Here is a 121,896-nt window from a genome sequence, read left to right on the forward strand (position 1 = left end):
GTGCGTGGAATCTAAAATGGATCAGGTTGGGACCCTTTCAGGACCCCTTCCTGCGCATATGAGATGGGAGAGTGCGTGGGCGTCACACTGAGCTACACGGGTACAAGGGAGCAGACGTGACCTATCTGGACTCCCCTAAGGCTTACCTCCTTCCCTTTCAACAAATCTCAGTCTGAAGGAAAGACACTGAGGAAGATTTGCCAACCAAACCAGGCATGCTAGTGCACGCCTGTAATCCTAGCACGCGGGAGGCCGAAGTAGGCTGATCGAGAGTTTGAGGTCAGCCTCGGCTACAGAGGAGGTCTGAACTAGGTGAGACCCTGTTTCAAAAAAAAAATAAAAAGAAGAGAAAGAGGAAGAAGAAAAGGAAGAGGCAAAGCAGGAGAAAAGAAAAACAGCTTATCGATCAACTGAGGTGTGAGTAGGGGATAGCTCAAGCTCCTTAGGAGGTGGGGCTCAGCATTTCCCCCTTAGGCCAGGCTAGCCCGAGGGATGAACTGTATGGATTACATTCTCATACCAAGTGCTCTAGATCAAGCATGGAAAGAAGGAGACTGCAAACCAGTATCATCTGCCCCATATAACTTATTAACATCCAGGCAAGATTAATCAAGCCCAGAAACCTCGAGCAGACCCCTAATTAGTTGCGCTGATAACTATATTTGTCATGCTCTCCAATTATTCCACTGTAAATTTCAGAGTTTAATTGCACCTTGTTCTTCATTGAAATGTCACTATTTGCACACGCTCCCCTAATTCTTTAGCAAATTTGACAAAATTCAGCATTAAATATAGATTATCTTTAGATTTCCATAATTAACACAACCAAACTGTCTCAGGCCTAAATATTTCTCTCAGTACCATAAATCTGGCCTGTCTCTGGTACCCAGAGAGCCGCCTCCAGCTCCTGGGCTGAGGCTGTAGGGAGAACATACAGGCACATCCATGAACTCACATGACCTTCCTGTGCGAGGCTGGGGCAGGAGGTGGGGCAGGCTTCACTGTGAGCACACCTCTGCAGACACATCCCTGGGTGGGAAGCCCCATCAAGTTGCCACTATGGAGCCTGCTTACAAATGCTCAGAGAGAAGCAGGCAGCTGCTCCGTCTTCCAGGATGCTGCGGGTGAAAGGGGTAGTGAGCTTCCTGTCACTGGAGGAATACAAGGACTCAACCGACCACCTGAGTAAGACATTGCACCGGGGCTACAGGCTGAGGATATGGAGGTTGTGCTGGTCGCCTCTGGCCCCTTCTACCATTCTGTAAGGAGGAAAGCTTGAATCGGTCAGCCAGTAGGGTGAGCAGGATCATGGCCGGCCAGGTTCTCTGAACTGGAGGGTATCTGCGCTTTGAGTCTAGTTATGCAGGAGGTCCCCCTGGGTTCTTGTTGCTGTGAAGCCTGAACCCGAATTGGATCTAGGTGACCTAGGCTGGAAGAGGAGAGGCGTGGGGACGTTTGCGGGAGAATGGAGGAAGTTTGGGTGTCAGAATCCGGCGGGATGTAGTTGAGGTGCTGCCTCCCCCACCCACCTATAATGTCCCTGATTCTCATTTTCTTCACTTGAACAAGGAGCTATCTATTTCTATTACTTGAAGGACCTCTAATGATCTGGAGGCTCAGTCGCTGGAGCTTGAAGCAGGTTGACCCTTTCAAGGCTTTCTACAGAACGGTGGTAACAGGTTCCTGGGCCTATCAGGTACTCAGCAAACTGTGGTGATCAGAATTAACCCCCTGAAAATCACCTTTCACCTGGAAGCCAGTGACCCCAGTGGCTGCACATCCTCATACTCTGTGACTGCTCCCTACAGCCCCTCGCCATCTTCCGAGGACTGGGAGTCCAGACTCCTGCATTCTGGACCAGTTTGGGTCACTGTGGATACGCAAGGCAACTCAGTTCTCTATGTGGACCTGCCTAGTCCTTTAGGGCAGTAAGACCCTGGATGTCAGCCTACACCCCGCCTGTCCGTCTGTTGGCCCTCTGCCTCTCTGTCCATATGTGGTAGACTCCTAATCCTTAGGCCCTCCCAGCTCTGCTATTGTGCTCAGAGATGGCCCAACCCATCCTGGAAAAAAAAATAAAAACAAAAACAAAACTCCAATCTCATGAAAGGTCATTGATCTTCTTCCAAATTTTCTGTGAGTCTACTCAGAGATCCCATTTCAGTCCTTCAACTACCAGCACAGCTTCAAAGGGAGAGAAGGGATGCCAGGGCAGGTAGGTGATGCAGGGCTGAAGGTCACCAACCACGGTCCTTTAGGGTCGTAAGACCCTGGATATGTCATGGATTTATGGGGAGCGAGCACGCCATCTGGAGGTCCCTGTCTTCCTTCAGGGCTTAGGCAGAGGTTTGTACCTGTCTGCCCGTGTCACGCCTGTCTGTGTGTGTCTCTGAGCATCTGTGACTGTGTGCAGAGATGGAGTGTGGCTTAGTCTGCTATAAACGCTGACACTCGTGGGCTGAGTTATCTGGCCGGGAGAAGAGGTTCCACTTGAAATGAACCCAACCTGTGGTTCTCTCTCTCAGAGCCACAAGCTGGGTGGGGCTACCCTGCCTTCTACCCATCCCTGCCTCTGTATCATCTTGAAGATGGGACACACTATAGACTTTATTGGGGTTGACATGGAGAGGGTTGAAATACCCTCTCTCCCCTACCCTGCAGAACAAAGCCCCAGGCAGGTGTTTGTAGTGTGGCTGGTCTAGACGTATCTGATAGGGATGCAGAGAATGGACTCTAAGAGGTCTTGGCACTGAGGGGTCTGGCATGGGTCTGCCTGGGTATTGCCCAACATCAAGGTTAATGCGAAAGAAGTCACAAATAGTGACCCTTTGACCTTTGTAGGGTGGCTGTGGCCTGAATATTGGCTGAGCCACTTGCCTCAAACTCCCTTTCCATACCAGCAAGGGCTAGAGATTAATCATAGACTGGACTGGACATTCAAATCCCTGGGATGACACCAAGATAGCCTACCCCTGGAGTACCAATTTTGTTTTTGATTTTGCTTTTGTTTTCCTGGGCAGGATGGGGAGGTGATTGTGACAGACTCTTGCTTGTGTAGCTTGACTGGCCTGGAAATTGCTGGGTAGTCCAGATTAGCCCGTGATGCTTAATCCCCCTGCCTCAGCCTCCCTGCTTAAAATTACACAACTCTAGAAGCTGGAGAGAGGGCTCAGTGACTAAGGGCACTGGCTGCTCTTCCACAAGTCCTGAGTTCAATTCCTAGCACCCACATGGTGGCTCACAAACATCTCTAGTGTGATCTCCTGCCCTCTTCTGGCATAAAGACATGCTTGCAGATAGACCACTCACACATTAAATAAATAAATAAATAAATAAATAAATCTTTAAGAAAAAAATCACACATTTCTTTTCCACTTACTGTAGTTTTGTACAACATATTACATAACTTTACATTTTGCTGACTACACTGCTATAGTCCCCTCTAGCATATAGTAGGTACTCAATAAATGCTTGTTAGTGTAAGCTAAGCCTTGACCTTCTGTCCTTAGAAACACTCTGCTGTCCCTCCCCCCTTCACCTGGTAGAGCTACACTTTTAAGATGTTCCACTATAGAGGCTGGAGAGATGGCTCAGAGGTTAAGAGCACTGGCTGCTCTTCCAGAGGTCCTCAGTTCAATTCCCAGCAACCACATGGTGGCTCACAACCATCTGAAATGAGATCTGGCACTGTCTTCTGGCCTACAAGCAGACATACAGGCAGAATATAGTATATATAATAAATAAATCTTTAAGAAAGAAAGAAAGAAAGAAAGAAAGAAAGAAAGAAAGAAAGAAAGAAAGAAAGAAAGAAAGAATTTCCACTATCAGCCAGGCATAGTGGCACACACCTTTAATCCCAGAGGCAGAGGCAAGTGATCTCTGTGAGTTCAAGGACAGCCAGGACTGCTATACAGAGAAACAAGATTAAAAAAAAAAAACAAAACAAAACCAATAACAACAACAATAAAAAGTTCCACTGTCAAGTCCCAGTAGAGGAGAGGGAGCCCCACTTCCTTCACTGAACCCCCAGTTCCCAGCCTCGGTACCAATCCTCTCCATCAATACTGTCCTGGGGCAGCCACACTTGAATGCCCACCCAGATCAATAACCAGCGGCTGCCATTGATCAGCCCCTGGGGTCATGAGAGTCAGGGGAGAAAATAAAAAAGAAAAGGGACAGACAGGGAGTGCAGACATGGGCCCAGAGAGAGGGCAGCCCCAGGGAGCCTCAGGAACTGGCCAGGGCAGAGAGACAGAACAGAGATTACCAAAAACCAAAGGCAGGGGAAGATGCCAGCCCATGAATAGAGGGCCAAGTGGCAGCTATGAAGGAGATTCTGAGAAAGACAAAAGAAGAAGGAGAAGGAAGGAGAAGAAAAGACAGAGAGGAAAAGAAGGGCAATTTGACTCGTTAGAAAAACCTCTACTGCACAAGGAGAAGGAACACAGGGTTTGAACACAACTCTGGGTTCTCCAGGGGACTGAACACCCACTGCAGGTCTTATGGCCTGGTGCAAGCCCATGCACAGCCCAGTGGGAAGCTGGGAGTGGGGTGTACTGAGGTAGGATGTCATTGTAGATTTGGCTTGCTCTCAGCCACAGGTTAGAGGGGTCTTTCCCTGCCTCTGTCCTGTTCTCACCCAGCCTTTTGTCCCCCCGCCCCAAGCCCTTCTGATTGCATAGAATGACCACGGACAAGTGCAGTTTCCCATCTACAAGCCAAAGGAAGGAACAGCCCTTCTTCCCAGGTGCCCTAAGAATTCACTGTGGTTAACTGAGCCATCTTGTGAGCACTGGAGAGCCTTGGGTGCATCCCCCATCCTGTCATCATTGCCGTTACCATATGCTATTGCTCCTGATCCCAACCCACCAGGGCGAGAGAGCCACAGATATAAGAGGGACTCAGACATGGTGGCTCACAACCATCTGTAATGGGGTCTGGTGCCCTCTTCTGGCCTGCAGGCATAGACACAGACAGAATATTGTATACATAATAAATAAATAAATATTAAAAAAAATTATTTTAGCCGGTTGATGGTGGCGCACGCCTTTAATCCCAGCACTCGGGAGGCAGAGGCAGGCGAATCTCTGTGAGTTCGAGACCAGCCTGGTCTACAGAGCTAGTTCCAGGACAGGCTCCAAAGTCACAGAGAAACCCTGTCTTGAAAAACCAAAAAAAAAAAAAAAAAAAAAAAAAGAGGGACTCAGGGCTCAGATGAGGCAAAATCCAGCCCCTTGCACAAGCCCAACCCTACTGGCATCTTATCTCTGGTAAGGGCTGTCTATGCCAGGCCCTGGTGCAGATGGTCTCAGCAGAGCCCAGGGGTCTATGGAGCTTTCTCTTGGCCCTCCATCAACCCATTTCCCCCAAAGAATCAAAGCAGCTGCAGCTGGGGATTACGGACTTGCTGCCTCTGATGCAGTCTGAGTGGAAGGCCCAGGCCAGCGGGAAACATGGGGGCCTTCTTCTGCTGCGGAGAGAAGGCAGGGAGGCAGTTAGCCTCCGGCCTCAGGATCTCTTAGTTATTTAAACAGCAGGGTGTCTGAGACACGAAATGACCGGACTGGGGGTGCAGCTCTCTTGTCAAGCATACACAAAGCCCCCAGCACTGTGTAAGCCAGGCACGGTGGTGCGTCTCTGCAACCACAGCAAGATGGAGGCAGCTGCATCAGGAGTTTAAGGTCAACCTCAGCTACACTGTGAGCTGGAGGCTTGCCTGAGCTACCTGAGACCTTGTGGGTAAAGGAGGCAAGAGCCTGACAGACCTGGAACCCATGTAAAAGTGGGAGAGAAACGACTCCACAAAATTCTTCCCTGGCCTCCTCATGTATGGCACCCACATACATACATGCTGGGAAACTCACACATATACATGCTGTGGCACACACACACACATGCTGTGGCACTCACACACACACATGCTGTGGCACATACACATACGAGCTGTGGCACACACACATACATGCTACGGCACTCACACACACATGCTGTGGCACACACACACATACATGCTGTGGCACTCACACATGCTGTGGCACTCACACACATACATGCTGTGGCACTCACACACATACATGCTGTAGCACTCACACACACGTGCTGTTGAACACACACATACATGCTGTGGCACACACACGTGCTGTGGCACTCACACACATACATGCTGTTGCACACACACATACATGCTGTGGAACTCACACACACATACATGCTGTGACACTCACACACACACATGCTGTTGCACACACACATACATGCTGTGGCACTCACACACACATACATGCTGTGGCACTCACACACATACATGCTGTGGCACACACACATACATGCTACGGCACTCACACACACATGCTGTTGCACACACACATACGAGCTGTGGCCCACACACATACATGCTGTGGCACTCACACACACATGCTGTGGCACACACACACATACATGCTGTGGCACTCACACACATACGAGCTGTGGCACACACACATGCTGTGGCACTCACACACACATACATGCTGTGGCACTCACACACACGTGCTGTTGCACACACACATACATGCTGTGGCACACACACGTGCTGTGGCACTCACGAACATACATGCTGTTGCACACACATACATGCTGTGGAACTCACACACATACATGCTGTGACACTCACACACACATGCTGTTGCACACACACATACATGCTGTGGCACTCACACACACATACATGCTGTGGCACTCACACACATACATGCTGTGGCACACACACATACATGCTGTGGCACTCACACACACATACATGCTGTGGCACTCACACATACATGCTGTGGCACTCACACACACATACACACAATGATAATATAACAATAAGCACAGGAAGCCCTGCTTGCCTGCAGACAGACAGAATGACTTAGAAAACTCGCAAGAAGGGACCAATACTACTGTTTCTGTTTCTCCTAAGGGAAACGCCCGATTTGTAGAACATGTCTGGGGTTGCTAATAAGCCACATAATCAAACTGCTTTTCAAGGAGTCTCCTTTCTGATACCCACAGACCCCAGTGAAAAGCAGAGAGTCTAAGGAACAAGGAGCCAGTAAAAGAGAAAGCAGGGCCAGTAGCTCTCCTCCCTTGCAGCCAATGAGGGTGTCCTCCAAAACAGAAGTGTGATGGAGAGACCCAGTAGCCATGAAAATCCCTCTGGGGCTGCAATTGAAGGGAACTTTGTTAGAAGGAGCCTACTCTCCACTCAATGGTGGTTCAGCCCTTTCCAGTCTTGGAAGAAGCTGGGAAATGCACCTGAGGGAGATCTGGAGACTACAGGGTCTCTCTCTGGCCTTCCTCCCCCTCCACCCACCCTAATCCAAAAACAAGATTCTGCCTGCAGAACGGTAATGCTCAGAGCAGCTTTGCCCACAGCAAATGGCCACTGTTAGCAATTACTGGGTTCACAATTTATAGAGCTCCATGCAGCCCCCCCACTAGGTATGGTTACCTCATTTTACAGAGAAAGCAAATGATAAACAATTTTCAGAGGCAAGTCCATGTCAGAAAAGGCGAGTGGGAACTGGACGGAAGGTTCAAGCCAGTTCACCCTGAGGATCCTGAAGGAAGGAACCAGGATGTAGTCCTGGGCGGAGGTGGATGGGGGTTAGGGAGGGATTGACACCAATCTACCAACCTACGGATGAGAGGCTGAGAGGGGCAGGTAAAGAATGGGGTACCCCAAGTGTGGTGCCTCCTGACCAGGCAGGCCTCTAGGGCACTCAGGAAAGGGGAACAATGATGGCTCCCTGGTGTAACACAGCCTTTAAATGAGGATCACCGAGCTCAGGCTGGGTGGGAGGTGGTCAGAACTTTCTGGAGTGCTTCCCCCAGCAGGATAAGCCTAAAACTACCGGGGAGGTGTTAATGAAACAGGGAAGCTGCGAACAGACCCAGGAGTGATTCTAATCTGACACCTCCACCCCAGCCCCCACCAGTAATGAGCTGGGACCTGCCCTTCTCCCCAGAGAGGGGGTGAGGAGAGAAGGAGGGGTCCTTGGGTATCTTCTGACTTCAGAAGCCCCTTTTCATCATCATCATCATCATCATCATCATCGATATTTTCATCGCAGTACAAATCTCACACACACATGGGCACCTACTATTTCCTGTACACTGTGCTAAGTCTCTTTCATATATCTGATTATGAATCCTCCCCTCTAGTTGAAACCTATAGAATGGGCACCATCTTGCCTCTATTTTACAGAAGAAGCAATTTAGCTAAAGCAAAGCCAGCATCAGGACCAACAACATGGGGCTGTCTGGAATCCGTGATCACAGGATGGTGCATGGTGGTGTATGTCTATAACACCAGCACTCAGGAGGCTGTGGCAGAGAGACCATGAGTTCGAGGCCAGTGCTGAAGATAGAGCTGGGATGGTTCAGCGTTTGCTTAAGATGCATTAGCCTCTGGGTAGGATCTCCAGAAACAAATAAACCCATGATCTAAGCACTTCAGAGATGGAGGCTGAAGAATCCAGGAGATTAAGGCCAGTCTTGACTACATAGTGAGTTTGAGGCTGCACAAGACCTTGCCTAAATAAAATAAAGGAAATTCGAATTAAAAGTTCTCTGCTCTTTTGGTACAGCACACCTGACGTGTACCCACCAAGGATGCCACACAGGGAGGCAGGGCTGGGGTGGGAGATAAAGGCAGCGCAGGGCCACCATGTGTCCTTGAAGTTTCAGAGGGGGAGGAATGAAAGGTGGGTAGGATTCCAAACTCACCATTAAGGCTTCCTGTCTGTTCGCTCTCTCCTTCCCAGGTGTGCAGTGAGCATGGGCGTTAGGGTACAGCTCTGCCCACTGCCTGGAGAAGAAGGGAGAGGCTAGGGAGGGCTGCAGAGGGGAGGGGGGGATGCTGAGAAGACCCCCCCCACCTCCCAGCTGGGGAAGGAGGGGTTGAGGTGCTCGGAGCAGAGTCCCTGTTTGTAAGCATCATTAATCAGAGATTAGCAGATGGGCATGCTAATTGCACCTGTGGAAGTGAGAGACCTCAAGGTTGATTACATTTACAAACTGTGGGGATCCCTGGTGCCTGGCCCTGCAGGAGCTAGAAGAGGGATCTAGTTTAGGGCCCCAGGCGTGGAGAAGGTTTGGCAATGTAGCCTCTTGATTTTATACACACGCGCGCGTGTGTGTGTATGTGTGTGTATTCCAGGCTGGCCTGGCTAGGGGAGAGGAAAGTTGGGATGTGTAGAGTGTGGGAAAATTCCAAGTTAGTTCCCAGCCCTCCTGAGAGTTTCATATCTTAGCCAGGATGGAGGGGGAAGGGGAGAGGACTGGCCAAAAGGGGATTCTGTAAATGTCCTTTCAAGTCTAGCCTTCCCCCAACTCCTTCCAGTATCCTACGGAAAAATCACTGTATTGTGGCTGAATGGAAGTCTAGAACCTCTGGGGAAACTGAGGCCAGTATGAAAGAGAAGCACATCCCAGTGCCCCAACCTCCAGGCTGGTCTTCGGTTGCTGTAGGAAACAGCAAGTGGCCTCCAGATGTGAGCGGTGAACTTTCCTTGTATGCTCTTGCATCTGCGTCTTATAGACGATGAAAACTGTGGCCCGGAATGTTTTAATCATGTGGGTGCCTGGTGCCAGCTTCCCTATGACTGGAGTTACAGATGGCTGTGAGCTGCCACGTGAGTGCTGGGAACTGGACCTGGAAGAGCTGTCAGCGTGCTTAGCTGATAACTATGACTCCAGTCTGGTTTGCTCTCATTTACACCTAGGACTACCTACCTGCCAGGATTGGCACACACCACCCACAAATGGGTTAGGCCCTCCCACTTCAATTATTCATCAAGCAAATGCCCACTGACTTGCCTCCAGGCCAATCTGATGGAAGCATTTTCTCAGCTGGGGTTTCTCTCCCCAGATCACTCCAGTTAGAGTCAAGCTCAATTAAAAAAAAAAAAAAAATCCACCCAGCAGGGTTTTTTTGTTTGTTTGGTTGGTTGGTTGGTTTCTTTTGGGTTTTTTTTTTTTTTTTTTTTTTTGGTTTTTCGAGACAGGGTTTCTTTGTGGCTTTGGAGCCTGTCCTGGAACTAGCTCTGTAGACCAGGCTGGTCTCGACTCATAGAGATCCGTCTGCCTTTGCCTCCCGAGTGCTGGGATTAAAGGCGTGCGCCACCATCGCCCAGCTACCCAGCAGTTTTAGACAATCTCTTTTTTTTGTTTTTTGTTTTTTGTTTTTTGTTTTTCGAGACAGGGTTTCTCTGTGGTATTGGAGCCTGTCCTGAACTAGCTCTTGTAGACCAGGCTGGTCTCGAACTCACAGAGATCCGCCTGCCTCTGCCTCCCAAGTGCTGGGATTAAAGGCGTGCGCCACCACCGCCCAGCCTAGACAATCTCTTAAGGACATTAGTTCTCACAGCAGGAATCCCTTGAAGTCTGCTTGGGCACACAGAACCTGGGGGTCTTGGTGCTTTCCCAACCTTCTTAGTGTAAACAGACCTATTACCAGAGGTGCAGGACAGCTTAATTTCGTTAGAGGCTGTGCTGAAGGTAAGCCTATAATGGTATGTCAAACACTAGATCATTCTGAGAGCCACTAAGCACCACCTAGGAGAAGGGGATAAATGCTATTTTTTAAAAAACAAAAACAAACAAACAAACAAAAAACCAAGGTATTGCTACATAGCCCTGGCTGGTCTGGTACCTGCTATACAAAACAGGCTAGTCTCAAACTCATTAACACTCTGCTGCCTCAGCCTCCTGAGTGCTGGGATTACAAGTATGCACCACCATGCCTAGCAAGCCAAGGATTCCTGAACCCTGACACCAGATGATCCAGTGTATACAGCACACATGCACAGACACAAAAACACCGGGGTTTCGTTTCTTTGTTTGATACAGGGTTTCTCTCTGTAACTGCCCGGGCAGGTCAGGTGGCTCAGTGGGTAAAGGCGCTTGTCCTTGGGGCTGATACCATCCACCAAGTTATCCTCTGATCTCCACATGTGTGCTGTCGTGCACGCACGCACACACACATTCAAGGGAAAAGAAGACCCAAAGAAAGGCAAGAGGAGCACCTGGCTCCTTCCTGGAGACTGTTATTTAATTGATCTGGTGCTTCTGGGCATTAACAGACAACCCCTTCCCTACCCCATGACTCCAAGGCACAGGCAATGCTAAAAACCTATATTTGAATTCACAAAATTGACAAAACAATAAAAAGACAAAAACCAAATCCCTGCTCTTTGGTGAGACAGCACAGCCTGAGCTCAGTGGTCATCAGAGCTTGTGAGGCAGCTGGGGACACACAGCTCAAGATGGGGAGCTGGGGGGAATGGTGTTGATGAAGGGTTCTCCGTCTTTCCTTAGAAGAAAAACTTTATGGTGACCGTGGGACCTGTGACAGTTCATCTTCACTGACCATTGGCCTGTCTTTGGGATCACCTGGGAGGGCCACCCTGGGCATGTCTTTAAGGGTGTTTTCAGTTAGACAGGACTAATGGAGGAGGGATGGCTCTCTCTGAATGTGGGCAGCACCTCCCCGCGGCAGGAGCCCTGGACTAAATGAACAGAGGAAGGGGAGAGAGTGAGCGAGCACCTGCACCCAGGGCCCCAGCTCCTGCCTCACACCCCCTCCTGCTGCTATGCCTCACCCACCTGCCACCCCACCCCACCCCACCCCCACTATGAGGAAATGAAAGTGTCTCCTCAAACTTGAGCCAAAAGAAACCCTTCCTTTAGGTGCTTTTACTCGGTATTTTCAACAGCAGCAAGAAAAGTAAGATCTCCAGGCCTTCTGCAAACAAACTCAAACCTTGTACTAAGTGCTCACTGCCATTCAGACCCTACTCCAGGGAGATCTCAAAGGAAACGGGCACCAAGCTCCCATTGTTCTTTATATCCTACAAGGATATATAGAGAGCATGGAGGTGACTTTTCCCAAGTCTCACAGCCGCCAAGATTACAATTCAGGAATGGTCCTCCATCCCACACTCAGGGCTGTCAGTCAAGATATCTGGCCATGTGAGGACAGTTTTGTTTCATAACTGGAGATGGGATAACTGGAGTCTAGTGGGGACATCGCATAGTACTCGGGACAGTTCCTACGGCAAAGGATCATCCAGCTTAGGGCTCAGATGGAGCTCAGTAAGTAGAGAGCTTGTCTAGCCTGCACAGAGCCCTGGATCTACCTGCAGCTACATATAGAGTGGGCACAGTGGGGGGTGTCTTGAATTCTTGCACTTGGGAGGTGGGGACAGGAGGATCAAAAGTTCAAGGTAATCTTCAGCTAAAGGGCAAGTTTAGGACACCCTAGGTACATGATTCGCCATCTCAAAAAGGAAAGAAAGAAAGAAGGAAAGAAAATCCTACTGCCCAGGGTTTACCCACCCTTCTCAGCATCACACGGTGGCTGCTGTGTTGGGCTTGTTCCGTTAAAATGCTTATCAGGTGTTCCAACGTGCAGCCCAGAGTGAGACCACTATTCTGCAATATCACACTTTTATCCACTTGTGGGACCCTGGAGGAGGAGACCAAGCCTATTTGGAATTGCATAATAGTGACCCTGACTTCATAACCTCTCAGATTCAAAAGCAAGGGCTCTGGGTCATAGGTTCCACCAGGTTAGACTGCACTGCTTTCGCTCTCTCGCTCTCTGTCTCTGTCTCTCTCTCTCTGTGTGTGTGTGTGTGTGTGTGTGTGTGTGTGTGTATCTTCCCTGTCTCTAATGGTGCTTGGCAGCTGCAAAACTATGGTGCAAAGAGCAAGACTGCCACCTAATGGAGAGACAGGGCAGGACAGCTCAGCTCAGCTGTATGGCACTCACTGGATGGAACCCCTCATTTACTTAATCCTCATCACCTGGAAGAGTAGGGATGGGCGTCCACTCAACTTCCCTCTACATCCTCACTCTCACACACCACATGCCCTGCACTGGACTGCCCCATTCTTCCTCATGCCAAGACAGCCCTTTGACTCGTAGGAAAGATCCAGCACAGACACCGTCTGTCTTAACGCATCCTGGACATTAGCAAACTACCATTTCCAACTGGAAATGACACCCCACCCCCTTGGTCTCCACTGACCCTAGCCAATAAACAGACTCTCACAGGCAGAGAGCCCGGCACATTCAAGCCTGCATGAGAATCGGCGTGGGACTCGGTCCGATTCCTACACACGTGTATCTCAGTCGAGGTGAGCCCACTTTGAGCCTGTTTTTCCAACCACAGTGGCAGTCCTGGGTACTGGGCCTCTCTGAGTCCTCCAGGCATAGCTAAGGGTTCTCAAGTATCTTGGAGAAGTTGTCCTTTCTCGGTCTGTACAGGGAAAGCCTTCTTCTGGCTGCAAATGGAGTGTAGAAGAATTCCTAAAGGCAACAGGGAGAGGGAGGGGCTCAGGACACATGCAGGGCACGCTCCTGTTTTCACAAACAAGTGTGGCATAGAGGGACCAGCCTGTTCAGGGCAAATCGGTCCGAAAATGAGAGGAGACAGAAGCCACCGCCATGGAGCTGGGGGTGAGGGAGACGTAGACTCACCTGTGGCCACAGACACATTCAAGGACTCAAGACCAGGAGGCAGCCGACGCCTGGGCAGAATAGTAAGAAGCAGCTGGCAGGAGGCAAGAACCTCCTGGGACAGACCAGAGCCCTCATTGCCTGCAGGACACGCGACAGTGTTAGGGAGCCCCAACCTGAAGTCCACATGCTTAGAAAATAGACAACTGAAAACGAAAAAGCAGGTATAGCCTACCTACCCAGCACAAGGAGAGTAGGCCGGTCCCAGATGAACTCTAGGCAGCTAGTGATGGGGACCTTGAAGGACTGGGAGATCTCAGGACCTGGGCAGCCCACTGTGCCCACCACAAGCCAGCCCTGCTGGGCCTTGGCCTGAAAAGGGGAAGAAAACACCACATCCTGGCTCACAGAATCGTCATCAGAGCCATGGCCGAGGAGCCCGGGATTGCACACACACACACACACTGAAAGTGCCTTTGACTTAGGGTGAGTCAGATCCTCTAGGTGACCAGCATTTGCTCCGGGCACTGAGGATGAGGCCGAGAACACAGAGCGGCTGTGGAGTCCTCCTTGAGGTGGCAGCGAAGCGCAGATCTGAAGATAACTAATGGATGAGTATCAGTGGGGGAAGGTTCTAGGCAGGGAGACATGCAAGTTTGGAGACACAAAGGTCCTGCTCACCTGTCGTATCTGAGGAATGGTAAGCTGGCCTGGGGGAAGTTAGCCAAAGAGGCAAACCAATAGCCACACAGTAAGGTCTCAAGGGTCACTGGAAGCATAGGGCTTTAATATTGATATAGAAACTTTGAAAAGTGTTATTTTGCTTTGGTTTTTAAGACATGAGTTCACTATGAACCCCACGCGGGCCTTGAACCTATGATCTTCCAGTCTTAGTCTCTCAAGTACTGGGGCTACAAGTATGTACCTCCGGATCTGGAGCTTTGAAACATTTTGAGCAAAGCGACGGCAAAATCACTGTGCATGCCACACTGAGACCCCAGCACAGGGAGATGTGAACTCAGACTAGGGCAGCAGAAACAGTGAGGCATGAGGATGGTGTAGCAATAACTCCATGCAAAAGGCAAAAGGATTTGGGGACGTGTGGGATGTAGCTGTGAGGACAAGAAGTCAAAGGTGATCTCTAAGCTGAACAACTGAGCAGGGTAGGCCCTAGGAGAACAGAAGGTGAGCCCTAGAAATGGGGCGTCTGAAATGCTCACTGTGGGAGCGGAAGGGAAGAGTTGTAGCAGAGGCACTAAGTCTAGAGTTGGGGTGGGGGGTGAGATCCAGGTTAGAGCATCCATTTGGGAGGCAGTCAAATACAGTGGGAGCCTAAGCCCAGCGATGGTGTCACACGCCTTTAATCCCAGGACTCGGAAGGTAAAGGCAAGTGTGTCTCTGAGTTTGAAACCAGCCTGGTTTACAAGTAAGTTCCAGGACAGCCAGGGTTACAAAGAAAAACCCAGTCTGGGGAAATAAAAGAACAAAGAGAGACTCCCGCTTCCCACCAGGTTTGGCCAGAGACCCCGAAAGGGGGACTGCCTCTGAGATGACTGAGAAAAATGCTTCTAGACGTGTTGTTTATGTGAAAACCACTGACACACCTGACCTAAAGATTTTGACGTTTTCTTATGTGTATCAGGGTTTAGCTGCATGTATATGTATGCACCACGCGTGCCGGATACTGGTGGAGGCCGGAAGAGGGAGGGCATCAGAAGCCCTGGTACTGGAGTCACAGATGGTTGTGAGCCACCATGCGGGTGCGGACTGAAATATGGCTAGTCCAAATTGAGATGTATTATCTATAAACATGGGGGGGTTGTTTGGTTTTTTTTTAAGATTTATTTGTTTATTTTGTTTACAGTGTTCTGTCTGCATGTATGCCTGCAGGCCAGACACCAGACTTCATTACAGATGGTTGTGAGCCACCATGTGGTTACTGGGAATTGAACTCAGGGCCTCTGGAAGAACAACCAGTGCTCTTAACCTCTGAGCCATTTCTCCAGCCCCTTGGTTTGGGTTTTTAAAGATAAGGTTTCTCTGTGTAACAGTCCTGGCTGTCCTGGAACTCACTTTGTAGACCAGGCTGGCCTAGAACTCACTGAGATCTGCCTGCCTCTGCCTCCCAAGTGCTGGGATTAAAGGCATGCACCACCAACTCCAGGCATAAATAAACATTTTTAAATGTGATTTAATCTGAACACTTATAAAGAGGCTGAGGCAGGAGAATTTCTGTGAATCTGAGGCCAACCTGGGTTACACAACAAGATCCTATCTCAATTTTTTTTAGTATTTAAAGTGTATGTTTTTTAAAAGATAGATTTATTTATTTATTTAAATATTATGTGTACAGTGCACCAAAGCTCACTATAGATGGTTGTGAGCCACCATGTGGTTGGTGGGAATTGAACTCAGGACCTCTGGAAGGGCAGTCCAGTGCTCTTAACTTCTGAGCCATCTCTCCAGCCCTAAAGTGTATGTTTTAATGATATTTTGGGCACATTGAATGAAAGTATGTTTCTTTTTACTTTTCTGGTTGCTTGGTGTTGTTGTTTTGGTTTTTGAGGTTGGGTCTCACACAGCCCAGGCTGGCCTTGAAAGGAATCGTCTTCCTGTCTCCACCTTTGAAGAGCTTAAATTACAGACTCCTGGCTCTTTTTACTTTTCAGCATGGTTACTAGAAAATCTGAAATTAGACACGTGGCTTGAATATAAGTTTATTAGGCGGCTTTCTTCCCCCTCTTTTCAATGTTATTGTCTTACCTCAGGGTGAGGGTGGTGGGAGGGGGTGATCAGACAGAAGTCAGAGGGTCTGCCAAATGCGAGGCAATGCTGCCTCCTCGTGTCTAGTCAGAGAAACACAGCTGAAGAACGCTAAAGCTTGCCCCTAGCAAAGCGGTGTTCAAAATTGCTTTCAAGTTGAGCTTCTATTCCATGTATCCACATCTCCTGCCAACCAGCTCCCCAGAGCATTGCTTAAGACCCAAAGGTGTCAGACACTGACTTGCTGTTGCAGGTGGCCAAGGCGTGTAGTAAAAGAAATGAGGCGAGGAAATTCCTAACTTCAGACGATGCTCCATTGGTGATTTTAAAGACCATAGGAATCAATGCTACCACGTTCCCTTCTCCCACCCCCACCTCCCATCCACTGCTAGACTCATCGCCTCTCCTTCCCTTCTCGTCCCACATTACCTTCAGAAAACCGGCCAAGTCAGTAGTGGCGAACACGTCCATCACCTCCACAGCCCCAGCGCTGGCCTTGCTGACTACTGGAGTAAGCGGGCAGCTGCAAAGGTTCCCCCAAGATCCCCGTTAAACCTGGTAATCTCAAACCCCGCTCCCCACACACCCTCTAGCTCCCAAGTGTTTAGGCTCCGTCAACCAGGAGCCTGGACGAGGGACCCCCCACACCCCAACATGCTTAGGAACTTGGCTCCGCCTCCACTAAGGGACTTCCTGCCTGTTTCTCCGGCTGGTGATGACTCTGTCTACTCCGAGGAAGTGAGCGGAGCGCAGCACAGCCCCAAGATTCCGGGGATCCTGGAGCCCCTCAAGGACGAGCCACAGTTGCTGAGGGTCGTCTCCCGGGCTCGCCTCTGTGGCCTCGTCGCAAAGCCGGGGTTGCAACGGGCTCACCTCCATGCAGACGCCCTGGTGCACCTGGTGGCCGCACAAGGCGTCCAGTTTCTGCCGCCTGGGCCTCAGGACAGGGATGCCCCGGGCCTCGGCCACCCGGAGCAGCTCGGCCCGCTCCCCTTGCAGCCCAGCTTTACCCGCCTGGAGCAGAAGCCGGGCCACGCTCCGGCGGGCGGCCCGCAGGGCCAGGAGGCACGGGGACAGGCCGAACAGACGCTCCAGCCTCTGGGTCGGCGCCAGGTCATCCAGAAGCAGGCGGCTCAGCTCCTCCCCGCCAGGCCGCGCCACCGGGGAGAAATGACGGACGATCCGGCGACCGAAGCACCCGACGGTCCAAAGCAGTCGCATAGCTCCAGTTGCGCCCGGGACTCCACTAACAGGCCGTTGCAGAGGACCCGCTGGCCTCCCACACCTCGTCCCCTCGCGTAGGACAAACTGTCCCCGAGTCCCACAATCTGCCAACCAAGCAGACCTCCCGGACTCCCACGTGGGTCCCCAGCTTCCGGGTTCCAGAGGCCCGGCCCCCTGTCCGATGACGCACACGCGAGTTGCCCTCAACTAAGTCTCCACAGCACCCCCTACAGCAATGGTTCGCACTTCCTCCACCGCCGCGGGCGAGCCGAGGCTGTGCTACTGCTGAGCTGACCCTAGCTCAGGCTGCTCTGGGTGAGGGGAAGTGTCGGGAGGCTAGGCTAGCCTTATTCTCTTCCGCACCTGCAAAGACCAGTTTAAGACGATGGGTGGGCCATCCTGTTCAGTCAGTCAGTCTGGGGGTCTTCCTCCCCACATTCAGGCACATCGTCGTTTCTGGGAATTGCCAGAAGCTACCCAGACCCTTAGCACCAGTCAGCAGAACCCCAGCGATATTTCCCATCTCCGGACCGCTGTGGTTAAGCCCCAAGTCTATGGTGTCTCTGTGGACAAGCAGCTGATGCTGGTGGCCCTTGGTAAAGCTGGGACTCCTTTGCTCACTGCTCAGAGCCCCCACTAAGTCTTTTCAACCTGTCTTTGCTTTTTTCCTTTTTAAACCTTTTTTGTTTTGTTTTTCGAGACAGGGTTTCTCTGTAGCTTTTGGAGCCTGTCCTGGAACTAGCTCTTGTAGACCAGGTTGGCCTCGAACTCACAGAGATCCGCCTGCCTCTGCCTGGGATTAAAGGCGTGTGCCACCACCACCCAGCCTAGACTTTTTTTTTTTTTTTAACATTTATTTTACACTCGTGTTTTGCCTGTGTATACTCTGTGTGAGGTTGTCGGATCCCCTAGAACTAGAATTACAGACAGTTGTGAGCTGCCATGTGGGTGCTGGGAATTGAACACAGGTCCTCTGGAAGAACAGCCAGTGCTTGGAAACCGCTGAGCCATTTCTCCATCCCTCGGCCTAAATTTTTTTTAAGGCAATGTCTCACTAGTACCCATGCATGGCCTAAAGCTCGTTATGTAGACCAGGTTGACCACAAATTCGCAGCAATCATCTTGCTTCTGCTTCTCAGGTGTTGGTACGCCTGGGGACTTATTTTATTTTTCAAAATTCTTTCATTGTTTATGCTTGGAGGTGTATTGTCTGTGAGCATGGCTGTGCACCACAAGCATGCCTGGTGCCCCAGGAGACCAGAAGAAAATGTAAATTCCCTGACAGTGGAGTCACCATGTGGGTTCTGGGAATCAAACTTGGGTCCTCCAGAGGAGCAGCCAATGTTCTTAACTGCTGAACCACTTCCCCAGCCCTTTATAAATAAAGTATTTATTTACTTACTAACTTAAGTTTTTTGTTTTTGGTTTTTTTTTTTTTTTTGGAGACACATGTATCCTTGGCTGGCCCCAGCACCAACCATCCCCTGCACCCACTCCAGAATGGTTACTCCAAATTTACCTACCTTACCTACCTTCCCATTTACCTGGAAGAAATTCTCAGACACAACCACACTGATCACCAAAGGGGGAGGGGGGATGAAAGACACTTCTCAAGCCAGAGTAGGTTGTGATCTTTCTCTTTAATTGTTACAGTAAGCTGGGAGACAGGCCTAGTATTCTGTGGCCATGGTCAGAGTGCAGTGATGACCCCAGGATAAGAGCTAAAGTTGGGCTGGAGAGGTGGGGGAGTGGGGAAAGGAGCCTACACAGGTAAAGGATGAGGCCTGTCTCTGCCACCCCAACCCTAAGGAGCAAAGGATAGGGTGCAAGAAGATAGACAGTGCCCCTTTTGGCCACATTCCCTTGCCCAGGTCAAAAGGAAGAGGCTGAGGAGAGAAGGTTAAGGAGCCCAACAGGGGACTCAGAACAGGTCAGCAGATAAAATGGTCACGACTGTGCCTTCTCTCCCCAGCCCATTTGTTCACATGTATAAACAGAATAATTTGACAAATTTCCTATCCCTAGTGGAGTGGATACAGAAAGTAAGATCCAGGGTCCAGAAATCAACACCTAAAATCCAGAGGCAGGAGGCAAGCCGTGAAGGGTGGGAAGTCGGGAGTTCCCCACAGAACACTAGGTCACCTGCTCTGTGGGCCTCATCTGGATGTCTCCAACCTGTGGAAGGCAGACGATTTGAGGCAATCACCCCCTAAAGGACTCCCTGGGCACACTTGGGCTGCTCCCAGAGGGTAAGAGCTAAGGGCAGACTCACCTGAACATGTGGGGGGGTGCTGAGGACGTAGATGACAGCCTCAGCCACATCCTCCGGTTTGAGACACTGAGAGCGAGCACCGGGGAAAGGGTTGAGACAAGGGCAGAAGTGACCCAAGTTCCTCCCCACCTCAGAGGGACTCTCTCTAACATCCACATCCCACCCTAACCCTCAAGGAGTGATAGGCTAGGCAGAGAGGACAGCCTGAGGGTACTTAAGGACTGGGGGGCTCTACTGGGCCCAGAAGGCCCACCTTTATGTCTTCATAGGTGGCAGCTGCTCTCTCAGGGTCCTTGTCATGGAGTTTGAAGGCAAACCGTGTTTCCACCAAGCCTGGAGAGATACACTGGGCCAACAGAGAGGTCCTGCTTAGCCTGAGCTTCAGCAGGCCATGAGGTTGAAGGGAAAGGATAGATTCACAAGGACAGCTGCCTCAAGTCCTCAATTGTCCTCCTCCTTCCAAAGTCCAAAGTCACCACTGAGAGCTCCAACTGGCACCTCTCAGAATACCCTGTATACATATGGAGTTGTTCCTATATATTTGGTTAACGCTTTACAAAGTGGTGTTGCTTAACCTCATAACCAGATAAGTATTATTCCATTTCACAGAATGTGAAGTCTGAGGCTTAGGGAGGTTCAGTGGTTTACCCAAAGTCATGTGGCCTTCTAAGGAAGGGACCAGAGTGCTGACCTCCAGTCACGGTGTCTGATTTCCCTTAGTCTCACTCCAGCCTCCCTTCAAGTCGGCCCCTCCCACTAACAGTGTAAGTCTGACCCTGGGTTCTGGGTGAGTGAAGGGAGGAGACTGTCCTTGTAAGGGGCAGCAGTGCCCAGGACTTATGCACTCAGTTGAACCCAAGGCTCTCAGCAGGCCTTTCTGGGCATGTGCGGGCAGGAGGGCTGGGCCCGTGCCATTCCCACCAGGGCTAGACCACAGCCTCACCGTGGCCCGGATATGGCTCTGGGCCTCCAGAAGCTCTTGCCTTAGTCCCTCTGTCAATGCAGTGACGGCATACTTGGTCGCACTATAGAAATGGATGACAGACTGGGGTGGGACTCGGTGGCCACACATGCTGGGTGGAAGAAGGGAAGGGAGAGAGGAGAGAGTAAAGTTCCATAGACACAGGCAGTATTCCTATCACCCTGGTCAGTCTCGTTACCCAGAGGCCAACAGGGAAGCCTTGCTGGGGGGGGGACGGGGGACTTCTGATGGATACCCCTACAGTTCAGTTTTTGGTTTTTCGAGACAGGGTTTCTCTGTGTAACAGTCCTAGCTGTCCTGGAACTAGCTCTGTAGACCAGGCTGGCTGACCTCAAACTCACAGAGATCCACCTGCCTCTGCCTCTGGGAGTTCTGGCATTAAAGGCATGCACCACCACTGTCTGGGGAATCTAGTCTCTTGTCTATGCAGCTCCTGAAACCGGCTTTGCCTTGAAGCTGTCCTGCTGGCTGTGTACTCCCTTCTGCAGCCAGACAGGTTAACAGGAGCCTCACCATGTTGTCTGTGTGCTCACTGACAGGGCTGTGCTGGGAGATCTCTGGGGTTGTCCCCACGCCCCTCAATAGACAATGGGCTCTCCTATGCTAGAGCCTGTGCAGTGTCTTTGGCCCACAAGGCGGGTTTATCCCTGGATCTGAGGGAAATGCACAATGGCACCCAGTTCCTGGAAAGGCCCAGGCCCAGGCATTGGCCATGGAGGGCAGGGGCTGAGCTGTCTGCTCTTCCCTTGGTCAGCATCATGCCACTTAGATATTAAATGCCTGTCTTACTACCAAAGAAACTGCCATTTGGAGGTTAAGGAGCTGAGACAGGTGGGTCACTGCTGAACAGACCTGTGCCGAGCCTAGGCCGCTGGGTCTCACCTGTTGATGTTAATGATATGCCCGTCGTCCACATTCCGCTCCTTCATGGACTGATAAGCTTCCCGAGTGCAGATGCTGAGGGCCAGGACATTCACCTGCGGGCCAGGGAGGGCAATGGAGTGTCTCCGGCTTGGGCCCAACCGAATAGGTGATGGAGTTGCAGAGCATGGGGGGGGGGGGAGTGGCATGCGTTCTCTGTGGGGGGTCCCACCCCTCACAGCTACCACCCCCAGAAGACAGAAGAGGCAGCTCTTTTCCTGGCTGAGTTCCTGTAGGAATAACCCTCCCACCCAAGCCCAGGACACTCTGCCAGCCATCTCTGCCACAGTCAGACCTCGGCCTCAGGAAACCAGCCATCCTTCTCAGGGGCAGTGTCCAGACCTGCTCCCTCCTAAACAGACTGAAACCCTTTCTGAAATGTCCTAAACCTTTCCTTACACACAGAAGCCAGCCCTCTCTCCCCACCCTCCTCGGCCATCCTGCTCCCTGGTAATTCCCACCAATCATATGTGGGGGAGGCTCACGGGCCTTTAACCTATACCCCAGCAACAAGTCCAGGTGTGGGGAATCCAGTGGGTGGGGTCACTTGCCACTCCTGGCAGAGGTGACCTCCCCCACCCTTCACAGAGCAGAGATCTAAGGCTATCAGCCACAGAGCGCCCTGTCTGCTGTCTGCTCCACCCATTAGCCTTGCCAGAGGGGCCAGCAGCGATAAAGCTGTCATCAGGGGCCCTCCTGCCTCCTCTTCTCTCTTCTCCAGAGGAGGGACAGCTGGCAGATTAGCTGGTTTGCTTTATCAAGTGTCCCCCAGGCCTCGGGACAGAATGCCCTCAGTGAGAACCTGCCTGCGCGCTTGTGGTAGCAGCAACACTGGGGTATTAGGATGCAGAAAGGGCTCAGCCTGTTCCTGGTCCTCTTAACAGGATGGGATTGTCGGGCATATGGAGGACAAATGAGTCCCTAGGAGCGCGGTGGAAGCCTCCTGGGTCCAGGGCCTACTAGAATGGGGCTAAGGGATTTAGGTAATATTCAAGACAAAGGGGCCTTGGGGACTTAGGAGTCCCTCATCTCACAGATGGGCAAGCTGAGGTCCAGGCTAAGACATGTGCCTCTGCACATGAGGGCTGTGATTCTGATCCAGAAGACTGAGGTCATAGCTTCATTCTCTTTGTTCATTGTTTCCCTTCCAAGAACCTCTTAGTACTAGCCTACTGGTACCAGACCTAGAGAGCGCTAAGACAGTGCTCTCAGTCTCTCAATGCTTTCACACCCTAACGCCACCCCACAATGCCCAGAGGATGGAAACACATGTCCTCGGGGCTGTGCCTGGCCCGCACATGCTCTTATTACATGTATTTATTTTCTTATTTTGTGTATGTGTGTGTGCATGCCACAGTGCCAATGTGGAGGTCAAAGGGCAACTTACAGGAGTTGCCTCTCTTCTCTCACCATAGGGGTCCTGGGTCCTGGGTCTCAATGGTAAGCACCTTTGCCAAGTGAGCCATCTTACCAGCCCCTGGCCCGTACATTCTCTAAAGTGTATTACAGGCTCCCAATTTCTCAAAGGAAATCAAGGATTTGCCCAGACTGCAGGGAGCAACTAACCTCGATTTGAGCAAGGACCACCCCTTGACCAGGCCATGTGTTCTCCACACTCTGTAGATCATACTTGGGGACAGTGGAGCTGGTAATAGTGATGATTTATGTGCATTCATCCCAACTAGATGTGACGGGACTGATGCTCAGAGGTTGTCGTGAATTTGCCTGAGCCATGCGGGGCCAGGTGCAAACATAACCTCTCATCTCTGTTGTCTTCCCCTAAGACCATGTACCCAGCACAGGCAGGGACATTCATCAAACTACAGTTCTCTACCCTGCAATCTTTTCAAATCCCATCTCAACCAGTCTAGAGTGTAAGAACTATGTGGGGCTGAGAGGATGTTCATCCAGTTACTATCCTTGTGATACTAGTAGCGAGTGGAAAATCAAAATGTCTCCGTGGGAAACTGAAGCTCCCTTTACTGGAGTCCTGTCCCTGGGAGCCCTCTGCCTTCTAGGCCCCTGCTGTCCACTCTCCTCTGAGCCCTGCCCCCCAGCCTCCCGCCCCAGTTCTACAAGCCTTACATTGAACATGTCCTTCCATCCACTGGTGCTGCCCGAGAGCAGGGTGTCGGGCCGAGCCATGCCCGCATTGTTGATGCAGATATCCACACCATGGTGCTGAGAGCGGACAGCCGAGAACATGGAGAGAATGTCCTCCTCATTTGACAGGTCACATCTGTAGGGGATCAAAGTCCCGGGGTAGCCTGCACTCTTACATTCGGCAGCCAGCTCCTATGAAACCCAACAGGGGTCTAACTGGGGTGAGCCGCTCACTCCCACACCTCCTCCCCCAGGGTCAGCCTTCCCTCCCAGGGCACAGTTCAGAACTCTGTAGTGGTAGCCGCCTTTTGGCCGCATGAGAGAGGTTAGGTCTGCCCATCCCCAAAGCTTGATCTGTTTGGTCAAAGTCTAATGGGTTGTAGACACTCCCTCAGAGAAGGAGAGGAACAGTAGACAGATCAAGGAGGAATCTCACATATACACCAAAGTCTTCAGTGCTAAGAAGAGAGAAGGGATCCGGGGAACAAAGGGAGATTTATCTTCTCTCTCCCCAGTACCATATTATTCTTCCATTAGGGCCAAGAGGCCCTGAGCTGGTTATCCCGGAGACCCAATTCTCTACCTCTCTTTAGAGTCAGCCAGTCCCTGCAGAAGGGCTCAGCTCTGAATTGCCACCTCCCCTTCACAAAAGGCACACAGAACTTAAATGTGAGTCGTGTATATACCTTTCAGTGGAACTCAATCAAGTCCCTCTTTCTCCTTACATGTGGTCAGAATGTCTAGCCCCAGGTACCCCCTCAACCCCAATTTTCCCCACCTTTGTTAGTCACCTGCCACTAGACACTCCCTGTGCATGTCCAAGTTCCTCAGCACACTGCAGAGCCCGGAAAAAGCAGAGCCACCGAGTGCGGCAGGAGCTGACATTTAGGAGTTGGAAGAAAGCAGGCTGTGGGAGGCCAGCGAGTGGCTGGCACTTGAGCCTTGTGAAGGTGACTGTGTAAGTGTGTGTGTGGGGGTGCAGGCTGCCCTAGAGGAAGGCCAATTTGGCCATCTGCCCTGGCCAGGAGCCCCTTCCTCCTTCCAAGTGAAGCTGGGAATAAAAGGCTTGATCAGGTGACCAAATAAATCATTTTCTGCCTTTTTGTTTGTTTTTAGGTTTTGTTTTGTTTTGTTTTTTTGTTTCAAGACAGGGTTTCTCTGTGTAGCCCTGGCTGTCCTGGAACTTGCTCTGTAGACCAGGCCGGCCTCGAACTCACAGAGCTTCACCTGCCTCTGCTTCCCAAGTTCTCGGTCAGGGTCTTCCTGCTTTAAATATCTGTGAATTCAAAAGTTGTATCCCTCTGGGACTCAGAAGCCCCCTTCCACCTGATTTTGCTATGCATAACTACTCAGAGAATAGGATTTCTCCCAGTAGAATGCCAGAACCCAAACTCTTGGTTTTAATATCATCAAAACAATCAATCAATGAAAGAGATAGTGAGTAAGAAACCCAGGAAATCCCCCCTCCAGACTCAAAGTCCCCAGGAGAAAAGCTCTCTGAGTGTGTGTGATATTCTTCTCCCCGTCATCGCCCCTCAATGTGTCACCTCTGCCACCTCCATCTACTCTCCAAAATGACCTGAAATAAGGACAGACCCACACAGCCAAGAACTTCTCCCTTAATGACATGGACTCATCCTAAGGCTACATAATCTGCCTGGAGATTCCCTGGGATTCAGGGCCTCCCTCTTCTGGCTAGCTTAGGGTAGACAAGTGGAAAAGAAGACAAAAGTGGCTTCAGAATTAGGGAAACAAAACTAAAAACAGGAGGCTAGAAAGATGGCTCAGTAGTTAAAAGCACTGGCAGCTCTTCCACAGGACCTGGGTTCAATTCCCAGCACCCACATGACAGCTCACAACTGTCTGTCATTCCAGTTCCAAGGGGTTCAACACCCTCACACAGACACATCTGAAGGCAAAATACCAAAGCACGTTAAATAAAAATTAAAAAAAAACTAAAAACCAAACAAACCAACAAACCAGGGGTTCCAGTTGTCCAATCCCCTGGCCTTAATCCCTTAGGCTTCAAAGCCGGTGCAGTAAAGGGGGGCTGGGTCCTATGCTTCTCCAGGGAAAGGGAGGGGCAAAGTGGCGCAACGGAGGAGCCAGGTGACCTTGGGATTATCTGGGAGGCTATAAAGTGTACCTTTCGTCAGTAACTGGGGAGTGGACAGTTCTTCCTGCACACCTTCTCCCTCTGCCTCCACCCAAGGCCTCCTTGTCCCTTTTCTACCAGCGGACTTTGAGCCACAGTGAGGACAGAGCCCTGCAGAGAAGGACTAGCCCACACAGCTGATGGTGGTCCTGCCAGGGCAAATAATGGGAATTTCTCTTGTCTTTTCCCACATGGCCATCTCCTCCTCATCTTTTCAAAGTTGATACTGCTCATAGGTCTGAGAACCCCCAAAAGCATGTTAAGAGAAAAACTAGGGAGTTCTGGATCCATCAAGATTTACACATCCAGTGCCCCATTTCACCTATTCAGTCCCACCTCGGAAAAAGGCTCAGAAAAAGAAGAATCTCTAAGTAAATATACAGTCACCACTTAGGCTCACGGCATAAGAGTGGACCTCAAAAATGAATTGAACGGACAGCTAGCTCGCACCCTTACCCGCGGGTCAAACACTCAAGACCTCTAGCTTCTTGCTCATTGGTTGGCTAGCACTTTACCTGGTGTGACTGGGTGAGGTCTGGGGACAAGAGGAAACTAACCTAACCACTAAAGCTAGCCAGCTTTCTTTCCTTCTCTTTGGCTGCCTAGTTAGGCCCTGACCTCTGGCTTCCCCTTTCCACCTGCCAGTGTAGGGGCGGACGACGGCAGGGTAAGGGAAGAGAATGCCAGGGGTCAGGGACTTGGTACAGTGCAGCACAGGCTACCAGGAGCGAATGGCTTTTTATTAAAAAAAAAAGAAGAAGAAGAAGAAGAAGAAGAAGAAAGAAGAAGAAAAGAAAAAAGAAAATAAGAAAACAAAATAGGTCTAAGAGAGAAAGTACGTCCTCTCGCTACTAAATATCCATCACTCCTGTCCCCAAGGCCGTTGCAAATGGCCCTGGGGTAGCAGGTTGGTGAGAGCGGGGTCACAACCTGGCTCCGGCCACTCCCCTCCCCCACTCGGAGCCCTACCCCGTGGAAACGACGTCCCTCAGAGCTTCCCCGCTGCTCAGCGGGGCCTTACCTCGATGTTGCCAACGGTGCGGGCACAACCCACCACCTTCAGTCCCTGCTGGACTAATGCCCGGGCCACGGCCGCGCCTATGCCCCCCGAGGCTCCCGTCACCAGTGCCAGCCGGTCGCGCCACCGCTCCATGCCGGCTCTGGCCATGGTCCCGAGCCGTCCGCCCACCCCGTTCGGCGAGCCAGGCACTGAGATCACTGAGCTCGGCCGCTCCCTGGTCACTGCTGGGGCGGGCGCGGGCAACCTGCAAACGTCGGAGCAGCGCCTAGTCCCACCCCCATGCGGGCCCGCCTCCGGCCGGGGCTCCGCCCTCGGGACCTCGGCACCAGGCCACATCGCGCCCGAGGACCGCCGCGGCCTGGCCGCCGTGTCTCTTGAGCGGCCGCGGGGCCGCCCCTTCCGGCCACGCCCCCGCGCGAGTCCGCCCCTCCCGTGGCTGACGGAAACCGCAGCGTTTCAGGTGGGGGCCCACCGTCGCGAGAGGGGTTCTTGACAGTCTCCAGTCTTGCTTTCTTGGTGAGCGCCTCCTTTTGTGGTGGAAGGAGAAAGAGGATGCATGCATGCAAGGCTTCCTTTACTCAGTCAGCTCCACTTCCAGAGGCCTGAGGCCAGGGTGAGGGACCTAAAGGTTACTCCAGTGCCTTTCCAAACCTGAGTGACTTGATAGCAAGGATTCAGTTCAGAAAAGCTTGTGTTTCCGCCATTAAGACCAGGTGACCTGAGGAAGGGCTCTTAAGCACAGTACCCGGTCCTGTCCTTTGGCCTTACTAGCCAAGAACTAATTTGGTTAAAATACCTAAGTATGTTGGGTTCTACTCCTAACAGGCCCCATGTTCTCCATCTGCCCTTGACAGCACCTTCCCCTGTCCTACTTGGACGCAATGTTATACGATGTACTTCAGTGATCACTGGCAAAAACTGACAATTTGAACACCATGTAGCAGGCAAATTTACAAACTTTAAACATGTACAATATACCCTATAAGATTTTGTTTTGTTTTTTCCTCGTGCAGGCGACTCAACACAGGGCCTCACACTTGTAGGGAGCATCGACCCTACCACAAGGCCTGGTAGCATAAGCCAGCACTACGGAAGGCAGAGGCAGGTGAATCAGTTCAAGGCCGTCTTTTACTACATAGGGAGCTCCAGGCCAGCTGGAACATGAGACCTTTTAACAAAAAGCAAAACAATGACTGTACTGGCACATAGCGGTGTGATGGTGTGACCTGCAGCCCAGTCCTAGGCCAGGAATGTGCCCAACTGTCTTTACTTCATTCTCCATTATTGAGTTTTGTTCAGAGTCAGGTTCACTTTATTCTCTAGCTATTCAGTGTTTAAAACTGCCTGACGTTGCCGCCCCCGAGTGGTGGTGGTGCCTTTAATCCCTGCACCAGGAGGCAGACGTAGATAGATCTCCGAGTTCAAGGCCAGCCTGATCTACAGAGTAAGTTCCAGGACAGCCAGGGCTACACGCAGAGAAACTGTCTTCAAAAAACAAAAACCTGTCCATCTACCTTCTTCATATAGTCATTCTTTATGGTTGCAGGAGTTGGACCTATAGTCCAGAGGTAGGCACCTGCCTACCACAGTCACACAAGCCATGCCTTTGCACTCCTGTAATACCAGCACCAGGAGGCTGAGGCATGATTATAAATCACATTCTGGGCTAGTAAGACCCTGATTTAATTTTTTTTTTTTTAATTCACTTAGGGCTGGAGAGATAGCTCAGAAAAGCACTGATTCAATTCCCAGCATCCACATGGCAGCTCACAACTGTAACTCTAATTCCAGGGGATCTAAATCTAACATCTTCACACAAACATACATGCAAGTGAAAACACCAATGCACTTTTTTTAAAAAATACAATTTCACTCGACAAGCACCCATTTGGCTACTATTCTTTATGTGGTCACAAGGGCAAAACTGTTGCTTTTGGGAATTTCATGTGGCCAAGGGTGTAACTCAGTTGGCAGTGAATGTCTAGTAAAAAAAAAAAAAAAAAAAAAAGCTTAGCTAAGAGTATCTTCCCAGAGTTGTTTGGGTATGTTGCTCAGCTACATACAACCAATTTTAAAGACAACTCAGAAGGTTGACCAAAGAAATTCCATCAACGACCCAGGATATACCATGGAGGCAGCTAAGGTTAAGAGAATCATCTCTAGTTCAAGGCCAGCCTGAGCTGCATAATGAGGCCCAAACAAAAGATGCCTACAATGAAAACTACACCTGAGCATGACTGTTATGCCCTTGAAATCTAATTCAATGGTAGGAAGCCCCCAAGACTCACTCCGGCCCCATTACTCAGATGTGATGTCCTACTACTTTTGTCTGGGGGCCACCAAGTATTATCAACACATAAGCACAAAACCCTAACTATGCATTTGTGGTGCTATTCAACCTTTTGTTTGTTGTGTGCCAAGTGTATTTATATTCAAGTGCCAGACGTGTGTGTACAGGCCAGAGGAAATTGGTTAATTCCTCAGCAACACTGCCCTTTTTTTTTAATATTTATTTATTATGTATACAATATTCTGTCTGTATGCCTGAAGGCCAGAAGAGGGCACCAGACCTCATTCCAGATGGCTGTGAGCCACCATGTGGTTGCTGGGAATTGAACTCAGGACCTTTGGCAGAGCAGGCAATGCTCTTAACCGCTGAGCCATCTCTCCAGCCCCTGTCCACTTTTTTTTAAAAAAGATTTTATGTATTAAGTATGCAGTGTTCTGCCAGAAGAGGCACGATATCCCATTACAGATGGTTGTGAACCACCATGTGGTTGGTGGGAATTGAACTCAGGACCTCTGGAAGAGCAGCCAGTGCTCTTAACCTCTGAGCCATCTCTTCAGCCCCCACTGTCCACTTTTCTAAGTACATTTATGACAGGTGTGGTGGCACACACTCCTCCCAGAATTTGAGAGACAGACAGATGCAGACAGACCTCTATGAGTTTGAGACCCATCTGCTCTACATGGCAAGTCTCAAAACAAAAACCAGTAGATTTACATTTATTGATGGGGGACATGCATACCACATGTGGTCAGGGGGGACAACTTGTGAGGGTCCCAGGAATCAGACTCAGGTTCTGAGACCTGGTGGCAAGCACCTTCTTCCCACTGCCATCACCTTACTGACCCCACCTCACTGGTCTGGAGCACGAGTCCAGTTGGCCAGCAAGCCAGTAAGAGAAATTCAGGAATAGGTCTCTAATGCCCAGCACTGTTTTTTTTTTTCCCTTTTTTAAAATTCAATTTACTTCTTATTCTTTGACAGTTTCATACAGTATATAACAAATTTAGTCCTTTTCTCTTTACCCATTTACCCAGTTTCATCATTTACACAGTCTCTCCTCTTTTTAGTGTTCTGGGGATAAAACTGGGGTTTTGGGGGGGAGGGGTTGAGACAGTTTCTCTGTGTAATCGTGGCTGTCCTGAAACTCACTCTTTAGACTAGGCTGGCCTCAAACTCAAGGGATCTGCCTCCATCTGCCTCCCCAGTGCTAGGATTAAAAGCATGTGCCACCACCTCCCTGCTGGAACTTAGGTTCTTAGAAGCATCATACTGTCATCTCCCCATCACCAATTTGACCTATCATGGCAGCAAAATGCTACTCCTGGGAATCTTTCCCTATCAGTACTCAGCTTGTGACAGCAGTGAACTTTAAAGCCATTCCGAGTTCATGGGTGGAAAACCAGTAAGGCTGAGTACAAAAACCAATGTGGTCAGCTCTCATGCATCCTTCCCTGGTCACAGTCTTAGAGGATGAATAGTTACCAACATTTTGTTTTCATTCTTTTAGGGCAATATGAGCCTCTGAATTTAAGGTGTTTCTGTTACCTCTTTGGGAACTTCTAGTGTGGCAATTCAAGTTTCATGAGAAAGGAAGATGCTAGCCAGTATTTAAGCCATTTATTCTTTAAGAACAAGACCAGAAACTGCTTTACTCAGTTGTCAAGTTTCACCAGAGGAAGAATTCTGTCTTGAACAGTCTGCATCTCTATCTTCATTTGCTCTTCATGATCTCTCCATCATTACAGGCCAAGTACAAAGTTCACAAGTGGCAAATACTAAAGCACCACCACACTGAGTAGAAACATGTACACCACATTCTACTATGCGTATTAATAAATACTCTTTATTTTAAATTTTGCACATTGCGTCCAGACACTTTGCAAGTGGATGTCTACTGTAAACCATATATCCAGCTCACTGTCATTTCTGTACAGAGGTGTAAGTACAACATTACTTTTGCCACTAAGTTGCTTTAGTAAGTCTCACAGGAAGAGAAATGTTTAATGAAGAGATGGCTTAAATCATAAGCAGGCCTGCGCAGCCACGCAACTAAAGACACAAGCCTGAAGAAAGAACAAATGAATGAGGTTACCTCCACCGTCTCCCAAAACAAGGAATCACATTGATTTAAGATAAAATTTTGCCAGAAGTCACTAAATTAAGAGTTTTTTTTAAAAGAGAAGGCGCAGTAGTCATCTTGTGTGTTTCATTGAAAGACAGAGCTATTTTATTTATTTAATTTGCTCCAGCCGTTGTCAACCAGCCACTACACATGGGCCTCTTGTGGTCATTTAAGCGGCAGTATTTATTAAATTTCTCCTTCAGATGCTGTCGGTATTGTTCTCTATTGCTGTAGAAAGACTGGTTATTAGCCATAAATGACTGTATTTCATCTTGTGAGATAAAGATTTCCTCATCTGAAGTACATTCAGACTCATCCTGCAAATTAAAGCAGCAGTTAAGACCATGACAAAAAATGCAAAATGCTGTACTTGGTGGGGCAACTATAAATTAAAGCGGGCTACCTTTAGTCTCAACCCAGCCACGTGATCTCGTATTGGAATGCTTACAAAATAAGCATCATGGCATTCCATCTTTGAAATTCAGCTTGGTTTGAAACACTGTATCTACAATTACCCTTTATATACCTATGAGCCTACTTGACTATCACCATACCTTCTGCCTTTAAAAACAACTAGATAGAAAGAGATGGATACAACTAATCTAACCAATATTTAAATAACCAGACTTATCTCTAGCTGATCCTATTTTCTTTCTTTCTTTCTTTTTTTTTTTTTTTTGGAGCCTGTCCTAGAACTTGCTTTGTAGACTGGGCTGGCCTCAAACTCACAGAAATCCACCTGCCTCTGCCTCCCGAGTGCTGGAATGAAAGGCATGTGCCACCATTGCCAGGCCTAAGTAAAAGATTTTTATCTCTACAAATTAAGATAACTTTTTTTTACTTACAAAGTATGTTATATAGAATCACCACTAAACTTTACAACATATACAAAAATAAAACAAGCAAAAATAGAATCCTTAATATTCCAAATGACAGTTCCACCAGGACTTAATAATGGAAGGGATAGCAACTGTCTTTCTTTTCATGCATCAGCACACATCACACACTGGGACATTGACTGACATCTGGCAGAGTTCAACTGAAGTTTCAGGAGGTGATATCAATTTTACAACTCTCCCAAGACCAATCATACTTTCCTATATGCCACCTGAAGGAATTAACTTGGAATAAAAGCTTTAGTTCAGGTTCTTTATTATTTTACGTTTTTTTTTTTGTTTTTGTTTTTTTTTGCCGAGGGGGGGGGCGGGCGGCGGTGTGATATGGAGGACTTAAAAGTCTTATCCCAGGATGTCTTCTCTCTGTGGCTGAGCATGAGTCAAACTCCTGACTTTTCTGCCTCTTCCTTTGGGGTGCTGAGATTATACTAATTCAATATTCTTTTCGGGTATAGAAGGATGAGGACTATACTGCCACTTGTTACTCTCCCAACTGGTCTACTTTAAGACAAACAACAACAAGACAATGTGCTCCAGAACATTACAAAAGCCATGAGCAGAAGAGAAATGAAGTCCCCAAAGAACGATGGATCAACACCTTTCGTTTCTTAACACCTCTCTGTTCCCTACCTAAAAGCTTCTAATATCTCCCCCAATTCACATTAAGGTATCATGAACTACTTACAAGAAGTTCAACTAAGCTCTTGGCACCTTTTCCAGAGTCAGGAACAAATGACATTTCTGTAGGTTCTGTGAACTGTGGTACGTTTTTCCTATGGTCAAACCAAGGCAATGGTTGCCCACCCTTCTCAGCGCTGCAACAATTCTCAGGATGTGCATCTTTGGTCTTGTCACGGTGAAACACTGTGTGCATGGTGTTTCCTGAGGTCTCTCGATTACCTGGATCTGTAATACAGCTTCCAAGTTTTTGGATCTGAAACCAGGGCAAAAAATTTCCCAAGGAAAAAAGGGGGCAAAAACAGTAGCAGTTATTATTAGAAGAAAACCAAAAATTTCCAGGTGGCTAGTGAGCTCCAGGTTAGCCTATGCTTCCAGACAAGACAGTGAACAGTAAAACAAAAGATCTGCAGTCAGGTTTCAAGTCTTGAGAAGTAATACTAAATAACAGCTGCAGCTGATTTACAAGACACTTACCCCATTCCAGATGATATGCTAACCTGCTGTATGTATGATCTTACTTCATCTTCATAGAACCTAAAACACAGTCTATTATCCTCATTTTTGCAAACAGAAAAACTAAATTTATTAGTTTTTCAAGATTATATAGCTAATTAAAATGATAGATTCTAGAGAGATGGCTCAGGAGTTTAGAGTACCTAACAGAGGATCCAGGTTCGATTCCCAGCACCCACATGGTGACACACAGTCATCCAAACTCCAATTCCCAAGGAACCCTGCATTCTCTTCTATCCTTTGCAGGCATGAGGTACTCAGACATACATGAAGATAAAACATTCATACATGTAAAATAAATATATCTAAAGGAAATTTTTTATAAATTATGAAGTAAAGTAAAAAAAAGTATTAACCAGATCTGTGACTTGTTATTCACTTGAACTTCTGGACAAATAAACACTTCCTCCCCCATATCCACATCCACAAGATGAATAAGCGATGCATCTATATAAAACATGTTTTTTTAAAAGACAGGGTTTCTGGGCTGGAGAGAAAGCTCAGTGGTTAAGAGCATTGCCCGCTCTTCCAAAGGTCCTGAGTTCAATTCCCAGCAACCGCAACCACATGGTGGCTCACAACCATTTATAATGAGGTCTGGTGCCCTCTTCTGGCCTGCATACATACACACAGACAGAATATTGTATACATAATAAATAAATAAATAAATAAATAAATAAATAAATAAATAAATAAATAAATAAATAAATATTAAAAAAAAAAAAAAGACAGGGTTTCTCTGGCTGTCCTGGAATTACTCTGTGGACCAGGCTGATCTCAAACTCAAGAGATCCGCCTGCCTCTGCCTCCCAAGTGCTAGGATTAAAGGCCTGCCTGCACCACCACCAGTTCAAGGAAAATAGGTTGTTTTCAACTATAAAAATTACTAATTACAGGGGCTGGAGAGATGGCTCAGCGGTTAAGAGCATTGCGTGCTCTTCCAAAGGACCCGAGTTCGATTCCCAGCAAACACATGGTGGCTCACAACCATCTGTAATGAGGTCTGGTGTCCTCTTCTAGCCTGCAGGCATATATGCAAACAGAATATTGTATCCATTATAAATAAATATTTTTAAAAAAAATTACTAATTACAAATCACCACACTTACATGTTCTTCGCATTTCAACATCTTGCTTTTCTTTTTCTTCTTTTTATTTTTTCCTTTTGTATTATTTTCTTCAGAATTTGCCCAACATTCAACACAACTATCACCATCATCTTCTTTGTCTTCACAGTGATGAACACAGGAATCTTCACCTGCAAAAATTAATAACCCTTCCTATTTATGATATTATATCAGCCATGTAGTAGATATTAATTATGAATCTTAAACCTGAGCATACCATGTTCATCATGGTTACAAATTCCCTCAGTGCAGGCAACATCTGAACCTTCTCGAGAACCTGTTTCACTTCCTTCCATGCTAGATGAATATCCACAATCACTACCATTACAGTGTGGAGATACGCCTGAAAACAGAGCAAGTAAAAATAAAAATTCAGAGTCCAGAGAAAAATATCAAATCTTATTGCCTACAGAAAGTAATGAAAATATGACTAATATTTACATGTTTTGTTTCTTGTAAGAAATATGAAATATCAGACTAAATTGTACAGTAGTTTTGAGGTGATAAAGCAACTTTATAATTCTAATTCCAGCAACGTGGTGGCAGTGTACACCTTTAATCCCAGCACTTGGGAGGCAGAGACAGGCATATCTCTGAATTTGAGGTCAGCCTGATCTACACAGTGAGTTCCAGGACAGTCAGGACCACTAAGAAATCCTGTCTCAAAAAACAAAATCAAATTCTAATTCCAAAAAAACTACTTCTTAAGAGCACTTATACTTAAAAGAAAAATAGAGACTTAGGGTTTCGTTTGTTTTATTGGCGGCAGGGCTGGGGGCAGTGGTGAATATGCTGGAAAGATGGCCCAATGGTTAGCAGCAATGGCTGCCCTTCCAGGGGACCTGGGTTCTATTCCCAGAATTAACATGGCAGTTCACAACTATCTGTAACTCCAGTTCCAGGGGCTCTGACACCCTCACACAGACATATATAAAGGCAAAACACCAACATACATAAAAATTAAAAAATCATTAAAAAAAATAGTTTTGACCTCCTGGTTCTGGGATTAAAAGTGTATACCACTATGTCCAACAAAAGGAGTTTTTTCCTTTTGAATTATCTTTTTAACTTTTATTCTTTATGTACATTACACCGAGCAGTTTCCCCTACCTCCTCTCCTCCCAGTCCCCCGCCCCAGATCTACTCCTCCTGTTTCCCTTCAAAAAAAGTAAAGAGTAATGATGATGATAATGTGGGCCCCTCAGGGATATCAAGAAAACACAGGAGCCGGGCAGTGGTGGTGCACGCCTTTAATCCCAGCACTCGGGAGGCAGAGGCAGGCGGATCTCTGTGAGTTCGAGACCAGCCTGGTCTACAAGAGCTAGTTCCAGGACAGGCTCCAAAACCACAGAGAAAGCCTGTCTCGAAAAACCAAAAAAAAAGAAAAAGAATAAAAAGAAAACACAGCATAACAAATTACAATAAAACAAGGTTGGACGAGGCAACCAGTAGCTAGTCTACAGTAGTGTTCAAGCAAAGGCAGCAGAGTCAGAAGCACCCTCCACTCCCACTGTTAGGAGTCCCACAAGAACACCAAGCTACACAACCATAATGTACATGCAGAGGACCTAGCTCAGACCCATACAGGGTCCAGCAAGAGTTATTTTTAAAAAGATTTATTTACTCACCTTTCTTTATTTTAGGGGACCCCAAAAGATTGCCACTGCTAGGACAGGTGCACGATGTATTTTCGTTGGTAACAATTACTTCTACACAGCTATTACCATCTTCAGTGCTGCCACAGGCTTTGCAGCTATTTTCAATGAAGTCTGTTTCCTTTGAGGATGGACATTAAGAGACAATACAAAGATTTATTTCCATAAGGGCTAAATTTTAATTTCTAATTAATTAAAAAGCAGTTCTAAGATTAAAAAATGAAGAGTATCCATATGGAAAAAAAAAATCACTGCAACTAGCCAGAGGCTCATTTCTGTAATCCCAGCATTTGAGATAGGAGGACTGTTCCAAGTTTTTGAGAAATGGTTTCTTTATGTAACCCTAGCTGATCTAGAACTCACTATATAAATGAGGCTGGCCTGGAACTCACAGAGTTCCATCTGTCTCTGTCTCCTAAGTGCTGGGATTAAAGATATACACTACCATGCCAGGCTACTGCTGCAAGTTTAAGGCCAATCTGAGCTGCATAGTGAATTCCAGACTAGCCTAGGCAACAGAGTGACATCCTATCTCAAAATAAAAAAAAAAAAAAAATTAACAAAAACAAAAAGGGAGCCAGGCGGTGGTGGCGCACGCCTTTAATCCCAGCACTTGGGAGGCAGAGGCAGGCGGATCTCTGTGAGTTCGAGACCAGCCTGGTCTACAAGAGCTAGTTCCAGGACAGGCTCCAAAACCACAGAGAAAGCCTGTCTCGAAAAACCAAAAAAAAAAAAGGGGGGGGGGGGGGGCGGGTAGTGATGACACACACCATCTGGTAAACAGAGCCGAGTTCTGGAACAACTAGGGCTACACAGAGAAACCCTGTCCCAGAAAGAAAAATGAGAAAGAAAATGTACTAAGCTACTTTACTATAAACCATCAGAAAACAAGAGTTATCAAAAAGGGGGCGGGGGGACCAAAGCAAATAAATAAATAATACCTTCAAAAAAAAAGTTACCAGTATCAAACAAATTAGGTTATCAATGCTCTGTGTCTTCTTACCCCAAAGGAGTTACTACGATATTACTATGTTCCTTTTCACTGCTAATCTAACAGCAATGGTGCCTTAGTAAGTCATGAGCAGCACAAGTGAAATATACAGAAGTCACTGTATCCTTTCTTTGTTAAACATTAAGCAAAAATCTTCTGACACATACCCAAGCTACAAGAACTCTCTCAAGGAAATCTATCCTATTTGAGCTGCAAGCTGAATTAAAAACAGTAATTTCACTTCAAAGAATGCTTGAGACAAACTATGCTTATTCAAATTTGTGTATTTAGCAGGTTAATTCCTCAAAAATGAATAAAGTCAATTTACCACTTAAAAAAAAGACAGGATTTGTCATCCATAATTAAAAGGGGGGAAAAAAACCTTACATTTTGAAATAGCCAAAATGTTGAAAACTTACTTTTTTCGAGATGAGGTCTTACTATGTGCACATGGTATTTTTTAAATCTTATTTAATTACCATAAAGTAGGCTTACGATTTGAATTATCTATGATTCCTCCAATTTAATATTTATTACAGTAAACACTGATTAAGTAGAACCCACAATAAGTTTGTGTACTTCAAGAGACAGGAGATTCTAAAGTTGAGAACTGGTCTAGGTCATTCACAAAGCTAATATTCCATATTTTGACTTTGTTGTTGAGATAACTATCCAACACACTGCCTTTATAAAACAAATGCATGCATTAAATATTGTGGCTCACACATGATCATAGGGGAAAAGTCAATACACAAATTACAGGAACTCATATCTAGAAAAGCAGAGTAAAATATCCAAATCTACAAAGTCTTTCTTCTACCCAAAGCAGCACACACACCTTCTCTTGGCTTACTGCCTTTTCATCTGTTGTGTGTAAGGAAGTAGGAATATCACACACACACTTATTTTTTCGTCTGTTCTTCCGTCTCTGGCGTTTCTTTTCTTGCTTGAGTTCTCTAACTCGTTCTTCCTCGGAAAATTCCTCACAAAGTTGTTCCAGGCGGCTAATACCCTGTACTTTCTCCACAGTCATCTATAAAAAGAAAGGTGAGTGTGAACATCAGTCATAACTTCCTTCATCTTTCCAAGGGAATTCTCACTTTTAAATATCACACACACACAACTAGTATTTTATGCAGTAAATTCGGACAGTCTCCATACAAATCTTCAAGTTTTGCTTGTTTTCTGAGGGAGTCTCACTCTGTAGCTCAAACTGGCCTTGAACATAGGGCACTTCTGCAACAGTCTTCAGGTGCAGGAACTATACATGAGCCACCATGGGCAGCAAAAACAAATTTCAATTTTAATTTTTTTTGTAGTGCTGAAGATCAAACTGAGACGTCGATGTGTTTTATTATTTTAAATGATAATGTCTTAAAAATTGACTCAAGAAGTTAATGAACAGTTGTACATTATAAGAAAAAAATCGCACTGCTATTCAAGTCAGCAATATTCTAGTTTTACTTATCCGCATTATATACACATATCCCATCTCCTTATTATGGAGGATTGAACCCAGAAACACTATGATATATCCCTAGCCTTTTTTTTTTTTTTAAATTGTGGCTTTCATTAGAGAATGGATCCCCTGGAACTGGAGTTAGGTGGTTAATGAGTCACCACATGAGTATTAAAACTGAACCTGGGCCGGGCGGTGGTGGCGCATGCCTTTAATCCCAGCACTCGGGAGGCAGAGGAAGGCGGGATCTCTGGGAGTTCGAGGCCAGCCTGGTCTACAAGACCTAATTCCGGAACAGGCACCAAAGCTACAGAGAAACCCTGCCTCGAAAAAGCCAAAAACTGAACCTGGGTCCTCTGAAATAGTAAGCTCTTTTAACTGCATAACCATCTCTCTAGCCCCATTCATTAGTCTACTTTTTAAACTATATGTATATGAGTGTTTTGTCTGCATGTATGTCTGTGTACCACCTGGTACCATGATCACCAGAAGAATATCAGATTCCGGGCTGGAGAGATGGCTCAGTGGTTAAGAGCACCACCTGCTCTTCCAAAGGTCCTGAGTTCAATTCCCAGCAACCACATGGTGGCTCACAACCATCTGTAATGAGATCTGGTGCCCTCTTCGGGCCTGCAGGCAAAGTACTGAGGATACTATATATGTAATAAATAAATAAATCTTAAAAAAAAAAAAAAAAAGAATATCAGATTCCCTGGGACACTGGAGTTACAGAAGGTAACTCCATGTGGATACTAGGAATTAAACCAGGTCCTTTAGAAGAGCAGCAACTGCTCTTTAACTACTGATCCATCTCTCCAATACCCCATTTATTATATATTTATTTACTATTATCATCATTATTTGAAAAAGTCTATGTAATCCTTAAAATCAAGGAATTTGCTATGTAGACCAGGCAATTCCTTTTTTTAAAAAAAAATATTTATTTTATTTATTATGTATACAATATTCTGTCTGTGTGTATGCCTGCAGGCCAGAAGAGGGCACCAGACCCCACTACAGATGGTTGTGAGCCACTATGTGGTTGCTGGGAATTGAACTCAGGACCTTTGGAAGAGCAAGCAATGCTCTCAACCTCTGAGCCATCTCTCCAGCCCTGACCAGGCAATTCTTGAACTCACAATGCTGAGATTGAAGGTGTGCACCACCAAACCCAGCTTTTCCATTTATTCTATATTAAAAGACTATATAACCAAACTAGATTATCTGATCTCGATGATACAAACATTAAAAACATCTGTTTACCAAAAGTCACTATAAATTTTCTCACTCCAGAATACTTATGATGTTTATGGATGAGCTTCTGCAAATGGTTTCATCCTATTTTCAAAAGGACAAGCAACTCAAAGGGTTACAACTATCGATTTATATACCTAATATACAAAACAGTCATTAACCAAATACACATGTTCTATGAATATAACTGAAAGATGACCAAATCAAAGGCACTATACATAATAGCAGCATTACAAATACAAGCTTCCAATGCTCTTTAAAAGCAGCCCCTTGCTTGTGTGTGTGGGAATTGAACTCAGGTCTTCCTGAACACTAGGCAAGCATTCTAGTACTGAGTCACAGCATGAGCCCCTAAACAGGGGTTCTCAACGTGGGGGGGGGTCAAATGACCCTTCCACAGGGGTCACTTAAGACCATCAGAAAACATATATATTTACATCATAACAGTAGCAAAATTACAGTTTTGAAGTAGCAACAAAAATAATTTTATGGTCGGAGTTACCACAACATGAGGAACTGTATTAAAAGTTCGCAGCATGAGGAAGGTTGAGAACTGCTGCTCTAAAAGTAGTTTTTACTATCATGTCATGTATATTATATTTGCTTTTTTGTCATCAGACAAACTAAGACTTGTGAAAATTTTCTAACTCTGTTCCTTGACTGCCTTTCCATTAGCTCTACTTCAGAGCAGCAGCATTTTTTTCCCCGTAAGCAGAGTCTCACTATGTAACTGAGACCAGCCTTGAGTTCTTAATTCTCAATTTATAAGAAGCGATTCTCTCCTTCTACCATATGAGCCCCAGACATCAGACTTAGGTTGTTGTCAGTCTTGGCAGCAATTGTCTTTAGCTGCTGAGCTAGTTCCCCTGCTCCTTAGCAACATCTTTTTAACTTCGGTTTTCCAATGAAAACCAATACTGCAAAAAGAAAAAACAGGACTAAAAAGGAAAGAAAACCCCACTAACGTCTAAATTCCCCTTCCCTCAGACAAAGTCGTATATCAGTGATCAGCTTTCTGAGGCACTGTGGCCCAGTCCAACCTTTTAATCAGGGATGGCAGACCATGCCTAGAGTTCTAGCATTCAACAATCAGAAAGGAACATCACTGCAGGTCTGAGGCCAGAGGCCAGAGCAAGACCACACAAAAAGACCCTCTTTTAAAAAAAAAAAAAAAAAAAAAGCCAGGTGGTGGCACACACCCTTAATCCTAGCACTCAGGAGGCAGAGACAGGCAGATCTCTATGAGTTTGAGGCCAGCCTTGTCTATAGAGCTAGTTCTAGGACAGACAGACAGACAGAGTTACAGAGAAACCCTGTCTTGAAAAACCAAGGGAAAAAAAAAAAAGAAGAAAAAAGATTAGGCCATGACTAATAAATCCCAGTCAGAATTCACTGTTCTTACCTCAAAGCTCTTACGTAAAGCATCAACACCAAGATAGAAGAGCATCTGCCATGTTTGTTCTTCAGCCCGGAGTTTTTGCCAGATGCGATGCAGTCGTTCATAAAGATGAATTCCCAAGCAGGTCAGAACTTCTTCTTGAGCTATATCTATTGTCTTAGCATGCCTTTCTCTTCGCCTATTCAGGACAATTCAACATTAATTCCTTAACCGAAACAGTAAAACTTGAAAATCCAGACTTTAAACACAGCCAGCCAGCCTGTCTGTCTGTCTGTCCCCCCCCCCCCCCCCCCACACACACACTTTTAACCATTGAGAAATGTACATTCAAGAACTGAATTCTAATATTGGTAAAGTAAGGTAATTCAGGAACTGGCTCTAAGGACATGGATTTTGGAGCCTAGAGAAGTCATGGAAGTGTGTATCTCACAGTAGACATGGTAGACTACTTTCAACTTCCAGTTATAGTAAAATTTAATCATTTTTTGGTAAGTTGGTTTGACAATGAATGGGGGGAGGCAATTCCAAAGTGATTCAATCACTTCTATAGTGCCAGTCTAGCAGAAGTATTCACAGTACTATAGTGAGCTTCTGAATTTAACAACTTCCAGCTGAAAACCAGTACTCAAAAGAGAGTTGACATAAAACCCAAAGGGAAAATGGGTTTGATGTATAACTATGAATAATTTAATTCCAATTTCATTCTCATTACAAAGCCAGAGATATTAATTTTGGCTGTTCTACCATTTAATAATGAAATAATAATATACACAGTCCATGAATTACATTCAAAAAAGCACTTCTTAACTCCCTGTTGCAAAAACCTAATTTCTATGCAAAACCATCATAGAGAATAAAATCTAAACATGATAAAGCAGGATGCATGGAGAAACATTCTTTTCAATCATTTTCAAGCAAAAATGATAATCTATAGTAAAAGCCTACCTCTTTTCCAGAAATGAGGAGCAGAGGATTAAACCAAACACCAGAATACTTTTCCCATAGTTTCATTCAATTAAGAAATCAATCTTTACAGGACACCTTAATCTGTACATATATCTTATGTAGTGAGGCAGAGGTGATAGAAACAAACTTTGAGTAATAAAATGAAGCAAAGCGCTAGATAGCCCATTCTAGCAAACTACATACTCATACCCTCCTGCGAACTCTGGCTCAGCACGACCCAAGAGATGTGCAATGAAGTCTGTTTCACAGCAAACATGTATGTGTCGCTCATGTGGACAGCACCGCAAGCCTTCATACAGTGCAGCACAGTAGCCCTTCTCTTTGCTGCAGTCAAGTTCACCAATGAGGATATTGTATGCTCGGAGAACTTTATTTTTGCAATCAGTGCAAAACCTGTTAAAAAAAACAAAAACAAAGAAACTGAAATTAACAATGAGGTAAGACTTCAGAAGCAGGTGGATCTTTTGTGAATTTAAAACCAGCCATAACTATAAAGTTTCAAAAGTAATAAAAAAATAAAAACATACATGTTAAATGCAAATTTAAGGATCATGGAATGCAGCATTGTTGACTGGAAATGATTTTAAACTGGAGAAGGACGTGGGCTACGAGTAAGGCAGATATATGCATGCTTCATGACATACATGTGATCCTCCTGCCTTCACAATCACCATGATCCACAAAATCTGGTTTCTCTAGTTTTGAATCACAAAACAAGAAAGAACCAGGATAGACTCTCAGCAGAGTCTCGCTGTGATGTACAAGAAATTCTGAGTCTGACTTAAATTCATTTTTCAAATAAATTCTGACATCACCTGCACCCATGTATACACATCCATGGTTCAGTTTATGAAGATGATTCATGACCAAGATCTCTGATCAAGACTCTATTCTTCTTGCCTGAAGGCTATACCCATAACGTAAAACCATGTGAGATGCTGTGAGACTCTTAGTAGGCAGCTCCTTAAACTCAGTGTTCCAAGGCAACACCATTTTCTTAGTTCCAACTTCTTCCTAGTTCCTGCTTTTATATATGGAACCAGCTAGTATAGCTGACTTTCACTGTCATTTCATTTCAGTTTACTCTCCCCTGGTTTAAACTGCCTGAATTCTTATTAGTATTATTATTTCAAGTATAGCATAGAAGAGAGAAGAAACATTTTAACAACAAAAAAGATGGCTCTAGGGTTAAGTGCTTCCTGATCTAAGGACCTGAATTCAGAACCAGCATGTACATTGGGTAGTTTACAAATGCCTGTAACTCCAGCTCTAGGAGATCCAATGCTTTCTTCTGGCCTCTGTAGGCACCTGCACTCATGTGCCCATAACCACAGACATACACAGAACTAAAACAAAAATGTATCTTAAAAAGAGAACAAGGGGGAACTAGGAAATGAATCAGTGAGTAAAGAGCTTGTTATGTAAGCATGAGGACCCACATAAAAAGATGAGCTTGACAGCATGCACATGTAGCCTAGAGCTGAAGGGCAAGAGATAGAGAGATCTGAGGCTTACTTGCTAGTCAGTCTAGCAAAATAGCAAGCTCCAGGTTTAGGTTCAGTGAGAGACCTGCTTTAGAGGAAGAAACTTGGTATCAACCTCTCGTCTATAAAGGTGTTCTCATGAACAAGTGCATTTGTATACACATGCACACACACTAGGTAGAGGAGGCTCATTACACTCCTTAGGCCATTCCTGAAACCTTGGCCTTGTAAAAATCTTCTTGCCTCTGCCTCCCCAGAAAGTGGAAATAGCAATGGCTACAGGCACACACCAACCTGCCTATTATTTCTGCCTTACGCTTCTTACTATTTTATTTATTCTTGCAACTATCATGTATTATTTTTACTGCCTTCAGGTCTTTCTGTCCCCATAAAAGATAATTATCTTTCTTTAAGGAAATAAATACATGTTAAATTAGAGGATATTTAAGCCTACAAGATTAGTAGGCAGTAAGACTGACAAGACTCACATTAAATCACTCTACTTCACTAACGCTTTGAAAATGATCATGGGGAAATTTAAAAATTAACTCAAAATAGATTGAAGACACCGATATTAAAACCTAAAGACATACAGAATACAGGCGGAAAATATCACAGCATTAGACTAGACAACAATTTCTTAGATATGATATCAAAACACAACAAAAGCAAAATATACTTCATTAAACTTCTAAGCTGGACTGGAGAGATGGCTCAGCTGTAAATAGCACTGGTTGTTCACAACTGTCTGTAACTCCAGTTCTAGGGGATTCAACACCCTCACACAGATATACATGGAAGCAAAACACCAATACACATAAAATAAAAAATAAATCATAAAAAAAAAAACTTTAAGTAGCAAAGGAAAGCTGGAGAAATGGCTCAGCAATTAAGAGTACTTGCTACTCCCAGAACTGGAGTTCAGTTCCAGCACTGACACAGTAGCTCACAGCTGTCTGGCTCTAATTCCAAGGGATCTGACGCCTCTTCTAACGTCCATGAGGCTCCTGCATACACATAATAAGAACAATCTACTAAAATAAATAAATACTAAAAAAAAAAAAAAAATGAGGAAGCCAGGAGGTGGTAGCACACACTTTTAAACCCAGCACTGCACAGGCAGAAGTAAAGAATTATCTGAATTTGAGGCCAACCTGGCCTACAGAATGAGTTCTAGGACAGCCAGAGCTACAGAGAAAAACCCTGTCTCTAAAAACCAAAGAAACAAAAAGAGTAAACAGTGGACAAGCAACCACAGTATCAGGGAAAACATCTGAATAGGGATTAATATCCAGAATATAAAAAATTCCTGTAAGTTCAATATAGTGATTTACACCTGTAATCCTAACACAGAGGAAGCCAAGCCTAACGTAAAGCAAAGAACATGGTCAACAAGTCAAAACGACAGCCTACAGAATGGGAAATGATCTTCAATAACCCCACATCAGACAGAGGTCTGATCTCTAAAATATACAAAGAACTCAAGAAATTGGTCACCAAAAGAACACATAATCCAATTAAAAAAAAAAAATGGAGTACAGACCTAAACAGAGAACTCTCAACAGAGGAATCTAAAATGGGTTCAAGACACTTAAGGAAATGTTCAACATCCTTAGTCATCAGAGAAATGCAAATCAAAACAACTCTGGCGTAAGAATGGCCAAGATCAAAAACACTGATGACAACTTATGCTGGAGAGGGAACACTTCCCCATTGCTGGTGGGAATGCGAGCTGGTACAACCTCTTTGGATGTCGGTGTGGTGATTTCTCAGAAAATTAGGAAACAACATTCCTCAAGTCCCAGTAATGCCACTTTTGGATATATATCCAAAGGATGCTCAATCGTGCCACAAGAACATGTGCTCAACTATGTTTGTAACAGCTTTATTTGTTATAACCAGAACCTGGAAACAACCAAAATGCCCCTCGACCAAAGGAATGGATAAGGAAAATGTGGTACATTTACACAATGAAGTACTACACAGCAGAAAAATATAACATCTTGAATTTTGAAGCCAGAAAACATCATTTTGAGTGAGGTAACCAAGACACAGAAAGACAATTATCACATGTACTCACCCATAGGTGGTTTTTAAACATAAAGCAAAGAAAGCTAGTCTACAAACCACAATCCCAGAGAATTTAGACAACAATGAGGACACTAAGAGAGACTTACAGATATAATCTACAAGGGAAGTAGAAAGTAGAAAAAGACAAGATCTCCTGAGTAAATTGGGAACATGGGAACCTTGGGGGAGGGTTGAAGGGGGAAGGGGAGAGGCAGGGAGGGGAGCAGAGAAAAATGTAGCGCTAAATAAAAATCAATTTAAAAAAACAAAACTAAAAAAATAAAATAAAATAAAACTAAAACACAGGAAACTTCAGAACATTAGTTTTGTTATACGACCCCAAAGATACCTTTTGGGTAAACCGATTCATACGTAAAAGACATAGGACAAACATTTTGTATTTTGTCTCCTCTCCCAAATCCAAATAATCAAGTACACTGTCTACTTTTTGATAACCAACCAAAAAGACAAAAATGAGAAAATTTGTAAATAAAAAAAGAAAAAGAAACTGAGTATACAGTTCATTAGTTTGTTGCCATTTAAACAATTTTGTTAACACCTATTTTTATAATTCTTGTTTTTTAAAGTGAAGGCAAAGTCATTATCTATATAAGTCAAATGTAGCAAATTTGTAATAACAGAACTGGCCCCAATAACAATGCAATCACTAGAGGATTCCTTTACCAGTTTCTTTCCTTTCCTAAAGGATTCCAAATGCTAATAGCACTTTAAAAATTCCTTTGTAACACTACTCTAAAAAGAAAAATTTGAGGTTACATGAAACAAATACATTGTAACTCTATTTAAAGGCTCTGACAAACAGAGGAAATATTTCAAATTAGGAAATGAAAAGCTTTTTAGGTGAAAGCCAGGTGGCTTGTATCCCAGGCTGCCTTGAACTCATGACCATCTAGTCTCTACCTCCCAAATGCTGGGATTACAATCTTGTTCAACCATGCCGAGTTTATGCTGGGTTGAGGATCTAACCCAGAGCTCATGCATGCTACAACTCTAGGCCAAAAAAAGTTGCTAATTTAATTTTGAAAACACATCAAATATGATTAATAATATATTCTTCCTAAAGTGATTAACTATACCTTTAATATATTCAATTCACCCATATTTCATGAAAGACCAATCTAGAATAACCAATAAAAATTACAAAAAAAAAAAGAAGACAGGAGAAACAGGAGAGATGGTATCCATGGTTAAGAACAAACACTACTCTTGTAAGACCGAATTTTGATTCCCAGCAACTATGTCAAGCAGCCCACAACTGCCTATAACTCCAGTTCTAAGAGTCCCAGCAACTCTGGTCTCTACAAGCTTCACGCACACTTAAAAATAATAAATACTGGGTGTGGTGGCCCATGTAATCCCAGCACTCCAGGGCTACCCTGTCTCAAAAAAAAAAAATGCATAATGATAATAACAAATCTTTAAAAAGAAGAGATAAGGCCGGGCGGTGGTGGCGCACGCCTTTAATCCCAGCACTCGGGAGGCAGAGGCAGGTGGATCTCTGTGAGTTCGAGACCAGCCTGGTCTACAAGAGCTAGTTCCAGGACAGGCTCCAAAACCACAGAGAAACCCTGTCTCGAAAAACCAAAAAAAAAAAAAAAAAAAAAAAAAAAGAAGAGATAAGAAGGCTAACACTCAAAAACCTGACTGAGAAATTAACTACCCTGACCCCTATTGCCAGATAATAACAGAAAGAATACTGGAATACTTTTATACAAAGGAAGCCAGTGATAGGCTACTCAGAATGACTGACACCTAAGATACCCTCCCCACTATATCATAATGAACTTTCCACTTACTTACCTGTGCTTTCGCAGATATGTTTCTAGTGTTTCTAAGAGACAACTGGAGTCAATTAAAACTACTTCATCCCTGCATTCCTGGGACATTAGTTCCCATACATCCATCCAACATCCTCTGTAAGAAGAGTAAGTATTAGTGACAAGGAGGCATATATGAGGTAAAAGATTTAAAAAGGCAGAATAAAGGAGTGCTTTGTTTTACCTGGCTGTTCCCTGGAAAGGTCCATAATGGAAAATGATCCTACACTTGCTGTCCTTCCTGTGGTCTTCACTACTTCTCTTATCTGTACTTAACTTCTCTGAACTGACACTGCTACTGCTCCCTTCACTGCAGTACAGTATGGTACAAAGCTTAGTGACACTGAGATAACCTCAAGAAATCATTTCTAAGGTCTATGTTAAAATCATGAATTCTTTAACATATTAAGAAATTAGTAAGATAACTCCACAAATTTGAATAACAGATTACATATTTAATCTTAATACATTGTTATTTAATGTGTTTCATATGTTTATTTCAAATACTTGACTATCAAGTTACTCGATATTATTTCACATTATTTACAGTTATAAAAATAGAAACTGGTTTATATGTTGAGCATTTTACAAGCAAATACACTTGAAATGTTCTAAAGCCAAAATGGTACTTAAAAAGTTATACAGTCTTTTCACCTATTAAACATGTATCGATCTTTAAACAATTGAAAATTCTCTATTTAATGTGATCATTAATGATTATTGTTTAAGGTACTCTTATTTACAGTTAGCCAATGGCAACAAAACTTATTTACCTTCACATTTCCAAGTAGCCATGAAAGTCATATATTAATCTAACAAAAATATGTTAAGTTTATACTTAATAATAATAATAATAGCAGGCTAAGATGCACACACTATACCGCCTATGCTAATAGGAAGTACTACACACATAATTTCTTTAAACTTACTGAGAATTTTCCCAGCCCCTCCTCCCCAACTAGTTTCAGTGGGCATTGGTCGTGCATTTTGCTGTGTGGCAGTTGTGCATTCCTACAGAAATGTCTAGATTCCAGTCAAGAATAGTCTTCTAGATTTTTTGCTAATCCTGAACTGGATCCTGCCTGATCTTCTGCAGGTCTCATTACAATCCTTGAAATTAAATGTCACACTTGCTTAAGATGGAATAACCTGAGTCTTTTCGTAGCTAAATAAGTATTTCTCAACTCCTAGCTTAACATCATGTCATTATACAATCCAGCACTTTAACCCCAATAAGGGGGAAGGGCCAAACCAAGGTTCAGTTCTAACTACTCTGACAGCGAAATGTCAGTTCCTGATCTATCTTGCATGTTAAATCCCCTCTCTCAATTCTCTATTCCTCTTTGACAGTCAGGTTTAAGTGACCTCCCACTGAGATCAGATCTAGGCCTTATGCCTCAGGTGATTCAAGACGTGCTTCCTGAAGAGTACTCTTTCAAAGTCACTTCCTCCTCCTCCTCCTCCTGTACTTTCCATTCGATCTAACCCACTACAATCTTGTATTCATCTTCTGTCCACTCCAATCTAGACTCTGCTTCCACTCAACCACCAGCTGTGCTCTTCATCAGAGCTGCTAAACCAGCGTTCACGATGGGGTCCTCAGTGACTCAGGAACATTCAATACAGCTGACCAGACCAGCTTCCTCCTACCCATTTGGCCATACTCAACTTTCTGATCAGCAGTTTCTGTTGCACCATTAACCAGAATCTCCCAGCACTCTCTGCTCTTGCTACATAATTTTACATACCGTTTTCTCATATTACCTTACCCTTAGTCACTAACTACTGGCCTACAAGTTTGGCCTGGATCTTTCTTTCAGATACCAAACTTCCAGACAGAAAATAACTAGCATTTACTTGCACAGCTAAAAGAACACTCAGTAAAGATGACTGAATCACTGCTCTTTATTAAGCTGAAACCCAGCGAGTATTCATTCCTTGAAAAAAAAGTGTGAAAATTTAACAAAAACCTGAGGAAAGAACATAAAATGAGGACTTCCAACAGCAAACAACTGTGGAAGCCTTTCAAGGCATCCTGACTAAACAGACTATAATCAGACTACTATCTACATACACTGGGGAATAACCAAAGCTATCTTAGCAAAGTCACACTCAAGATCAACTAGCTCCATTTATATTCACTTCACATTCAATAAACAATCTTCAAAAAATTGACTTTCCATGTAGAGAAGTTATACCTGAAAGGGAACATGAAGGTTACAGAGATTTATTTTTTCACTTGAAGCTACAAGATTGGAAGATGTAGCTACTTATCCATTAAATAGAAGGAGATATCTGGCAAAGCAGAGTAGAAGTTGGAACAAAACAAGAAGAACTGGTCTTCACATAAAATAGCATTGAGAACAGATATATAAGATGCTGGGCTATCTATTGCTTTTTATTAGTCCTCAATAAAGTACATGTATAAAGAGGCTAAAGTGTAACTTAGTGGTAGAATACCTGATTAGTACTCATGTGTGAAGCCCTGGATTCAATCCTCAGAACCACAAAAATAACAAAAAACAAAACCGAAGAGAAGGACGAGGAAGAGGAGAAAAAAGCAAAACCAAAAGGCAGGCTTTTTTTTTTTTTTTTTTTTTTTTACTATACCATACTGCTTAGCTCATTTTCTAATGGGACAATGGAGACCGAAATGAGCAGCTTTTAGAGGAGTCCTCTATCGAACGATACTGATAAAAACACGTACTTAAGACAGATGTAGAAGCCAGTCCATGCCCGCTATCTCAGTACTAGGGAGGTACTGACAGGATCAGGAGCGCAAGGTAAACTTCCACTATACAAACTATACAGAATGTTTAAGGCCAGCCAGGGCTGCATGAGACCGTTTTCAAGTAACAACAAAATCCCACAAGAATGCAAAATAACTTACTTAGGAGCTACTCTAGACTATAAAGACCTTTGTTGGTTTCATAATACCCTGTGTATTTAGATTCTCTGGAATATATGGCTCTTGTTTAGATTCTACCTCAACAGACCAGTGCAAAAAGATACTGTTAGAGGGGCTGGAGAGATGGCTCAGAGGTTAAGAGCATTGCCTGCTCTTCCAATGGTCCTGAGTTCAATTCCCAGCAACCACATAGTGGCTTACAACCATCTGTAATGGGGTCTGGTGCCCTCTTCTGGCCTGCAGGCATACACACAGACAGAATATTGTATACATAATAAATATTTTTAAAAAAAAAGATACTGTTAGGCACAATAAGGAAATCTTGAGTATCAACTGAGTATTAGATAATTATAGTTAACTCTGCTGTTAATATAGTTAATGCCCATTGTGGGCATGAAAATGTTCACCTGTTTTAAAGATGTATGTGAACAGAGAATAGCAGGTGCCTTGAACTTTCCTTAAAATACTTCAGCAAAGAAAAAGGCAGATAGATGAGTGACACAAATGTTTCAAAGTTTGGTAAGCACTGAATCTGAGCACAGCACACAGGATGGGAGGAGTGCCTACAGTCTCCATTTGTGCTCAGAAGGCTGAGGTTGGGGATCACTTGATCCTGACTAGCTTAAGGCAACATACTGAGATGCTGTCTCAAATATTAAGTCTCTACTTCATCGTCTTTCTACTTCTCTATATTTAACAGCTTTCTTGATTTTTTTTTTTTTTTTGGTCTTGCTTATTTTTGAGAGTCAGGGTCTCACTATGTAGCCTTGACTAGCCTAGAACTTGTTATGTAGACCAGCCTAGCTTCAAACTCAAAGGGATTCACCTGCATCCGTTTCCAAGTATTGTGCCACATACTGGGCCCTGATAAATGTTTTTTCTTTTTTTTTGGTTTTTCAAGACAGGAAAACTGTAGCTGTGGAGCCTGTCCTGGAACTAGCTCTGTAGACCAGGCTGGTCTCAAACTCACAGAGATCCGCCTGTCTCTGCCACCTGAATGCTGGGGTTAAAGACATGCACTACCAGCACCTGGCTGATAAAATTTTTTAAAACATTATTTTTCCTGGGCATAGGAAGACCTGGGTATCTAGGTCTTTATGTTAAGGAAAATGTCTATAAGATGGTTCCAACGACATTGATATATTTAAGTAAACTTAGAACACTTTTATTTCACCTTATTCTCCTCCAAACAAAATTTTCTTTAAAATTCCCTTTAAATTATCCTCCCCAAGTAGTTATTAAAGGCAAACCAGCAAACAACTGAGGCACTATGCCAGGAAATAGGGGCAAACCAGTAATATACACTAAACCAAGAAAACTGAAAATTAATTATACAAACACACTACCATAACTTATTAAGGATTTTTAAATCCTTAATAAATTAGGAAAACCTAGAAATAAGACAAAAATAATTTAAACATGATAGTACATCAAAGAATATTACTACTTTGAAAACTTTAAAATCAGTGACATAAATTTCTCAAAAAATTCCTTGTAAAACACACTTAAGGGAAAAACTTACAAGTCAGTAACCTTACAGTTTCAATGCAGAAAAGCCAATAGAAACCAAGAACATTATATATTTTGACATATGTCAGAATGTAATCCAGTTAACGCAACTAGCAATATATTATCATTTTTGCTGAATATGACCAACATTTACATACTTAAACATCAATGAAGCATTTTGGTATGTACTTCTACTTACCCCAAAGGTTTAGGCTTGTGTGTATCTAAGGAGTGCAACTGACATCGCTTGTTCTTCTTACTTTTTGGAATAGCATCTATCATATCATTTAGTTTGGACCTAGTGAAAAATAAACCATTAAAGGTTTGTTATTTCACTTTCAAATTTTGAAAATCTCTATTAGATGCCTTTTTGTGAGAAGTATATTTAACAGTATTACAGAGACATTACCTATCCTGAACATGTCTTCAATAAACTCTTTTTTTTTTTTTTTTTTTTTTTTGGTTTTTCGAGACAGGGTTTCTCTGTGGTTTTGGAGCCTGTCCTGGAACTAGCTCTGTAGACCAGGATGGTCTCGAACTCACAGAGATCCGCCTGCCTCTGCCTCCCGAGTGCTGGGATTAAAGGCGTGCGCCACCATCGCCCGGCTCTTCAATAAACTCTTATGCAAAGCTGTCTACACTTTTTCCCTCCCCATTTCTAGCCAGTTCAGCAGGAAGAAACCTACTTCAATTCAAGCAATGCCTTCTTTCCCTAGACTATCACTCTTATCCTGGTACCTACCATGTGTCTGACACCCTGACATTTTAGAGACTGCTTACATGACTTTCACCCAGCTTCCTTTACTCAAATGTTATACAAATACATACTATCTTTGAGAGGTCAACCACAAAAATTTTGTATGACTATACAATGTTGGGCTGGCAAGATGGCTCGTGGGTAATGGGAACTGGCTGCCAAGCCTGATGATTTGGGATTCACATGGTAGAAGAACTGACTCCCTAAAGTTGTCCACTGACCTTCACACAAGCTATTGCATGGGAGCGCACACAAATAAATGTAAAACATATAGTGAATGTATATATACAGAATAAATATATGTAATGTGTAATACTACTACATACCATATACATCCAACCAATTAGCAAAGCCTGTCAATTAACTTTTATAATTTTCATACATATCTACAATCCTATCACTTATCTCCCTTGTTGAACCCACTAATCTCTAGTTAACCAATTACAATTTCCCAAATGGTTCCATAGTGTCACCATTGCTTTTTACATTAGAATTCACTCCGCAGCAAGAGTAATCCTTTTAAATCATAATATCAAATTATGAAATTATGTTATTCCTCTGAAGTTTCTTTTTTTGTTTTTTAATTTTCCCCAAGCAGTTAAAATCCAAAGCCCTGTCAGAGCTATAGCTCAGAGGTAGAATACTTGCCTAATAAGCATGGGGTCCTGGGCTCAATCCATTGAACTTCAAAAATGAGTAAAAATAAATCAGAAGTCTCTACCATCACCTCCAAACTGAAGAGCCTCCAAGTTTGGTCTTTTAATACCTTTTCTTACTGATACTTAGTAAACGACACAAGAAAATACTGTTGATAAACAATTAAAATCTCTAACTTAGCATATACAAAAGAACACTGAAAAACTTCTGCCTAGTCTTGCCATCTCAGTAAAAGGAAATCATCTGTTATACTTTAAAAACAAACAAACAAAAAACCTGTTAGCCGGCAGTGGTGTCGTACGCCTTTACTCCCAGCACTTAGGAGGTAGAGGCAGACGGATCTCTGTGAGTTTGAGGCCAGCCTGGACTACAGAGTGAGTTCCAGGACAGAGTCCAAAGCTACACCGAGAAATCCTGTTGCGAAAAACCAAAAATAAAAAATAAAACTTAAAGACCTAAACTATTTTAATTACATTTATATATGTATGTATGTATGAAAGTATGCAACTGGGTGAGTTCAATCACAAGTTAAGCTCAGAGGGCAACTTTTGGGAGTTGGTTCTCTCCTTGAACTGTGTGGGTGCTGGTAAGCCATTAGTCTTGACAAGAAGTATCTCGGTCTGCTTATACATTATACCACAAACCTAAGATACAGAAGCTATCCCTCCCCTTATTAATCTATACAAAATCCCCAAAATATTTCAGGATCCTATCATTTCTTAGTGTCTTTATCACCAGTAACCCAAGTCACTTTCCCCATTTATCATTAAACAACCTATTTCTCCAAATGTTTATACTTTGCACCCTCTTCACTTTATTCTGAACACAAAGGTCACTGGAGGCCAAATTTCAAGTCAGATTGTCTGCTCATCTGCTCAGAACTCTGCAAAGCTTCCCGTCTACTCAGAGTAACCACCTCAGCATGACTATGAGGCACTGCCATGACTGAACCTTTATTACTCTTCTGATCTGACCTTTTATTACTGTTATCATCAGACTCCAGCCAACACGGTCTCCTTGCTGTTCTTCAGACAAGTCAAGAAAACGCTAACCTCTGGCCCTTTATGCTTGTTCTTCCTTTTGTACCTTCATCCAGACAGATGTAGGGCTCCCTTGCTTACTTTATTCATCTATTATCAGAAGGGTGTTCCCAGACCACACCTTCACAGTAATTTGATCCACTCATTTTCTTACTTCTGCCCATCTTACTGTTTTCTTTGTGACTTATATTCAACCATTTATTTGCTTACTATATACCTCTCTCCACACTAGAGTAGAAATTAGAAGTTACTCAATAAAACTGTTAAGTTCAATCTTTACCCTAGAGAGATTTAGGGGAAAGGCCCCACTCTTATAAAGTTGTTTAAAATTAACTATTTTATTAATAAGTTGTTTCTTAATTAACCATACTTACCCATGTACATAAAATAATGTATAAAGTTTCTTTGCATCAGTCATGCAGCTTCGAGTTAGAGATAGTACTCCCTTGGGCCCTACTGTCAGAGGTTCAAGGGCAGGATTTCCAGAATCTACAAGCTGAGAAAAGAGGCGTTCCACACTGCGCCGACAACCAACACATGGAACAAGCTGAGAAAGTGCACTCAAGACTTCCCGGGATGTTACCACCATGGCAATACTTAGATCTTGTTGCTTAAGCATACTATGTCGCTGAAAGTAAAAAGAAAGATGAATACTTCTTAAAATATAAAATTACTTTTTCATTACTGTTTGGCTTCTATACTTGGGTAAAAAAAAGCCTATCTTACCAATGTAGGAGCCTACAATGCTAGTGTACATGAATATCTTCTGCTGAGTGTGACAAGGAAGAAAAATGAATGAATAGGAACCACAGCAATAAAGAAATGAGAAAACACTGGTAATTTCTACTTAAGGGAGTTAACAGTTATAATTAACATTCCCAGAAAAATAGGTAAGAAAAGAATATTCAAATATTTCTTCATTTTTACTATTAATTTTTCATGCTAAGTGCACCCCCTTAATCCCAGCAATCAGGAAGTAGAGGCAGGTGGATTTCTGTGAGTTCAAGGACAGCCTAGTCTACAGAGCGAGTTTCAAGGCAGGCCTCAAAGCTAAAGAGAAACCCAGTCCTGAGAAAGAAAAATAAATAATAAATAAAAATAAATAAAAAGGAGGGGTTCTTAAGTATATATATAATTTTTTTTTGCTGTTGTTTGTTTTCCATGTTTATATGTGTAACACAGCTCTGGCTGTACTGGAACTCAATTTGTAGATCAAGCTGGCTTCAAACTCACAAAGATCTGCCTGCCTCTGCCTCCCAAGTGCTAGGATTAATGGCACGTACCACCACTGCTTGGCTTAGTTATATATTTTTGAGTATTTGAGAATTATCTTTTTCCTAAATAAACAAAAAATTAGAAAATTTACATTATAGGATTACCTTTTAAAAAAGAAACGTGTGTGTGTGTGTGTGTTACTAGGGACAAAATGGGTAAACATTTTAGCACCAACTCACAGCCCTGGCCCAACAAGTTCTTGATAAAATGTTGCAAATCCTATTTTGTAAAAACTAGGAAAGATGACCTGTTAAACTTTTTTTTTTTAAATATTTGTTTATTATGTATACAGTATTCTTCCTGCAGGCCTCATTACAGATGGTTGTGAGCCACCATGTGGTTGCTGGGAATTGAACTCAGGACCTTTGGAAGAGCAGGCAATGCTCTTAACCGCTGAGCCATCTCTCCAGCCCCGTTAAACTTTTTGAACCTATAAAATGTGAACAAAACCCAATTCTTTCACATGATCTGTAAATCTAGGTAACTACATTTACTACAACAGTAAAAAATGAAATCAACTTTAGTGTACTACTAATACCTAATGAGAAGCCTAGGTAAAACAAATCAGAAGCTACTGTGTGGTGGGAAAAGCCTTTAATCTCAGCACATGCAGGGAAGATGCAAGAAATCTCTGTGAGTTCAAGGTCAGCCTATTCTATTCTGAGTTTCACTAAACAGTGAGAGCTGGTCTCAAAAACACAAATAACAGAAAAAGAAATTAGAAGTTACAGTTAAATATTAAATGGTTTAAAACATACACTATACACGATTAAAAAAAACAATGATTTTAAAACTTTACCTGAATAAACTGCTTTAATTGTGCACCATTATTCTGATGTCCATCAAGATTTAAAACATTGTCAGGAAATTCCATCACCATCTTAAAAGGCAAACAGAACAGAAACGGCTCATATGATCCTTTAGACACATTCTACAGCATACTTTATAAAAACGATTAGGTAAAAACTTCTATAAAGTCAGACCATCTCCTACAAAAGGGAGTCTTAATCAGTGTACAAGCTTTTCTATTTTTAAATTTAGTATACGTGTATGAATGCACACACATGCATTCGGTAAGATGATACTTTGCAGGAGTCAACTTTAATTCTACCAAATGGACCTTGGGGATCAAACCCAATTTTCCAGTCTTGGTAGACAGTACCTTTACCCACTGAGCTACCTTGCTGGCCTAAAGTCAGACACAATATGGCCAATAGGAAACAAACACACTGAATTCAAACACACAGTTGGAATCCAGGCTCTGTCACTTAGTATCTATGCTAAGACTCTCAAGTTATTTAACCTGTCTATTTCCTTAATTATAAAATAAGAGTAAGTAATAACTTCTAATACCTACTTAACACGGCAGTTGTAAGAATTAATTTGTATTTTCTAAAGTGGCAATGGTGAATAATATTTAGTAGGTAAACCAATATAGTTAGCGCCCTGTAACTGTGGACTCTAAAGACTCATGTTTGTTAAAATACATATGAGGGTCAGTGACCTGGCTCACAATAAAGGTGCTTGCCACCAAGTCTGATCATCTGAGTTTGAGCCCTGGAACCCAAAGGTTGAAAGGAAGAGAATAAACCTCTACAAATTGTCTTTTAACCTCTACATGTTCACTGGGGCATATCTGCCCCATCCTCTACCCTCGCAAATAAACGTAAAAACTTTGGGGGGAAATACCAAACTAAAACATATTTTGAGTTGAGATATTAACTTAGTAGTAGAGTACTAGCCTAGCTAGTACTAACAGAACCTACTGAAGGCTCTGAGTTTAATTCCCTCAAAAACAAAATCTATGTAACATAGAACATAGTATCGAGCATTTAGTAAAGGTCTGTTCTACCTATGATGACAATGGACGCCCTGAGGAATTTTAGGAGGCTTCAGTGTGTGACGACACTGATCAATGACATTAAAGTCCATTAAGCAGAGGGAGGCCTGGAGAGATGACTCAGTTGTTAGAAGCACAAACTGCCCTTCCAGGGGACCTTTACATTCCCAGCACTATAATCAAGCAACTCAAATGCCTACAACTCCAGTTCCAAGGGGATCCAGTGCCTCTTATTCTGATGGTATAATACTCATCATGTACACAAACTCACACACAACACACACACACACGTGCAAGTATGTACATAAAATTATATATGACCAAGGAAAGAGTTTAACTGTAAGATGTATCAGAAATGTGACAATGCCGTCTTCAAAAACATGTACAGGACTAGAGAAACAGCTAGGCAGATAATAATGCAAATTTGTTCTTACAAAGGACCTGAATTCCACTCCAGCACCCATTATGATGGCTCACAACTGTCTATTAACTACAATCTCAGGGGATCCAAAACCCTCTTCTAACATCTGAGGGGACCGGGCACACAAGTGGTACACAGATACATGTGAGCAAAACATTCATATACTATATATTTTATACCTATCTTAACTGAAACAATGTAAAAGATATCAAACACTACACAAGGACAAACTCTTTCCAGATAACAAGGGCCTCAGATTCCTATATACCCAAAAAAATCAAGTCAAGATAAAGAGCATCATTTAAGGCAAAAACAACAGCAAACTTTGGTGAATGTTGCCTTAAAAAGATCTGGAAGGGCCGGGCGATGGTGGCGCACGCCTTTAATCCCAGCACTCGGGAGGCAGAGGCAGGCGGATCTCTGGGAGTTCGAGACCAGCCTGGTCTACAAGAGCTAGTTCCAGGACAGGCTCCAAAACCACAGAGAAACCCTGTCTCGAAAAACCAAAAAAAAAAAAAAAAAGATCTGGAAGGATGGGGGTATAAAGTAGATATGTGCTTGCCTAACACGTACAGAGCCCTGGACTCAAACACTAGCACTGCACACATCCTCATGTGTATATAGGCATATAATTCCAGAATTTAAGGAAAAGCAGGAAGGTTAGAAGTTCAAGGTCATCTCTGGCTCAGTGGAGATAGGCTACTTGAGTCACTGTCAAAACAAAAAGAAAAAAGAAAAAAAACCCTCTCCTCCAACTAGCACCATGAGGATCTGCTTCTTTAACAGAGATGACTATTATTTTCTTCTCTTCATATTAAGAATGATTAAAAACATGGTCACTCTAACAATAATGAAGGCTTCAATAGAGAAAAGAAAATACAAGCAGTTGTTTTATTTTTTTCTGAATTTGATAAAAGAATACTGTTATATGAAACAAAAGAAATGGATATTAGAGCAAATTAACCATCCAGAGGATTTCAGTTTCACAAATTCAAAACTGCATAGACGCCGGGCGGTTGTGGCGCACGCCTTTAATCCCAGCACTTGGGAGGCAGAGGCAGGTGAATCTCTGTGAGTTCGAGACCAGCCTGGTCTACAAGAGCTAGTTCCAGGACAGGCTCCAAAGCCACAGAGAAACCCTGTCTCGAAAAACCAAAAAAAAAAAAAAAACTGCAAAGACAACTTTGCATGCATATAGCTTTATCTTACAAGACAACATATGACATTTTTTCTTACATGTTCATATCTTTTCCAAACATATTTCTTCTGTATTTGTTTCAGTTAAGATAGGGTCTGATGCTACCAAAGCTGGTCTGGAACTCCTGATCCTTCTACCTCCACCTCCCACATGCCGAGATTACAGTCATGAGACACTGTGAGGGTTTCTTTGCAAGTAGTACACATACGACTTATTTATCAAGGGGAAGTCATTGTTCCCTGCTTCTAATTCTACAGTAATTTTATCACCTTGCAAGACTGCACCATCTCAATAGTTTTTAGTTTACAAAGTTTCTTCTTCCATAAGCATATAGAAAATGTCCAAACCTCACTGTCTCAAGGCTCAATTACCCAATTTTTAAGTTTATCCATCGCAATACCTTGTTTCTCCTTTATCTTTTCAGCCATCTCTTTATTAGCCCCAATTCATGGTGGTAACGACCCTGCGGCTTCAATACTTATTAGGTGTGTTCTAAGCACTATGGTATCACCTTTACTAACACTACTAAGTAAAACTGAAGTCACTGAGCTAATGCTGAAGCCCTAAATAATCTCTTGAGAATCACTTTAATTAACAAGCAAAATATCTAACAATGTATGTTGTCCACTATACTTAATGTAATCAAATTAACTCAAATTTTAAAGTAATAATCCCGGTATTAAAAACCCTGGTCCAAGCTAGACATGATGGCACACTTATAATCCCAGCACACAGAGACTAAGGCAGGAAAATCATGGGTTTGAGGCCAGCCTGGGCTACACAGAAAAACCTACCTTATCCCCTACTTCATGATCATCATCACTAAGAAATTCTGGTCCTGAAAACTAAACTGAAAATAGTTAACAGGCGAGGAATGTGGCTCCTTGCCTAGCATGAACAAGGCCCTAGGATTGGCCCCAGCACTGAAAACAGTTCAATTAACCTACATTCTTTTAGAATCACCTCACAGGGTTAAAATATAAGAAATTTAGCTGTCAAGCAAGACTTATAATCTGGAGTATAGCACTTGTTTAATATGAGCAGTCCTGGGTTTAGGCTCCAGAATACAACAAAACTAGGTGGAAGGCAGAGAGCCAAACATTAAGACCTATCAACCAACCTTTTAAAAATTACAATCATTCAGTGGCTTATGAGGCTAAAGAAAAAGGATCAATAGTTCAGCCAGGGCCATCAAGATCAAGATGGCTCAGCAGGTTAAATAAAGCATTTGCTGCAAAGACTGATGACCCAAGTTCAATCCCTAGGACCCACGTTAGGAGACAAACAACTCCAAGTTGTCCTCTGACCTCCACTTACATGGGCATGGGGTGAGATACACATGCTTATACACATAAACACATGTATAAATAAATAGTTTTTTAAAAAGGTTTGAAACAGCCTGGCCAATTTATTGAAACCACAACTCAAAATTTAAAGGGAAGATGGTGTTGGCAATTGAGAGATGGCTCAGGAGTTAGGAGTTGCTCTTTCCAGAAGAGCAGTTTTGATTCCCAACATTCATACAGTGGACTCACAATTATCTGTAACTCCAGTTTTAAGTGATCAGACCTCCTCTTCTGGCTGACAAAAGCACCAGACATACACATGGTTCATAGATATACATGTAGGCAAAACAACAACATACATAAAAATAAAAACTTCTTTAAAGGGATGGGGATGTTTGCTCCAGTAGAGAGAGCATTTGCACAGCATATGGGGGACACTGGGTTCAAACACCAGTAAAACACACACACATATGCTACACATACCAAGGAAAAGAAAAAAATAACAAATATACAGGTGTCAAGACTCTTACCAACCAGTATAAATGTCAAAATCAAACCCATCACAGAGCCTTCCTGAATTGGATACTTTCTATTTTCTCTTGAACATCCATTTGAGCCAAAGACTCTGTCCTAAATAAATAACTACCTCAACCTCGCCTTTCAAACATTTAGGATAACAGCTTTTATTTGTATTATTTTTTGGTCAACTAGTATATGACAATGTTTTAAGAGAACAGTAAGAAAAGTAGAAGGCAAAGAGGCCACTAGCACTATTTTCTCCATTCTTTCAAACCACTTCCTTGACTTAATCTTAGATTCTAGGTTACCTAAAGGAAGACAGCCCTGTAAAGTACTTGAGGTGTGGTTTCACAGAGGAATCATTAGTGTTCAGCTGCATGATGAGGATACCTATCCAGAGCCATCCAAAAATAGAACAAGTCATTGCGCAGCAATTACTGCTTTGTAAAGTTTATTGCATCCATTAGTGATTTTCACTCTTAAGCATCTGTCCCAGTTTTACCTGACCACAAAAAAAAAAAAAAAAAAAATGGTTTCAGACCATTCTCATGAGCTCTAACCGACGAAATTAAGTTTGTATTTATCAAAATTAATGTTATTTTTGTTTTGCTCTCTTGTGTCACTACTCATAAAACTATTTTTAACATGCATCTCCCCCAGGAAAGTTAAATATTAGCGAGTTGAAAGAAAACACTAAATATTTGTAGCAAATGATAAACTATTAATTCTCCAGTGTTAACATTTTCTTCCTTTTAGGCTCAGTTGAAAACTGCTACCAATTTCTAGTCCATTTATTACTTTGTATGGGGGGGGGGCATATTTGCATGCCAGAGATGCTTGTTTAGAAGTCAGTTGTTCCCTCCTACCATGTATGTCCCAAGAATGGAACTCATATCATGTGGCAGCAACCACCTTTATCCACTAAGCCATTCTGTCACCCCAGTTTACAGTTCGTTTGAATTAAAAGGGTTGTCTTCTAAAAATGTTGTAGTAATTTGACAGTATCAATCAAGAAACTTGTAAAACATTCTAATCCTTCAGGAAGTATATTTCCAAAAGCCCAAGGGGAGGAAAATTAATGGCTCAATGCATTGTCCATATTCCTATAGCATTATTCATAGCAAAAATTAGCAGCCAGACTTCATAGAAGGACACTATGAAGTATCATACAACTTATACAACCATTAAAAAAACAACAAAAGCAGTGGTACACATCTTCAATCATAGCAGTTGAGAGGCTGAGATAGGAGGATCATTTAAGCCCAGGAATTTGAGAACATCAAAACCCTATCTTTAAAAAGATGAGCAGGCCATCAAAATGGCTTAGTAGGTAAAAGTGCTTGCTGTCAAGCCTGACAACTTGTCTTCCATCCCCAAACCTACACAGTGGAAGAAAACTGTCCTCTGACTCCCACATATGTACTATGGCATACACACCTACACACAATAAATAAACGTATACACAAATTTTTTAAAAAAGAGTATAAAATATTCTGGACAGTGTAGCTCAACTTTGCCTGTGTGTAGTGATAACTAGAATGAGCTCTAATGCTGCTTCTCTCTGAGACATAGAGTAATTTGTTTTGTGGTTATCTGTTAAGATTTGATAAGAACTACATCTTTTAATTTTATTTACCCCTTTTTCAAATCTTGCTGACGAGGAAGAAGGAGAGACAGCTCAACAGTTAAGAGTGTACACTGCTCTTGCAGAGGACTGTAGTTCCTGGGGGGTCTAATGCCTCTGTTGACTCCCTCAGGCTCCTGCCCACACATGGTGCATATACATACACTCAGGCACACACACATACACATAAAATAAAAATATTTTTAATCTTGTTGAAAGAAACTAATTCTACAAAGATAATGTCTAAAATAAAACCTGCATTCTTTCTGTCAACTATTTTATACTTCTAAAATACTATAGCTACACAACCTGATACTTTCCTAAATAGTGTATCAACTGATAAGTTTACTTAGTTACTTAGGACTGATCTCTTCTACACCTGTATAGTTCAAAACCACTGAAGTACCACAGGAACCCTTTAAATGTTGACTACAGCATGTAACAAAAGAAGCTTCTAAAATGGGCTCTGGTGGCTCACACCTTTAGATCTAATACTCAGGAAGCAGAGGTAGGCCAGTATCTGAGTTCTCCTTGTCCACAGAGCAAGTTCCAGGACAGCCAAAAAAGAAAAAAAAGAGAGGCTTGTTCACATACAAATACCTTAATTTTACTTTATTAATCTAAGTTAAAAACCACCAGTTTTTTTTTGTTGTTGTTGTTTTTGTTTGTTTGTTTGTTTTTTGTTTTTTTCGAGACAGGGTTTCTCTGTGGTTTTGGAACCTGTCCTGGAACTAGCTCTTGTAGACCAGGCTGGTCTCGAACTGGTCTCGAACTGCCTCTGCCTCCTGAGTGCTGGGTTTAAAGGCGTGCGCCACCACCACCCGGCAAAAACCACCAGTTTTATTATTTATATTTTGGTTTTTCAAGACAGGGTTTCTCTGTATAACAGCCCTGGATATCCTGGGACTTGCTTTGTAGACCAGGCTGGCCTCAAACTCATAGAGATCTGCCTGCCTCTGCCTCCCTGGTGCAGGGATTAAAGGCATGCACCACCACCGCCCAGCTAAAATCACCAATTTTAACTAAAAATAAAATTTTTACTATTTCTGCTAAAAATGATGTAAATTTCCAGCACAGTAACTACACTAACCTCTATCTGCAAACAAGATTCCTAAAACCATTTACTCAAAGATCACAAGGTTCCCCCTTTGGGTCCCTAGGAACAAAGATCAAACCAAGTTAACCTTCAGGGCACATACTGCCATCCAATATCACAGAACCAACACAGAACACGTACCTCTGCTTCCTCTTCCCACTTCCCTCCCAACAGGTGTTTTGTTCTGCATTATCCCTTTAACTGGGATTGAGAATGATCGTGGAAAGAAGCCTGAGTCCCTAAATATGGCATAGCTTTAAGTGAATTTTCACTCACATTAGTTTATTAACAGCATTCAATGATGGTGCACAAGTTTCCAACACAAACTAACAAAATTCATTTCTTTCTTTCTTTCTTTTTTTTTTTTTTTTTGGTTTTTCGAGACAGGGTTTCTCTGTGGTTTTGGAGCCTGTCCTGGAACTAGCTCTTGTAGACCAGGCTGGCAAAATTCATTTCTTAATGACAAAAATCCATTCCTAAGCAAGGAAAATGTATACCTATTATTTTGAGATATTTAAGCTTAAATTATGTCTTTGTAACAAGTCTATAATACAATAAGCAAAATTCAAGACACCCAGTACAAGGCAAAAGCAGTGTGACACTAAAACACAATAGAAGTTTACCTATGAAATACTTTATCTTAAATAACAGAAGGTGTTCACTAAGAATGCAGCACATACTGTCCATTTTAAGTGCTTTATAAAGTATGTGTCGATTAATTACTGCATTCACATTAAAGTGAAAGTGAGTTGCCTTAGAATTTGTAATACACAAAATTTACACTGGTGTTCCCTGTTTTCATACCATTATTCAAAAGTAATATTCAAACCTCGGGATTAAGAAAAAATGCACGTGCACACAAAAGGTTGACATCAAACAGTGCATTAGAAGGTTACATGCTCAAGGTGCAGAAGGTAATAACAGATGAGCTACCATCAAATGTTGTCTCACTGAGAAAGAAATTTCATTGGTCAGTGTTCTAGTTTGTTTTTTTTAAACTATTTTAAATACAAGCCCATTATAGTTATAATGCAAGAAAATAAGAAACCACAAACAGTACATACAACATAAATTCTACTTTATGTCAAGTCAAATCATTCTACCAAGTCTCATTAGAAGTAAAAAGAAAAAATAAAAACATGCTTTCCCTTGCAAAGTTCTGTCGAAGTGAAGCAGTCAATAGCTCTGCTAATCCTTTAAAAGTGCTGCAGCTCTTAACTGAGACTGGCAAAAAGAAAGGCACACACTGACATCTCTACAATGACTTGCATTTTATATAAAATGTTAAAACCTTCTAGATACCTGTAAAAAAAATTTTTCAGGAAGATAAGGAATCTGCCCTTGAAAGGCAAAAAAGCCAAAGGTTAGAAGATGGAGAGACATATACATCAGATCAACCGGTGAGTGTATAATCCAAGAGTGTCAGCAACAAAATGCAGATTTCAAAACTTGTTCAGAAAGGGTTCATTTCATTTCTTAAACCGTGGCAATTAACTGCACTCATTTCCTGCTCAGAATCAACTCAAAATTTCTGCCATTTCCTTTTAAAGGAAATAGTACTGTAACACGGGGTAGAGGATCGGCAATGGTATACTAACACCAAGTCTTCAAACAACGATCCGCCCACGTTTGTCTCTACACCCATACTACTTTTACACATTCAATAATTTGGTCTTTTGCCGGGCGATGGTGGCGCACGCCTTTAATCCCAGCACTTGGGAGGCAGAGGCAAGTGGATCTCTGTGAGTTCGAGACCAGCCTGGTCTACAAGAGCTAGTTCCAGGACAGGCTCCAAAGCTACAGAGAAACCCTGTCTCGAAAAACCAAAAAAAAAAAAAAATAATAATAATAATTTGGTCTTTTAAAAAAGGTTACTTGTGAACTAAATAAAGCCAAGAAGGCCTATTTTGAAGAGTCATGGCTTAACACAATCATTTCCACAATTATAATATACGGGGCAATCCGAGACGTATAAGGAAATCAAATCATTTTAGTGGAATCGTCAGTGTGCAAGAGAATGTCACTCTGCCCTGTCGTGATAGCTACAGTGTTAAAATAGAAAATACACAGGTAGCAATGCAGCTGCGACATTTCCAGATAATTAGGCCTCCCGGAGGGTACGTGGTTTCTGTAGGGGGTAGGCCCTAAACGCCCAGCTCCTTCAACCCTTCTCCCAGCCGCGTGCTTCGGCAAAGCAGCGTCTCCAAGGAAGGAGTAAAGGTCCAGGGTTCTGAAAGGGAGGAAGACCTGAGGCGAGGACGTCAAAGTGCGTCCGGGGCGCTGGGCTCGGGGCCCGCTAAGGGGACCGAGGGGCTCCCTGCAAAGGCGAGTTTGTGGGGCCTGTCGGAGAGAAGGCGGCCTCGCCTAGGAGTTGCAACACACTCTTTCTCCAGTGCGCAGCGCTCGGCCTGGGGGAGGGGGAGGAGGGGAAACAGCTGCCAGGGCAGCAGCGGGCCCAGCCCGGCCCGGCCCGCTCACCGTGAGGGTGTCGTCTATGTAGAGGGGAATCTGCCTCCTCTCGAAGGGGAACTCCTCCTCCCCGTCCCTGCAGACTGCCACCAGTCGCGCCATCGTCCCCGACGCAGCCGTTGCCACCGTCACCACCTCCTCCCAGCTGCCGCTGCCGCCGCTGCCGCTGCTCCTGCCGCTGCCGCCTCCTCCCAGCTCCTGCCTGCAACAGCCAAACCCCGCGAGCGTAAGCACCCGCCACCTCGCAGCACATTCGCCACGGGGGAAAAGGGGGGGGGCGCGGAGCAAGAGAGGACGGGAGAGCCGCGCTGCGTTTCCCATCACCCGATTCCACACGCGCTCGGCCAATCAGTGGCCCGCAGCACCGGGACCCGCCCCCTCGCGCCGCCTGCCCTCCCCCACCCACCCCTCCGCCCGCCCGCTGGCCTCCAGTCAGGGTCCAAAGGAGAGGCGGAAAGGACCTGCTGGCCCCGGGACGTCCCCGCCCAGCTCGGAAGTCGGGGCTCCAGGAGCTCATTCCCGCCTCGGCTCCACAGCCCATGCCCGTACCCAGCCGCTGACCCCTTCCCCCGCTCGGAGCGCCCCGCCCAGGCGGGGACCCTGGGCTGCAGTTGCCCGGCGCCACCCCGCCCCTGGGAGGGGTCGACCCCGCCTCGGCTCTGCAGAGTTCGGGGGTGGGGGCAAGCTCAGACCGGTTCCTCACCCGGGTCGGAGGGCTCTTGGTTCTGACCTTCACTGACTTCGTGGACGCCTCCCTGACCCCCACCTCTGCTCCCCGTTACCGGCTGACGAGGCCCGCGTCAGGGCCTGCCTGGGCGGGAGCGCGGCTGCGAATGCCGTTTCCTCTCCAGGCTCAGTCAGCCGCTCGCGCCACGGGGAGTGTGGGAGGGAGGGCGGGGGACGTGGGGAGGGTGGGGCCGGGAGGGGCCGCGAACTCCGGGCGGGGCCTGCCTCTTCTCGCGAGACCGCAGCCGCCTCTCTCGGGTCTCGACTTTCGAAATCTGCGTGTCGTGGTGGGGGGAACTCCCTGTGCCATCGCGCGGGCTGATCGGCGCGGTGCCCCGAATTTATCAAAATGAGCACGAAATCGAGCCAGTAGGCAGGCCGAGCAGGGTAGCCTGGTGTCTGTCCGTGCCGAACTAGGATCTGTTCTCCCGAGGGCGGAGGGTGAAAAGCGCCCTGTCTGAGTGGATAGCGTGGGCCCGGGCCCAGATAGGACTTAGGTCAGTGGTGAGGAGCTGAGGATGTCGAGGTCAATGAGAACAGGCAGTGGAAAGACATCTGGCCATGGTTTCCAGGATTTGACACAGTCGGACTTTCACCCCTGGAAGATTGGAGGAACAGGCTCTGCTACCCTAATTGACTAGGAGCCGGCTGCCTTACGGGAAGATCTCCGAGAAGATGGATACGTGCAGAATTTGTTGTTACAAATAGAGACAAAGTTGAACGGTAGTCTAGGTGCACGTTCTGACCAGAGGAACTCTTGAGTTAATATTAACTTAGGGACTCCCTTGGGCAAAGTACTGGTAGCGGCCAAAGGCCCTTCGGTCTGACCATCTTCCGAGAACCAAAGCTGTTTGTTGTAAAGACAATTCCTCTGCACTCTGCCCGCTGCCGCGTTCTCAGGTCCTACTCTGAGGAGGTCCGTTGTAAAGCCTGAACGATGGGAATTGTTTCGTCTTGATTGTTTTAACGATAAATCCATTCGCGCTCGTATAACTGCCTGATCTTAAGGATAGATCGAATATTTCCTGGTAAATAGGCTAACGCTATTGTTACTGACCTTTAAAAGGTATTTTGATCATCACATGAAGTCTTTGAAAGTCACAACAAAAAAACCCCATAGTGCATCCTTAGCCGTGTTGACTTATGACATTATGTGGTCACTGTTAGGGTAGGTGACATAATAAACTGGAAGAACCATTGTGTTCCCAAAGGTGTGATTATCTAGTAAATATGTCTTTGGGCCATACTAAAAGCAGAAGTGTGAGCCATAGCTTAACTCCAGTAAGCATATGGCTTTGCAGTTGTTTGCATGCACCTGACAGGTTCAAGTACACAGTAAAAATATGAATATTTTTAGAGAATCTTGTGTTTATATTTACAACTATTATAATCCATGTACCTGCTTTAGATCATTTGAATTTTAGGTTATGCTTGGTAACCAATATTGAGCCAATACATTTATAGCCGCTAGCTTTGATTTTCACTACTAAATACAGACCAGGTACTAGCAAAGAACAAGCTATGAAGAAAATAGCAGTTGTGTAGCCAGAATACCTTCTGTTTTCGCTGTAATTATAGGCTATGTTATTTGATATGGCAGTAGAATCAGTGGCAGACTGTTATTTAAATTAGTATGTCTGAGAATCTAAGTTGTATTTTCCTTTTCATGATCTGACAGTAGGAAGTTCTGTTTTAGCAATTAAAAATAGAAACACAAGCCCAGTGTGGTAGTACATACCTGCAATTCCAGCACCTGAGAAGTCAAGGCAGGGAGTTTACCATAAATTTGAGGCCAGCTTGGATTGCACAGACCCTATCTCAAAATAATAATAAAGTAAACAAATATATTAGATATTTTTAAAAAATAAATGTAAGTTCCTCAAAGGCAGGGACTTTGTCTGTTTGTATTCCCGGCACCTGTACCTGACACATTAGAGCTCAGGAAATCATTGTTGGATGATCTTTCTCCTCTGAAAAACAACAAATCAGAGGGAGTCTTGCCAACTAATTCTGATTTTATGAATTCATTAGTTTTCCTTTAGGACCTTGGGAATTAGAAGATGGGAAAAACAATGTAGACTTTGTCCTTTTTAGTTAATACCTGTAATTAGTTGTCAAAAATATTAACTTAGACTAGAAAAGTATCGAGGGCTGAGAATATAATGGTAGAACACTTGCCTAGCAGGCTCAATGCCCAAGGTTCGGTCTCTAGTACCACAAAAATAAGTACATAAATACCATAAAAATAAATATAACAAAAATAAATAAGAAAAGTGCCAATTGTGGAGGCACATCCCAGCATTCCAGAGGCAGAGGCAGGTAGATCAGATCTCAGTGAGTTCTAAGCTGGTCCTATACAGTGACACCCTGTCTTAAAGAAAAAAAAATTAACAAAAAAGCAACAGACCACATCCACATGACACCTGTTCATTACATCATAGAATATGCCAGGTGGTAGTGGCACACACCTTTAATCCCAGCACATGGGAGGCAGAGGCAGGTATAGCGCTGTGGTGTAGAGAGCAAAAAAGACAAAAGAAAAGTCATAGGATAACTACTTTCTCTAAACAAATGTAGCAGTTGAGCTACTCTGCCTTCTGGCTGCCCCAACAGATAAAACTGTGGTTACTGGTACTGTGACACAGCAGAAAAATCAATCCACTTTCCTAGTCATGTTAATTTACATACTTTACTCTTATTGGTTAAATTTCAAAAGTCTTACTTTTTAATTGAAATATAATCTAATGTAATTGTAGTCACCAAATACAAAGTCATCTTAACACAAAATTAGCCATCAAAAAGTTGAAGTAAACAAAACACATTTAACAATTAGTCTATTTACATTAAATACCAAATTAAACACACTGGCCAGCAGCCATTTCTGATGTCTTTGAAACCAGCTATGGAGCTGAGACTGGCCTTTAACTAACTCCTGATCCTCTGATCTCTATCTTCCAAGTCCTAGGATTACAGGTTTGTGTCACCACAGCTGGCCAGTATTATACCTGCCTTAAAATATATACATTGGGGCTGGAGAGATGGCTCAGTGGTTAAGAGTACTGTCTGCTCTTCCTGAGGTCCTGAGTTCAATTCCCAGCAACCACATGGTGACTCCAAACCATCTGTAATGAGATCTGGCGCCCCCCTCTGGCATGTGGGTATACATGGAGGCAGAAAGTTGTATAAATAAATAAATATATAAATAAATCATATATATACACACACACACATTGGCCAAGTATGGTGGCGCCCACCATTTATTCCAGCACTTCAGAGCAGATGGATCTCCATGAGTTTGAGTCCAGACTGGCCTACACAGTTCCAGACCAGCCAAGGCTACATAGACTATCTCAAGAAACCAAAAGAAATAATATACACATTAGACATCAGAACTGGAAACTAAAGACCCTGTGATTTTTAAACCTTTAGACTTAACAACTGAATGATCTGCTTGAAAATTTTAAACCATTCCAGTTCTCAGCAGACTACTAAGCCTTAATGTAACCATATTTTTATTAGACTATATGCTTGAAGATTTCATTTCTCACAGATTTTCTTGATTCTCTTTCCCATAGTTGTGGCTGCCTTCTCTGGTCCCTTCCTGTTTCTCCAGCTTACATCCCACACTCCATATATACATACATACATATATGAGTGTTTTGCTACATGTATGTCCAATCTTGGCGTTATAGACAGTTGTAAGCTGCCATGTGAGTGCTAGGACTTGAACCCAGGGCCTCTGGAAGATCAGTCAGTGCTCTTAACCACTGAGCCATCTCTCCAGGCCCCTACACTCCCTTTTTCTGAGTTGCATAGGTTACCTCCCAACTTACAACTTGCTGACAGATACATTATGCATAGAATATTCCCTGCAGCCTACCCTTTTATCCAAATATGTGTATCATTCATTAGCATTGCCTCAAAATTATCCATCTATGGAAAAAACTTAATTCCTTCCTAGATTGGCCTTGGTTTGACACTTGTAACAGTCCATAGGTGTTTCTTTTTCCTATGACTCAATATTTATATTCGTTTAATGTGCTTTCCTTCACTAGACTGAAAGCTTCAAGATATTAGAAATGTTTTATCTTTTGATGGCAGATCTCTATGACCTGCTCCATATATGGCAGTTTACAATCATTTGTAACTCCAGGCTAGCTTTGAACTCTAGCTCTTGCCATAGCCTGACTTCTATGATTACAGGATGCATACCTTAGTTGTGCTTTATTACTGTGCCTAACACAGGGTAGGCTACAACGAATCAGTCTTAACACTTGAATAGCACTTGAGAAACTGAGGATGGATGATCATGATCATAAATGCCACACAGTTGGTGTGGGAAAATGGTCTGTATTCCGTCAATTATATTTAAATAAACACTGATTGGCCAGTAGCCAGACAGGAAGTAGAGGCGGGTCAATGAGAACAGAATTCTGGGAAGAGGAAAACCCATTCCTCTGCAGTCCTCCCATTCCTCTGTAGTCCTGCCCTGCCACAGGAAAAGCAAGATGTGACTGCCTCACTGAAAGAGGTACCGAAGAGCTGGAGAGATAGCTCAGTGGTTAAGAGCACTGTCTGCCCTACCAAAGGTCAGAAGTTCAATTCTTGGCAACCACTAATGGCAAAATCATGCCGGGCGGTGGTGGCGCATGCCTTTAATCCCAGCACTCGGGAGGCAGAGGCAGGCGGATCTCTGTGAGTTCGAGACCAGCCTGGTCTACAAGAATTAGTTCCAGGACAGGCTCCAAAACCACAGAGAAACCCTGTCTCGAAAAACCAAAAAAAAAAAAAAAAGAAAAAGAAAAAATGAAAGAGGTACCGAGCCATGTGGTTAACACAGATAAGAATAATGGGCTAATATAAGTTGTAAAATTAATAAGAAGCCTGAGCTAATGAGCCAATCAATTTATAACTAATGTAGAACTCTGTGTGATTTCTTTGGGACTAACTACTGCAGGAACTGGGCAGGACAGAAACTGAGACAACACACAGTTTGAGCTACAGGGAGAGTTCAAAGCTAGTGTGAACTACATAGTTAAGATCCTGTATCAAAACTTTGTCTTTGAGGGGAAAAAAGCAAAATACATCAGGTACCTGAAAAAACTTGCTATATATATATTGAAGGAGCAGGAGGAATGGCTCAAATGGTGAAGAGCACTTGTTAGTCCTGCAGAGGACCCAGGTTCGATTCCCAATACCCACATAGTCATTTATAAGCATCCATGACTCAGTGCCAGATCAAATGTTCTTCTAATCCATTCAGGCACTAAGCATGCTTGTGGCATACATACAGGCAAAAGATACATGCATACAAGCAAAACACACATAAGTAAGAAAGGGATAAATTTAATAAAAAGAAAACTTAAAAAGATATATTGAAAATCTGTATTTTCTAATCATGGTGGTACACTTTTTTTTTTTTTTTTTTTGGATTTTTTGAGACAAGGTTTCTCCGTAGCTTTTGGGGCCTGTCCTGGAACTAGCTCTTGTAGACCAGGCTGGCCTCGAACTCACAGAGATCCGCCTGCCTCTGCCTCCCAAGTGCTGGGATTAAAGGCGTGCGCCACCACCGCCCGGCTGTGGTACATACTTTTGATTCACACTCTCAGGAAGCAAAGGATGGTGGATCTCTATGAGTTTGAGAACAGCCTGATCTACAGATTGAGTTCCAGATCAGCACACATAGTGAGATTCCCAATTAAATGAAATAAAGGAAGTGGGAAAAAAATGGCTTAGTGATTCAGAGCACTTGCTTCTCTTCCAGAGGCTCCAGGTTCAATTCCTAGCACTCATATATGGCAGCTCACAATTATTTGTAACTCCAGTCCCAAGGTATCTAACCCCCTTTTCTGGCCTCTGTGAGCTATGCACACCTGTGATGTACATACATGCAGGCAAAATATACACACATACAAAATTTTTAAATGACAATTCATAAATATCTTAATGTAAACATCATGTAACACAAAAATAATTTTACAATTATATATTCATACAAACAATCACAAATACAATGGAATGATATATAGAAAGTAAAAAATCCCACCCTCCATTTTCCAGTGTCAAAACTACTGACAGGTTGGGTGTGGTGGCTCATGCCTGAAATCTCAGTGCTGAGGCTGAGGTACAAGTACCACAGAGAGCTCCAGACAAAATGAAATCTTGTGAATAAGTTCTTTAAAATACTGACATAAGTTCCAGTAAGTCACAAGACTTCGTTTCACTTTTTTTTTTTCTTGAGGGTCTCTTGACATAGCCCTTGCTGTCCTGAAACTCAACATGCATATCAGGCTGGCCTGGAACTCACAGAGATCCAGAGATCTGCCTGTCTCTGCCTCTCATGCTCTGTGATTAAAGCCTTTCACCACTTCTGTTAGTTTGTTTTACATAATGTCCGAATGTATTACACATCCAGGTACAGTAGCAAGAATCTTCCTCAAAAGAAAAAAAAAAGTAAACTTTAATTTCTCTTATAGAGGATTGAAACTTCATAATAAAATATGATTAAGACTGGATTGCTAGCCGGGCGGTGGTGGCGCACGCCTTTAATCCCAGCACTTGGGAGGCAGAGGCAGGCGGATCTCTGTGAGTTCGAGACCAGCCTGGTCTACAAGAGTTAGTTCCAGGACAGGCTCCAAAACCACAGAGAAACCCTGTCTCAAAAAACCAAAAAAAAAAAAAAAAAAAAAAAAGACTGGATTGCTGAAAAAAGAAACCACGTCCCCAGCACCTGCGAGACAAGTGGAGCGCGGTGTCTGGCGCTCAGCCATGTCCGTGGATGCCTCCGCCTCAGAGCCAGAGTCCCGGCCAGGGCTGGGGCAGGAACCCCGGCTGGGATCCGGCTGGGATCCGAGCCGGACCAGTTCTGTTCTGAGCACAGAGAGCCTCTGAGCAGGTTCTGCCTCTTCGAGAGATGGCTGGTATGCGCCGCCTGCATCAGGTTGGGCGGCTGCTGTGATGGGCACGGCATCTGTCAAGGAGCTGTGAAACAAGATTGTGGACCAATGTGAGAGGCTGCAATTACAGAGCGCTGGCATCACCAAGAATGTGGTGGAGGTCCTGCAAGGGAAGAACCAGAAGCAGTGAGCACGGCTAGTGCAGCGAGGGAGCTGGTTATCCAGAGGTTGAGCCTGGTGAGGAACCTGTGTGAGCCTAAGGAACAGTGATTGCTGGAGCAAGTGCTCAGGAGCGGGCTCACCAGAGTATCCTGACTCAGCGGGCACATTGGACTGAGGCATTGAAAAAGCTGGACACCCTCCGTACCAGCCTGATGCTCACCCATCTGGATGACCTCCAGTGTATTCAGAAGGTACACGAGATTGTTGAGAGAATTGAGGAAGCAGAGGGCATTTTGGATCCCCAGGAGTCGGACAAGTTAAGTTTTAACGAGAAGAGCGCTTGGAGCCCACTACTGACTCAGCTCTGGGCAATATCGGGTCTCAGGTTTCTCTCAGGCATGGAGGAGGAGGACTGTCAACCCCTTGTTGCATTTGTCTGAAGATCGAAGGACCCTGACCTTCAGTGCCAAGAGGTCCAATGCCTGCTCTTTGACCTCTGGCCTAATGCCTTGGCTGCCACCACCTTCCAAGCCGGACTCCATGCCTGGATAGTGAATGTTCAGCACAGTTGTGCTTATAAAGTGGGTGTAGCCTCAGCCCAGCTGCCTGGAGAGGGTTCTGGTAGGGACTGCCGCCTGGACCACAATGCCTTCTCCTGGGTCTTCTCCCATTATGATCAAGAGTTCCATTTCTCACACAATGGGCAGCATGAGCCTCTGGCGTTGTTTCGGTACCCAGCACAGCTGGGCGTGCTGCCGGACCTCCAAGTAGGAGAGCTGGTCTTCTGTGAGTCTGCCTCAGGGAGGTGCTTTACATCCACCACACGACCGCTGTTCCCAGTCTTTGCTGAGGCTGACCAGGTCATCTCCATTGTTCACCAGTGGCCACAGTGAGGCCAGATCCACGTCCCCCATCATCCTTGCAGGCCAGGCCATGCTTCCAGCTAGTGTCCTATCCCCCAGTGCCCAGTGATGTGCGTGGTCTTCCCCATGGGCAATTTTTAAAAAGATGGGATCTGCTTTAAAAAAAAAAACAAAAAAAAAACTGGATTGCTGAGAGCACATTTCCTTCACATTTATTCTCCTCCACTAAAATAATGCTGTTCAAATATATATAGCCTACAAATTCATCACCAAAACTTTGTGGTTTTACCTTGTAAATCAAGTAGATAGATAACTAAGCAGTTGGCAAACATATAAATACCAAGCACAACTAAAGTCCAGGAGGCACCACTGTGCAGTGTATCCACTGTCAGGTTAATGAGACCAGTTGTTACATTTGACAGTAAGAAAAAAAACAGCTGGTTTCTGTTCAGAGCTGTGATTAAACAAAGACTGGGCTCTTTTTTCCCAGCTTCTAGGATTAGAGGTTTGGAATGTTTTTTATTTGTAGCAGGCAACTGTATAAGTTTCCAAGAACATGGTACTAGAGCCCCTTTAATTAGAAATTTGGCAAAACTCAAAATTATATCACTCAGTAACAGACAGCTAAGAAGCATCAGGCTAGAAGCAACCACCCACACACAAAAGGCTAAATTGGCCATTCTTCGAGATACGGCTTCTACATTCACTTGAACTATATAAAGGGAAATGAAAAAGCTAACAGCCACTAAGAGAATACAACAAGTCACTTTTATCCAGTCTCTGATGTGTGTTCTATTCTTAAGCACATACAACCCTGTTTGCACACCAGCCATGTATATTGTCACATACCCCAAAGAGGAAATTATGCCTTCCCGGTTGGCATTTAGTAAACCAACTCTTGTGCCACTACCATCAGTACCATACAAAATTATCCTCTTGAGTGGAGTAAAGTCAAGAGCTAGCTGGTATAACACAGTAATGCTAACAGCCACAATCCAGGACTTATTTAAAGGAAAAATAATCAAAAGAAGTGATGTTACTAATTTCACAACTACGATAGTAAAGAAAAAATTCCAGTGAACACCATACTCAGTTAAATGTTCCTGATAGCCTATGGATTTTATAATGACTAACCGTCCCATTCCTAAGACAACTAAGGGCCAGACAGAATACAGTGATTTTCTAAGATAATTAAATCTGGACCCTTCTATATGTTTCCCTCTAACCTCTGGACAAACCATTGCAGCCCCAAAAATAAAGCCACCTACTCCATAATCCATTGCCCCTGTCCCATAAAGCTCAGTTTTGGCAAATCTTCTAGGGAACAGTGGGAAATCCACAGCCAAAATGGCAATAGCAGTAAACACACTATTAATGACCCGGTAATAAGTGACGGCTGGACTGTACTCTGATTCTAGGCTGATTTGCAAGAAGTTTGCAAAGACTTTCTGAACAGGCACTTTGGCGTGGCAAGTCCTCCTCTGGTAGATCTGATACAACAGCCATGCCCCACAGGCAATTGCAGTGAGATTCTCAAGTAGGATAAAGGGAGACAATAGAGTCAAAGTGATCACCAAGGGGACTACAAGGACAACAAAGTCCATGAAGAAGCGTGTGCTCCAGCTGTGTGAGAAAGAACACACGTGCTGTGAGAAAATGATCAAAAGGCCTCGACACAGGATACAGAATGCAGGGAAGCACAAGCCCTGGGTCACTTCCAGCACGCTGGTTCCGTTGAGGTTATTGACAAAAGCTTCCTTCATCTGCTTTTGAGACATTTTGTTTCTTCCTGTGAAAATGATACAAAAGAATGGATTTGAGGGAAACAATATTGCTGTAAAGTCAGTAAATATTTCTTGGTTTCAGAACAGAAGTTTAGGGGATGGAGAGATGGCTCAACAGTTAATTGGCTGCTATTCTAGAGGTTCCGGGTTCAATTCCCAGCACACACATGGCAGCTCACAACTGTCTGTAACTCTATTTCCAGGAGATCTGACACCCTCACACGTACATATATGTGGGCAGAACAGAAGTTTACGCCCACCAGGTGGTAATGGCCCACCTTTAGTCCTAGCACTCAGGAGGCAGAGGCAGGTGGATCTCTGTGAGTTTGGGGCCAGCCTGGTCTACAAGAGCTAGTTCCAGGATAGGCTCCAAAGCTACAGAGAAACCTGATCTCGAAAAATAAAACAAAAAAGAAAGAAGAGTATGAAATTTCTTGTACAAAGTTGTATCTTCACTATAAGGCAAACTCAAAACGAAAGTCCATTTGGAAGCTGGGTGTGGTTAAGCATCACTTAAAGACACAAGATGGTCCTTGCTTACATCCTGAGTTCCCAGCCAACTTGGCTACCTGAAACCTTGTCTTTTCCTAAGACAAGGTCTCACTGTGTAGCCTAGAAATAGCGCTGTGGAGCAGGCTGACCTTGAACTCAAGAGGTTCACCTGCCTCTGCCCCACCCCCTCACAAATGCTAAAAGGCGTGTGCTACCACGCCCAGCCAGACCTGGTCCTTAAGAAAGTAAATCTGGCCGGGTGGCAGTGGCGCACGCCTTTAATCCCAGCACTCGGGAGGCAGAGGCAGGCGGATCTCTGTGAGTTCGAGACCAGCCTGGTCTACAAGAGCTAGTTCCAGGACAGGCTTTGGAGCTACTGAGAAACCCTGTCAGAAAGAAAGAGAGAGAGAGAGAGAGAGAGAGAGAGAGAGAGAGAGAGAGAGAGAGAGAGAGAGAGAGAGAGAAGGAGAGAGGAGAGAAAGAAAAAAGAGAGAAAGAAAATCTGGAATATGAATCCCAAATGGCATCAGTCAGAAATTTTCTTTTTTGAAAGAAAAAAATTATGTTTACAGCGTTCTGCCTGCATGTATCCCTGAAAGCCAGAAGAGGGCACCAGATCTCATTGTAGATAATTGTGAGTGACTATGTGGTTGCTGGGAATTGAACTCAGGACCTTTGGAAAGAACAGCCAGTGCTCTGAATCTCTGAGCCATCTCTCCAGTCCCCAGTCAACTGCGATGCATAACATTCTCTCTCCCTCTCTCTCTATATATATACATATATCCACATACATACATATATGTTTACATATAAAGTAATTTTAGCTATAGTTATATGCTATGTTATGAAAACCTTCAAGAAAGTTGCATATGCATTGCTATGGACTTTAAACTTCAGGAAGGAAGAGAGAGAAAAACTGTTCAGTGTATTTTAGAGTCAGGGTCCTGGCGCCTAGAGGTGAATGCATGAGAGCCACGTTCTTCTCTTCCTCGGATACACACGGCCATATTTTCAGATTAAGGGGCAGGTGGACAGAATAGATGGGATGCATTGTACACGCCAGAGCTCGTGGTTTCTTTTTCCGCAGCCTAAACTCTCCTCTGTCACATACTACCGTCTGAAACGTTGCACACTGAGGGCACACACCCACTGCCCCTGAGGTGGTCCACGCGGGTTTACTTGGGCCCGGCATCGGCATCTCACCGTAAGTGGCCCTGCTCTTTTGGCCTTTTCCAGACGGACCTCGTCACAGCCACGACCCGTCCGGCGTTGACAGAACAGGCTCCCACCGCACCAGCCCGCGCCCTCCACTTCCGCCTCGCGGGCAACGCTTCCGGCTCGGCGCGGCGCAGCCTGTTCTTCCGGGCCCGCAGATTCCGCGCGCCCCCGCCCGGGATGGCGACGGTCCCCGCCCCGCCGGCTCCCCACGCCCTTCGGTGTGTTGGGCTGGATTCGTTCCGATCCTCTCGAGACCCAGCCGTGTGGCGGTCCGAGAAGGCCGCGTCAGACTCGGCCACGGCGACCTGCACTAGACCGGCTCCCGAGCCCCCGGAAACCACGATCTCCCACACCGAACTCGAGAGGCCACAGAAACGCCACATCTTACCCCAGGGTCTGAAAAGACCTCACCTCACCCGCAGCCAGAGCCTGCGGCCCGGGACGGACCACGTGCGCCCGGCGCCGCGTGTGCACGCCCCGCCCCCGGGGAGGAGCCGCCGGGCTCCGGGCCACTTAGCCGGGGCCGCTGCGGGCCGCGGGCGAGCCGGAGTTGCGGGCATTCTTTCCTAGGCGCTCCCGCTCTTTCTGCTTTCTTCCCTCCCCGGGCTCTTCCCAACCGCCTCACCCTGCCCACCTTCCCGGTTGGGACTACACGCTGGGCGCCCAGATCGTGGGACCGGTGAGTGCCACTCCCCGCCTGGATCCGAAGCCCCTCACGGCCCGAGGGGTTAGGGAGGCCAGGGTGTGCCTCTCAGAGCTAAAGTGTGAAGGAGGCACCTCACCTTCTAATTCAGTATTTCTCGTTCTACCCTCTGGGGACCTCAGGAGGAGGTAGCACAGCTTTTGCCCTAGACAAGGACCTTCACGGTCACTTCCCAGTTTGCCAGCAGGGGGCCACAAGGGGTTGCTTCTGGCTAATCGGGACTGGACTTCTGTCTCTGTCCTTGTCCTACCCAGGGACGGAGTGAGAGGCGTAAGGAAAGTGCGCCCTTGACTAGAGTCACATCCACCTTCCCGGAAGGACGTATTCTCTCAGTGCCAGGTGCTTCCAGTGGCATCCCAGCCCTGGGCACCGCTGGCGCGTTGTCAATGCTATAAGTGCTGGTTCCCGCCAGGAATCTGGAGCAAAGAGGGAAGGACCCCCAAGACCCTAACCCATCTATTTCCCTCATAGTCTTCCGACTGTCCTTCCTGCCCGAAGAGAAACTAACTGAAGCAGGGGCGGAGGAGGAGGGGGTTGTGATCGGGTTGCCACTTGCTTGGACTTGGACTGGTCTTTTACCTATTCATTACTCCCTTCTGTCTACTGTGGTCACGCCCTTCCCAGAAATTCTTGGTGGCAACCGCGAGAGGAGAGAGCCTGGAGGACTGGAGGAAACTGCTCTGATCTGACTTGGCTTCAGCCGGGAGCTGACGCTGCACCGTAATAAGCAGGCTTTCCTAAGCTCTCTCACAGGTACTTGACCACACGGGCCATAATTTTACACTCTGTGGTATGGTAGTATACCATTGGCAATTGTGTGAAAACGGGAGTTAGAGAGCTCCTGCGCCGTGTTCTAGGAGGGTTGTGAGCTTTGGATTCAAACGACGCTGTTGTGGTCTCCTGGTTGGCCTTCCAGCTGAGTCTCCAGAGACCCTCGGCTGATAGAGTACAGTGTAGAGTGACGGTGTCTAGCCCAGTCCTGATATACTTTTCTGTTTGAATTTTCCCTCTCCCTGTTTCCATGGAAGTCCCTGGACCTGATTCTTTAAAGACTAGGTGTGGTCAGAGCCTCAAAACGTCTGTAGCAGGGTTAATCCATCAACCCATTTTCGATGTCCCTCATCCTCAACCCTCTTTGCTAGGCAGGGATTGAGGTCTGGGAAAGTCCAAGTCTGAGTGAGGCTTGCCATTTTTCAGATCCTGCCCTCAGGCTGCTCCTCCTTTCAGGTGGGTTCTTCTCTTCTGCTCTCACCTCGATTGTTTGAGACTAGGTCTTACCTACAGTGTAGCCTAGACAGGCTTCAAACTGAGATCTTCCTGCCTCAGCCTCCTGAGTGTTCCCAATCTCAATCACACCTTTTGGGCAGTGGACCTTCCATGCCTGATCAGTGGCCCCAAATAGGTTATCAACTCTATAGGTAATGCTAATATTCATACTCAGTGATAATCAGATTTGTACTGTGCTTTCAAACCTTGACCTCATTGACCTTCACAAACTTTCGAAGTAAGGTAGATTAACTATCCCTATTTTCAAGGTGAGGATTTGAGGTTGCCCTGGGGTCACATACTCAGCCAGTGACTGAACTGTGATTCCCTTCTCATACAAGAGCTTCCCAGGAGCATCAGAGTTGACTCCAGGCACATTCTCCATCAGCTGATGACTACGTTTACACGTTTACATAGGGTATTTCTGTCTAGTGGTGATGATAGAGCCAAGGTTATTTCTCCCCAGTGTCTTGTCTTCATTCTCCACGACGTACTGAACCAGAAGATTTTGCAACCCCAGCCCATCACTTACTTACCTTAAAACTGCCCCTGGCCTTTTTCTGCAAGGGAAACGCCATAAGGCATCCCAGGTCATCTCTGGAGGCTCTCATCAAAGTTTCCTAACTTCTTGATTAGCAAGGGAAAGCCAGACTCTCACTCTGCCCAGGCCTGCCTGATTCTCATTTGGGCGCCTCCTGCTTGGTGGGAGGAGTAGGAGTGAGTCACCCCAGAGAAGCCATCACCTGTGTGGCCCTTGTCTTCTGTCTCACGCTACAGGTTCCAAGAAGACTTGGCTGAGATCCGACACACCTGAGTCTGCTGGAGTGATGACCGCATGACCAGGTTGATAGACTACTGCTTGTGTCTGTGACACAACTCTGGCTGCCCACGCTAAGGCACGATGCTCCGGCAGGTAAACCCTCAACTGATGCCATCAAGCAGCAGAGACACTTTCCTGTGTGCCTGTCTGCATAAAAGATTGCAGTGTTCGTAGCTGGAAGGATAGGAAAGACCCCTTCTTCAGATAGTCATTCCAGCACTCTTCCTGATACACCTGACTTGAATGTCTCTCTTTTTGTGGCTTTGGGTTCTTTTCCTTGGAGTGCATAAGGTAGGCTAGGTAAAGGAATTCACTTTGATGACCTTAAGTGGGGCTTATCCTGGTAGAAGTCCCTGCCAGGGTGTTTTATTGACTCAAAGTGGAAATTTAGGGCTTCCAAGAATGTTCATTGAAGCTAAGCCTTTAAGAATAATAAACAGCGCCTTTAATCCCAGCACTTGGGAGGCAGAGGCAGGCGGATCTCTGTGAGTTCGAGACCAGCCTGGTCTACAGAGCTAGTTCCAGGACAGGCTCCAAAGCCACAGAGAAACCCTGTCTCGAAAAACCAAAAAAAAAAAAGAAAAAAAGAAAAAAGAATAATAAACAGTTAGCCAAGTTAGCTGGGCGTGGTAGCCCATACCTTTAGTCCTAGCAGTTGGGAGGGCAAATCAGGTGTGAGTTCAAGGCCAGCCTGGTCTGCACGTTGAGTTCTAGAACTGCTGGGGCTGTAGCAAGAGAGAAACTCTGTCTCAAAACAAAACAAAACAAACAAACAAAAGAGCCAAGTGGAGAAGGAACATTAGCAGTCCCGACAAAAGATGTCTGCCGGTGCAGAAATACAAGGGAAGGCAGCTTATGTGGGAGTCCAGCATTCTACCTCTGAAAAGGCTAGTATCCTTGGCCTGCAAGGTAGGGACTGCCCTTCACTGTGGAACTCTTCCTCATACACATAGCATCCTTTATAAGTAGCTCAGATGCAGAGAGCAAAAATTTGCTGGAATTTGATTTTCCTAAATTCTGTCCCACTATAAGGGCTCAGGGAGTTTGTGCTCTAGCCAGGATAACCAAAGTAGGACTGAAGAAAGCCATGACAGATGCAACTAGACCATCCTGCTATTTTCTAGGAAATGGACTTGAAGGCTACAGAAAAACAGGCAGGACAATTGTCTGCTCTGGGTTGTTGTATTTCCTTCCTTCCTTCCTCCTTCCTTCCTTTCAGTTCTTGTTATATAGTAGGCACTACACTTGAATATTTTGTTTCATCTTCACAGTGCAGTGAAAAAAATATACTAGTGTGTACTATACAGTGCTGTTCTGTGCCCGTGCTGGAGACCAGACTCAAACAAGTTAAATGGCTGACTCAAGGTCACATTCATTATCAGGAATTTGGAAAAATAAAGAAAGGCAATCAAAAGTGATATTGAGGTTACTACTATCTGAACACACCATTTAAAAAAAAACTCTAGCCTTTTTTGCCCTAATTTTTTTTTTTTGTTTGTTTTTTTGTTTTTTTGTTTTTCGAGACAGGGTATCTCTGTGGTTTTGGAGCCTGTCCTGGAACTAGCTCTTGTAGACCAGGCTGGCTTGCCCTAACTTTTTTTTCTCTTTTTTTCTCTTTTTTGGTTTTTCAAGATAGGATTTCTCTGTGTAGCTCTGGTTGTCCTGAAACTAGCTCTGTAGACCAGACTGGCCCCAAACTCAGACTTACCTGCCTCTGCCTCCTGAGTGCTGGGATTAAAGGCACATATTATCACACTCTAGCTCTTGGGTTTGTTTGTTTGTTTGTTTGTTTGTTTTTTGAGGTCTTTCTGAGTAGCCCAGGCGAGGCTTGAATTCATGGAAGTTCCCCCATTTCTCCTCCTGAGTGCTGGGATTACAGATGTGTACCACCATACCCAGCAATAACTACTTTTTTGGGAGGATATTTTACATGCCTTCCTAAACCCTGATGTATGTATGTATGAATACCTAAGAGGTAGGCACAATCACCATTCCCATTTTAGTGTTAGGAAAATTGAGATAAAAAGAGATTTAAAAACTTAAATAAGATTGTACAAGAATAATGGTGGAGTCAGGATCCAGACCTGAGTAGCCTAGATTCCATTTCCACTCTATTCATCTGTAACACTGGGAATTGAACTGGGGTCTCACTTGTGCTAGGCAAACACCCACTAAACCGTATCTCCTACCCTTTACTTTTTATTTTGAGAGCAGAGTCTTAAATTGGTGAGGCTGGCCTTGCACCTAACAATCCTCCTGCCTCAGGAAAGAGTCCTTCTACCAGGCTCAGTACAATCTAGCTTTCTTTGTTGTTGTTTTGTTTGCTTTTCAAGACAGGGTTTCTCTGTATAGCCCTGGATGTCCTGGAACTAACTCTGTAGACCAGGCTAGTCTTGAATTCACAGAGATTCACCCGCCTCAGCCTGAGTGTTGGGATTAAAATCGTGCTCCACCACCACCCAGCATAATCTAGCTTTCTAATCCAAGCTCTTGGTACTATACTCAACTCCCGGTTGAATCAAAACTGTTCCTGAATTGCAGCTGAGTTTGTAAGTAGTCCTTTCCTCCTTTCCTTTCCTTTCCTTTCCTTTCCTTTCCTTTCCTTTCCTTTCCTTTCCTTTCCTTTCCTTTCCTTTCTCCTCCTCCTCCCCTCTTTCCCTTCTCTTTCCTTTCTTTTTCCCTCAGTCCTTGTTCTTCCATAGATTCAGCTATAGGCTGTAGCAATTGCCCTCAAGAACAAGAGCCTTCTGTGTACATTATGATGAGCCTGAGACTCACAGTCTTTAAGAGAAACTCATTACTATGCTGCTACCTTGGCTTGTTCCTGAGGGGTGTGAGCACTGAGGGTTCACTAATCTCATTAGAAACACAGCCATACCAAGACTTCTAAGCTGGTTCCAACCAGGCGCCTTCCTTCTCTTCCCTCTCCGTCCTGTGCTGTACAGACAGCAGCTCTGTGAGACTGGTAGCCTGTAGCCTAAAAGTTGCCTGAGCTCACAGCATTGATTATTATGCACTGTCAAGGCCGTGACTAAGTGCTCTGTGTGTTTCTTTTTCCCCTTAACCTTGGAGTTGAGTTTATCACACACCCCCCAAAACAAAACAAAACAAAACCAAAAAAAACCATGGCTCATAGAGGTGAATGACCGAGGCTTTCACGCTAATAAGTAGCAGAGCTGAAACATGAGCCACCTGGATCTTGTAGAAACCTGTTCTTTCTCCTGTGCAGGCTTCGCCCTTATTAGCTGTCAACTGGTCTGGGACTCAGGTCTCATGGCTCTTGTGTTGTTCCCAGGTGAATGGTCACAGTTCAGGCTCTGATGCTCAAGGTAGGGCATCCCTCAAGGGAGATCTCCAGGAGTTCCTGGGTGGGGAGGCCCCACTCCATCAGCTGGATGACCTCACCAAGGTGAATCCTGTGACACTGGAAACAGGTATGGACCTTCCTCCTCCGGACTGCTGCTCCAAAGAACAGGGATACTCCTGACCTGGCCCCTGCCCCAGGGAACCCGGCACTGCACCTGGGCTCCCCAGGGCAGGCTTTGCTCTAGGTTTGGAACTCGTCTTAATTAGATCTTATATCTATTCATCAGGGAGCTACAGGGTTCTAATGGCACTTAGCTAATTACAGAGGGAGGGCTGCTTCGCAGATGTGTGTCTGGTGTTCTGTCTGCATTTGAGCCAGACTTTGCTTACAGCATCTTTTCCTCAGTCCTGAGGTGCCTGCAGGCCCGGTACACAGAAGACATATTCTATACCAATGCTGGCTGCACCCTGGTAGCTCTGAACCCCTTCAAGCCCATCCCTGAACTCTACGCACCAGAGCTGATGCTAGAGTACCATGCTGCGTCTCAGCCTCAGGTAAGACTCCTGCCTACTGGTGCCGTGTCCCTGCCCAGCAGGAACTCTCAGAACCTGAACACATAACTAAGGTACAATGTGGATGATAAATACTAAACTGAGATTGAAACCTAAAATAGAAACATAAAACAAAGGTATTATTGTTGTTGTTATTATTATTATGAGAAAGATTTACAGGTAGGAAACTCCATTAAGAAAATGCCTTCAACCAGTCAGTGGTGGCACACACCTTTAGTCCCAGTACTTGGGAGGCAGAGGCAGGTGGATCTCAGTGAATTCAAGGCCAGCCTGGTCTACAAAGTGAGTTTCAGTACAGCCAGAACTGATATACAAAGAAACCCTGTTTCAAAAAACCAAAAATGAAACAAAAAGAAAAAGAAAATCCCTCCATAGGTTGGGGAGATGGCTCAGAGGTTAAGAGTGCTGTCTGTTCTACCAAAGGTCCTGAGTTCAATTCCCAGCACGACATGGTGGCTCACAGCCATCTGTAATAGGATCTGATGCCCTCCTCTAGCATGCAGGTGTACATGCAGAACAGTCACACATTAAATCTAAATAAATAAAATAAAAAAAAATCAAGATTGCATTATGGGCAAACCTATAGGGCATTGTAGGGTATTTTCTTAACTAGTGATTGCTGTGGGCGGGACTAAAACATTGTGGGTGATCCTGGTTGCTATAAGAAAGCAGTGTGAGCAAGCTAGTAAGTAGCACTCCTCAAGGACCTCTGCATCAGCTTCTGCCTTGGGGTTCTTGCCCTCCTTAAGTTCCTATTCTGACTGCCCTCTGTGATGAACTGTGATATAGAAGTAAGCAAGTAAACCCTTTCCTCCCCAAGTTATTTTTTGTCATGGTGTTTTGTCACAGCAATAGAAACCTTAACTAATACAAGCAGTAACTTAAGAAGAAATTTTCCAGCCGGGCGGTGGTGGCGCACGCCTTTAATCCCAGCACTTGGGAGGCAGAGGCAGGCGGATCTCTGTGAGTTCGAGACCAGCCTGGTCTACAAGAGCTAGTTCCAGGACAGGCTCCAAAACCACAGAGAAACCCTGTCTCGAAAAACCAAAAAAAAAAAAAAAAAAAAAAAAAAAGAAGAAATCTTCCTCCAAATTATAAAGTACATAAAATAAGCAGCAGAATCAGACTATTAAAGAAAAATGTAGAGGCAGCTCAGTTGGTCAAGTGCTCACGTAATATACATAGATATGAGTTCCAGCCCCAGAACTGCATAAGCCAGGTGTAGTGGAACTTGGGAGGTAGAGTCAAAAGGACCAGAAGTTCATTATCCTCAGCTATCCATAGCACGTTCTAAACCAGCCTGGGCTACGGGAAAGCCTGTCGGGGGCAGGGGAGATAAGAGCCTTGAAGGAGGCTAGAGAAATAGTTCGGTGGTAAAGAGCACTTTCTGTTCTTCCAGAAAACCAGGAAACAATTCCTAGCACCAACGTGTTGGCCCAGAGCCATCTTTAACTCCAGTCCCAGGATATCTAATGCCCTATTCTGGCCTCCAAGGGCACTACACACATGGTACAGACATGCATGCAAGCAAAACACCCATACACATAAGATAATTTTTTTAACTTAAAGAAATGAAGTCAGATGAGAGCATAAAGTATTAAGGTCATAGAGTGCTGGAAGGTAGCTGCATCCATGCTGAGAGAACCTAACCTTGGTGGATGAATCAACCACAGGAGTTTTGGGTTTTTGGAGGAAACATGCTAGCACTACTCCTGGTAGCTTCCTGGTGTAATTTGTCATTGGATCAACCAGTCTTGAAAACATGACTCACATGACCATCCACTCTTTGATATTTCAGAAATTGAAACCCCACATCTTCACAGTGGGTGAGCAGACCTACAGGAACGTCAAGAGCCTGATTGAGCCAATCAACCAGTCCATCGTGGTCAGTGGAGAGAGTGGAGCTGGAAAGGTAGAAGTGCCAGTTTCTTATCCTGTCCCTTATACCTAGCCAGGTGAGCGCAAAGGTGAGGACCATTGTCTGTGTCATCAGTGGCTGCCTAGTCATTCACAGGCAAGCTGCTGGAACCAGGTCAACCAGCACCGCACTAGACGTCAGAAGCAGCCTCCACTGCTGGCTCTGCCGCCACCCTGGGGAGACACTCCTCCCCTTGTACCTTTATTTTCTCACTGGAGGTGCTTCTGGGGGTCCCTAGAAATAGCAGTCAGATGTTGGGGAACCCAGCATGAGGTACATCAGGTATATCATCTCTGAAAGACTACTAAGATTACAGGCATCAGTCATTTCCCTTCTGAAATGGAAGGTAATAGAGAGCCAGCACCTGCATGGGACTTATCTGTGAACATAAAGGAGCCTGTGTTGTTTGACATGATGACACGCATCTGTAATCCCAGGATTTAGAAGGCAAAGGCGATGTAGGAGGACCACAAGCCAGCCTGGACTACATAGTGAAACTCTTTATCTATAAATAAATGAAGTAAACATAATACAAAACAGGAGCCAGTACACATAAGGCATTTGGTGGCATGTTTGGCACATGGTGGCGCTCCTCCAAAAGTAGCTGGTTTTTCAGGTTCTTGCTCTGATTTCTTTTTATTATGGACTGTGATGAGGATATATCAGCCAAATAAACCCTCTTGCTTTTGGTTTAACAAAAAAAAAAAGTAGCTGGTTTTACTGTGGGAAAAAGATTGGAAGAGACGAAAGCCTACTGGAGTTGAAGCTGGAGAAACAGCTCAGCTGTTTAAGAGCACTTGTTGTAGCCGGGCAGTGGTGGCACACGCCTTTAATCTCAGCACTCGAGAGGCAGAGGCAGGCAGATGTCTGTGAGTTCAAGGCCCCAAAGCTACAGAGAAACCCTGTCTCGAAAAACCAAAAAAAAAAAAAAAAAAAGAAGCACTTCTTTTTTTTTTTTTTTTTTTTTTTTTTTTTTTTTTTTTTTTTTGGTTTTTCGAGACAGGGTTTCTCTGTGGTTTTGGAGCCTGTCCTGGAACTAGCTCTGTATACCAGGCTGGTCTCGAACTCACAGAGATCCGCCTGCCTCTGCCTCCCGAGTGCTGGGATTAAAGGCGTGCGCCACCACCGCCCGGCAAGAAGCACTTCTTGTACTGACAGAGGGTCAAGTTCAATTCCAGCAGCCATGCGATGGTTAATAATCATCTGAAACTGTTCCAGAAGATCCGAAGCCCTCTTCTGACCTCTATGGACGCTACACCCATGTGATGCAGACATACATTCAGACATACACCCATACACATGAAATAAAAAAAAATAATAAATATTTAAAATAGCTAAATCCCTATTGAAGTTGTCAGTGATAGCAAAGGCAGTGTATAAGAAGCTCCAGGTATAGCCAGAGGGCCTTACAGATAGCAAGACCTCAGCAGATGAGTCAGGTATTGCATAAACAAAGATTTCCACCACTCACCAGCTGCCTCTCCCTTTCCACAGAACTGTCTGAGGGGTTCTTTGGACTGTAAGCCCTGTTGCCTACATTCACCTATCAAAGAGTTACTGAACATTAAGCACATCCTGGTCTCTAGACTACAGACTAGGCATAGATGTTATGGGGATGAGCACGGTGAGAAATGCAGTATACATTTTGACCTTAGTCTCTAAACAAAGGAACATAGTAAGTTAGAGAGGCCATAGCTCAGCAAAGTACCTGAAAACTCAGCTCCTGGACAAAGAATTGTTCACAAGAGTACTTGGGACTGAGGTAGAACCTGACTTAAGATCAACACATGTGCCTTAGTCCCAGCACTCAGGAGGCAGAGACAGGTGGATCTCTGTGAGTTCGAGGCCAGCCTAGCCTGCAGAGTCAGTTCCAGGACAGGCTCTAAAGCTACAGGAAATCCTGTCTCAAAAAAAAAAGTTAATGCAAACAGCTCAATAACGTTTCACCGAGTAGCTGTTATGGCCATTGACTAGGCCTGCCTTTTGGTTTTATTTTGTATTTAACATTTAATTAGTTAGTTGTGGGTGGAGCAGCACTATACAATACACATGTAGAGGTCAGAGGACAACCTTTAGGAACCAGTTCTCTCTTCCACCATGTGGATCCCATGTGGATCCTAGGGGTAGAACTCAGATCATCAGGTTTGGCAGTGAGAGCCTTTACCTGTTGAGCATCTTGTTGGCCTTTTGTTTTGTTTGTATTTTTTTCTGTATGAGGGATTAAACCCAGAGCCCTGAATATGCTGTGCAGGCTTGCTACCAATGAACTCTATTACATCCCCAGTTCTCATTTTATTTTTTAATTTTGAGGCAAGGTCTCGGTAAGTTGACCGGAATGGCTTTGAACTCACTTACATAGTTCAGCCCTCTTCTGGCTTCCATGGGCAATAGACATACACATATTAAAATAAAATAAACTTTAAAAAGTACCTACTTCTCTGTGGACAGGATATAAAATTTATTAATTTGTTTGTTTAGTGAGGGGGAGGCCTACTTCCAGGTATAGTCAGGAGGAGGGCCATTTCTTCTCCTGCCCCCATATTAATTGGGTGACATATTTCCATCCACAACACACCTTAAACAAAAAGGAAAACTAAGTTGCCTGGTTCAGTCCGAACACTGGAACTCAACTTCTTTGCATATTGGACTGAGAGTATTACTGATTGAGTGATAGACTGCTTGCTTGGCGTTCACAAGGCCCTCAGTTCAATTCTTAGCGCCAGCAAAGTTAAATAATTAATCAAACCCCAAGTCAATAGTGAAAAATAATAAAATAGAAAACAGAATAATAGAAAAAAATGAGTGAATTCCAAGGACTGTTTTTGTTTTTGAGGTGTGGGGATTGAGCTTCAGATCATATATATGCAAAGCACATATTCTACCACTGAGCCACATTCCCAGCAAACTACTTTTGAAAAGTGGTTAAAATCTATACCCATATGGTGCACATACATATGTTTATACACATAAAATTAGATAAACTAATCTTTAAAAAAAAAAAAGATGAGGCCGGGCGATGGTGGCGCACGCCTTTAATCCCAGCACCCGGGAGGCAGAGGCAGGCGGATCTCTGTGAGTTCGAAGCCAGCCTGGTCTACAAAGGGAGTTCCAGGACAGGCACCAAAGCTACAGAGAAACCCTATCTCGAAAAACCAAAAAAAAAAAAAATTCTCTGAGTCTACAGAAAACGGAAATGAGTGAGTGCCTCCAACCTAATGGATTTGTTAGGAAGGGGTGGGGCGAGTGCTTGGAATACAGCTGAGCTATAAAGTGATTACCTAACACGCAGGAGGTATAAATGAACTGTGTATTGTGGTCCACACCTATAATCCTAGCCCTGGGGAGGTGAGAGCAGGGAAAGCAGAATTCAAGGTTTTCCTCCCCCTGTACTGTAAGTTCAAGGCCAGCCTTAACCACAGAGTGAGTTCCCTGACAGCCAGGGCTACACAGAGAAACCTTGTGTTAGGGGTGGAGGTAGATGTAGCTGGACATGTAATGTCTTTTTTTTTTTTTCCAAGACAAGGTTTCTCTGTGTAATATTGACTGTCCTGGAACTTGTTCTGTAGACCAGGTTGGGATTAAAGGTGTGCACCACCATTGTCAGGCTAGGATAGTGTAAATCCACTGGGAAATGAGAAGCAGGAAAACTTCTCTAAGCTCAAGGCCAGCCTGGTCTACAAAGAAAGTTCCAGGCTAGCAAGGACTACGTAGTGAGATGCTATCTCAAAAATAAATAAAGAGCTGGGCGGTGGTGGCGCACACCTTTAATCCCAGCACTTGGGAGGCAGAGGCAGGCGGATCTCTCTGAGTTCCAGGATAGGCTCCAAAGCTACAGAGAAACCCTGTCTTGAAAAACGAAAGAGAGGGAGGGAGGGAGGAAGGGAGGGAGAAAGAGAGAGAGAGAGAACTGGACAATGGTGGTGCACATCTTTGATGCCAGAACTTGGGAGGCAGAAGCAAGCGGATCTTTGTGAGTTCAAGGCCAACCTGATCTATAGAGTAATTTATTCGACAGGCTGTAAAACTACTCAGAGAAACCAATAAATAAATATATAAACTAGATATGATAAATAAAAAACAGATATAAACCCTGCATCTCCGGGGCTTTGTAAGAAAATATACAGAAAGTTTACTGTAGGATTACAGCTGTTAGGCCTCAGAGATGGGGAGTACCCTGTCAAATCTGAGCTTGGGGTGTGGGGAGGGTGTTTCTCCTGTACTCCAGCCTCTTTCCTTAGTGCATCTTCTGAGCTGAGAGGCACAGAGGTGTGCACCCACACTTTACAGATGGGAAATGCCTTGCCCAAGGCCACAGCTAAATGCAGCGTTCTTCACAAATTTGGGCAGGCAGCAACACATGATGAAGGAAAGCACTCTAGTGGGCACCTCTCAGGTTCTGTAGTGGGAGGGAGTGAAGATGAGCACACTGTCCACGTGACTGGAAGGAGTGAGGGTGAGGACACTGTCCACGTGGCTGTTTTTGCTGCAGACATGGACATCCCGCTGCCTGATGAAGTTCTATGCTGTGGTGGCCGCCTCACCTTCTTCCTGTGAGAATCACAAGATCGCAGAGAGGATAGAGCAGCGGATCCTGAACTCCAACCCTGTTATGGAAGCTTTTGGTGAGCTTGGTGTCCTCGGCACTGTATCCCAGTTCTATTTCCTCTGGGATTCGCCACCTCTAGGAAACAGGTAGTGATTTAAGACCTCTCTCTGGCCAGGCACTGGTGGTGCACTTTTAATCCCAGTACTCAGGAGGCAGAGGCAGGTGGATCTTTGTGAGTTCAAGGCTAGCCTGGTCTACAGAGTTCCAAGACAATCAGGACTGTTTCACAGAGAAACCCTGTCTCAAAAAACCACAAAAAAAAAAAAAAAAAAGAAAAAAAGAAGAAAGAAGGACCTCTCTCTGCTCTCTCTGGGCTTGAGAATGACTGTCCTTCACTACCTAAGTCCCAACCCCTTTCCAGATTTCCTCAGCTTCCTTATATTAGAGGTGCTGTCATATGGGGATATAACTCATTGGTAAAGCCTAGCATCTGCAACAAGTGTTGCCATTTGGCTTATATAAAGCAGTCGGACAGAGTGTCTTGGCTTATCTGGTTCCAATCTTATCGCTCCATTCAGTTTCCTAATGTTCCAAAATGGAAATTTGTCAAAGGTGGCATAGCTTTATTTTGAGGGTGGAGTGTTTTGGTTTGATTTATTTATTTTGTTTGTTTTGTTTTTGTTTTTGAGACATGGGTCTTGCTATGTAGTCCTGGCTGTCCTGGATATCTGCCAGCCTCTACCTCCGATTAAAGACGCACACCACTCTACCTGGCATAACCATAGTGTCCATGTTGGGTCTCGAGTCCACATGTTGTACCTGTGTCTAAAACCAATAGTGACAACTTGCTTTCACCTCTTCCTGTTAGAGCAGAAAGTCCCTGACTAGGACTGGAAAGATGGCTCAGTAGTGAAAAGCATTTGTTCCAGGCCAGGCAGTGGTGGTGCGCAACTTTAATGACAACGCTCAGGAGGCAGAGGCAGGTGGATCTCTGTGAGTTCAAGGCCAGCTTCGTCTACAGGGCAAGTTCCATTTGTTGCTCTTGCACAGGACCTGAGTTCAGTTCCCAGCACCCACTTGGTGACTCGCAACCATCCTATAACCAGTTCCAAGGGATCAACCACCTCTTCTGACCTTTTGTAGGCACCAGGCATACACGTGGTACACACACATGAATGCAGATAGAACAGTCATACACATAAAAAACAGCCCCACTGTGCCTAGGCTTACTCATTCCTGTTCCTAGTTGGGAAATACTTCTAAATTTCTTGAACCCCATTTACCAAAGCCTTAGTGCCCATTCCTCAATCCTGACCGCCATGACATGGAAATTAACCAAGTGGCTTTTAGGTGACTAGAGATAGGAACAGCCACAGCTGCTCATGAGAATTCTGCAAACCTGGGGGAGTGGGTATAAACACAGATGTGATCTCTAGGGAACGCGTGCACACTGAGGAATAACAACAGCAGTCGCTTTGGGAAGTTCATCCAGCTCCAACTGAACAGGTAATAGCTACTGCCATCCAGCGCATGGGACAGCAGAGACGGGGAGTGGAAGCAGCTGGGGCAGCCACCAGCCTGGGTCATCCCCATGGGCGAAACTCTACTTGTAGCTTGTACATTGTGTGTATAGGTTTCTTGAGCACAGTGAACTCTTGAGGTGACTTTTTTTAACCTAGAAAACCACAGCTTCTGTGACCTTAGTGTTCTTAGGGCCTGTGTGCTCATGCTGGCTTCTCTTGCTCAGAAATTTCTTGTTAAAATGCCTCTTTGATATAACGCTGCGCTAGGGCATCAGCTCCTACCTTGAGATGGGTCAAAGTGATAATGCAGAGGTGTTTGCCATGCCTACCTGAGCTCCATGCAAGAGAATACCCCAGAACATTCAAAGACATTTTGAGTTTGCTGCTTGAGGCAAAGTCTCACAGAACCCAAGTTAACTTGAACTCATGCTCCTCCTGGCTACTGTACCTGGCTTCCCAAGGACATTCAGGATGTTCCCAACCCAAGAAAAGCTTGGAAGGGATTTGCTAGGTGGCAATGGGTTGAAGGAATAATGACACGCTCTGCCTCTGTGTGCCAGAGCCCAGCAGATGACGGGAGCTGCGGTCCAGACCTACCTCCTAGAGAAAACGCGTGTGGCTTGTCAGGCTTCCAGTGAGAGGAACTTCCACATCTTCTACCAGGTCTGTGCCAGGTGGAGTACACTCTGCCACAAGCAGGACTGGGTGGCTCATCCCTCCACCCCAGCATGCTCCACACCTGGCCCCTCGCTTGCTCTCAAGCAGAGCTGCTCACCAGGCACAGTTTGTGCCTAGAGGTATGTTTTTCTGCCTCTTTCACATCAGAAGGCCCTCTAGGCAGGGACTCTGTCTTCTAAATGGAAGCCATATCACCTGCCTTAGACTGGGGGCCCTTCTAAGATGGAAACAGTTTCCCACAACAGCTTGAGAGCTGTTCTGGGATTGTATTCCTTCCTGGACTGGGTTTCACCAGGGCATTGGTAGGGCTCCTTGCACCCAGACTAGGAGCTTCTTTAGGTAAGGGGATGTACCCCAGCAAGAGTCATGCATTCTGCGTCAGAGTGTCTGCTTTCCAGGAAGACAGCTTTTGTCCATCAGGATGGAGACATCCCACCCCATGCCCCGCGCTTACTTTGGGGCACTCTTAGCCTGGCAATGTTGCTGCCATTTCTTGTTCCTCATTTTAATCCCAGGCCTGAATGTCCTCTCACTCCGCAGATTTGCAAAGGAGCCACCCAGGATGAAAGACTCCAGTGGTACCTCCCTGAGGGAGCTGCCTTCTCCTGGCTACCCAATCCAGAAAATAGTTTGGAAGGTAGGAGGAGCATTCTTGGTACCCTAGACTGACCCCAAAGCCCCACCCATTCTGCCCAGGGCCTGTTTTCCCTCCCGCACTGACCCTGCTGACCACTGGGCTGTGACATGGATTCTTTTCAGAGGATTGTTTCGAGTTGACCAGAGAGGCCATGCTCCATTTGGGCATCGACACCCCCACCCAGAACAACATCTTTAAGGTCAGAAGAAAAGCCATGCTACTTACACTTAGAGGTGATGGTAGCCCTTTTCATGGATTGTCCCTGGACTGGGGACTCTCTCTCCACAAGTGTCTAGGACTTCAGGCCTCACAGGATCATATCCAAGGAGCTGGGCCATAGGGTCAGTGACACACCATATAGAACTTACTAATTGCCGGGCGGTGGTGGCGCACGCCTTTAATCCCAGCACTTGGGAGGCAGAGGCAGGCGGATCTCTGTGAGTTCAAGACCAGCCTGGTCTACAAGAGCTAGTTCCAGGACAGGCTCCAAAACCACAGAGAAACCCTGTCTCGGGGAAAAAAAAAAAAAAAAAAAAAGAACTTAGTAATGAACATGGCACAGTGACTCACACTCCCAGAGTACAAGGACCTTAGGGCAGGTTTTATTACAGTGACAAGAATAGAGGGATAATCTTTCCTTGTTTGTCTAATACTTTAAAGCTTAGAAGTTATGTTCACACCTCTTAGCTCACTTGATTTTATCAACAATCTTTTGTGCATGGAGATTATTTCCATTTTATACTTGAGAAAATCAGAGGTAAAGAAACCTACCTGAGCCAGGCAGTGGTGGTGCACACCTTTAATTTCAGCACTCGGGGGGCAGAGGCAGGCGGATCTCTATGAGTTTGAGGCTAGCCTGGTCTACAGAGCAAGTTCCAGGACAGGCTCCAAAGCTACACAGAGAAGCCCTGTCTTGTAAAATAAGCAAATAAAAGGAAAGAAAAAGAAAAGAAACCTACCCAAGACACAACTAAGTGATAAAGTTAGTTCCAGGCATTGTCATTCCAGTGCCCACCTCTTCCTCCACTCTGTCCTCTGCCTCTCCCTCTGGGAGCCCAGTGAGCTAGCCTTCTCCTCACTGCCTTTCTACCTTTGCTGAAGACCAATTGCTTCCCTTACTCCTCAACTACAGCTACCGGATGCAGTGTATAGGGTGGGCTGAGGACAGACAGGGAAGCCATGAAGGAAGATGGGGATATTGGTGGCCTCCACATGCTGTTGAGGAAGCTGAGCTATCAGACCCAGTATGGACTCTGCTAGGTAGGAGTTTGTGCAGAAGGACAGTACATGGAGCTAGGCTAGAGGGAGTGAGAGCAGTAGGAGTCTGTCTGGGCATGAGTGCTGTTTGGGGGTGTTAAGACATTCTTATTTGGCTGGAAAGACGCCACGATCAGGAAGGTGGTTTTCCCAGGGCAAGGCTCATCCATTCTACTGAAATTGCTATGACCCTGTACCATATACCATAGCCATGCTGCCCAGTGGGCACAGCTGCCTTCTCCCAGGGTAGTTTGGAGCCAGAAGACTAATAGCCTATGGAAATTATCTGTCTGGGGTCAGACAACAATGGCAGGAAAGGCTCTGCTCTCTCAATATGAGATCCAAGGGTTTCCAAACTTATTTACCAAGTGTTCTCCTTGCCATCATAACTTCTGGAAATTACTTCTGTAAATCATTGAAAGCAAAGGCAGAAGGGTAGCACCTACTATCACAGTCCAGTAATGCTGAGAAAGGGTCCCAGGAAGCCATGCCCAAGCCCCATTAGGCAGAAATGACACTGGCCCATAACTAAGGGAACAGTACCCCCACATGGACTGTTCATGAAGAGAGAGGAAGGGGGACAGAGGATGGATGGAGGCAGGGCCTACTGGCTGCTCTGGGAGGCGTCTGAAGTCTCACTGCCTAGACTCTAATCTTGGCCTAGGCTCAACATTAACCTCTCCCATCTCTGTTACGGGCATCTTCGTGACATGTACCTCATAGGATGTGGAAGAGCTTATATTGGGATGTTCTAACATGAAATCTTGTCTGACAGAGGTAGACACTGGGACAGTCATCAGGAGCTCCCCTCCTCCTCTGTTGTGACATCAGCTTTTTCAAGCCCCTGATTCCTGACCACCCCTTCTGCCTTCAGGTCCTCGCTGGACTGCTGCACCTTGGCAATGTCCATTTTGCTGACTCAGAGGATGAAGCCCAGCCCTGCCAACTGATGGATGGTTCCAAAGGTGAGAGACAAGGATGGTATGGTGGGATGCACCTGACAGGAGAGTGACTACCGTTACTGAGGTGTGGTGGGAAATTGAAAGCTGAACTTTCAGTCTGGCACCCTTGATTAGCCCTCTGCTGACGGGCCTGCAGTGGATAATTACCAGCACTGTTTTCTCCGTCTCACAATGAGAAAATCGATCAGGTGCTTTAAAAATTATTTGTCCAGTTGTAATACTGTGACTTCAGGTCCTGTCTCTGCCATGTAAGGAGGCCTGTGGCAAGCCTCTTAGAACCTAGGCTTCCTCCATCCACTCAGTTCCAATGGAGGGTGTTTGCTTAAGGAGGACTCTCCTCCCAGCCTCTGTCAGGACATCAGCCTCACTGCTGCAGCTCTCAGAGAACATGCTGCTGGAGACTGTGCAGATTCGAACCATCAAGGCAGGCAAGCAGCAGCAAGTGTTCCGGAAGCCGTGCTCCCGAGCTGAGTGTGACACCCGAAGAGACTGTCTGGCCAAACTGATCTATGCACGGTGAGCAGTTCACCCTGGGTCTTCACTTCCCATGGGTTCTTAGACTGTCTGAGGTTGAACTAAACACTGTCAGGCAATGGATGGAGGCCCAAGATGGAGGGTTCTGAATAAAGCAGACCAGTTGCTGGGACTCCAGGAGATGGCAGGGCATAGTTCCTAGGTTTGCCCTAAACACTGCCTTTGGCCTCTGTGCTTGTTTTGAATGGTGAAGTTGCCACATTCCTGACCTAGATTCAGCTCATTGTTCAAGTACAAGAGCCTGCTTTGACCTTAGCCTAGGTGAGGAAGGCCTGCTCAGCTTCCCTTGGCAAAGCAAGCCCCCCAAAGGTGATCTCCTTTACAGCACAGGTTCAGACTGTTGAGTGGTATCAGTCTGTCTCCTGCACCCTGGTTCCTAAGGTTATTCACCTGGGGAGTTGGAGAGACAGCAGCAGAGCCAGAACTCAGCTCAGAGTCAGGGCCAACAAAACACGTAGCAGGCATGAGCAGCACATCAGGGAAGGTGGGTCCTGGCCTTCCTTTCTTGGGACATGACATAGGCATCTCCATCCTCTGGACCATATGGTCAAGGATTACTTCATCTTGAGTTCTGAGAACCTCCAGAGAGCTTTGTAAAGGCTGTCGGGGTCAGAGTACCGAGATTATCCATGACCACTATGTGCGCATGTGAGATCTTGGACAACCCTGTTCAGAGCCAAGAATCTGAAGTCTTCCTGAGCCCATGGCAACTAGAGACAGGTACTGCTGCCTCAAAGAAGGTTTGAAGTCAAAAGTTGGGGGACTTTTGTTTTTGGAGGGTTATTTTGAGACAGGGTCTCACTATGTAGCTCTGGCTGACCTGGAACTCACTATCAGTGCTGTGATTAAAAGTTTGTGTTACTACTTACTAAATAAAGATATTTAGCAGGGGTTGCTAGTTCCATTCCAGAGTCTGTATATAGGCTCTGTTTCCTACTGGTGTAGGAGAAGGCAATGTGTAGGAAAGAAGTCCCTGAACCGTGTAATGCTTGTTGCCAGCTTGTATTGAAATTTCATTTTCTTTTTTTTTTAAATGAGCTTATTTATTTTTATTTTATGTGGATTGTTTTTTTGGTTTTTTGAGACAGGGTTTCTCTGTGGTTTTGGTGCCTGTCCTGGAACTAGCTCTTGTAGACCAGGCTGGCCTCGAACTCACAGAGATCCGCCTGCCTCTGCCTCCCGAGTGCTGGGATTAAAGGCGTGCGCCACCATCGCCCGGCTTGGATTGGTTTTTTTTTTGCCTGCATTTATGTCTATGTGAAGGTGTCAGATCCCCTGGAGTTGGAGATACAGACAGTTGTGAACTGTCATGTTGGTGCTAGGAATTGAACCTGGGTCTTCTGGAAGAGCAGCCAGTGCTGTTAACCTCTGAACCATCTCTCCAGCTCCCAGAAGTTTCATGTTCTGTGGGCTAGTGACAGTTCCAGAGTAGAGAATGCCATTATTCTTGTGACTTGGGACCACTTGTTTGGGACTGAGTAGGATGTGGCAGCTCCTTAAGCGTTTTTCAGGGGAATTCAATACAGTCGGCTCCTTGCTAACCTGACTGGGACCTGCCAGTAGCCTCTGCTAGTCACAGCATCAGCTGTGATGGGCTTCATGACTAATGCAGACCCAGGAGCCTGTGCTATCCTGTGCTGTCATGCTATGAGGACAGCTCAGGCCTTTGTATACCTGGAAATGTATATGTCTAGAGCCTGCCTCTGCAGTAGGTCAAGACTGCATAAACCAGAAACAAGAGGATTTAGCCTTTGGCCCAGTAGGTTCAGAACACAGGGCCTTCTAGCTTGTAGCACCCTTCCTGGGAGAGCAGTTTCACCAATCCCACTCTTTCCCATCAACAGGCTGTTCGACTGGCTGGTATCAGTGATCAACAGCAGCATCTGTGCAGACTCCAACTCGTGGACTGCCTTCATAGGTAGCAAGGCTCACCCTGCCACGGGCCCTCCTGAAAAGCAGCTGGACCCTGGGTGGAGGGAGGGTCTCTGGGTCACCTGTGTGCCTCTGAGCAGCTCCTTTCTCCTCTCAGCCAGTGTCCTCATCCATCCATCCATCCAGGAGTTTGGTGATATTTCTACATTTGATTGCCCACAAATGACATGTCCATGGCTCTCCAGACAGACCAGTTTATGCATTGTCCCTAATGGTCCTTTTATCCTAGAGACTTAGCTCCAACCCCAGAAGAGTAGTCAGAGCTAGAGTGGGAGACACAGTTGAGATCGGTGTTGTACTCTTGGGTTAGGTGAGTCGAATAGGGGAAGGAAGTAAAATCTAGGGGTGCTGACACAATTTGCTTAAAGAGACGCATCAGCTAGGCTGGTGAAATCGAGGTCCTCTGAACTCGGTTGTTTCAGAGATCATTTCCTGCTATCACACAAAAAAATGGGACCTGATATCCTCAAGGAGGAGCCTATTGGGGCCAGATGATACAGACTCAAAAGTACGCTGGTATGCCGGGCGGTGGTGGCGCACGCCTTTAATCCCAGCACTTCGGAGGCAGAGGCAGGCGGATCTCTGTGAGTTCGAGACCAGCCTGGTCTACAAGAGCTAGTTCCAGGACAGGCTCCAAAGCCACAGAGAAACCCTGTCTCGAAAAACTAAAAAAAAAAAAAAAAAAAGTACGCTGGTGCCTGGGCTGCCCTTCATTCTGATTTTTGGCTTTCTGCTTGCTCTGACTTAGTATGGGGCAGGGGAAAAGGTCCTGGGTCCTACCTGGGTGGATGGTGGGAACAGGAGACAGCGATCACTAAGCCTTATCCCAAAGCTTCTAAGTCAGAGGCCTCAGCAAGGGTCCAGCCATTTGGGCTCCTGTAGTTGCCCTCTTTACCCCCTGTGGTTGCCCCATCGTTCTCTCCTGTCTCCAAAGGTCTGCTAGATGTGTATGGGTTTGAGTCATTCCCTGACAACAGTCTGGAACAGCTGTGCATCAACTATGCCAATGAGAAGCTACAACAGCACTTTGTGGCTCACTACCTCAAGGCCCAGCAGGTGAGGTGTGGGGCAAGGCAGGTCATCCTTCTGGATCCTCTGCCTCTTCCTGGCCCCCAGCCCAGTCATGACTAGATACCTTTGTTCCTGTCTTATTAATTGATAAGTAATAATGATGTAAGAGAGTGTTTTAATATATTTTTGTTCCTTCCCTTAATGCTGTTGTGGAACTTTCTCCCACTGCACCCCTGCCCAGGAGGAATATGCACTTGAGGGCCTGGAGTGGTCGTTCGTCAACTACCAGGACAACCAGACCTGTTTGGATCTCCTCGAGGGGAGCCCCATCAGCATCTGTTCCCTCATAAATGAGGTAGGGAGGTTCAGCCAGTGAGCCAAGCAGCACTTTTTGGGGCCTTGGTGACTGTTTTATGTGCTCTTTTGTCTGTCTCTCTCCCGCATCTGCAAATAAGTGTGCTCCCACACACACACACGCACACACATGCTGGAGTTGATATAGTGCCTGTGTTACAACTACTGCAGTGGGGGCCAGACACTGAGGAAGGCGAAGATGTGGTAAGACCTCATCATGATGACCACCCTCTCCCACCATACAGGAATGCCGCCTTAATCGGCCAAGCAGTGCAGCCCAACTCCAGACACGCATCGAGAGTGCTCTGGCAGGCAAGCCCTGCCTGGGCCCTAATAAGCTCAGTCGGGAGCCCAGCTTTGTGGTTGTGCATTTCGCAGGACCTGTGCGGTACCACACAGAAGGTCTAGTGGAGAAGAACAAGGTGGGCCTAGGCCATAGCATGTGGGTCCTGGGTAAAAAAGCTGAATCCCTGTACAAAGTAGTTCCTAACTGGCATCCTCTTTCTCCTAAAGTCTCCTAAAAAATCTAGGCTCACCTTTTTGAGCCCTACCTAAGATGTTGGCTAGTCCATCCTGACCTGCCTGGAAGCGGCCTATGTCTCTTCTTTTTTCTTGTTTTTTGTTTTTTGTTTTTGTTTTTTTGAGACAGGGTTTCTCTGTGGTTTTGGAGCCTGTCCTGGAAAGAGCTCTTGTAGACCAGGCTGGTCTCGAACTCACAGCGATCCGCCTGCCTCTGCCTCCCGAGTGCTGGGATTAAAGGTGTGCGCCACCACCGCCCGGCTCTATGTCTCTTCTTGGCCAGCAGACCCACTCTACTTGGGACTCCAGCCTGCCCTCCCAAGAAGTCCCGAGCTCGGTTAGAGGTGCCAGAGCAGTAGCTAGCACTAGGAAGCAGCTCACCTACCTGCCACCTTTGTTCTTTCCCAATAGGACCCTGTTCCCGCTGAGCTGACTGGGCTCCTGCAGCAATCCCAAGACCCTCTGCTCATGATGCTATTTCCTGCTAACCCTGAAGACAAGACCCAGGAGGAGCTGTCTGGCCAGAGCAGGGCTCCTGCATTGACTGTGGTATCCAAGTTCAAGGTGGGTCTGGTGGTGATGACATGAAGTGCTGTGTTCACTCCCATAATTGTCTGTTGAGCACCCCTCAGGATCGGGGCTGTCTGCTAGGGAGCAGTAATGTGCCATTCAGAAATGACACAGGTCTCTTCAAGTTTATGCTTCAGTATAAAGGGCCCATAGGAAACAGGCAAGAGACAGCATGGGATATAAGAACGTGACAGGGATGGGGGCTCTCACCCTCTGCTCATGGGGTAGTCAGAGAAGAGTAGCACTTTATATGGAGCTGTGACTGCCCTGTTCAAACCCTGTGCTTGGCTGGGCCCGAATACCACTTCCCCTGGTGTTCTCTGCTTCTTCTGTGTGAAACTTGCATGGGTTGCTCCCACTCCTGGGACCTCTTGACCACTGCCCTTCCACATCTTGTTCACCCACCCTGTCACTTTTTTTATTTGTTCCTATTTATATGTTAACCCCTACTTTGCCGTCACCTTGGGGGCACCCTGGGAAACTTGTTTATTGTCTGAGGAGTGTGCTACAGCCATAGCGTCAGACACTACTGACAGTACCTGCACAGCATGTGTGTTATTAGGCTGACCTGTGACATAGTAGACTGTCAGAGTCACGTCCCTCTGGCACATAGTGTAACAGCAGGGGTGGTGTGAAGCTGTTCTCCTGTGGGAGTGAAGTGGGGAGGAAAGGAGAGGGACAAGCTCTATACCAGAGGACCAGTCAGTGAGAGCCACTGGTCAGAGCATCCCTGGATAAAGGTGACAAGTGATGGGTGATTAAACTGCTTTGCACACGTTCTTTAAGAACTTCCAAGCCACGTTGGATAGCGCACACCTTTAAACCCAGTACTTGGTAGGCAGAAGAAGGCGGATCTCTGTGAGTTTGAGACCAGCCTGATCTACAGTACAAGTTCTAAGACAGCCAGGGTGGTTATACAGAGAAACCCTATCTCAGAGGGAGCAGGGATTTCCAGTAGTTCCCAGGGGATATATGGGTATTGATGTCAAGACTGAGAGGGCCACCAAGGACAAAACATTCCCACTAACCAGAATCCAGCTTATGACCCTGAGCAGCCCCAATCCTGACTCACCCAGGTTTCTCTGTCCGCAGGCCTCGCTGGAACAGCTCCTGCAGGTCCTACATAGCACAACACCCCACTACATTCGCTGTATCAAGCCCAACAGCCAGAGTCAGCCACAGACCTTCCTTCAGGAAGAGGTAACTAACCCTCAGCTACAGCTGCCTAGTATCAAACACCATCTGGCAGGGCCTAGAAAACTAAAGGGAAAACATCTCCAGATGTGGTCACAGACAGTCTCTCAGGCTGGGCCTCCCTGCTCTGGCAGGGCAGTCGTGTGTGGTTGTATGTCTGTACACTGCACCAAGCCTAGCCAGTGTGGCACATGGGGACTCTAGAACACCTTGCTCCTTGCTCACCTAGCCTAGCCGATCTCTGACAAGAGACTGAATCTGCTTGGGGCAATGGCTGCTTACGATTTGTTCAACATCTGTGCAGTCCATGAAGTACGGCTATCTCTGGACTGTTAATCTCATTTCTAGTTTACACAAAAGCACTCCTCAGAGTTTCAGGTTCTGAGGGGTATAGAGATGTGTGAGTGCTGGACAGCACTGAAGAATGGCCAGCAGTCACCTGGCAAATGTGGCTGTACATCCAAGATAACTTGGCTGTGTGGTAAAGTTCTGGGTTCAAATAAAGTAAGAATCTTCACAGTATAACCTTCCGTGTTTGAGCAGCTCTGATGCCAGAAGAGAATAAAGCAGTTCTGTATTGTGAAGTGGTATCAGCCCGGGAGAGGTGAGAGACAGCCAGGACCACTGCGACCTTAGCTACATCAGGAGCCAGCATTAGACAGGGCCTTTCAGGTCCACCAGATCTTCCAGCAGGGAGATCTTCTGGCCCTCTTGGTTTCTTTTGGTCCCATGGAGACTGACATCTCTGTCAGCCAATCGTGCCTGTCATTGAAGGTCAAGACCAGAGATAATGCGAAAGAGATGATATTTCTGGCCTATAGGTGCTTGCCCTGTCTCCCCACCCTTGCAGGTGCTGAGCCAGTTGGAGGCCTGTGGCCTTGTGGAGACCATCCACATCAGTGCTGCTGGCTTTCCCATCAGGTAAGTAAGCCACATTGCTGTAGGGCCAACGCCCGGTGGTGCTCAGAGCTTGGGCCAGACAGAGGGAGGAAGGGAAGAGGAGAATGGCAGGTCTGTGGCACAGGGATGGCACCTGTATGTCTAGTCAGTCACTCACTGTGTATTCTCTGCCCTTGGAGGGCCTACATTCTGTGGAAACAAGAAAATTAAGTATGAGGCAGACACAGTAGCACACTCCTGTGACCCTAGCACTTGAGATACTGAATGAGGAAGATCAACACACATCTAAGGCCAGCCTAAGCTACAAGAGCTAGTTCCAGGACAGGTTCCAAAACTACAGAGAAACCCTGTCGGGGGGGGGGGGGAGCAAACAACTTTCTTATTTTTTTTTTTTTAAGAAAGGGTCTGAGGTTTGAGAAGATGGTTCAAGGTCAAGAGCACTGGCTGCTCTTGAGAAGACTGGGATTCAATTCCCAGCACCCACATGGCAGCTCACAACCATCTATAACTCAAGTTCCAGGGGATCTGAAGCCTTCCTTTGGCATCCAGAGGCACCAGGCATACACATGGTGCACAGACATACATGCAGGCAAAACTCAAAGTTTTAAAAAATTTACAAATAAAACTGGGCATGGTGGCACGGGCCTTTAATCCCAGCACTCAAGAGGCAGAGGCAGGCAGATTTCTGTGAGTTCAAGGCCAGCCTGGTCTACAAAGTGAGTTCTGGGACAGCCAGAGCTTACACAGAGAAACCCTACCTTGGGGGAAAAAATTAAATTAAAAAAAAAATCAATAAGTCTGGATCTCCAGCATCACTGCTAATGCTAAGCTAGGTTTGGTGGGGCTGGAGAGACAGATGGCTCGACGACTGAGAGCACTGACCTGGGTTCAATGCCCAGCACCCACGTGGCCGCTTAGCTGTCTGTAGCTCCAGTTTCAGGGGATCTGGCACCTTCACAGACACACATGCAGGCAAAACACCAATGCACATAGATTAAAAATAAATAAAAATCTTTAAAAAAAAAAAAAGGCAAGATATGGCAACAAACACCTGTAATCCCAACACTGGGAGGCAGACACAGTAGTCTGTGGACTTGCTGGCCAGCCAGTTTAACCAGTCAGTAAGCCCCAGGATCAATGAGAGACTCAAAAAATAAGGTGGAAAGCTATAGAGGAAGGTTTCCAATGTCAGATTGAGGCCTCCACATGTGCAAGCACACACATGCTTCCAAAGATAACACACACAAGTGTAAAGGACAGCTAGTGCTAGGAAAGAAACAGAATTTGTTGTTGCAGGCAAAATCTGTGGTCTGGTTATCAGTGCAGAGCCAGAGGAAAGGGAAGGGCCAGCCTGGGAGGACTTAGAACAGAGAACAACCATAATGCTGTCAGGTAGTGAGACACCAACGGTCTGGGCCACAGAGAAGCAGCACCAGTGAATGTGAGAGAACGGGAGCCAGGCGCAGCTGGCCAGGACAGCCTTGGCAGTGTGCCGAGTGCGGTAGAAGAGGCTGCATCTTGTATTCTCAGAATTCTTGTGCTACTCACTCAAGTTGGATGCAGGGTTAGGACAGAAGGGAAATGAGTGATGTTGCAGGATTAGCTGTGAAAACTGGGAAGCAGTAGGCCCGACTGGGATGTCTAGCTCACAGTAAAGAGAACTGGACGGTTTGCAAGGTGAGTGCTCACGGAGTAGTCAGCGTCCAGGCTGTAGAAACAACTGCTGTTTTCTGGGGCAGGACAGTTTACCAAAATGGGCTAGTCTGGGGGAGGCCAGAGTTGGAGTGTGAAGGAAAAGGGAAATGAGAATCAGGAATTCTCCTGTGGCTTTGTCTGATTTGAGAAGTTCAGAGACAAGCCTCAGAGTCTTAAGAACTGTGCAGGTCCATGCTGTTCATCCTCACGGGGTTTGAGCGCCCCACTACCACAAGGGGATGTGCCATACCACATGAAGTCAGAGGACGACTTGACAAGTCAGTTCTGTCCTCCCAGCATATGGGTCTCGAGGATGGAAATGTTGTCTGCAGGCTTCCCACTGAGTGGCCCTTGGCATCTCTAGGACACACCCTCCTCCATTCAGTTGGGATGGTCAGGCAGCACTGACTTTGAGCCCCAGCTAGGCACCTGGCTCACAGTCTTGTTCTTTTTGTCTTCTTTGGCTTCCAGGGTCTCTCACCAGAACTTCGTGGAACGATATAAATTACTGAGACGGCTCCGACTTCGCACATCCTCTGGTCTCTGGGGCTTGTGTTCTGCCAAAGGGCCCTCTGGTGAGTGGAGCCCATTTTTTTTGTCATTTGTTCAACCGTAGGTTACTGAGGACTGAGCTGTACCTTCTCAGAGATGAGGGTCCAAAGACTGATGGTTGTTGGTACAATGTGGGGAACAAACCCTAGCTGATAATGGTGTAGAAAGGCAGAGTGCTAGCTGAACGGTCAGTGGTAGTGCACACCTTTAATCCCAGTACTCAGGAGGCAGTGGCAGGTGGGTCTCTGTGAGTTCAAGGCCAGCCTGGTCTACAGAGTGAATTCTAGGACAACTATGGCTGTTACACAGAGAAACTCTGTCTCAAAAAGAAAAAAGAGAGGAGGGAGGGAGGGAGGGAGGGAGGGAGGGAGGGAGGGAGGGAGGGAGGGAGGGAGGAAGGAAGGAAGGAAGGAAGGAAGGAAGGAAGGAAGGAAGGAAGGAAGGAAGGAAGGAAGGAAGGAAGGAAGGAAAGGCAGGCAGGGAGCTTGCTCTGATGCCAGGGAGATGTGGAAGTGGGAAGAAGCATTTAGAGGAGTTGGCATGTGGGGATAAACTCGATTAGCTAGGCGACACCCACTGCACATGACAACACCTGAACAAAAGCTCCCAGGCGTGAGACAGAGCCGTAGGTGTGACAGGGAAGGCTAGGGTGCCAGGTGAGCTTTATTCCTGGGTAGATGAGGTGGCTGCTTCAGGGGAGAGGGCCAGTGCTCCATCCACCTCATGCTCTTCTTCACTCTAGGGACCTTATGGGAGGTCTTGGGGGTGAGGCTGTGAGCCTCCCAAGGAGAAGCCAGAGCTGTGTGCAGCTATGGGCACACTGGTCAGTGTTGGTAGGCATGATTCTGTACAGATACAGAGGTAGACAGAAATGGACGGTGAACTTGGCCTTGCCAGTGAGAAGAGTAGGCAAAAGGGAAATCTGAGGAGTCTGGACCAGCCCTGCATGTCCAGCTTGGGCTCCATTTCCAGGAGACATCAAAGGGGGAGAAGTGTACAAAGCACTAGGGTGAAAGTCTAGCCTGTGACGCAGTGTAGCTGTCCATAACTAAAAATGTGGGGATGCGAGAGGCAGAGGGACAGACACAAGGACTAGGACAAGTCTCAGCCCCGCCACAGCTGCTCCCCAACCTCTCTGCCCTTCTGGGCCCCACCAGTAGTTTTCTCTTGGGAGTGTGTCACTCTCCTTTGCCCTCCCCTTCTTTCTCCTCTCTCCACGGTTCGCTCTCCTGTCTCTCTTACCAACAAGCCTCTCTGGGCCCTGGTCCATTTTCTGGATGTCTCATCTCTCGTCTCCTGCATCTGCTTTGGTGTCCTCTGTCTCCAAAGAGGCGCTGGGCTGCTAACTGTCAGAGCCCTCAGGTAAATCTTCCCATACAAGAGGCACACTTGGAAGGGCTTTCCCACAGTTGGGTATGGTCTTCCTTCTCTTCACTTGACTGTACCTGGTAAGGGGTGGGACTGAGGGAGTAGCCAAGCAGTCTGGGATTCCCTCTCCAGGCTTACAGACCTTGCACTTGTCCAAGGAGACATGGGGCAGTGGTGGCTTCAGAACAGTCCCAAACAGCCAGGACTGTGAGGGACGAAAGGGGGAAGAAGAAATGACGAGATTCAGAACAGCAATAAGAGGCTTAGAGAGCCAAGCTCTTCAGACTGCAGAAGCCTGTGGGAATGAGCGGGCACTGATGAAGCCTTTCTCCCACCTCCAGAGCAGCCTCTATGTGCCAAGGAGGCCACACTGCAGCCTCTACTACAGGACATTCTCCATGCTCTGCCAACTTTAATTCAGACAGCGACCCCTCCCAGTGACCCAGCTGAGACCACACAAGTCCCACTGTACTGTGGCAGGACAAAGATTTTCATGACTGACTCCACGGTAACTGACTGGGGAATGAGATTACGGGCGCCAGCAGCAAGTGTAGGCCGTTCTCAGGGGAGGGGAGGGGAGGGGAGGCCAAGCACCTCAATGGACTCCTTCTCTCAGCTAGAGCTTCTGGAATGTGGACGTGCCCAGATGCTGGAGCAGTGTGCCCGCTGCATCCAGTGTGGCTGGAGGCGACATCGTCTCCAAAAGCAGGAGAAACAGAGGCGGGCTGCCGTGCTCATTCAGGCAGGTAGGTGGGGCTGATTCCATATGATGGGTCTAACACAGTCCTGACGGACTGATTTTGAAAAGTGGAAATCATTTGTCCTTCTGTAGTGCCACGAATCAAACCCAGGGCTTCACTCACGCTAGGCAAGTGCTATAACATGGAGCTACATTTCCACACAAGCACAGATCACCCAGACCCTCCTGTTCCTCAGGAACTGATAAGGACTGAGTCTGAGGTCAGTGGCAGCCTGGGTCCTTACAGCTCCCAGGTGGCCCTTCAATGTGCAGCTATCTGTAATGGGCAGTATAACGTAAGACTGTGTGTGTGTAGGTGTATAACGTAAGACTGGTGTGTGCACAGCTATCTGTAAGCTTGTGGGCAGTATAACGTAAGCGTGTGTGTGACTATGTATGTGTACCATAAGCGTTCAGGTGTCCTTGGAGGCCAGAACTAGAGTCAGAAGAGGTTGCGAATCACCATATGGGTGGTGGTAACCAATCTGGTGCCCTGCAAGAGCAGGGAGGTCTTAACCACTGAGCCATCTTTCCAGGAGCGACTCTTAAGCCCCATTTTGCCTTATATATTGACATCACTGGGAAAACAGACTTCATATATTTTTTTTTTTTTTGGTTTTTTCGAGACAGGGTTTCTCTGTGGTTTTGGAGCCTGTCCTGGAACTAGCTCTTGTAGACCAGGCTGGTCTCGAACTCACAGAGATCTGCCTGCCTCTGCCTCCCGAGTGCTGGGATTAAAGGCGTGCGCCACCACCGCCCGGCCAGACTTCATATTTTCACATCAACCCATATTGGCCACATGGCTAACAGCTCTAATGATTTTTTTTTTTTTTTTTGGTTTTTCGAGACAGGGTTTCTCTGTGGTTTTGGAGCCTGTCCTGAAACTAGCTCTTGTAGACCAGGCTGGTCTCGAACTCACAGAGATCCGCCTGCCTCTGCCTCCCAAGTGCTGGGATTAAAGGCGTGCGCCATCACCGCCCGGCTCTAATGATGGTTTTTATGTCTCTGCTGTTTCTTTAGCTATCCGGTCCTGGTTAACACGGAAACACATCAGAAGATTACACATAGCTGCCACGGTCATCAAGCGTGCTTGGCGAAAGTGGAGAGTGAGTGTGTCTGAAGGCCGGGGGTGGGCTTCAGACAGGCCCAAGACAGAGGGATGTCTCCGCTGCTGGGGTGCGGCACCAGCCTCTAAGCCTGGTGTCCCGTGTATGAGAAGGGTACAGACAGCTCCCGTACAGAGTGGCACAAGCAACCCTAGGCTCAAACTGCCAATAAAACTGCAGTTTCTTGATATTTTGCCCCATGAAGCCACTCTAGTCCAGGGCATCACAGCCAAGGCTCTTGACTTTACCTCGTCAAGCTGATGGTTTTCCAGTCAGAATGCTGGAAAGAGCTAGTAAGATGACTCAGCAAATAGAGGTCTTACTGCCAAGACCAAGCCTGACCAACCAAGTTTGAGCCCAGGGACCCTCACGGTAGGAACAAACTCTCACTCACGGTAGGAACTGTTTTTTTTTTTTTTTTTTTTTTTAAAGACTTTATTTATTTAGTATACATACATGCCAGAAGAGGGCACCAAATCTCATTATAGATGGTTGTGAGCCACCATGTGGTTGCTGGGAATTGAACTCAGGACCTTTGGAAGAGCAGGCAATGCTCTTAACCTCTGAGCCATCTCTCCAGCCCACGGTAGGAACTGTTGAGGGAGCTGTGGGCTGCGTTCCTGCCACCCGGCTCCCGGCTGCCTGGCTAGCTCATGCCTCAAAATAACGACACACAAACTGTATTCTTTTAAACACTGCCTGGCCCATTATATCTAGCCTCTTCTAGGCTAATTCTCACATTAATTTAGCCCATTTCTAATAATTGCGTAGCACCACTAGGTGCCACTTAGTGGGAAAGATTCAGCATGTCTGACCTGGCGGCTGGCTGCATTGCATCTGGCTCTGGGGAGCAGCTGCATGGCATCTAAACTCACTTCCTCTTCCTCCCAGCATTCTGTTCTGTTAACTCCACCCACCAAGCAGTTTCTTTATTATTAATTAACCAATGACCTTCCTCCATCAAGGAACAAACTCTCAAAAGCTCTCTCTGACCTCCACAGGTGATTGTGGAATGCTCATGCCCACATGTGCATACATGATACACACAAAGAGGGTTTTTTTTAATTTTTATTTATTTATTTGGTTTTTCAGGGCAAGGTTTCTCTCCTAGCTGTCTTGGAACTCACTCTATAGATCAGGCTAGCCTTGAACTCAGAGATCCACCTGTCTCTGCTTCCCAATTGCTGGGATTAAAAGGGTGCACCCCAACCACCTAACTATTTTATCTTTTTTTTTTTTTTTTTTTTTTTTTGGTTTTTTGAGACAGGGTTTCTCTGTGGTTTTGGAGCCTGTCCTGGAACTAGCTCTTGTAGACCAGGCTGGTCTTGAACTCACAGAGATCCACCTGCCTCTGCCTCCCAAGTGCTGGGATTAAAGGCGTGAGCCATCACCGCCCGGCTATTTTATCTTTTTAAAGAGGGCTAAATCAAACCCCAATTCATAAGCTGTCCTCTGACTTCAGCATGTCCACTATAGCATACTACTTCTGTGTCAAGGAAATGAATGCAAAAGTAAGTCCTTTTAGAAAGGTTAGGCAAACCTAACATTAATAAAGGAATGTTTTCTCTTTAAGATCAGAATGGCCTATCTTGCTTCTAAAGAACTGGATGGTATGGAGGATAAACCCATGCCTCAAGCTCCCAGTTCCCTGAGCTCATCGCTGTCCCCAGCACACAGTAAACTACTAGAGGCAATAATCCACCTCTGGCCCATGGGACTGGTGCTAGCCAACTCAGCTGTGGGTGCACGTGGCTTTCAGAGGAAACTGGTGGCACATGCCTGCCTCCGGCTTCCCACGAGCAACCCCAGCAACAACGTCCAGACACCACAACAAGATCAGGCTGGAATTACGTCCATCAGAGCGCTGCCTCAGGTATATCCTCCTTCTGAGATGCCATCCATGGTCATCCTTCCCACAGCTTCAGGTTGTTCACTGGGGAAGGCAGTGAACAAAGCTGCCTGTCATGGGGGTTGGGGGTGATAGCACAAAACTCCCTAGCCCTACGGAATAAGCCAAATCTATAGGTGTTCCTTACTGCCATTGTTCCAACCAAAACCCAGATTGTTCAGAGCCCTTCAAAAACTACTTCTAAGCATTATTTTTTTTTTTTTTTTTTTTTTTGGTTTTTTGAGACAGGGTTTCTCTGTGGTTTTGGAGCCTGTCCTGGAACTAGCTCTTGTAGACCAGGCTGGTCTCGAACTCACAGAGATCCGCCTGTCTCTGCCTCCCGAGTGCTGGGATTAAAGGCGTGCGCCACCACCGCCCGGCTACTTCTAAGCATTTTATCTCTGAGTGTTTGGCTCTTCCTCTGCAATGTGAGATCCTCAGTTAGGCAAGTACCTCAGCCCTGTATCCTCTACCAGATGGACACAGGAAACTCCCTACAGGGTAGCTGTAAGGAATTAAATGGCATAGTTGACTCTAGGACATTAGAAACGAGTGTGGCCATAGTCTGTCTCCTCACATGACATTCTATCACTTGGTTACTGGCTGTCACTTTCTCAACTGGAAATAGTGAATGTGTGGCCGGGTCCTGTGTGCTGTGCCACCTGTTTGACCTGAAAGCAGGCCTCCCAGCCTGGTCCCAGCTCAGCCCCTTCCCTGGATAACCCTGGTAATGGCACGTCATCTCAGAACCTCCATTTTCTCCTCTGTAAAACCGGGTTAATACCCCGCCTGGTACAAGGGACCAGAGGAAAGAAATGAAGCCAACAAGATGCCATATAATCTGTACAAAGTCTCCCTGAAACTGACAAGGGGTAAACAAGTATTCTGATCTTCCAGCTGTCGGTAGGTGGGATGACAACCAGTACCCTCTTAGAGTAATAGGAAATACTAGGAGTCGGTCACCCTGCCACTCATAGATTGCTTCTCTTTCTCCCCAGGGCTCGATAAAGTTTCACTGCAGGAAGTCTCCACTTCAGTATGCTGACATCTGCCCTGAACCTTCAGCCTCCAGTGTTACTGGTTTTAATCAGATTCTGCTAGAAAGACACAGGCCAGTCCAAGTGTGACTCTTCTACCCTCACCTGCCTACGTGATCTTTAGTGCCTTTGTTTCCAGAAGGCCGTTTCCTGCCAGCTGCCTTGCCAAAGACATCTGATCAACACACAACTGCCAAGCTAATCCCACAGCGACTCCAACTGCGTGTGCAAGCAACAGCTTCTGTCTGTGAGCCAGGGCTTCGTGGTCAGAGTACCAGCAAGCTAGGACTATGGCCTCAGCACTGGCAGGATCTGGGAGTGCTAGTTACCAAGCCAAGATAGGACCACAACATCCCAGCTTACTGTCCCCCTTCAGGCTCAGGTTCGGCAGATGTGACTGTCTGTCCAGAATGTCACTACAGCAGGATAGATACTGGACCATCTACAAGCACTTTAAAATGGCCAAATCACCCTAAAATTGGCTCTAAAATTTTGGCTAGGGAAAATTTACATATAGTTCATTAAGGAACAATGCTATTTAATAAACTGATTTATTTAATGACACCAAGAACAATGAGCAATGCAATGTACACAGAACCACATCTTAAATTTATTCAGTAACACTATCAATCAGTTTTTAATTCAAAAACTAAACCTGGATAAACCTGGTATTTACGATGTAACTCTGAACTGTACCAGAAATAAACTTAAAACCACTATGTAAATATAAATTGCCTTTTCCCTTTTTTTAAAAAAAAAAATGTATGTTTGAATTTTGCCTGCAAGTACGGCTGTGTATGATGCTTACAGTACCTTCAGAGGCCAGGAGAGGGTGTCAGAGCCCGGAACCGTAATCACAACTGTTGGCAGTCATGCTGAAGATTGGTCCTCTGGAAGAGCTGAGCCATCCATCCGGCTGCAAGTTTCCTCTTCATAAAGGACCTGCACCTTGAGTATCCTCGACTTGTCTGATGAAGAAGACCTACATGTTCTACAGCCTTGGAAACAACCTCCTCCTAAGAGGAGCAGTGGGCAGCTTGAGCGAAGAGCACACCCAGGTTTAAGAATCCCTGTTCTTCTGGGATGGCTCCACGATTTTTAAACAGCAGTCTGCAAACTCCACAAACAAGGGCTCCTGCATGCAGGCTTTCATCAGTTTTGCTTTGTTGTCGCTCTGATCGAGGTTAACCATCAGCTGTCTCAGGTGTGGGTTGAGCAGTAAGCTTCTTAAAGCTGCAGATTCACCTTAAAAATCAATGCCAGCTTTTAAGTTCAAGTGGAACCCATGGCAGGGGCTAAAAGCTAAGTGTTTCCAGTGTAATCAACTATGAAGGGCTTGTATCTCCTTAGCCACCATGCTGCCAACCCATGTTGTTAGGTTGTACAACCAACCACACATCTAAACATTCAACAAACACCTTTACTCCCACAGATCTCTGTGAGTTCAAGGCCAGCCTGGTCTACAGGGCTACACTGAAACTTTCTCTCAAAAAAAACAAAAACAAGGGCTGGAGAGATGGCTCAGAGGTTAGGAGTACTGACTGCTCTTCCAGAGGTCCTGAGTTCAATTCCCAGCAACCACATGGTGGCTCACAACCACCTGTAATGAGATCTGGTACCCTACATGCCAGAATATTGTATATATAATAAATAAATCTTTAAAAAAAAAAAAAAAAACAAACCTTTTACCACCTGTACCAAATGTGAATTTTTTTCCTTATAACTACACATTAAGTGCCTCAACTTAGGTTAGATGACTTCAAGTGCATCAGTTACACATTTTACAGTACCCCCCTCCCTTTTTTTTTTTGAGACACAGTTCCTCTGGGTAGCTCTGGCTGTCCTGGAACTCACTACGTAGACCAGGCTGGTCTCAAACTCACCACCTACCTCTGCCTCCCAAGTGCCAGCTACAGTACTATTTTATAAAAGGAACTTGACCGTTGCTGAGAAACAGGTCCTGGAACCAAGCTGCCTTGAACATCAGATGACTGTACCCACAAATTAACTTTCAATATACATGTGAACAAAGAAGACCTGAGCTGGAGAGAGTGTTTGCTCTGCAAAGCACAGGCCCAGTGTTACTATCTCAACACCCACTTAAAGGCAAACATGGTCCTATGCACGCCTGTAACCCGAACACGTGCAAGGCAGAGACAGATGGATCACTGAGCCTAGCCAAGGTGTGTGCTCCAGGCTCAATGAGAGACACCGTCTCAAAAGAATAAGGTAGAGAATGACGGCAGTTCTCAACGCCTCCTGGAGCCTGTGTGCATATACACACACAAATGCAATTAGCACCAATAACAGAATTCTTACAAGCACCAAAGAAGTGGTGCTACAAAAATGTGTGACTGAGTTAGAGATGGCTCAGTGGTTAAGAACACATATTGCTCTTTAAGAGGACCCAAGTTCAATGCCTAGCATACCACCCAAGTTAGGTAACCTATACCTGTGCTCCAGCTCTAGGAGACTCTGACTCATGTGCATATACCTACAGACACATGCACATAATTCAAATGTGGTGAACACCGTCCTCTCCCTGGTGATTGTCCAGTCTATTTATGACTGCACTGTAAGCTGGGTACTGAAGACAGGTAATACAGGTTTCTGCCCCACAGGCTGCTGTAAAAGGCACAAATCTCAGCCGGGCGGTGGTGGCGCACGCCTTTAATCCCAGCACTCGGGAGGCAGAGGCAGGCGGATCTCTGTGAGTTCGAGGCCAGCCTGGTCTACAAAGGGAGTTCCAGGACAGGCTCCAAAGCTACAGAGAAACCCTGTCTCGAAAAACAAAAAAAACAAACAAACAAACAAAAAAAAAACAAAAAAAAAGGCACAAATCTCTACCACCAATGTGGCTATAGTTGTAAATTACTAGTAAGTCCAAGGCACTAAGGGAAGCTAGAAAAGTGCCTAACCTGAGCCTGAAGGTTGAGAAAGGCTTAGGTACACAAAGAAAATCAACTATACTTTTAAAGCACAATTATACCAATCTACAAAATCTGTAGGATTCTGATGTTACACCTGGCACGTGCAAGATGGGAGATTTGAAACCATTATGCTGACAGAATCCTGGGGCTGGACAGGAAAGACCCCACACATTACATTACATAGTAATCTTAGAAACAAGAGAGGCAGAGGCAGGTAGATCTCTCTGAGTCTGAGGCCAGCTTGGTCTAGAGGCAAATGTCAAGCCAACAAGAACTAGATGCTCAAATAAATCCCATTTTATACACACATGGAGGTTAAAGTTCCCTACTGGGTATCTTCCTCAATTGAAACTGTTCTCCACTTTTATCCCCAAGAGACAGGGTCTCTCACTATGTAGCCGTGTCTGGGAGTGCTAGGATCAAAGATCCATGCCATCACTCAGCCTCTACTTTATTCTTTTCCAACACGCTCCCTTACCAATTCACATAGATAGGCTGGCCAACAAAACACTGGGATCCTCCTGCCTCTACCTCCCTAGTGCTAGGATTACAGAACCCAGCTTGCTTCTTTGTTTTAAATAAAGAGATGTTGGGTATTAAAGACAAATCATAAATCTTACACGGTAAGTAGTTAATTAAATCATCTCTCCAGCCCCTCCCCCAAATACCATCCTGGTGTGTTTGTTTATTTGATTTTTGATTTTTCGAGGTAGAGTTTCTCTGTGTAGCTTTGGAGCCTGTCTTCTATAGACCAGGCTGGCCTTGAATTTACAGAGATCCACCTGCCTCTGCCTCCCAAGTGCTGGGATTAAAGGCATATGCCACCACAGCCCAGCCCAAATCCCATCATTAAAAAGAGCTGGCAAAATGGTTCAGCAGGTAAAGATGCTTACTGCCAGGCCTGATGACCTGAGTTCAATACTTGAGACAAAAGTTGTCTGATGTGAGATGCCCTATGCATGCTGTGAATACTTTATTACTATTGGTTACTAAAGAAGTTGATTTGGCCAATAGCCAGGCGGAATAGTCAGATGGGAAATCCAAGAAAAGTTAAAGGGAAAGGAAGGCAGATTCTGAGAGAGGCTAGCAGCCCCCAGAGAAGCAAGATGTGAGGAACTCTGCGTGCACCAAGAAAACAAGAGTCATGTGACCTCAGCTTCTTCAAGAACACGGAACTGTTCTTGGAATGTGCTTTCATGTCCCTCCCATACGTGGCGGAGAGGAGTGAGTTTACTTCGGATTACTCATTGTATCTAGCTAGTGTTATTTCTATTTATATGCCTCTATGGAAAAGCTGCCTCCTGTACTTGTCCTTGTGATTGAACACTTTGTCCAGGTGACAGTCTTAACCCTCAGGGTATATATAAACTGTCTGGTGCTCTGAATAAAGCTGGCTATTGCATGAGACTGTGGTCTACCTCACGCTTAGGCTCCATTCTCCCAGGTTTCACTGCCTGTACAGCAATAAACAATATAAATTAACAAAAACCAAGCTCAGCAAAGACTTACCTAAATTCCTTAACTTCTGCAGAGACACCCTGTCTTCTTCCTCATCACTGTTGAGGAAATCAGCCACAGAGGAGTCATCGTCTGAGGGAAGCAGAAAGCCAGGACAGCCATGGTGACAATATGTGCATGTGTGAGATGGTGAGGGTACACCAGGGGCAGCCAATAAACAGCTTGCTTCTTGGACTTCAAAATTAAACACCCCTCATGCAGGAAAGAGAAGGTGGTAGAATGGTGACTGTGCCTAACCAGTGCATGATGGTTCACGCTTCCTGTGGTCTGCTGGCAAGAGGTCTGGTTCTGCAGGTATTTTTTTCTAAGATGTATTTATTATAAAATTATAAATATTATTTGATTGTTACATAGTGTTCTGCCGGCACGCCATAGGGGGGCACCAGATCTCATTATAGATGGTTGTGAGCCACCATGTGGTTGCTGGGATTTGAACTCAGGACCTCTGGAAGAGCAGCCAGTGCTTTTAACCTGAGTCATCTCTCTAGCCCTGTTTTGTGCTTCTGAACGCCCTACCTGCCCTCTGTCATGACTCCAAGCCTGTGCTGGGCCAATGAACTAGGCCCTGTATAATCCTAGCAAACATAACCCTGTGATCTCAGAAAGGGCAGATATGCCCAGGCCACATGAGAAGGTTCTCCAAGAAGAAAAGGCCCCTCTCCTTTCTGTGAATCGTGGCATAAGAGTTGCTGCCTGCAGAGCCATGACACTCAGGAGGCTTTATGGCTAGATGGACACATGGATAGCATGAAACGTGAGTGCAGTGACAGCCCATTACTGCTCTGAACTCTAGGGAGACTCCAGCAGTTCAGAGCAGGCCTCCCACAGGGACCTACCAGGGCCCAACACAAACCCCAGGCCGCCTGCTCCCTTCCCCCTTCCCGGAACCACGCCCCAGGATGCTGGAAACTCCACCTGTGACAACCTGTGACCACCCTGGGACTGGAGCTGCTACGCAAGTCCTTCTGTACCCTGCCCACCTCCTCCTCCTCTCCTGCCCACTTCCCATCTTTGAAATCCTGCAGAGGTTACCTGGTCAAAACCGCCCGCCTCACCTTTGTCTCCCTCCGACCTTGTTGTCACAGGAGCCACCGTTCTTCTGTTCTCGACAGGACGGGTTTCCGGACTGCACTGCTCTGAGAGAGACACACATTTCAGGCTACGCAAACACAACCTCCCCACCAAGCCAGGGAGAAGCATGTGTACTGGGTAGGGACAAGGGGGCGGGGAGGTCAAATGGAACAACAGGCCGAAGAAACCATGAGTAATTCTGAGTCTGGCAGAAGGGTTGAGCGCAGGTGGCCGTGTGCCCCAAAGCCAATTTCACAGGGCTTTCACCAGGACTAAGGGCAGGGACTTCTACAAGCATCACGTTTTCCCAGCAGTTTCAGATAGCACATGAATGTACCATACGCAACTAGGAACATAGACGTGGGAGTCATCATCGCTCCACGTTGGGGGAGTTTAGCCATAGAACACACTACAGAGATGAATAAGGTGAGAAGGTCTGGTCTGAGTCTACCAAGGAAGCCCAGGAGAAGCTTTGGCAGGCAGAGAGAGGTCTGGGATGGGAGAAAACAGGAGAGAGATGTGTGACAGCGACTATGGAGACCAGAAGAGGGAGTCAGAGCCCCTGAAGTGGAGTTACAGGGGTTGGGAACCAAACGCAGGTCATCTGAAAGAATACCAAGCACACTTAACTGCTCAACCATCCCTCCAGTCCCTGAACTTCTTTTTTATTGCAAACAAAATAAACCAAAAAAAAAAAAAAAAGAAGAAGAAGAAGAAGGCTGGAGAGATGGCTCAGAGGTTAAGAACACTGACTGCTCTTCCAGAGGTCCTGAGTTCAATTCCCAGAAACCACATGGTGGTTCACAGCCATCTGTAATGAGATCTGGTGCCCTCTTCTGGTCTGCAGTATATATGTAAGGAAAATGCTGTATACATAATTAATAAATAAAAATCTTTTAAAAAATTAAAAAAAAAAAAGTTACAGGACAGCCGGGTGGTGGTGGCGCATGCCTTTAATCCCAGCACTCAGGACGCAGAGGCGGGCGGATCTCTGTGAGTTCGAGACCAGCCTGGTCTACAGAGCTAATTCCAGAACAGTGCTGAGATTAAAGGCATACACCACCACTGCCCACCACCACCCGGCTTTTGTTGATTTTTTAGACAAGATTTCTCTGTGTAGTCCTGGCTCTCCTGGAACCAAGCTGTCCTCAAACTCAGAGGTCCAACTGTCTCTGCTTCCTGAATGCTGATATTAAAAATGGAAAAATCTAGGGGGCTGAGAAATGGCTCAGTGGTTAAGGGAACTAGCTGCTGTTCAAGAGGACCTAGGTTCAATTCTCAGCACCCACACGGCAGCTCACAGCTGTCTATAGCTCCAGGGGACAGGACAGCTTCATATCAATGCACATAAAATAAAATAAAATTTTTTTTAAAAAACGAAAGGATAGCCGGGCGGTGGTGGCGCACGCCTTTAATCCCAGCACTCAGGAGGCAGAGGCAGGCGGATCTCTGTGAGTTCGAGACCAGCCTGGTCTACAAGAGCTAGTTCCAGGACAGGCTCCAAAACCACAGAGAAACCCTGTCTCGAAAAACCAAAAAAAAAAACCAAAAAACAAAAAACAAAAAAAAACAAACGAAAGGAAAAAAATCTGAACGGGGGGGGGGGGGGGGATTGACACGCCTGTAAAGCCAACACTGTGGCAATATACAGCAGGAAAATGGAGAATTAAGTCCTAGGCCAGCCTGACATACCTAAGACCTCATTACCAAACCCAAATAAAAAGTAACTAAAAAGCTGTAATTAATAGGGCTGGAGAGATGGCTCAGAGGTTAAGAGCACTGACTGTTCTTCCAGAGGCCCTGAGTTCAATTCCCAGCAAACTGAACTCAACAGCATTCTGTACTGAGATGTGGCGCCCTCTTCTGGCCTGCAGGCATACCTGCAGACAGAACAGTGTATACATAATAAATAAATAAATCTTGTTTGAAAAGCTATAAACTTTCTAAAGTCACAAATGACACACAATGACTAACCTTAAAGGTACATACTTACGGACCTATTTGCACACATGACCAATGTATTTGTGGAAGTATATGCACAAGTAAATACTTTTATTGTATAGAAAGTGTGCTCATGTTGGGCAGTGGTGCTGCACACCTTTAATCCCACCATTCAGGAGGCAGAGGCAGGTAGATCTCTAAGTTGGAGACCAGACTTGGCTACAGTTTCAGGACAGGCTCCAAAGCAGAAACAAACCCTAGCTCGGAAAACCAAAAAAAAAAAAAAAAGAAGAAAGAATGAAAGAAAGAAAGAGTGTTCACATTATACACATAACCTACCAGATGATTCAAGCTTTCTCAACAGTCTCAATATAAAGTCAAACTGATCCTCCTGCCTCAACCTCCCCAATGCTGAAGTTGGCACCATCACTCCCAAATGCCCCCCCCACTGCTGTTTTAAAGATTTTGTTTTTACTTGTGTGTATGCCATAGTATTCAGGTGCCTGTGGAGGTTAGACAAGGGCGTCGATCCCCTGGTAATGGACCTGCAGGTTGCCTACAGTAGGTGGGTGCTAGGAATCAAATTCAGATCTTCTAGAAAAGCAACAAGAGGTTCTTCTAGAAAAGCAACAAGAGGTTCTTAACGGCAGAGCCATTTCTCCATCTCCAGCTTTTCTCTCAATAGGTCAGTAACTTGTCTTAGCCAGACCTGATGGCATAGATCTCTACTCCTATAATCCCAGCACTTGGGGTAGAGAAAGCAGGATCATGAGAAATTTGAGGGCAGACTGAACTATATTTAAAAAAAAAAAAAAAACCTGTCTGAAAATACCACACACATTAAAACTTTTTATTAGTTTCTTTCTTTTTTTTTTTTCCCCCTGAGACAGGGTTTCTCTGTAGCTTTGGAGCCTGGCCTGGCCTCGCCTCAAACTCACAAAGATCCACCTGCCTCTGCCTCCCGAGCGCTGGGATTAAAGGCGTGCGCCACCACCGCCCGGCTGAAAAACTTCTTTCTATTGTAAACAATAAGCAACCATTACTTTAAAGACAGAAACACTGCTGGCTCATTCACCTCGGCCAGGGCGGCTTCTGTAATAGTGAGGGGCTACACTAGAATGCTAAGACGAACAAACAGCTAGGACTGACTTTTTCCAATAAAGTAGTTGACATGCTTCGGTTTGTTAGAGACAAGATCTCAGTCGGTAGCTCAGGCTGGCCTTGAACTCGTGGGGATCCTGCTTCGGGCTACTGTGTGCTGGATTAGCGGGCACGGGAAGGCAAAGTAGGGCCAAGGGCTGCGACAGCGGTCCAGGGTCTTACCTTTGTGCTTCTGGAAACAAGCGACCGAGCAGCTGTAACAAAAAAGACAGGAGGCCCCGTCAGCTCGGGCGGCCGCAGCACGCGCCCCTTGCCCGCGGCCCGGCCTCCTTCCCGGCCCCCCTCCCGGCCCGGTGCTCGCTCTCCCCAGTCCCCACGAGCCCCGACTCACTAGGGCACGCGGCAAGCCGGGCAGCGGTATTTCGGCTTCTCCAAACAGACCACGCAGACCGCGGTTTTACTGTTGAGCGACGCCATGACGTTCCCAAAGCCTCCACGCAGCAACCCGGGCTCTCTCTTTTACCTACGCAAGGACCAATCACAGTGCTCCGCACTTATTGGCAGTCTAAAGCAGTGGCTTGATCTCGTTCTCTCTCCCAGGCCTCATCAGAAGAGAGCCGATACATTCGATACCTAGCCAGGCAGCTGCAGACGGCTTTCTCTTATTAGATCTAGCCATAGAACCACGAGTCTTCCGACTCTGCTTCCCTAGCGCTGCCGTCACACGTGTGCACCACCATGCCCAGTCAAAGGCATTCTTTTTATTTCTATGTATACGTGCGCGCCTGTGTCGTGTTAAGTGCTATTGCCCTGAGAGGCCAGACTAGGACCGCAGCTCCCCTGGAGCTAGAGTTAGGCTGTCTTGAGCCACCTACTGGGGGTGTTTGGGAACTGAACTTGGATCCTCTGCAATTGCAACAAGCACTCCTTACCGCTAAGTCATTTCTCCCAGCCCCAAAGACATTTCTTGAGGTCGGGCCGCTGACAACTGTTTATTGACTGTTCCGCTGTGAGTCCTACAATGTCCAAATTCTGGGGATTTTTTAAAAGAAAAAGAAAATGGTCTAGTCCCTAGGCTTGGAATGAAGACTGATTTTAAACAGGGTCGACCCAGACTCTAAAAATGAGTGTCCTTTACCTGTTGCCCCTCGGCTCATCTCGTTTCTCTCCGCTAGCTGCTGCAGCAGGGTCCACTGACCACAGAGCAGATCAGGGGCCTCTAGGCTAAGGGGTGCAGGCTAGTGAGTCAGGATAGGTGGGCTATGATTAGCCTTGAAGGCCGTTACAGACTTTAGGTGTAGACAGAGTCGTGGTTGTTTTGCTTTTTTGGGAAGA

General features: G+C 45.6%; 6 protein-coding genes and 1 pseudogene across 17 annotated transcripts; 2 read left to right on the forward strand and 5 right to left on the reverse strand.

The window, feature by feature from the left end:
• Positions 1-11,143: 11,143 nt before the first annotated feature.
• Mrm1 (mitochondrial rRNA methyltransferase 1) lies at positions 11,144-17,593 on the reverse strand. The gene is made up of 5 exons (XM_057776572.1): positions 16,947-17,593; positions 16,679-16,772; positions 13,726-13,858; positions 13,508-13,627; positions 11,144-13,336 (listed from the first exon to the last, which is right to left on the reverse strand). Exons 1-5 carry the CDS (start codon positions 17,468-17,470, stop codon positions 13,254-13,256), a joined length of 954 nt encoding a protein of 317 aa, XP_057632555.1. The 5' UTR covers positions 17,471-17,593; the 3' UTR covers positions 11,144-13,253.
• Positions 17,594-19,100: 1,507 nt separating this feature from the next.
• Dhrs11 (dehydrogenase/reductase 11) lies at positions 19,101-27,306 on the reverse strand. Its single transcript, XM_057776794.1, has 7 exons — positions 26,928-27,306; positions 23,734-23,943; positions 21,610-21,704; positions 20,689-20,818; positions 19,999-20,091; positions 19,746-19,811; positions 19,101-19,648 (listed from the first exon to the last, which is right to left on the reverse strand). Exons 1-7 carry the CDS (start codon positions 27,261-27,263, stop codon positions 19,607-19,609), a joined length of 972 nt encoding a protein of 323 aa, XP_057632777.1. The 5' UTR covers positions 27,264-27,306; the 3' UTR covers positions 19,101-19,606.
• A 3,529-nt stretch (positions 27,307-30,835) lies between these two features.
• On the reverse strand, positions 30,836-67,168 carry Ggnbp2 (gametogenetin binding protein 2). Of its 6 annotated transcripts, XM_057774588.1 has the most exons (15): positions 66,733-66,747; positions 66,281-66,473; positions 56,618-56,698; positions 54,918-55,171; positions 52,289-52,387; positions 47,857-47,982; positions 47,656-47,769; positions 42,464-42,673; positions 41,318-41,492; positions 38,041-38,235; positions 36,185-36,332; positions 34,774-34,899; positions 34,539-34,687; positions 32,921-33,169; positions 30,836-31,656 (listed from the first exon to the last, which is right to left on the reverse strand). In XM_057774588.1, the coding sequence occupies exons 2-15, from the start codon at positions 66,371-66,373 to the stop codon at positions 31,453-31,455; spliced, it is 2,223 nt and encodes a 740-aa protein (XP_057630571.1). In that variant the 5' UTR covers positions 66,374-66,473; positions 66,733-66,747; the 3' UTR covers positions 30,836-31,452. The 6 variants fall into 6 exon arrangements, with proteins under 6 accessions (XP_057630571.1, XP_057630572.1, XP_057630569.1 ...); XM_057774589.1 differs by lacking the exon at positions 66,733-66,747 and having other exon boundaries at positions 42,470-42,673; XM_057774586.1 differs by lacking the exons at positions 47,857-47,982; positions 66,733-66,747 and adding an exon at positions 67,002-67,168 and having other exon boundaries at positions 30,838-31,656.
• A 5,408-nt stretch (positions 67,169-72,576) lies between these two features.
• Positions 72,577-78,505, reverse strand: Pigw (phosphatidylinositol glycan anchor biosynthesis class W). Its single transcript, XM_057774056.1, has 2 exons — positions 78,398-78,505; positions 72,577-76,707 (listed from the first exon to the last, which is right to left on the reverse strand). The coding sequence occupies exon 2, from the start codon at positions 76,694-76,696 to the stop codon at positions 75,185-75,187; it is 1,512 nt and encodes a 503-aa protein (XP_057630039.1). The 5' UTR covers positions 76,697-76,707; positions 78,398-78,505; the 3' UTR covers positions 72,577-75,184.
• LOC130877043 (B box and SPRY domain-containing protein-like) lies at positions 73,687-74,948 on the forward strand (annotated as a pseudogene).
• A 440-nt stretch (positions 78,506-78,945) lies between the features above and the next one.
• On the forward strand, positions 78,946-112,571 carry Myo19 (myosin XIX). 7 transcript variants are annotated; one of them, XM_057774051.1, is made up of 27 exons: positions 78,946-79,091; positions 79,740-79,868; positions 81,159-81,294; positions 84,497-84,635; positions 84,914-85,062; positions 86,879-86,992; positions 91,488-91,620; positions 92,981-93,050; positions 93,628-93,730; positions 94,286-94,382; positions 94,505-94,581; positions 96,514-96,604; positions 96,946-97,117; positions 98,980-99,053; positions 100,002-100,123; positions 100,320-100,433; positions 100,678-100,854; positions 101,363-101,515; positions 102,614-102,721; positions 103,566-103,636; positions 105,782-105,885; positions 107,112-107,224; positions 107,577-107,738; positions 107,847-107,976; positions 108,990-109,075; positions 110,649-110,948; positions 111,962-112,571. In XM_057774051.1, the coding sequence occupies exons 3-27, from the start codon at positions 81,283-81,285 to the stop codon at positions 112,088-112,090; spliced, it is 3,000 nt and encodes a 999-aa protein (XP_057630034.1). In that variant the 5' UTR covers positions 78,946-79,091; positions 79,740-79,868; positions 81,159-81,282; the 3' UTR covers positions 112,091-112,571. The 7 variants fall into 7 exon arrangements, 4 of the variants coding, with proteins under 4 accessions (XP_057630034.1, XP_057630036.1, XP_057630037.1 ...); XR_009057384.1 differs by lacking the exon at positions 111,962-112,571 and having other exon boundaries at positions 107,851-107,976; positions 110,649-110,712; XM_057774053.1 differs by lacking the exon at positions 107,112-107,224 and having other exon boundaries at positions 107,572-107,738.
• Positions 112,572-112,574: 3 nt separating this feature from the next.
• On the reverse strand, positions 112,575-121,072 carry Znhit3 (zinc finger HIT-type containing 3). Its single transcript, XM_057774057.1, has 5 exons — positions 120,953-121,072; positions 120,784-120,815; positions 117,504-117,584; positions 116,440-116,520; positions 112,575-113,245 (listed from the first exon to the last, which is right to left on the reverse strand). The coding sequence occupies exons 1-5, from the start codon at positions 121,036-121,038 to the stop codon at positions 113,061-113,063; spliced, it is 465 nt and encodes a 154-aa protein (XP_057630040.1). The 5' UTR covers positions 121,039-121,072; the 3' UTR covers positions 112,575-113,060.
• Positions 121,073-121,896: the final 824 nt, after the last annotated feature.

The sequence above is a fragment of the Chionomys nivalis genome, chromosome 7, assembly GCF_950005125.1.
Source record: "Chionomys nivalis chromosome 7, mChiNiv1.1, whole genome shotgun sequence".
Classification (NCBI taxonomy): Eukaryota; Metazoa; Chordata; class Mammalia; order Rodentia; family Cricetidae; genus Chionomys; species Chionomys nivalis.

Excerpts from the sequence above, each read along its gene's own strand:
- Ggnbp2 (XM_057774588.1), bottom strand. The coding sequence starts at position 66,373 with ATGGCGCGACTGGTGGCAGTCTGCAGGGACGGGGAGGAGGAGTTCCCC. Across the intron at positions 56,699-66,280 it reads ACATAGACGACACCCTCACG|ATGGTGATGGAATTTCCTGA; the intron begins GTGAGCGGGCCG and ends TTGCCTTTTAAG. Across the intron at positions 34,900-36,184 it reads GTCCCCTAAAATAAAGAAAG|GCGTATCTCCACACTGTAAT; the intron begins GTGAGTAAATAA and ends CTCTGTTTTCAG.
- Mrm1 (XM_057776572.1), bottom strand. The coding sequence starts at position 17,470 with ATGCGACTGCTTTGGACCGTCGGGTGCTTCGGTCGCCGGATCGTCCGT. Across the intron at positions 16,773-16,946 it reads ATCACCAGCCGGAGAAACAG|CTGCCCGCTTACTCCAGTAG; the intron begins GCAGGAAGTCCC and ends GAACCTTTGCAG. Across the intron at positions 13,628-13,725 it reads GCCTACTCTCCTTGTGCTGG|GCAATGAGGGCTCTGGTCTG; the intron begins GTAGGTAGGCTA and ends CGTGTCCTGCAG.
- Dhrs11 (XM_057776794.1), bottom strand. The coding sequence starts at position 27,263 with ATGTGGCCTGGTGCCGAGGTCCCGAGGGCGGAGCCCCGGCCGGAGGCG. Across the intron at positions 23,944-26,927 it reads GCACCGTTGGCAACATCGAG|GAGCTGGCTGCCGAATGTAA; the intron begins GTAAGGCCCCGC and ends TGGGTTTCATAG. Across the intron at positions 19,649-19,745 it reads GCACCCCCCCACATGTTCAG|GTTGGAGACATCCAGATGAG; the intron begins GTGAGTCTGCCC and ends TGCCTTCCACAG.
- Pigw (XM_057774056.1), bottom strand. The coding sequence starts at position 76,696 with ATGTCTCAAAAGCAGATGAAGGAAGCTTTTGTCAATAACCTCAACGGA.
- Znhit3 (XM_057774057.1), bottom strand. The coding sequence starts at position 121,038 with ATGGCGTCGCTCAACAGTAAAACCGCGGTCTGCGTGGTCTGTTTGGAG. Across the intron at positions 120,816-120,952 it reads CCGGCTTGCCGCGTGCCCTA|CTGCTCGGTCGCTTGTTTCC; the intron begins GTGAGTCGGGGC and ends TTTTTGTTACAG. Across the intron at positions 113,246-116,439 it reads GCAGAAGTTAAGGAATTTAG|GTGAATCTGCAGCTTTAAGA; the intron begins GTAAGTCTTTGC and ends TTGATTTTTAAG.
- Myo19 (XM_057774051.1), top strand. Across the intron at positions 93,731-94,285 it reads ACTTCCACATCTTCTACCAG|ATTTGCAAAGGAGCCACCCA; the intron begins GTCTGTGCCAGG and ends CTCACTCCGCAG. Across the intron at positions 105,886-107,111 it reads TTCTGCCAAAGGGCCCTCTG|CCTCTCTGGGCCCTGGTCCA; the intron begins GTGAGTGGAGCC and ends CTTACCAACAAG.